We start from the raw sequence: 144,179 nt of genomic DNA, 5'->3' as shown, positions 1-144,179 counted from the left end.
TTATTTTGATGACCCTGACTGTCTTTACTAGTCTGATTAATCCAAGAATGTACAGCTGCTGGTCCATAAAAAACAAGCTAAAGAGGAATTCCCTGGCGGTCCAGTGGTTAGGACTCCGCGCTCCTACTGCCGGGGTCATGGGTTCGATGGTGGGGGGGGGGAATAAAAAAAGCTAAAGGAACTCTAGTCTGTTTCTAGCTGTTATCCAGGGCTTCTATGTTCCTATGTTTGCTTCAGTCTGGCTCCCCAATCAGATTAATCATCCAGCAGGTTCTGGACTTTGTCTCCTCATTCTGGCCATGTGTTTCATTGCCTCCAGGATTTGATGATGAAATCTGCCTCCCTCACTTTGACTGTTGGCCCCAAACCTCATTTATCCCAGCTCCATGGAACAATGGGAAAGAGATTTCATTCTGATCAACCAGTCACCTGATCAAGTTTGTTTGAAGATATTCTTTGGGATCTGGAAAAACATAGTTCCACAAACAGTTCTCTATGTGGTAGAATTATTACTGATTTTTGCTTTTTCTTCTTGTTCCAATTTTTCTCTGATAAACACAAGAAGAAGCAAGGGTAACATACCAAATTTGTATGAAGGGCTCTGCCTTTCATAACCTCTTCAACCAGAGCAGCTCAGTCTTTTTGTGTTGTAGTTTTCAACTTCCATAGTAAGATTTTAACAAAGGACTCTTACAAATACAAACAGTGATTTTTAAATCACTTGTACATACACTATTACATTTGATCCTCAAACAACCCAGCATGGCTGATAGATCATTTTTCAAAATTCTACTAGAGAGATAAATAGATGAAAGCAACTGACTGATTGAGCGTCTTTTATACAGCTAGGTAGCTTTATATCTGAGACGAGAATTCAAGGTCAGAAGTAATTAAGATGCAAATTGGGAATTCAAGGTGGTAGTTTCTTGTAGTTACCAAGTGTGAGCCCCAAATTAGATTTTTAATATCCACAACATTCATATATCTCCCTGATCCTGTTTGGGTCACCAGTACCACATTACCCTATTGGAGGATTAATTGTTCCAATCTTGATGCTTTGTTGGCTCATCATTCTAAATTAAAAATGGGATTTGTAATCTAGCAAAAGATATTTTACTCAAATGCATGAATTTATTTACAGGAAAACTCTTTGAGAGATATAAAAGTTAAAATCCAATAAAGGAATGACCTTTGCTATGGAAAAATAAAAGTAAGAAATAAACCAGGTCTTCTCTGGAAAATCTGGGACATTGAATCATGAGGCGTAATGTGCTTCCCCCTAGGGACATAGGTCACTTTCAATATTTGCCAAAGCATTAGATCAGCCAGGCACTAGGAAACATGTCTAGGCTTAATAACTGGGCTGCTTTGATGTGTTTTGGTAAAAGTTTAAAACCTCTCCGGCCCCATTTTATCAAATATATACCTTTGGTATACAGCATCTCTCCCTTAGGATATTACTGAGAGAATAACCATCTATTTAAACAATTTTTATTGTGCCTCTAGTAAGTGTACTGTGTATATGGTTGTTAAGTTGTAAAAGTGCAAAGATTAGAGCTCTGTAAGAGGGTTTGGGGAAATAGGAGTAATTTGTAATCTGAATAGGAAAGGACTTAATTATTCAACTGACTAAAATTATGCCAACCTTCTCTGCTTTGCAAATAAACTGAAAATTGGGGTAAATTTAGATCAAAAACAAAACCTCAGAGGTCAACTAAGACAGGCAGTAAAAAAAAGAGTTGAAACAAATTTGTTGTAGGTTGGGTATTCCAAAAACACAGATACTTTTCTTTTTAAGGATAAAAACTACCTAAAATTCCACCAGCCAGAGAAAAGGATTGTTAAAGTTTTAAGAAACATTTTTCCACACTTTATATGCATATATCCATATGCACAATAAAAACTATATATTCTGTTTTATAACTTGGAATGGAAATTTTTAATTTTTTAAAAAACTAATCAATATATCATAAGCATATTTCTATGTCAAGTGAGATACTAAAATGTCCTGTTATTACATAGTATTTTATTAGATTAATTTACCAATTTGCATAGAAAAATCTTTGGGAATATCAGAAAATCTGAGTTTTGACATTTATAAACATTAAAATGATAGACATTCTTATTACCAAAGTCTTTGGAATTCTTTGTTAGTTTCTGAAGATAACTTCAGAAGTGGAATTTTAAGGTGTATTGGCTAAGATTCTTTGGTTGCAAGCAACAGAAACCCAACTAGAACTAGCTTAAGGAAAAAGGGAGGATGGATTGATTCACATTCATTCAAGAATATTTTTAAATTACTAGAGCTTGGGCTTCCCTGGTGGCGCAGTGGTTGAGAATCCGCCTGCCGATGCAGGAGACACGGGTTCGTGCCCTGGTCCGGGAAGATCCCACATGCCGCGGAGCAACTAAGCCCGTGAGCCATGGCCGCTAGGCCTGTGCGTCCGGAGCCTGTGCTCCACAACGGGAGAGGCCACAACAGTGAGAGGCCCGCGTACCGCAAAAAAAAAAAAAAAAAAAAAAAAAAAAAAAAAAAAAAAAAAAATTACTAGAGCTTTTGTTCATTGGAAGCTATAAGAATATATTTATTTTCCAAGTTGGAACACAGATCTGCTCAAAGAAAATTATAGGAAACTTTTTTTTTTTACAGTTCCCACTTCAGATTGTTCCTCATATATATCCTCTGATCAATAGTCAGCTAAACAATAAAGAAGAACTCTGCAGATCTTCCGAGTACTCTCTGTACAGCAATCTCCTCTCTGGTATGCTGCCCTGAGAACTTTAGCTGCCTTGTCCTCCCACGACCCCAGCTCCATCTTCTCAACTCAGAGAGACTGTGAGACTCTACCAGCGTCCCCTCTCTTTGCAATGCAGTATGAAAACTCTCCAGACAATAAAAAGGGGTACTCATAGGGCTCACTTTGTTTCTTCTCTCTCAGAAATCACACTGTTCTGTATTGTCTGATGTCCAATGTCTAAAAACCATTTTTGGGGACTTCTCTGGTGCTCCAGTGGTTAGGGCTCCATGCTTCCACCGCAGGGGGTGCGGGTTCCATCCCTGGTCGGGGAACTAGGATCCCTCATGCCACAACCAAAAACTTAAAAATACAAAAATAAATTAAAAACATTTTTTTTTCATGTATTTTCTCTGTCTTTTAAATTGTTTCAGAAGGGAGTGTAAATGTGGCCCCTGAAGTCTCTATCTCAACAGTTATTCTTGGAGTAGCTGTCATGTGCCAGGCACTTGGGGGTCCTTGCTTTTCTAGAGCACATGATCGAACTACAGGAAGGTCAGAAGTTGAGATAGCTCCCAGGCCAGCAAGACCCAAGGCTATAAATGCTATCAGATTTCAAAATCTCTGTCTCTCTATCTCTGTCTCTTTCCATATCTTGTGTCTCTGTATCTTTTTGCACAGTGGTGTCAATCTTTCCTTCTATAGATGAACTGAATTCATGAAGAGTACACAGATAAAGCAACTTGTAATTGCCTTCTTTCAAACTTATTTTTTTTAGAAGAGAGTGAATCTCTTTTTCTCAGTGTCAGTTTGAAAAAATCTCTAGGAAGGAATGATGAGCCCATCTGTTGGATGAATCACTGTGGCTGGGGAATGAGGAATTTAAACGGACTCAGTCTGGATCATATGCCTACCTTTGTGCCCAGTGATATGGAATTTCTTAGCAGATAGAAAGACAGGGGAATTATCAGATGAGCAGCCATCCCAATCTGTGTCTACAATTCTGGGTATACTATTTTTTGATACTTAAAGAACTACTGTGAAGTAATTTCAAACTTCATGACATTTGCCACTGGTTAATATTAAGGGTCAAATGCTTGCCTAATATAGTGTATAAAGAAGCTAAGGTAGAAGTAGCCTTAACATTTAATTAATGAATATGGTTCAGACAAGCAGTACGTTATAAAAAGAAACATATGAGGATCCTCAAGAACAAGAGAGAACTTTAAAGGGCAAAGGAGACATTTATAAGCTTAGTTTAGAAAACACCAAAAAGGAACTTTATGATAAGCTTGGGAAATCTTTTCTCATTCATGGACCCAAAGCCAGGAAATTCTTACGACATCTAGGCTAACTATGTCACAGCCTGAGAAGGAAAAAAAAATTAATCTTGGAGTCATCTTTGATTAGTCTCCCCACTCTTTACCTTTTTATCCAATTAGTTATCAAGTCCTGTCCATTCTCTCAAACTTCACTGGCCTCTCCTTATCCAAGTCACTTTCATCTCTCACTTGAATACTGGAAAGGTCTTCTAGCCGCCTCTGTGAATCGAGTCTTTCTCCCTGTAAAGGGGTGCTTGTGTTTACTGCTCAGCACAAATTTCTGCTTTTTCTTTGCAGCTGTACCCAAAAATCTCCTTTGGGAAAAAATCCCTCCCCCATTCTCAGTCATGTAATTTGGGTGGGATTAACCTCACCTTCAGCTCCAGAAGGGGATTCTGGTTAGTTTAGCTACCCTATTGAGTGAATTCAACTATTCCTCGGACTATATGGATGACTTCAGGCCTAATGAGACACAATAACATGTTTGTTGGGGACTTCTGGGAGCTAATTTCTACTCTTCCTTCAGTTCTCTATAGAAATGTCACTTTCTCAGGGACGATTTCCCTAATCTCAATTTAGGTTGCGCTACACACTCCCATAATTACCTTTTGTGGTACATATTGCATTTGTAATTACTTGTTTAAAATCTGCCTTCTTTTAAAAGAATATACACTCCCTGGGGACAGGGCTTTCTGTCATATTCATTGCTATATTCCCAGAGTCCAGCACAGGGCCTGGGACCAAATACACAGTGAACAAATAAATCACTAGACCAAGAATGAACATGGAGCTCAGAACCATAGAAAAGGCAAAAAGTATATTTTAAGAATAAATGAGCATTCCACCAAACTTAGCTTAAATGTCAACCAAAGGCTATGTAATATTGATGAATCTGAGTATCTTGGGTGAAATTCCAACTTAGCTCGGGCTAAGAGAAGGAAAGTGAAATCTGATAGGCCAAATATGCTTTTCAAGTCAACATTTGACTATTCTCTCCTTACTTAATGTGCTCTGTGAACTCATCCATGTCTATTCCTGTGCATTGTCTATCGTTTTGGTGTTTTCTTTCTTTCTTTTATTTTACTTTTTGGCTGCTCTGGGTCTTCGTTGCTGTGCGTGGGTTTTCTCTAGCTGAGATGAGCGAGGGCTACTCTTCGTTGAGGTGTATGGGCTGCTCACTGCGGTGGCCTCTCTTGTTGCAGAGCATGGGCTCTAGGTGTGTGGGCTTCAATAGCCATGGCACACGGGCTCAGTAGTTGTGGCTCACGGGCTTAGTTGTTCTGTGGCATGTGGGACCTTCCCGGACCAGGGCTTGAACCCATATCCCCGGCACTGGCAGGTGGATTCTTAACCACTGCACCACCAGGGAAGCCTTATTTTGGCATTTTCTTATTCTTAATTCAACAAATATTTGTTCATTATCTCCTTTACTTACCACTGCCATAGATGCTACAGATAGGATGAATATAATATGATCCTATAAGAAATTTACTGTCTAATTAGAGAGATAGATGTGTAAACAAATAAATTATGACATTGTAATTGCTGAAAGAATAGAATAGTGATTATTGCTTTCTTCAAACATGAGGTGTTATTGATCAGAGATCTTTCAGTTGCAAGTGACAGAAACCCAATTTCAAATAGCCTAAGCAGAAAATGGAATCTATTGGTTCATGTAACTAGGAATTCCAGGAATGAAGCTGAGCTGAGGAACCCAAATAATATTATTGGGTCTCTCCATTTCTTTCTGGATTTATTTCTTGCTTTTTGGGACTTATCTTCTCCTTCTAAAGATGGACTCTGCAGTAGATTCTGTGGTGCACCACCCAGACACCACTTTTAGGATGGAAGCACTGGTTTCTCCCAGCTTTGGGGAGTGTTGGCTGCTGACGGCTTAAAGCTGAGTCTCTCTCTCTGGTAATTGCCCTTAGACAAAGGGGGGAGCCTCAATCAGGGAGGGAGTTATGACACTTCCCTGGGAGCAGCTTGCATCCAAAAACTGATCAGTGAGGGATACCAAGGCCTGGCCTCTTTCCTTGACTGGAGACATATCTGAAGAGCCATCCCAGCTTTAGGGCTACCCATGGGATCAGCTGAGAAGTCTGTGGAACTTGAGGTCTGACTTTTGGCAGATCTGTTCCATAAAGAAGAGGGTTGAGTTTATTTTTGGAATTCTGGATATATAGGGAAGAAAAGGAGAGACGTGATGAGGAGGAGATACGAAGTGAATCAAAAGAATATTCCAACAAGCACCTTGCCCTATGACCTCTCTCTAGGATTCTTCAGATCTTTATCAAGTGCTTGAATGCAAGTATTTTTTTGTTTTGTTTTGTTTTGTTTTGTTTTGTGTGGGTGTGTGTGTGAAAGCAGTGAAGAGACTGGACATCCCCCACCAGAATGGCCTAGGAAGGGATGGAACTGTAGAGCACAGGTGTATTCAGGAGTTTAGAGATATAATCTGAGAAAATAAGTTCTATAATTTTGCAGAAACAGTGGGTAGGTTTATGAACACTATAGGTTATAAGGTTTAACTAGTGAATATCTGGATATACCTGTCATAGCAACAAATATTTTGGAGACTAGAGTATAGCTTTGTTACTTGCCAGAGTTCTTGGCCTTCCCCAATCAATAGAAATTGACCAGAGACCAGACCAGAAATTCAGGCAAGGCTTTATTGAGGTCCCTGCTGCAGCAGCAGGGAGCAAGAACAAACAACAGGTTCCCTTGCTTGCTTGCTTGCTGGGCTGGTGCGGGGGCGAGCTGGTTCCTTCTATGGGTTGAGGGTAGGAGTGTGTCCAGGCTTCTGGCCAGAGGGGTAGCTTAGGTGGTTTGCCCACCCCTTAGGTGGTGTTATGTGCAGGGGGCATGCTCAGTATCGTGCTTTTGCTCCTGACACCCTGTTTTTGCTCCAGGCAGAAGTGGCAGTTGGGTTTTTTGGTCTCTTTGTATCTTTTGGGTCCAGAATTTACCCCAGCTCCACATGCACGCACTTACTTTTTAGTCCCATATAGTTTCTTTGCATTTTGTTGCTTGAGGAGAGGTGTGTCCTGGTACAAGCACTGCAGCACTTTAGCAAAGGGTCCTGGGTTCCAGCAAAGGGTCCCAGGTCCCAGCTTGTCTCAGCTTTATTCTCCAAACGTTTGATGAACTAATAGTAAAACTAGTAAAAGCCAATAAATCACAATATAATAAAATAAAAGTGGGCTTCACTGGTGGCGTAGTGGTTGAGAGTCTGCCTGCCGATGCAGGAGATACGGGTTCATGCCCCGGTCCGGGAAGATCCCACATGCTGCAGAGCAGCTGGGCCCGTGAGTCATGGCCACTGAGCCCGCGCGTCCGGAGCCTGTGCTCCACAACGGGAGAGGCCACAACAGTGGGAGGCCCGCGTACCGCAAAAAAAAAAAAAAAAAAAAAAAGTTATGGGAGGGACTTCCCTGGTGGCGCAGTGGTTGAGAATCCGCCTGCCAGTGCAGGGGACACAGGTTCGATCCCTGGTCCCGGAAGATCCCAAATGCCATGGAGCAACTAAGCCTGTGAGCCACAAATACTGAAGGCCAAGCGCCTAGAGCCCGTGCTCCACAACAAGAGATGCCACCACAGTGAGCAGCCTGTGCACCGCAACGAAGAGTACCCCAGCTCCCCAAAGCCCGCACACAGCGATGAAGACCCAACGCAGCCAAAAATAAATAAATTTTTGGGGGGAATAGAAAGGTCCTGCACAACTAACTGATATAGTAAAGTTAGAGTTTTACAAGTCATTACTTAGCTTTATAATACGAAGAAAAACTAAGGGAAGAATTAGCCATGTCTAAGGTTATTATAAAAAAATGAGATATCAAGAAAATTGGAAGTCCATTTTCCATGAAAATTTTAAGGTATAAATTATGTTCATCCATCTATCATGACAGATAAAAATAGGCTCCAATGAAAACATTTCCAAAATGGTTTTCTTACAAACAAACAAAAAATCCCACAACTATCCACCGAAGAAGTACCTCTGCAAATGAATTTACATTTCCAAAAGGGCTTTCTTAATGTTTTCTTAATTAAAAACCAAACAAACAAAAACCCTACAACTATCCACTGAAGTACCTCTGCAAATGAATTTACAACTGCGGATTGTAAATCCTACCAGAAGATAGACAAATAAATTACATAATTCCTGGAGAGCCATTTCTACCCTGTTAGCAGGGTTTTTTGAAGGTGTGACTCCATGCATAAAAGCACAAATCTGAACTGAAAATAAAATAGCATATTAAGAGAGCCATCTACTGGCAGTTCATTGAAATCTGTTTAATTCAGTAGGTTTCTATGCCAAATATATTTCCATATGTAATACTGTGATCAACTTTCCGGAAAAATTTAATCTGACCAACTTTCATGCTATACTTTGTATGAAGGAGGGTATCTTTAGTATCACAGTTATAATTTGAAACACAGATACCCACGTTAAGGAGTTATTCTTTGAAATTAGCCAACTTGGCTATTACAGTAAGAATGATAACAACAGGGTATATGATGTTTAGTAAAGCGAACATAATAAGAGCAGAAAATATATGTCCAGCATTTTTCCACGCATGTACTTTACTTACATGAATTCTTGTAACCGTCACAAGAACCTTATAAGGTTTGTGCTATTATTTTTTTCTCTTCTTTATTTCCCATTCATTCTTCTTTAAAAAATTTTTTTTTTAAATTTTTATTGAAGTATAGTTGATTTATGATGTGTTAATTACTGCTGTACAGCAAAGTGATTCAGCTATATATGTATATATATATAAATACACATTCTTTTCCATTATGGTTTATTATAGGATACTGAATATAGTTCTCTGTGCTATACAGTAGGACCCTATTGTTTATCCATTCTATTACAAAAGCTTGCATCAGCTAACCCCAACCTCCCATTCCATTCCTTCCCTAAACCCCTCCCCCTTGGCAACAACCAGTTTGTTTTCTATGTCCATGATTCAGTTTCTGTTTCATAGATATGTTAATTTGTGTCATATTTTAGATTCCACATATAAGTGATATCATATGGCATTTGTCTTTCTCTTTCTGACTTACTTCACTTAGTATGATAATCTCTCGTTGCATAGTAGGTGCTGCTTTTCTTCTCATTTTACAGGTGAAGAAACTGAACACAGAGAAGTTAGATATCTTGGTCAAAGATCAAGCAGCTACGAAGTGTCAGAGCTTGGATTAGGATTCAAGTAATTTGGCTGCAGAGCGGATACTCTTTAACCATAGCCATATACAAACACCTATTGAGTTCATATTATTTAATCAGCATTGTTATGGCTTACAAAGATAGTAAGTCAAATCTGAGAAGGTTACAGTTAGGATAAAAAATGCAAATGTAGACAAATTTTAACACAGATGATGTGGTAAGTTAATTAATACATGTAAAGTGTGCTCTGAGACCACAATGAAGAGGCACTTAGCTCAACTTTATGAAGAAAGAATGGGATAGTATCTTAGCTTGTTCTCCTAATCATAGCACCAACCACACTAAAATATAACTACTTGTTTACTTTTCTAAACTGCAAGCTCCCTGAAGTCAGGGGCTATCTATGTCTGCTTTTCTCACTTATTTATTCCTTGTATTGAGCACTAAATATTTGTTTAATGAATGAATATAATTCAGTTTGTTGAGAAAAATATCTGAGACAGAGTGATGAAAGATCAGGCTGAGAAGAGTGCAAAGGCCATTCCTAGAGGGCTTGATATGCTGTATTAAGGAGAGATTTGGTTGAACTGCTCTGCTGTCCATACATGATCTCACATTTTTCGTGGTTTCAAAACTCACCTGACTTTTGGACTGTCTCCAGAATTGTAGTGAAGTAATTCCAAATGCCTGCTTGGGGTATCTACCAGGATATTATGGAGGTACCTAAGACTTAACATGTTAATATCTTCAAACAGAACACATTTCTCCTCCATCACCAAATCTGTTCCATTACTTACATCCTTTTGTTGTTGTTGTTGAAATATAATTCACATATTATTAAATTCACCCTTTTCAAGTGTACAATGCAGGATTTTTTAGTATATTCACAAAATTGTGCAACCATCACAACTAATTCTAGAATATTTCATCACCCCAAGAGAAATCCTATATCCATCAATAGTCATTTACCATCCTCTCCTTCCCCCCAGAATCTGGCAACCACTAATTCAGTTCTGTCTATATGGATTTGCCTGTTCTGGACATTTCATAGAAATGAAACAATACAATACGTAGCCTTTTGTGTCTGGCTTCTTAACATAACATAATGTTTTCAAGGTTCATCTGTGCTGTAACATATGTCAGTACTTCATTCTTTTTTGTGACTAAATACCATTCTATTGTAAGGATTTCTTTATGTATTAAACAATTGATGGACATTTGAACTGTTTTCACTCTTTGGCTGGTATGAATAATGCTGGTACAGATATTTGTATACAAGTTTTTGTGTAGGTATATGTTCCCTTTCTCTTGGATATGTACCTCAGAGTGGCATTGCTGGGTTTTATGGTAATTCTATGTTCAACTTTTTTTTTTTTTTTTTCGGTACGCGGGCCTCTCACTGTTGTGGCCTCTCCCGTTGTGGAGCACAGGCTCCAGACGCGCAGGCTCAGCGGCCATGGCTCACGGGCCCAGCTGCTCCGCGACATGTGGGATCCTCCCGGACTGGGGCACGAACCCGTGTCCCCTGCATTGGCAGGCGGACTCTCAACCACTGCGCCACCAGGGAAGCCCCTTTGCCCATTTTTAAACTGGTTTGTCCTTTTATGGTTGAGTTGTAGTGTTTATATACTCTGGAGACAAGTCTTTTATCAGCAACATGATATGCTTATTTTTTCACTTTCTTAATGAAAATGAAAACCTTTTGAAGCAAAATACATTTAATTTTGGTAAAGTTAAATTTGTAATGTTTTTGTTTAATCATTTATGCTTCTGGTACTGTATATAAGAAATCTTTGCCTAACCTACAATCATGAAGATTTACTCCTATGTTTTCTTCTAATAAATTTATTGTTTTAGCTCTTACATTTAGGTCTATGATATATTTTGGGTTGATATTTGTGTAAGGCATGAAGTAGGTCTAAATTAATTGCTTTGCATTTGGTAATACAATTTTCCCAGTACCATTGAAAAGACTATCCTTTCCCTATTGAATTTCCTTAGCACCTTTGTTGAAAATCAATTGATCATAGATGTAAGCACTTATTTCTAGATTTTCAATTCTGTTCCATTGATATATAGGTCTACCTTTATGCCAATACCATGTAGACTTGATTACTGTAGTAAATTTTGAAATTGGGAAGACAAATCCTCTAAAATTTTATATTGGGAAGGATAAATCCTCCAACTTTGTTCTGTTTTCAAGATTGTTTTGGCTTATTCTGGTTTCCTTGCATTTCTATATTAATGTTAGAGCAGTTTGTCATATGCCCATGCTTGAATTGATTGACTTAGGGGATGAAGAATTATGGGCCAGTCTAGGTCTATGGTCATAGAGGGGTGGGGTCTGCAGAAGAAGGGAAGATGTGCCTAGTGAAAAAAGCTAAAACTAGAATAGAGTTGCTGTGTCTTTCTTTAATCTTTATTCCTGGAGAGAACAAAAGGTTGTGTAATGGAGGAGGGCAATAAAGAGGAAATTTGAACTTCCTTGCTAAAGATCAACAGATGTGGATAAGAAATGCCTGATTTAGGATTTTTTGAGGTAGAACCAGTGGAACCTGGAGGCTGACTAGATATTGGAGGCAAGGGAGAGGGGGAAGTAGATTTCTACAAGGATTCTCATTTATTCAATTATATAAGATCATTAATACAGGTAAACATAATTAGTATATATGTATATCATATTCATAGAATGAACGACAAAAGCAACATGATCATCAATCATACATTTGAAAAAAATCTAATGCCCTTTCATGATAAAAAAAAACACTCAACAAACTATGAATACAAGAGAACTTCCTCAAACTGATAACAGACATCTATGGAAAACCCATAATGAACATCATACTCATTGGTGAAAGACTATGCTCACTAGTTGCCTGATACCTGGTCCTGCGATCATTTAGAGCAGGAAAATATTGGCTTAGTGTGTGAGAGTTAGATAAGGAAATGGTTGAGCGTACAGACTCAGTATTGTTTGGTTTACATATTAAACCCATGCTCAGTTGGCAAATTGTTATTATCTTTAGGAATTAGCCAACCCTTGGAGGGGTATTCTTTCTCTGGGTCTGTAATGCCCCCAAATGCCAGAGCATCAAGAATACAGAAAATAGGGACTTCTCTGGTGGTGCAGTGGTTAAGAATCTGTCTGCCAATGCAGGGGACACAGGTTCAAGCCCTGGTCCCGGAAGATCCCACATGCTGGGGAACAACTAAGCCTATACGCCACAACTACTGAGCCTGCATGCCACAACTACTGAAGCCCATGTGCCTAGAATCCATGCTCTGCAACAAGAAAAGCCACAGCAATGCAAAGCCTTTGCACCACAATAAACAGTAGCCCCTGCTCGTTGCAACTAGAGAAAGCCGGTGTGCAGCAATGAAGACCCAATGAAGTCAAAAATAAAGAAAGAAAGAATACAGATAATAAGAAAATATAAGTAATATAATATTTGCCCTGTGATGAATGGATGCCAAATAGACAAACAGAATCGAAGAAAATACAGTTAGAACAACTTCACATTTATTAGGATGCTATAATCAAAAAGTGAAAAATAGGGACTTCACTGGTGGCACAGTGGATAAGACTCCATGCTCCCAATGCAGGGGGCCTGGGTTCAATCCCTGGTCAGGGAACTAGGTCCCACATGCATGCCACAACTAAGAGTTTGCATGCCACAGCTATGGAGCCAGGGTGCCACAACTAAGGAGCCTGCCTGTTGCAACTAAGACCCAGCACAACCAAATAAATAAATAAATAAATAATTTTTTTAAAAAGTGAAAAAATGATGTGTCATAATAAGAGTTGGAAAAGATGTAGAGAAGTGGGAACCTTCACACATTTGCTGATGGGAATATAAAATGGTACAGTTGCTGTGAAAAAGAGTTTGGCAGTTCCTCAAAAAGCAAAGCATAGAGTTACCATATGATCTGGAGTGGAGTTACCAATTCCACTCCCACATATACACCCAACATAATTGAAAACAGGGATGTAAACAGATACTTGTATGCCAATGTTCCCTGCAGCATTATTCACGTATCCAAAAAGTGTAAATAATCCACTTGCCCATCAAGAGATGAATGAATAAGCAAAATGTGGTATATCCATACAACAGAATATTTTTCAGCCATAAAAAGGGATGAAGTAATGATATATGCTACATCATGAATGAACCTTTAAAACTATATGCTAAGTGAAAGAAGCCAGACACAGAAGATCAAGTGTTGTATGATTCCATTTATATGAAATAACCAGAATAAGCAAATCCATAGAAACAGAAAGTATACTAGTAGTTTCCAGGGTTCAGGGGAAGGGACAAATAGAGAATGACTGCTTAATCAGTATGAAGTTTCTTTTTAGGGTGATGAGAACATTCTGGAACTAGATAGTAGTGATGTCTCTACAACATTGTGAATTTACTAAATGGAACTGAACTATATATTTTGAAATGGTTGAAATGGTGAAGTTCATGCTATCTGTATTTTACTACAACAGAAAAAGCAGCACCAAAAAAAAGTCCATCTTCTGCTGGGTATTTTAGGTCTGAATGTGATAGCTACAACTTTAAGAGTTACTAAAAGGACAGAATGAGATAATATATGTAAAAGCTCCAGTCACAATAACAGGCACCCAATACATAGTAGCAATTATTATTCTGAAATAAATGAATATTAATATGTAGATATTTGGGTTTATGACACAATAGAATAACAGTCTCTCTACTAGTAGCCATTGTATTACCCACTATCATGAACTTGAAGTAAAAATGTCACATTAATTTATAATTGTCATTGATGAAGCAGTAGAAATGACTAATTTCATTGAATCTTAACTCTTTTTTTAAAAAAATAATTAATTAATTAATTTTTGGCTGTGTTGGGTCTTCGTTGTTGCGCCACAGGCTTTCTCTAGTTGTGGCGAGCAGGGGCTACTCTTGGTTTTGGTGCGCGGGCTCCTCATTGCAGTGGCTTCTCTTGTTGCAGAGCACAGACTCTAGGCACACGGGCTTCAGTAGTTGTGGCGCACGGGCTTACTTGCTCCGTGACATGTGCGATCTTCCTGGACTAGGGCTCAAACTCGTGTCGCCTGAATTGGCAGGCGGATTCTTAACCACTATGCCACCAGGGAAGTCCCTGAATCTTAACTCACGTGCAAACCTTTTGGGTGATAAAATAGGCAGTATGACTAAAGCACTTCTGCTGCATACCAAAGTGGGATAGTTGTCTTGAGGAGAAGCATATGTGTGATTATTTGAGTTGCCAGCTAAACTAGACAATTTTTCTTGGAATGCCATTTTTTTCATGAAAGAGTAACTGACAAACCACATTTATTTAGATTTGGCATTTGACAGCAATTTTTAAAAAATGGAGTGAAACAAACCTGTTACTTCAAGGAAAACCACACTAATTTTAAGTGAAAATTAGAATGTTGGAAAACTAGTAACAGCCACAGGAAGCTTGTCAGCTTCCAGATACTTAAAAGATCTTTTCTGACTAGAGAAGTGCACAGATAAGGCACATGCCCACCTTAGGACTTTTGTGCTGCCTGCCCCCTCTGCCTGAATGCTCTTCCCTCATATCTGCTTGCCTCATTCCCTTATCTTCTATAAATTTTCATTCACATGTCACCTTCTAAATGAGATCTACCCTGATCACCATTTTAAAATTGTAATCCATCCTTCAGGACTCTTGGTCCTTCTTTTCATCCTCTATTATTTCTTTCTCTCTCCACCTCCCTATAGGACTTATCACCTTCTAGCATTCTACATAATTTACTTGTTTTATTTTTTGTTTATTCTCTGTCTCAATCCACTAAAATGTAAGCTCCTTGAACAGAAATCCCAGTTTTTGTTCAGCTACAACCCCAACATCTAAAACAATGCCTAGCTGATTGTATACAGTCCAGACATACTCATTAACATTAACAAATGTTTGTAATAATAATATTTCATGTTAGCATACTCATAAAAAGTTAAGATTATACGTCAAGTTATTATGGGTCATTATTTTGGTTGTGTTATATATTCTTTAATGTTTGAATTTTTATCAAACACCTGGGTTATTTTAAAAATCAGAATATATATATTCTGAAGTATACACATAATTCTATGCCACAATAAGACTTTGTATCTTTATTAAGTCCTGTTCACATTCTGCCTTGATTTATAATTTAGTATGTACATACGTGTCTTCCTCAGTAGATTTCTAGCTCCTCAAGGGCAAGATAATATCATGTTCTCCTAGGCACTTGACCAACTGAGTGCATGACTGGCCATTCCTCAAAGTCTAACCATTTTCAAAACTAGAGTAGATTCATTAAAAAACTGGTTTTTGGCATTCAGAGGTACAAACTTTGTGAATTATTAAGTAAATAATATCCTTTAACTAAGTACTGAGACTTAATAAACAAGATCCTTGCCAGCTTTTGTGTTTCTGTAGAGAAGTCAAAAAGAATTACAAGAGGTCACTTCTGGCTGTCTTTTTACTTTAAAATATATAAATTGAAGCTTTTAATAATTTTATTTAAAAACTAAAGTTTTTGTGGTATCAGTATTTAATATTAATATTAAGTTAGTAGTTCCTTTCTGAACATTCCCCCAATTCAGAGTTTGAGTTCTGGTTTTTTGTTCAAGTGACAAACTGCCGGTATTAGACTCTTTCCTCTTCCTCCAAGCTCACTGAATTCCTTAGTTTCCAAACACCCAAAATAGTTTTCTATCAAAAGAAAAAGAGAGAGAGCGAGAGAGAGATTATTTTAGATTCAGAAGAATCTGAAATTGGGTCAGACTGAAATTTAGACTTAACAGAAGTAATGTTTATGAGCAGTATTTAACTTGCTGTTTTTCCCTGGAAAGCAGTGTAAGGTGGAAAAAAGAGCACAGGTTTAAAAAAATAATGTTTAAAAATAGTTCATAATAACATTGGTAAAGTGCTTTATGTTTTAATGGTAAGCGAAAAGAGCTGAATAAAAAATTGTTTGTAAAGTAATCACAACTCTGTCAAACAAACATATGAAAAACTACATTTGGAAGAAAAGACACCAAGAAATACAGATCAAAATGTAAACAATGGTCACCTTTAGATAACAAAAATAATTTATTTATTTATTTTTACAGTAGGTCCTTTAGGGTTATCTATTTTAAATAAAGCAGTGTGTACATGTCAGTCCCAAACTCCAAATCTATCCTTCCCCCACATCCATCCCCCCGGTAACCATAAGTTCATTCTCTTAAGTCTGTGAATCTGTTTCTGTTTTGTAAATAAGGTCATTCATAACTTTATTTTGTTTTTTTTTAGATTTCACATATAAGTGATATCATATGATATTTGTCTGATTTACTTTACTTAGTATGATAATTTCCAGGTCTATCCATGTTGCTGAAAATGGCATTATTTCATTCTTTTTCATGGCTGAGTAATATTCATATATATATATATATATATATATATATATATCTCACATCTTCTTTAGCCATTCGTCTGTTGATAGACATTTAGGTTGTTTCCATGTCTTGGCTATTGTAAACAGTGCTTCAATGAACATTGGGGTGTATGTATCCTTTTGAACCATGTCTTTCTTTGGATATATGCCCAGAATTGGGATTGCTGGATCATATGGTAGCTTTATTTTTAGTTTTTTTGTGGAACCTCCATACTATTCTCCATAGAGGCTGTACCAATTTATATTCCCATCAACAGTGTAGGAGTGTTCCCTTTTCTCCACACCCTCTCCAGCATTTATTGTTTGTAGATTTTTTGATGATGGTCATTCTGTGTGGTGTGAGGTGATCTCTCATGTAGTCTTGATTTGCATTTCTCTAATAATTAGTGATGTTGAGCATCTTTTCTTGTGCCTCTTGGCAACCTGTATGTCTTCTTTGGAGAAACATCTATTTAGGTCTTCTGCCCATTTTTTAATTGGGTTGTTTGTTTTTATGGTACTGAGCTGAATGAGCTGTTCATAAATTTTTGAGACTAATTCCTTGTTAGTCGCATCATTTGCAAATATTTTCTCCCACTTTGTGGGCTGTCTTTTCATTTTGTTTGTGGTTTCCTTTGCTGTGCAAAAGCTTTTGAGTTTAGTTAGGTCCCATAGATAACGAAATTTTGAGTGATTCTTTTTTCTTACTGCTTTTTGGCAGTTTACAATGATTTACAATCTATATATATTTTATTTTATAATTGGAAAAAATAGTAACTTTCAAAAGAATAGAAGGAATAAAAAGAAGCCAAGAGAGAAAAATGTGAATTTTGAATTCATGCTTATCTGAGTTCAAATCATCTGAATATTGAGACATGTTAGACAAGCCAAAAAGTATGACTTTTATTACCCACTGGGTTTCAGGTGCCTTAAATACATCAGTTCTGCCACTAGCCCCAAGCAAGAGGAACCATGCCTTAGAGCAGCAGTCCCCAACTTCTTGGCACAAGGGACTGGTTTCATGGAAGACAATTTTCCCACAGATGGGGGTGGAGGATGGGGGTGGGGTGGGGAATTGTTCCGGCAGGGCAGATGAAGTTCTGATTGCTCGCCCACTGCTCGCCTCCTGCTGTGTGGCCCAGTTCCTAACAAGCCGCGCATCTGTACTGGTCTGTGGCCCAAGGGTTGGGGACCCCTGCCTTAGAGGGCTCTACGTGTAATATGATCACAAAAATCATACTGAAAACACAAGAGTATCTTTATCATTGTCTAACTGGCTCTCAGCACTAATCTGGTGCCACCCTTCACCCTAAACAGCTGTTCTTGTCACTAACATTGTTCAGGTCCCAGGAAAATGCTTCTCCACATCTTTTGCCCTACAAAAGGCAGCTATATGCAAATGCTGTAAAGTTCTGGTATTTGCTGGTAGCAACATCAAATATAAATACTGCTTGAGAGTATGGAGAGGATTTGAGTGACAAACTACTTCAGTAAGAAAAAAGACAACTTGTCAAATCTTATGTTTCAAAAAGCATGAATGCCATAGGTTCCTGTATAGCAGAGACTCATTCCACAATAGAGCCAGGCATTCATTTTCTTGCTTCTGTTCCTATTCCAATGTGTGGTTCCAGGTTAATTATGAATTAGCCTGGTATTTGCAGCAGTTGTGTATGGTGACTGTGATGAATATTTCTAAAATGGCCTGCTGTGATCTCCACCTCCTTGTATGTATGCCTTTGTGTAATAATCTCCCCTTGCATGTGGGCTCAGCTTAGCAGATTGTTTCTAATAAGTTGAACACAGCAAAAGTGATGGGGTGTCACTTCCATGACTGGCTTTTAAAAGAGTGTGGCTTCCATCTTGCTAGCAGACTCTCTCTATTGCCTTCTTGGCTCACATGCTTTGATGAAACAAGCTGCTTTTTCGAGAGGCTCATGTGGCAAAGAACTGAGAGAGGCAATGACCAATAGCCAGTGAGAAATGAAGGCCCTCAGTCCAACAACCTGCAAAGAACTGAATCCTGTCAACAAGCACTGAATGAACTTGGAAGCACATTTTTTCCCAGTCATATTTTCAGATGGGATCACAGACATTGGATGACCTTGACTGCAGCCTTGACAGAGACCAGGAAGCAGAGGACCCAGCTAAGTCATGACCAGATTCCTAACCCACAAAAATTGTGATAATAAATATTGTTTTTTAAAACCACTAAGACATGGATAATTTGTTATACAAAATGCATGATTAATACAGTGGCTGAGAAACATTTTGCAATTTCAAGCATTATATATTACTCTTTAAATGTATGTATATGCATGTTTAAACATAAAATACACTTTTTCATAAAAATATGATTAGCAATGTTAAACACCTTTTCATGTGCTTTTTGGCCATCTGTGCATATCCTTTGGAGAATGTCTATTCAAGTCTTTTGCCCATCTTTTAATTGGATTATTGTCTTTTTGTTGTCTATCTTTAAGTTCTTTATATATTCTGGATACTAGACCCTTATCAGATATATGATTTGCAAATATTTTTTTCCCATTCTGTGGATTGTCTTTTCATTTTCTTCATAGTGTCCTTTGATGCATGAAAGTTTTAAATTTTGATGAAGTATGATTTCTCTATTTTTTCTTTCTTGCTTGTGCTTTTGGTGTCATCTAAGAAGCTGTCATCAAATCCCAGTCATGAAGATAAACTTGTATGTTTTATTCTAGGGGTTTTATCATTTAAACTTTTATATTTAGATCTTTGATCCATTTTGAGTTAATTTTTGAACATGGTATGAAGTAAGAATCCAACTTTATTCTTTTGCATATGGAAACCCAGTTGTTCCACCACTATTTATTTGTTGAAGAGACTATCCTTTGGCCATTGAATGGTCTTGGCATTCACTGCTTTTTTTCTCTTCAATATTTTTATTGTGGTAAAATACACATAACATAAAATTAACTATTTTAACCATTTTAAGTGTACAGTTCAGTAACACTAAGTACATACACATTGTTTTGCAGCCATCACCACATCTCTAACACCATTCATTCACAGAGTCGAAGTTCTGGTCCACAAACCCTTCGCTGTAAGAGGTTCAATGTTTGCAAAAGAATTTGTAATGAACCAGGCCTCCCAGGATGGCTAGCTCCAGGAAAAAAAAAAGATTCCATTTTATTTTACAGAATCCATTTTACCTTACAAAACTGAAACTCTATATCCATTAAGTAATGAATCCATTCCTCCCTCCCCCTAGCCCCTGGTAATCACCATTCTACTTTCTATCTCTATGAATGTGACTACTCTAGGTACCTCAGGTAAGTAAAATCCTAGAGTACAGTTGACCCCTAACCAACATGGGTTTAAACTGAATGGGTCCACTTATACTCAGATTTTTTTAAATAGTGAATACTACAGTGCTACAGAATCCATGGCTGACTGACTCTGTGGATGCAGAACTGTGGTTATGTGGGGCTGACTATGAGTTACACGTGCAGATTTTCAAAAGCGCGGGGATGGGTGTCCTCACTCCTTCATTGTTCCAGGGTCAACTGTATTTTTCTTTTTGTGATTGGCTTATTTCACTCAGTATAATGTCCTCAAATTTCATCCATATTGTAGCATGTGTCAGAATTTCCTACTTTTTTAAGGAGTAATAGTTCATTATGTCCATACACCACATTTTGCTTATCCATTTATCTGTTGATGGACACTTGGGCTGCGTCCACCTTTTAGCGGTTGTGCATAATGCTGCTAAGAGGTGGGTACACAGCATGTGCTGCTTTTTGTTAGAGAGAAAAACTTTTCCCAGAAGCCCCCCATAGCAGATTTTCCCTCACATCTCATTGCCAAGAATTATCTCACATGTTCATGCTTAAACCAAGAGAATTGGGCCACAGTGTTTGATTTAGGATTCCATTGTAAAAGAAGGATGTGAGTATAAGTCAGTAAGTTACACTCTCTGCTGTCAAGACTAGTGAAGTCTACCTGTACAAGTTAGGGTGAACCTCAGATTTATGTAGGATTTCTGTTTTGAGACCCTGAGGCTAGTGAACACTTCCTCATATCCCTGGCATCCTTGGTCATCATCTTTCTTGTGTGTTCTCACATGTACTTCCTGTCTTATGACCCAATCTCCTGCTACTTTTCTCCATTCAAAATCTTTCCATTGCTTCTCTGATGCTCTAATTCGCTACCTCTGGATTCTCCTCACAGAATTTTTGCCTCACCTTCTAGTCTTAACAAATGCTGACACTTCTCTGAAGATTCTGTACCCCTGCAACTTTCTTGAAAGTTTGTCCTTTTGTCTTTTTGGTCTCATTTATTCATGAACACCGGGTCCAGAGGTGAGTTCAGCTCTCTCCTTATTCTTCAATGTTACATCTAAACCAGTAACGCTCTGTTTTTAATGTAAAAATCCAGTTCCTTGAAAAATTTCATGATATTTACATATATTGTTCTCCACCCTCCCTCATTTCTGTCACCTTTTGGCTTCCTGGTTACTAGCTCAGATGCCCATCCCCCTGGCTCATAATCTTATCCATGCCCATGGTTTCAACTCTCACCTAAAGCTAGTGAGTCCCAAAGCTATATATTCAGCTAAAATATTCCTCTTAAGCTCCATATCTAATTGCCTCCTGGGCATAGCCCTCTGATGGTGCTCAAGCATTCCTAACTCAACATGTGGAAAAGTGAAAAAACAGAAACCTGGGAGTCTCCTTTGATTTCTTCCCTCCTTCGTCCCTCCTCTTGGTTCTATTGTCCTAATATCTCTGACCAGTTTTTTGCTCTTCCCTTATTACTATTTATTTCAGGTCTCCCATTTTTTAAAGCCTGAATTATGAAAACAATCTCCTAACTGTTCTTTCCAGTCCAAGCCATTCTCCATAATCCTGCAAGCAGCAGCCTAAAATGCAATTTAATTATGTCATTCCCTAAATGGTTTCCTTTATAACCAGATTAAAGTTCAACACTCTTATCATAGTATACAAGTACCACTCCCCAACTCTCATGTTCCAGCTATAATAAATTTCTGGGTTATCCTAAACTGGTCGAATCTCCCTCTTCTGAAGCTAGTTAATTATTTTTGTCATTTAAGTTATCTTAGGACTTCCTCCTTCAGGATCCCTAAATTTGAGAATAACTGACACTCCTTGTTCTCTTAATACCCTGTTCATCCCTCTATCATAATGTTTATCACACTGTGAGCCGTAAGTTACTTCTCTGAATTCTTTTCATATTTCCATGACTTAGCACAGTGCTGGGTGTTCAGTAAATATTAGCTGTGAATAGATTTTGTGCTGCATTTCAAGGCTAAGGTTTAATTTGTAGCACTTGCTGAACTGTGGTTATGAAAGGAAAAGAAAGATGGAATAATATCGCATCTCGGGGGGAAACTGACTCCACTGAAGTTGCTTTCAGAATTGTGGGGATTCAGTACATGTTTGTAGGCTGAGGCAAAGGGGGCAGTGGAAAGAGTGAGCTTGAGGATGTAGGAGAGGGGATAGAAATAAGGTCAATTGGAAAGGAGAAAACGTTTTCACCAAGTTTTCCTTAAAATAATTTTAATAATTTCCACAAGGTATTCATCTCATTAAGGCTGAGTTCAATTTATCGAAAAATAACATTCCTGATCAGTCATACATGGTACATGTTTACTTATTAAACAGGACCTTCATCTTTCTCTGGGTCCTGGAGGGAGATGAATAAGAAGTATTCTTGGTAGAAGTTAAGAATTAAAAGTTTACTAGCAAAAACCTGGAGCTGTATCATAATCAATGCTACTAGAATGGCTTCTATGTTTTCAAAGTACACACCTGGGATATGATGAATTTTGGAAAGGGCTTGACACTTAAGATGAATGTTTTAAATATATATACGCACTAAGCAGTGAATTGCTATTTTTCATGATTTTTAAATGTAGCATTCTATTAGTCAAATATTCTTGTTTTAATAGCTATTTAAATACACAATCTGATTTATTAATTAAAATAATAGGGACTTCCCTGGTGGTCCAGTGGTTAAGACTCTGCACTCCCAATGCAGGGGGCCTGGGTTAAATCCCTGGTCAGGGAACTAGATCCCGCATGCCACAGTGAAAAGATCCCGCACGTGGCAATGAAGATCCCGTGTACCGCAACTAAGACCTGGGGCAGCCAAATGAATAAATATTAAAAAAATAATAAAGCACAGGTGTTTAAAATAGCTTATGTATGAATGAGAAGGGAGGTTTCAGGGCCTCAGTCATCACCATGAACTCCCACTAGCACTGATGGAGAGCTAATTACTCTGTACAAAGTACGGTGCTTAGAGCTGAGCGGGACACAAATGTTTAAGATGTGGCTCCTGTCTTTTAGAAAGTATATTCACTACTAAAGAGTTCCAGTTAAACATATGCATAAGTGATTATTGAAAGTTGATGTTGAAGATAGTTTCTCAATACTTAGAACGTTACCTGGTTCAAATATAGTAGCATATTTTTCACTAATTGTATGATTGATATTATTTAGGTACTTTCTAAAAATAGGGTTATAGTTTATTTTTAAAACTTTCAACACCCTGACTAAAATGTTACCTTCAAAAAATATTTTATGTGCCAAGCCCTGTTCTAAATACTTTATGGTGGCTTTTATTATCATCCTATTGTACAGTTGAGGAAACTGAAACACAGAGAGAAGAGGAATTTGCCCAAGTGTAGAGCTGTGACCCTTACACAGGTATTCCACTGCAAAGGTCTTTTAATTTTTAATTAAAATTTTTTTTGACTAGGTAAGACATTCACATGGTTTAAAAATGAAAGTGTGTATAATAAAAAAATTGATGTTACACATATTTTACTTTCTGTTTTCCATTCCGATAAAGTTCTCTTATCTTCTTTTCACTTCCTTTTAATTCTTTCTTAATTATCAAAACTGTATGTGCTTCAAAAAAGACTATAGTGCCTAGGCAGAGTGCTTTGCCCCTAGCAGCACTTATCATGTATTTGTTGAACGGAAATGAACATCTTGTCCAGTTTTGACTCTGTGTGGTTGGCAATTGGCTGAATTGCAAAGTCAAAGACACATTTAGAGGAGAGAATATTGCTGAGCACTGCAGCTGCAAGAATCTCTTTTAAAAACCTATAGTCTTTTACATAAATTATGTACTCTTTAGACTCTTTCCCACATTCATTTATACAATTGATCATTGAAACCACTTTAGAAATATGTGTATCAAATATTTAGCATATTTTAAAGCTTCCTTAATAACAACCCTAATAAGTGGATCCAATTACATGTTTATTTACTACAAACACCTATGAATAACAGATAACCTAATTATAGTTTATTACTACCTCTGAATCATTCCGCTGAAAATGTTTTCTCTCACAGTGTTCATATTGCTTTGGTGTATGAGTATCGAAAGCAGATTGTTTTCCATGATCGTAGGTTTTAATCATTTACCTGCTTGTGCTGCATAATTTAGCACACTGGAGTTGGAAAGCAGTTTGTATGGTAGCTGATGCCATGCCAATGTTAGAGAATATAATTTCCCCGTGTGACTTCTACATGAAGCTGTAAAAATGGAAAGTATTCTACTGTTTTACTAACCAATTAAAATTTGTTTTTGCTGTAAATCCATAGACTACCAATGTTTGTGGTATACATACAGTTTTATTTTGTATAATTACCATGTAGTTTATTTAAAGAATCAAAGCAGTTTCTCGCGTCCTGTTAATGTATGATATTAAAAATAAAATACATTCATTCTTGTAATCCGAGTCTTTATGAAAGTAACAAAAAAGCATCCAGACAGCTTGTTAAATGCATGCTATGTGTCCTAAGAAATCAAAACAGAGTTCTGTATTTTAAAATGTGGAACCACTGGCTATCCAATCAGGCAAGAAAACAGTTATTTTGTTTGCTCACTCTAAAAAATGTTACATCTTGCTATATCCTTTGTATGATAGGTTACTTGGTGGCCCTACTGCATAACAGAGAATAAACAGTTGCAGTTACCTGTTTTTATGAGAGTAATAATAAAAGTAAGATAATTCAAACCATTAAATACATAAAAAAATTGAAAACCCTTTTCAAATCTACTTTTGAATTTTTCAACTCTGCATTCTGAAAGATTTTCTTTCCCTTGTGGTTTCATAGTCTCGTAGTACAGACAACATAATTTTTCACTTCTTGCTCTTATTGTAATTTCCTATGCAATTCGGGAGCACGTTTGGTAGCCCTTGTTCCAGCACAACGTTGCAGTACTGCAAAAACGACACAGGATTACACTTTGCAATAATTTAGTATTTCTCTCAACACCCCTTATGAATGTGGATAAAAATTTCCATTTCATAAAAAGCCTTTGCAGACTGTCCTGTTTCAATTCTGGAAAATAATCTGAAAGTGAAAAATGAACTCACATATTCCTTGATATTTAATACCTTCACAAAAGGAAAGGAGGGAATACTGGTATTTTTACCAAAGTGGGTCTTGGTAGAAAGGTCTACATTAATCTAAAGGATTTAATGAATCCTCTGAAATCGCCTTTGAGGTCTGCAGGTGTCAGGGGCAGAGTGAAGACTAAGGGGGGCAGTGCATGCTGGATCTTGTAGTTCCCCCGCTGGAGGAGAGGGAGTGTTGCATGGCAAGCTGGGAGTTGAAGTCCAATTGTTCAGCAGGAAGTCATGGCAGGAATAATGTAGTTTGTCTATCGGAGACACCGCTTATGGATGGATACTTTCTCTTGGTTCTGCGCTTGCTATATTGGTGACTTACAGTCTGAGGCGGCAAACAGGACGAAAAAAGGAAAAAAGGATGAAGTAAACGGACCGAGGGATTGTAGGCCGGGGCTACTGCTGCTGCCAATCAATAGGCGTTAGTGCCCCGGAAGTGGCTGACCTACTGGGTTTGAAGGAGGGTGGGGCGTTTCTCTTACTACGGTGGCCGGGGAGCTCGAGGTGCCTGTAGCTGCGGCGCTGAGGTCGGGGCGTCTGCGTGTGTGTCGGCTGCATTTGTGGCGGCTGCTGGTGGAGCTGGAACATTTCCCGGTTGGTGGCTCCTGCACATTGTTTACATTTCTCCAGTTCTGTTTTCGGTTTTTCGGTGAGGGGTCGACTTGAGGTTCCTCTGACTCCGCTAGCCTCAGAGAAGGTTAGGACTTAGTGTCTCTGGTCCTTCCAAACAACCGGGTTTCTTGGGGGCCCCTTCCCTCGGTGGAGACCCAGTAGCCAACAGTTTAGGTTCTCTGAGGGTTTTGGCGCCTCCCTCATCTCTGTTTCTGGTGTAATTTGTTTTCTGACTCCTTGCCCTTCCTGGGATCTAGAGCTAACGAACCGAAAAAGCCTTCTTGTGGGCAGCTGTTCCCCCTCTCCTAGAGGCTTTTCTTACGTGTTTTAGGCACTATCTCTCGTCCCCTAAGCTATTGCATCCATTTAACTCCTTTGCTATTTCTCTCCCTTAAAAAAAGAAGAGAAAAGAGAAAAAAAAAATCCCCCCAAATCAGATTCTCAAGATCTCAATCTTCTCATTCCTAACTCCTTTATCCCTTTTTAGGCCTTTGTTACTGCTTCAGACTCGTAACACATTTGCCTGAATATCTTCATGCTTTTCCATTCATACATTAACGTTTAATCACTTTATTTGCTTCTTACTCATCCTCAACTCTTCGACTTCCATCCACATGTCAGGGCTTTTTAGGTTGGATGTTCAAACACATTTTTATGATGACTGGTGAATACGAGAGACGGCAACGAACAGCCGACTCTACTTATGAAGTTTATACTTAAGATCTATTTGGCTTACATTTTTGTTTTGTATTGATTATTTTCCCACGAGGGGTTCACTGCTACCCTATGGTTAGAGGACAATACCTCGTCCTACAGCTCTTTGTATCTGAATTACTTAGATGGGATTTTTTTCCCTTCTCCTACTCGAAACATATGTCCCCAGTAGAATTTTTGCGATGTTTTTGTGTCAGTTAGTAGCAGATAGACACAAGGGAATGCTCTTTCCTCCTTGGTTGTTTATGATTTGTAATTAGATTGTGAGTCATTGAAAGTACACAGAGATTAGAAAAGCTTTGAAAGGTAAAGTCTGTGTGTGTACCAATTTACAAGTAAAGTGTCTTCCCTGAACAAGGGAGAGTTTCTAATTAGTCTAATAATCTGATGCTGTATTGAGTTAATTATCAGTTCTTTTACTGTAAAATTTTGGGACGTGTTTAAAGATAAAAAGTAGCCAATATGAGAACTTTTATAGTTTAGTAAAAAGAGTTTAAAAACTATTTAACTGATGCTCCTTTTTCTGTAAAATGGAATACAAATATATTGAAAAGTTTGTTGTGATTGTTTATGAGATATTTCTATATATATATTTAAATTTATTTTATTTATTTTGTTTTGGCTGCGTTGGGTGTTCGTTTCTGTGCGCCGGCTTTCTCTAGTTGTGGTGAGGGGGCTACTCTTTGTTGCGGTGCTTGGGCTTCTCATTGTGGTGGCTTCTTGTTGCAGAGCATGGGCTCTAGGCATGCGTGTGGCTCGCGGGCTCTAGAGCACAGGCTCAGTAGTTGTGGCGCATGGGCTTATTTGCTCTGCGGCATGTGGGATCTTCCCGGACCAGGGCTCGAACCTGTGTCCCCTGAATTGGCGGGCGGATTCTTAACCACGGCGCCACCAGGGAAGCCCCTTCTACATAAATTGATAGATCTGGTAAAACAGTATTGTTTACTATTCAGTAATGTTTTGTAGACAGAAATTTTTGTACTTCTTGTCTTTCGGGGACCATATAACTTAAATAACTTTGCAGCTTCTATTCTGAGTATTTTACTATTGTAATAGAAAAATTATTGTTCTTCTTTAGGAGTCAAATATAATCTCTATGTCAATAAAATATAAATATTAATACATGTACCCAGTCTAAATGAGGTTATTCCTAATTAGTCAGAAATGCTTTTAGCCATGTTTAAGAGTGGGGCTAAATGTATAATATTTCAGAATTAATTCACTCATGAAATTCTTTATTGGATAAATGATATGAGGCTAGACATTACTTAAATTTTTTATATTTTTCTTGAGATTTTATTCGTTTAGTAGGCATTTATTAAATGCTTCTTACTATTTAACTTTTGTCACAATATCATCAAAACATTTATTGAGAACATCCTCTTGTCCTCAGCTCTGTACCAGATGCTTTAAAGCAAGAGTCCCCAACCCCCGGGCCACGGACTGTACTGGTCTGCGGCCTGGGGCTGCCCAGCAGGAAGTGAGTGGTGGGTGAACGAAGCTTCATCTGCCACTTCCCATCACTTGCATTACCACCTGAACCATATTCCCCTCCCCACGAAACTGGTTCCTGGTGCCAAAACGTTTGGGGACCGCTGTTTTAAAGCATTATTGCATTAAATCATTATACCAACTCATTGAGCTATTGAGTATTATTTACATTTAGCAGATGAAGAAACTGAAGCTCAAAGAATTAAAGTAATTTAGTCCAGTTCCTTTTGACTCTTCCCACTTACTACAGTTGCAAAGATTTGTTCATTACTCTGGAATATATAAAGAGCATTAATTCAATAAATACTTGCTAAGCAGCTATTACGTACCAGATACTCTTCTAGGTGCTGGGAATATAACAGTGAACAAGAGACAAAAGTCCCTGCTCTTAGGGAGCTTACACTCTATCAGAATGTTTGACATGTAAACCTTGCCTTCAAGTAACAAAATATAGCCAGTATGCGTTTGGTTTTATGTGTTTTAGAATGTTAAGGTTGAAAAGAGAGATTAACCAGGGAATATTTCATGAAGAAGATGAGATTTGGTCTAGAACTAAAATAGTGAGTATAAATTTGGTAGGTAGAAATTGGGAGGAAAGTAATTCCAGTTTGAGGCATAAAATGAGCAAAATTCTAAATTGTAGGAGAGAGAGATTAGTGGGAAGGACAGTTAACTGGATTGCTTTGTATCTTCATTTCTTTGCATATAGGTGGGCAGTGTTGGCTGAATTTGAAACAGATGTTTAAATGAATGAAGCTGTGGCAAGAGCTCAGATACCAGGCAATGAGGAATTAGATCTAGTGTTATTATTGTGGGATTTAAAGAAAAGAATTAATTGGATAACTGTTGGTAAAAGAACCAGTAAGCACTGTTAATTATTGAATGTTGGGAGTGGCGTGGTGACCAAAGGAGAAGGGAGGCTAGCCTACCAGGTTTGAACTGAGTGGGTCAGGTGTATTGTAGATTTACCTGTGATGAGGGTTTTTTATTTGTTGGTTTATTTTATTCCAAGATGCAACATTATTTTATGAACTGCCGTGAAAGAAAAAAAATATTGCCCATTAAACATAAAAAGATTGTCAACTGTAAGGTGTATTCAGTTTCAGAGTTTAAAATGTAAAAATGTGTGATCTAGAAATGATGAAATAAGGTACTTCTTATGATGGTTCGTGACCCTTGTAACTACTTAAATTTTTTGGACTGTTTATAAATGTTTGTAATCTTTGACATGCATTCGGTCATTTAGCATTTATTTATTTACTAGGCACGCTTCTAGGCCACAGTGGTATAGTGATGAGTAAATGCAGTCTCTATCTCATAGAACTTATGAGGGGAGGCAGATATAAATCAAATATTCCATCAAAGAAATGTAAAGTTGCAACTATTGTAAATTCTATGAAAAAGGACTTGATGTTATACAGAAGAAAAACTGTTTACAGAGGAGATAAGAGTGTGGATGAGGAGAGGCCAGATGAGAGATGGTAATATCTTAGACAAGGTGGTGGTGAAGACAGGTAAAAGTGGATGGGTGTTAGAGATGTTTAGGAGGTGGAACTGAGTGATGAATTGGATATGAGGAATGAGGGAGAGAAAGGTGCCATCAGCCACCACTAGCATTTTGGCTTATGTAACTGGATGGATTGTGGTACAGTTCATTGAGGTAGAGAACATTGTAAGATGACTGGGTTTGGGGGGACATGCTTTGTTTGTTAATATTTTTTCACCGTGGCATCAGTGTTCAAGGTTCAAGGTTTATGTCTTATTCTTTTTTTCCTTTTATGTCATTGTTTAAGTTAAGTATATTTGAGGAATGCTGTACCTGAAATAACTTTTTTCAGTATTTTTTCCCTTGAGTGGGCAAGGATAAGGTTCTAGATGAAGGCTTTTGGAAATATGTTGGTATTTGTTTTGAATTTGTATGTGACTTATTCAGCCGTATATATGAATAGGTAACTGAGTAATACAGCTCTATATTATTTTTATTTATTTGCACTTGGGATTTGGCAGTAAATTGGGCATCTGGTTAAATTCTAACTTCATTCAGTTGGTGTATGTGTAAATATAAATGTGTATTAGGGAAAAAAGAAATGCTTATGATTTTCTTTGAAATAACTCCATTGTGTAGTTTTTGGTAGATATTGAGTTAATACAGTCAGTTATTATTTAAATTTTACATTTCATAGTAAAGCAGTAGAGGGTACAGAGCAAAAAGCTTGGGCTTGGAGTCAAATTGCCTGGATTCAAGGTGTGTTTTGCTATTTAGTAGCAGTATGATCTTGCAAAAGTTATTTAGCCTTTGTTATTTTTTAAATCTATAAAATGAGGATAATAATAGTACCTGCCTTATAGAGTTGTTGTGAGGATTAAATGAGATGGTATGGGTGCATAGGTTTACAAAATTCCTGGTACAGAGTTTATTATTATTGTTATCATTATTATTATTATAGTGATGTGGTGTCTGGGATCATCTGTACTTCTGTAACAACATTTTAATTTAGAGTTCCTTTTAACTAATAGAGCTTGATTGGGGAAAAAGTCATTTGGTAGTCATATTTCGATTTGGAGAAAATATTATACAAGACAGCTTTTGTTTATTCACAATTGTCCTAGATGAGTCAGCACATGTCATCTTTCACAGAATTCTCATCAGAGATTATGGTTAGTCTACAGCTATAATTGGAAGTTAATGATGGATTGGCTTATAATTACTTATTATTTGTTAGGATTATTACTTTTATTTTTAGTCCAACCTGTCTGAACTTTGTACTGGCTTTTAGGTCTTATGGATAGGGTGAAGAAGTAGTTAAACATTATAAAGTCTGATCAGCTGCTCTAAAGTCGATTTAATTTCCATCCTACTTTTTTCCCCAACTTTTTTCTTTTGAAAGTTTCAGACCTATACAGAAAAGTTTAAAGAGTAGTACAACAAATACCTGTATATCCTTTATCTAAACTCACTAGTTGTTAACATTATGCTTCTTTTGCTTTTTCGCTTTTTCTCTAACACACACACACACACAAATGCACACTTTTGTTTTTCCTTGCTGAAGCATTTGAAAGTAAGGTGGAAACATCATGATACTTTACTTCTAAGTACTTCATCATGCATTGCCTAAGAACTAGGACACCCTCCTACATAACTGTAATGCCATTAGTATACCCAAATAATTTAATTTTGATATGATAATATTATCTAATGTATAGGCCATATGAAAAAAATTCAGATTTACCCAGATGTTCCAGTAATGTCTCTTATAGCTTTTTAGGAAAAAAACACTGAATAGAGTAAGAGATTTCATTGAATTGTATTTGGTTGTCATGTCTCGCTGTTTTCTTTTATCTAGAACAATCCTCACCTTTTCTTTTTCCTCCTATCATCCTTCCTTTTTTTTGTTTTGGAGTTTCAAGACATTGACATTTTTGAAAAGTCTAGGCCAATTGTTTTGTACAATGCCTCACAAAATGAATTTGATTGTTTCTTCACAGTTTCAGGCTAAATAGTTTTTTTTTTCAAGACTGTTGCATGGTAGTTATTGTAAACTTTCCATTTGATCACATCAAGAGTAATGTGGGCTTCCCTGGTGGCGCAGTGGTTGAGAATCCGCCTGCCGATGCGGGGCACACGGGTTTGTGCCCAGGTCCAGGAAGATCCCACATGCTGCGGAGCGGCTAGGCCCATGAGCCATGGCCGCTGAGCCTGTGCGTCCGGAGCCTGCTCTCCGCAATGGGAGAGGCCACGACAGTGAGAGGCCCGCGTACCAGAAAAAAAAAAAAAAAAAAAAAAAAGAAGAGTAATGTAATGATAATTTGTCCATTTATTGGTGATGTTAAGGTTGATCACTTAGGTTAACCAGATTCCTACATTTTAAAGGTGTCTTTTCCGTTTTATATTTAACAATTAATCTGTGGAGGTGATACTTTATCATTAAATATTCTGTTTTCCAACAATTTTTTTTTCTATACGGTGGTTTTAGTAGCCATTGATGAACCTTGCCTGAATCAATCATTGCATTGGTTGTTGCCAAATAATGGTTTTCCAGTTCTCTCAATCCTTCTACATATGTTTGCTGGCTATTTTCTTTAAAGAAGAGATATTCCTTCTCTCTCATTTTATTTTAAAGGAAGATATAAAATATATATATATATTTATTTATTTGGCTGCATTGGGTCTTAGTTGTGGTGCGTGGGCTCTTTGTTGAGTCATGTGCTGCTTCTCTCTAGTTGTGGCCCGTGGGCTCCAGAATGCACGGGCTTAGCTGCCCGGCAGCCTGTGGGATCTTAGTTACCTGACCAGGGATCGAACCCTTGTCCCCTGCACTGGAAGGCGGATTCTTAACCACTGGAACACCAAGGAAGTCCCTCTCCTTTTATTTTGGTACCTCTATGTACCCAAGGATTCCTTTTTAAAAAACATATCCAATGTGATGATCTATTACCATTATTTTTGATGACTGAATTATCTCAAATTTGTTTAGTCCCTTCAAACTAGTTCCTGTGGCCTTTGCATATGTCCACATTGCTATTTGGGCACCTTCTTACTTCTTTGTACAATAAGGTGTTCCAGGCTCACCTTGTATATTCTACTTGGAATCAACTGTTTTACAGTGGAGCTCTCATTCATTTTAGTGGAAAATGGTGCTTAGAAACCAAAATTGGGGCATTGAATATACTCACTACTACTACTGTTGTTGCTTCTAAGCCCTTTAAATGGTTACACACATACACACACATTTTTTTAAAAGAAATCATGATTTTATAGGATACCTTCAATTCAAGTTCAGAGCCACAGAATTCAACTTTACCTTTCCTCAGTTCATATTTGTATCTCCCTTTTCCTACAGGGAGAATTCTGATGCTCAACCATATCAATATATTTACTCATTTAATCTGCCCTACACACACATATGATAGTTTTGGAATTGCTATACTGATACTCCCTCCTGCAACAGATTTACCAAGTAAAGATTTCTTTGCCACTTTTTGTCCTTACAATATACCCACTAAAGATATATAGTCAAAGAAAGCAGGTGTTCAAAGGTATTTGAATTATTTCTTCTGTGATTATGTTATCAATTTAAAATATAGTTAAGTTCCTACTAAACTACTTTTTAATAGACTCTGTAAAATTGGTTATCTGTAAAACTACCAAAGTAGACATAATAATTTAAAACTTTATCATAATATATAGTAATAGGGAGCTCTAGGATAGTTATATCAGATAGAGAATATGCAGTTTTTATCTTTATAAGGCTTTAAATTTGTAGCTCTTTTTTCAAATTGATATAATTTTTATTGTTTAAAATTAGAAATGATGAGAAAAATGACATCAAACAATTCCATTTGTAAGCCAAAACAATTATGTTTGTGGACATTTTAAACAGTGCTCTTCTTTTGACTGATGATACAATTCAAGCATTAATCTTTAACAATAGACATAATTGTTCAGGGTACTTTAACTCATTCCTAAAAACTATGGCTAGTGTTTTCCTGTATTGACACCCAGAATAGAAAGATTTATGTTATTTGTATGTCCTTGTTCTTTGTATTTGAAGAATGCCAGTTATGACTGTGTGTTACCCTGTGCTTTTTTTTCATGTGTGAATGTTCTCATTGGAAATGGAAAAATATTTCTTTTAATTATTATAGCGTTTTATATTTTTGTTGTGAGACATAACCACATTCAGTCTTGAGTTCTGGTTAGTTATAAACATATTGCTTATTAGAATGCAAGGTTAATGGGGACAGGAACTGGGTTTCCTGACTTATTATATTTCCCATAGTGCCTTATAGAAGTAAGTACTCCAATACTTGATGAATGAATAAATGTAATACTTTGTGTTTAAATGACATATAATACTAGTCTCAATAATATGGATGCACCTTTTTCTTGACAAAAGTATATAATGGAATGGGACTTGGAAGAGATCTTATTGCTATTTACTTGTTACAAATCTCAAAGTCACTGTGTCTCACACTGAATTCCCCATCTTCCCTTAGCCTTTTCCTCTTCGGTTCCCTTTTTCTGTTAAAGGTATCATTATCCTCTGAGACATCAGACCTGAAATTTCAGTCACTTTATTCTCTCTCCTGTATGTGGGCATATAAACATTCATATATTTATATGATGTTGCTACCGTCTCAGCTTATTGCTTATATCTCCTTATTCCTTATCCCCTTACCAGCACTCTGATTGAGGCACTCATTACCACTCATAACAATCTTCTGACTAATTGAAGGAATTAAGAATATTTAATGTGGAAGAGAGATGATGGGGTGGGGTGAAGAGCAGGAAATATGTTTTTGAATATCTGATGGACTATCAAATGGAAGAGGGATTGACTTCAGAGAGCACAGCCAGGACCAGTTACTAGAAATTAGAAGGACATAGAATTTTGGTTCCGTATGTCTTTCAAGCAAGTGTAGGTGTTTAAAATTAGCTGATATCATTCAGTTGTATGGATACTCTAGAGCAGTTATGTTAGTAGAAAAAAAATAGTTTAAATATTATTAGGCTTTTAAACTTGTAGCTGTATATTTAGCTCAATACAAAGCTCATTATATACTGAGCTCCCTGTTTTAGGAGTGTTCACTCAGAGGCTGGGTAAATGCACTTGGCAAAGATGTTGTAAAGGAAATCTTGCTACCATATGGGTGGATGAACTGATTAGCGATTAGTGAGCCCGAACCAGAGCGCAGGTCATATTCCTAAGGATAGGAGTGATTTTTTGTTTTTGCTTTTTAAACTTACACATTTTCTTTCACTGCTCCTCCCCATTCAAGCAGTGCAAATTAGGCGAGATTACTGGTAGATTGGAGTGTATTGTGTAGGAAAATGGTCAAGAACTATTAATAGTACTACTTAATAGTTACTAGATGCTTTTAAGTTCCCTTTTAATCCTAAGATTCTGACATCCTTCAGTTCTTAGAGAGGTTAAGTTTATTTTATTGATTAAATGATTTGACTCACTATGTTATTTCTTATATGTAGACTATGTACTTAATGGCTTGCAAAGTTGCACTTTAAAGTATGGAGGCTGCAAACATTCATATTTATCTTGGACTCATCAAAGGTTACTAAAGTACTGACAGAGTTCTAGAGTATCCATACAACCACATGATTAAAATTTATTTATCAAACTATAGTCAATATTATGTTCTTCTTAGAGATAAGATCAAGGAATGTTTAAGACAGCCCAAATAACATTAATAGTTCTTATTGTAGCCTTCAACCATTTAGGTTGGTTATGGTGATGACTTTACAGTCTGTGAACATGTAATACTCAGTGCTGCATAGGTGGAGATTTTTGCCTATAGGAACTTGATATAAGTCATATGTCAGGGTAAGTGTCTATTCAGTACTTAGGTTTTTCCATATAAGTTTCATTTTAGATTTAAGAGAAGAACACCTAAGTAGTACCTTTTATTTATGTCATCATTATGAAGTAGCTGTGCATTGATTTAGTGTCTTTAACTGGAGGATGCAATCCTAAAGAGTTTAAGACTGTTCACAAGATGTATCCTTTAGGCAAAACTACCAAGCCAGTTTCTGGATGTGCGTGTCTTGCCCTTATTATGTTGCTTGTCCCTTTTCTCAATCTTTTTATCTTTATCTCTTACTGCCATCTACGTTGCCTAACTGTTAGCTCTGAAAGAGGGCAATCCAAGTAAATATTTCTAGTACTCTCCCTATCTTCATATTTGCTACTTAAAAAAAAGCGTGCTGGGTTTACAAACTGAACATTTTTAGACAAGTTCAGGGCATGAAGATAGAAGACTGGCAAGTATAGGAAAAGCAAAGGAATAGAAATGGATACAATAGTTGACGTTTCTGTAAACAAAGAACTGAGATGGAGAAAAGAAATGAGAGCAGAAATGACAGACCAACGTATTGAAAGACATTCAAGGTCAGACAAAGGATTGATATTTATTACTAAAAATGCAAGCAGGTAGAAAAGGTTACAGTAGATGAAAAACTTCCTCACAGTTCAATTTATTTGATGGAATACCTAAAAGCACATCAAAAATTCGAAATCAATATCTATATTTCTTTTGCTGCAGAATACCATTTGGGGAAGATGCCCAACCATACACAAATCCTGGAATCCTGCAGTGTTTTTATTGGTTGTGCTGTGTGACTGAGATATATTCTGTAGAATCAGTCCCCTAAAGTTCTGTCAGGAGTTTTTGCTGGCTTTAAATCCTCAGTGGATAAAATATTCTATTTATTGCCATATGGAGGAGGCTGATTATCCTTATCTGCTCTTCAAGGACATCAATTTAAGTACCTTTTACGTTTATCAATTTATAATTTATTGACTATCTTAATGTGTGGTTGTGGTTAGAAAAGTGACTCTCTAAAAATGACATTTGGGTCTCAACCGATTATTTTCCTATCAAATGTTGTAGTTCTGTCTTCCAAAACAGCTCTGTTTAGTCTTCACTCTGCACTTCAAATCATTAACAATAAAGTTGAGGAATGAACGTCATCTAGTGGCTTTATCTGTGTTTACTGAGGTAAAGAGTTTTATCTTTAATGCTATTATTTTAAAATTAAAAGTGGAATTGGCAGAATGTAAACAGCAAACAGAAATATGGAAATGGTGGATGATAAAATTTGTTGTATGCGTTAGTGAAGAATGTCTACTTGAAAAAAGTGTTACCAATTTCTGTAAAGTTTTAAGAAATAAACCATAAATCCCTTCTAAAAAGTATTTGGAAATTGTGTAGAACATTATTTGGATGGATTTTTAGACTGAGGCTCTGACACTACATAAAATAACCAAGAGTTTTGGTGTATCTTTTTTTTTTTTTTTTTCCTGGAGTAAACCATGTATTTTAGGTATCACAGGAGATTGAAATATACTGGATAATGGGTAAATCATCTCTTCATTTTATGATTGATAGACTAGTGAATTTTAATCCATTTTTAATTTTTTTTTTAATCAGGAAAGCTTTTGGAAAGGGAATTTGTAGGTGAGGACAGTTTAGAATTGTGGTTTCTTCATTTGTATGTTTTTTTATTTTTTCTTTTATAGTTAAACTAAAAGTACTGTTTGTCTTGCCTTTCCCTGGCTTTTCTCACACAAACAAAAAGAAAAAAATTTTTTCTTCATTGATTTTTAAAATTATTATATACATTTTCTTCCAGCTTTATTGAGATGTAATTGACATACAACACTGTATAAGTTTAAGATGTACAGCATAATGATTTGACTTACATACATCATGAAATGATTATCACAATAAGTTGAGTGATCATCTATCATCTCATACAGATACAAAATTAAATAGAAAAAAATTTTTTTTCTTGTGAAGAGAACTCAGGATTTACTCTCTTAAGTTTCATATATAACATACAACAGTGCTAATTATATTTATCTTGTTAATTACATCCCTAGTACTTATTTATCTGACAACTGGAAGTTTGTAACTTTTTTTTTTTTTTTTTAAATAACTGGAAGTCTGTACCTTTTGACTACCTTCATCAACTCCCCCTCTGCCATCCCCTCCTCTGGAAACCAGAAATCTGATGTCTTTTTCTATGAGTTTGTTTGTTTTTGAAGTATAATTGACCTAAACACTATGTTAGTTCCTATTAACATAGTGATTTGGTATTTTTATACATTTAAAAATGATCACCACAATTAGTCTGGTTATAGTATGTCGCCATCCAAAGATATTATGTAATTATTAACTATATTCCCTATTTATACCTGAGACTCATTTAAAGAAAATATTTTAGTAGACTGAATGGATACAAGTATTAATTTATGCTTTTTCCTCTTTCCAGATCTCACCACATTTATTTTTAGGAGAAACAAAAATTATGAGTTAACAAGGGGTAGCCTCCAAGTCATTTTACTCAGCTAAAGCTGTTCTGGGGAATTACATTGAGGAAGTTAAGTTTTGTAAATGACTAAATAGCTGAATCTGATGTCTTTGAGAAACACAAGAATAATGTTGTTTATCTTAAAAAGGAAAAAAAGCACTTTGTCTCAGCATTTTTATCCTTCTCATAAGCTGTTTAGGAATTTTGTAATAGAATGTCTTCTCTGTAGATTTTTTAGTTGAGCAGTTTAAGTTGTTTTTGTTAGAATTTAACATAACCTGGACACATTTGTAATTTCCTGTGTTAATTTTTTCATTTGAGCGATTTATTTTTGAATAATTCTGTTATTATTTTAAAAGAGGCTCAATGTAAACAATTTAATAAAGAGAAGTACAAAAAGAAAGTAGAAATGACATTGCATAATGTCAGCATAGAGTCTCAACATAAATCATACCTTGTTAAATAAAGCTTCTCCTAATGTTAAAAAAAATGATATTGTATCTCTTAGAGATTTCCACTTTTAACATTATGGACTTCTTTTTTAAAAAAAATATTTAATGGAGTATAATTGCTTTATATTGCTGTGTTAGTTTCTGCTGTATAACAAGGTGAATCAGCTATACGTATACTTATATCCCCATATACCCTCCCTCTTGTGTCTCCCTCCCACCCTCCCTATCCCACCCCTCTAGGTGAACACAAAGCACCGAGCTGATCTCCCTGTGCTATGCAGCTGCTTCCCACTAGCTATGTATTTTACATTTGGTAGTGTATATATGTCAGTGCTACTCTCTCACTTTGTTCCAGCTTACCCTTCCCCTCCCATGTCCTTAAGTCCATTCTGTATGTCTGCATCTTTATTCGTGTCCTGCCCCTAGGTTCTTCAGAACCATTTTTTTTTTTAAGATTCCATATATATGTGTTAGCATACAGTATTTGTTTTTTTCTTTCTGACTTACTTCACTCTGTATGACAGACTTTAGGTCCATCTACCTCACTACAAATAACTCAATTTCGTTTCTTTTTATGGCTGAGTAATATTCCATTGTATATATATAGGTGCCACATCTTCTTTATTCATTCATTTGTTAATGGACACTTAGGTTGCTTCCATGTCCTGGTTATTGTAAATAGTGCTGCAGTGAACATTGTGGTACATGATTCTTTTTGAGTTATGGTTTTCTCAGGGTATATGCCCAGTAGTGGGATTGCTGGGTTATGTGACAGCTATATTTTTAGTTTTTTAGGGAACCTCCATATTGTTCTTCATAGTGGCTGTATCAATTTACATTCCCACCAACAGTGCAAGAGGGTCCCCTTTTCTCCACACCTCTCCAGCATTTATTGTTTGTAGATTTTTTGATGATCCCATTCTGACTGGTGTGAGTTGATACCTCATTGTGGTTTTGATTTGCATTTCTCTAATGATTAGGGATGTTGAGCATCTTTACATGTGTTTGTTGGCAATCTGTATATCTTCTTTGGAGAAATGCCTGTTTAGGTCTTCTGCCCATTTTTGGATTGGGTTGATTGTTTTTTGATATTGAGCTGCATGAGCTGCTTGTATATTTTGGATATTAGTCCTTTGTCCGTTGCTTCGTTTGCAAATATTTTCTCCTATTCTGAGGGTTGTCTTTTTGTCTTGTTTATGGTTTCCTTTGCTGTGCAAAAGCTTCTAAGTTTCATTAGGTCCCATTTGTTTACTTTTGTTTTATTGTCCTACAAATTTTGGATTGTTGTGTTTTTGTTTCCATTTGTCTCCAGGTATTTTTTGATTTTTTCAGTGACCTCAAAATCATGCTAGTAAATAAACATTGGTTGTTTACTAGCAAATTGCATAGCTTCCATGTGTTTGTGCTTTTCTGCAGTATTTTTCTTGTAGTTGATTTCTAGTCTCATAGCATTCTGGTCAGAAAGGATTCATGATATAATTTGGATTTTATTAAATTAACTGAGACTTGTTTTGTGGCCTAGCGTTTGATCTATCCTGGAGAAAGTTCCATGTGCATTTGTAAAGAATGTGTATTTGGCTGTTTTTGAATGGTATGTTCTCTATATATCTTTGAAATACATTTGATCTAATGTGTCATTTAAACCCCTTTTTCCAAATTGATTTTCTCTCTGGATGATTTTCAGTTCATGTAAGTAGGGTGTTAAAGTTCCCTACTATTGATGTTATTGTGTTACTGTCAGTGTTTTCATGTCTGTTAATATTTGCTTTATGTATTTAGGTGCTCATATGTTGTGTGCTTATATATTTACAACAGTTATATTTACTTCTTGGACTGATTCCTTGATCATTATGCAAGCTCCTTCTTTGTCTCTTGTTAAAGTCTTTTTTAAAGTCTATTTTGTTTGTTGCTATCCTGGCTTTCATGTCCATTTGCATAGAATACTTTTTTCCATCCCCTCACTTTCAGTCTGTGTCTTTAGATCTGAAGTGAGTTTCATGTAGGCTGCATATGTATGGGTCTTGTATCCATTCAGCCACTTTATGCCCTTGTTTGGAGTATTTAGTCCATTTACATTTAAAGTAATTATTGATAGCTATGTAAATCTTGCCATTTTGTTAACTGTTTTGGGTTCTTTTCATTCCTTTCTTCTTCTTTTGCTCTTTTCCCTTGTAATATGATGACTAGCTTTAGTGTTGTATTTGGATACTTTTTTCCTTTTTTTTTTTTTCTGTGTATCTATTGTAGTTTTTTGCTTGGTTATTACCATGAGGTTTATATATAGCAATCTCTCTATATTTATATGATTGTTTTAAGTTGCTGATTTCTTAAGTTCAAACACATTTTAACAACCCTGCATTTTTTCTTTGCCCACCACGTTTACTGTTTTTGACATCATATTTTACATCTTTTTGTTTTGTATATCCCTAACTAGTTATTGTGGATGTAGGTGGTTTTACTACTTTTGTCTTTTAGCCTTCCTACTAACTTTGTACGTGGTTGGTTTACTACATTTATTGTATATTTGCCTTCACCAATGAGGTTTTCCTTTTGTAATTTTTATGTTTCTAGTTGTGGCCTTTCTTTTTCATTTAGAGAAGTCCTTTTAACAATTCCTGTAAAGCTGGTTTGGTTGAGCTGAGCTCTTTTGGCTTTTGCTTGTCTGTGAATCTTGATCTCTCCATCAAATCTGAGTGAAAGCCTTGCTGGGTAGAGTCTTCTTGGTAGTAGGTTTTTCCTTTTCATTACTTTAAATGTATTATGACACTCCCTTTTGGTCTGCTGAGTTTCTGCTGAAAAGTCAGCTGATAGCCTAATGGGAGTTCCTTTGTAGCTTGTTGCTTCTTCCTTGGCTGTTTTTAATGTTCTCTCTCTTTTTTTTTTTTCTTTTTTTTTTGTGGTACGCGGGCCAATCACTGTTGTGGCCTCTCCCGTTGCGGAGCACAGGCTCCGGACACACAGGCTCAGCTGCCATGGCTCACGGGCTTAACCGCTCCGCGGCATGTGGGATCCTCCTGGACTGGGGTATGAACCCGTGTCCCCTGCATGGGCAGGCGGACCCTCAACCACTGCACCACCAGGGAAGCCCCTTTAATGTTCTCTTTATCTTTAATTTTTGCCAATTTAATTACTTTGTGTCTTGTAGTCTTTTTTGGGTTGGTCTCATTTGGGACTCTCTGTTTCCTGGACCTGGACGTCTGTGTCTGTTTCGTTTCCCAGTTTAGGCAAGTTTTCAACAATTATGTCATTCATACATTCTCTGCTTTTCTTCTCTCTCTTCTTCTTCTAGGACCCTTGTAATGTGAATGTGAGTCATTGTGCAGAGGTGTCTTAAACTGTCCTTGTTTCTTTTTATTACTTTTTCTTTTTCCATTCGGGTTTAGTGATTTTCACTACTCTGTCTTCCAGCTCACTGATCCATTGCTTACATCATGCAGTCTTTTATTTTATTTTATTTTATTTTTATTATTATTTTTTTTTTGCGGTACGCGGGCCTCTCACTGTTGTGGCCTCTCCCATTGCGGAGCACAGGCTCCGGACGCGCAGGCTCAGCGGCCACGGCTCACGGGCCCAGCCGCTCCACGGCATGTGGGATCTTCCTGGACCGGGGCACGAACCCATGTCCCCTGCATCGGCAGGCGGATTCTCAACCACTGCGCCACCAGGGAAGCCCCATATCATGCAGTCTTTTGTTGATTTCTTCTGTTGTATTTTTAATTTCGGTTACTGTATTTACCTCTGTTCGTTCTTCTTTGTATTTTCTAACTCTTTGTTACAAACTTCTAACTTCTCTCTCTGTTCATCCAGTCTTCTTCTGAGTTCTTTGAACATCTTTATGATCATTACCTTGACCACTTTATTGGTTAGATTGCTTATCTCTGCTTCCTTTAGTTCTTCTAAATTTTATCTTGTTACTTTATTTGCAAAATATTTCTCTGTTTTCTCATTTTGCCTAATTTGCTATTTTTGTTTTTATGTATTTGGTAGGTTGGTTATGTTTCCAGCCTTGGAGAAGTGGCCTTGTGTAGGAGACATCCTATGCATCCCAGCAGTGCACTCCCCTGTAGTTACCGGAGCTATATGGTCTAAGGGTGCCCCCTTTGTGGGCTGCATGGGTCCTTCTGTTGTGGTGAGCTGGCTACTGTGGTTGGTCTGGTAGGCATGACTGGTCCCCAGTCTGTTTCTTTGTGAGGCCCTGTCTTGTGCAGAGGCTGTTGGCTGCTGGTTGGTGGGGCTGGGTCATGAGGCACCTGACTGTAGAGCCCCAGAGGGTCCTGGGGCTAGTGCTGTCCCACTGGTGGGTGGGAACTGGGTTCTGGTGTGGGGCTGGAGGTCCTGGATCTATTGTCAGCCTGCTGGTGGTCAGGTCCATTTTCTGGCATGGCTGGCTTCAGGGTCTGGGGTGTCCCAAAGCTGATTTTTTACCCAGTTGTGTGTTGGTCAGATCCTGGGGAGGCTGGCTGAGGGGCCCGGGGTATCCTAGAGCTGGTGCTGTCTTGCTGGTTGGCAGGGCCAGGACCCAGTGTGTCCTGTGGGTGGTGCTTTTCTGCTGGTTGGTGGGCTGTGTCCTGACATGACAGGCTGTGGGGCTGTGGTGGTCCTGGGTCTGGTGTCTGCCCTCTGACGGGTAGGTCCGTAGCCCATGGGATTCTGGTGCTGGTGCCCACCCACTAGTGTCTGAGGTCCTGGGGCTAGTGCCAGCCCACGGGTTGGTAGAGCTGAATCCTGGAATCTCTGGCTGTAGAGCCTGGGGATTACAGAGCTGGTAGCAGCCTGTAGGTGTGGGGGGTGGGGTGAGGCCCAGGTGGTCCTGGGGCTAGTGCCTGCTCATTGGTGGGTGAAGCTGGGTCTCAGGGTCTTTGGTTGTAGGGCCTTGGGGGTCCTGGAGTTGAGGTTGGCACACTCGTGGGTAAGGCCTGGGCCCAGGGAGTTCTGGGCCTGGTGACTGCCCACTAGTGGGTGGGGCCAGGCCCTGGGTTCTCTGGCTGCAAGGCCTGGCAGTTCTGAGGCTAGTGCCGGTGCACTGGTATGTGGGGCCAGGTCCTGGCCCCTCTTCTGTACAGCGTGGGTCCTGTGGCAGCTGTGGGCTCGGGGGTTGGGGAGGGTCTTAAGGTAGCTGGCCTGCTCGTGTGTGAGGCTGTGTCTCTGCCTGGCTATTGCATGGTCTTAGGAATCCCATTACAGGTGGTGACATGCTGGTGGGAGGGGATTGGTTCCAGAGATAATAAGCGAGAGGGAGGAGTCCAAAATGGTACTTGACAGCACTGGGGTCCTTGCGGTAGAACAAGCTCCCCAAAATGTCTGTAGCCAGTGTGTGTGTCCCCAGGGTGAGCTCCAGTTGCCTCCTGCCTCTCTGCCAAGATTAGCAGGTAGGTCTGACCCAGACTCCTTTCAAATTACTGCTTTTGTTCTGAATCCCAGAGAGTGTGAGATTTTGAGTGCGTCCTTTAAGAGTGGAGTCTCTATTTTGCACAGTCCTCTTCCTCTCCCGAAAGTAAGCCCCACTGGCTTTCCAAGCCATATCTTTTTGGGGGCTTGTTTTCCTGGTGCAGGACCCCTGGGCTGGGGACCCCAGTGTGGGGCTTGGACCCCCTTGCTCCTTGGGGAGAAACCTCTACAACTGTAATTATCATTTTGTTCGTGGATCACCCACCTTGGGGAATGGTGCTTTACTATACTAAGTCTCTGCCTCTCCTGTCCATCTTGTATGTTTACTTCTTTATACCTTTAGTTGTAGAAGATCTTTTCTGTTGGTCTTCCAGTCTATAATCAATAGCTGCTCTGTAAATATTTGTAATTTTGGTATGCCTGTGAGAGGAGGTGAGCTCAGGGTCTTCCTACTCCACTAAAGAGGCCACCCAGATGCATCTCCTATGCATTGCAGAATTTGATTTACTAATATTTAGTTGAGGATTTTGCAGCTATGTTCATGAGAAATACTGGTCAGTAGTTTTCTTTTCTTGTAATGTCTTTGGTTTTGGTATTAGAGTAATGCTGACTTCATAGAATGAGTTTGGAAGTTCCCTCTGCTTCTATCTTCTGGAAGAAATTGTAGAGAATGGACATAACTTCTTTCTTAAAGTGTGGTAGAACTCAGTGACACCATTTGGGCTTGATGCTTTGTGTTTTAAAGGTTATGAATTATTGATTCACTTTTAAAAATAGATATAGCCATATTCAGATTGTCTATGTCTTCTTGTGTGACTTTTGGCAGACTATCTTTCAAGGATTTGGTCCATTTCATCTGGATTATCAAATTTGTGAGCATAGAATTCATAATATTTATTATTGTTTTTTAAATTTCCGTGGGAGCTATGCTTATGCCTTCTCTTTCATTTCTGGTATTAGTAATTTGTGTCTTCTCTCTTTTTTCTTGGTTGGCCTGGCTAGAGGCTTATAGGTTTTATTGATATTTTCAAAGAAGCAGCTTTTAGTTTCATTGATTGGTTTCATTCAATCTCTATTGATTTTTTTTTTCTGCCCTAATTTTTATTATTTCCTTTTTTCTGCTTACTTTAGATTTAATTTGCTCTTATTTTTCTGGTTTTCTAAGGTGGAAGTTTATGTTATTAATTTTATCCTTTTTTTCTAATATATGCATTCAGTGCTATAAATTTCCCTGTAGCCATGCATTTGTTGCATCCCACAAATTTTGATACTACTTTTTCATTTTCATTTAATTAAAAATACTTTTCAATTTCCCTTCTTTGACCCATGAGATTTGAGATTTCTTCTTTGACCCATGAGAGGTATGTTGTTTAAGCTCCAAGTATTTTGGGATTTTTAGCCTATCTTTTCATTTTTGATTTCTAGTTCAACTCCACCATGGTAAGAGCAAACATTGTATGATTTTGATCCTTTTAAATTTGTTAAGGGGTGTCTTATGGCCCAGAATATGGTCTATTTTGGTGAATATTCTGTGTGAACCTGAGAAGAATGTGTAATCTGCTGTTGTTAGGTGAAGTAGTCTGTAGCTGTCTAGTCTGTAGCTGATTTTTTTTTTCCCCCCACAGAGACCCCTTGGAGGGGTAGTCTGTAGCTGTTGATTGATGCTGCTTTTGAGCTCAATTATGTCTTTACTGATTTTCTGCCTGCTGAATGTGTCCATTTCTGATAGAGAGGTGTTAAAGTCTCCAATTTTAACAGTGGATTAATCTATTTCTTCTTACAGTTTTGCCTCACATATTTTGATGCTCTCTGGATATCTTTTTTAAAAAACTTTTTATTGGATATCTCTTTATGGTGATAAATATAGGTCATAATATGTATCATCAACAGATATTTGTGTCTACTAGCACACCTGTGTGCTGGATGTGAGGATATAGTAGTGAACAAGACACATTCTCTGCCCTCAAGGAGTTTATTATCTGAGAAATAATCTTGTAAAATGCTTGTTACCTCAGACTTGCCAATATCTCTTGTGAATATGAAAAAAATATTAAATTCCTTTAATGTGCATTACTTTGATCTAGTAAGGTTGAAAATATTTTCATGTTTATTGGTCCTTTTTTTTCAGAATGCTTGTCTTTTTTTCCATTTAGTTTTTTTTTTCTGATTGATTTTTAAGAGCTCTTTATATATTATGGACATTAACGTTTTGTCTATACAATATGAATTGGATTTTTTTCTTAATTTATGAATTGCAAGTTAACCTTGTTAATGCTTTCTTTTTCTTCTTCCTGTACAGAAGTTTTCTTTTTTATGTGATTACATTTTCCTTTCTGATATCTAGTATTGCTACCATGCTTAGAAAAGTCTTTTCTACAAGACTGTTAAAAACGTTTAAATCAGTACTTCCCTGTAGTATGTGCAAACATGCTATGTGTTTGCATTTGCATTTAATTCTGTGATTGGTCTAGAATTCATAATGTGTGAGGTAGCTTTATTTTTGAACTGGCTAGCTTATTATTCCAGTACTATTTACTAAACCAGCTATCTTTTCTCACTGATGTGAAATATCTCTTGTATCAGTCACTAAATTCTCAAATATATTTGGATTTATTTCTGTACTCCCTGTTATGTTTTACTCAGTGTCATCGTTTGCTAATAAGATCAATAAATTTAAGTATTACTAAACTTAATTACTGTAGTTTTATAATGTGTTTTAATATGCAGTAAGGAAAATCCTTTCCTCATTAGGAATTTTTGGTTCCTTTTTAAAGTGTTTTAGTTTATAGTACTTTCTAATATGGTTCAAGGGATCACCTTTCAAAATCATCTCTGCTCTAAAAAGTTAGGATTTTTAGAAACAGCCATTTAAATTTTTTTTATGGAAATAAGAAATAAAGTGGGTTTCTGTCTTTATAGAAGATTGGAATTCAATTTTAGTTATATGAAAAGTAACTATACTGAATTGTTAAACTAATAACAGCTTAGTTAATTTGACCTTATAATAATAATTTTATTCTTTTCATGTACTCTGTATAACAATGGCAATAAATGCTTTCTTATAAAATAGTTGAGATGTTCTAAAAACATTTCAAATGTTTCAAGTTTGGGGTAAAATTACTCTGAGTAAATAGTCTATAAGTAGCAGGAGTTTGAAGTAAAAATAACAGTAAAAGAATAATTTAACTATTTATTCCACTCTAAGTTCCTTGAGGTTAGTATATTTGTCTCATTAATTTCTGTATCTGTCACAGCATCTTACTTTGGTTATTTATTTATTTATTTATTTAGGAGTCTTTATCTAATATACAGACTTTCCCCATAGAAAATGTCTCATTTTGTCTTCATTTTCCCCCAGCACACTTGAAAGACATGTTGACTTTCACACTGTTGCTAAGGACTCTCCAGAGTGTTCCTGGTAGCTGGTATTGGGAACTCTTTGAACCAGGGTCCTCCCTGTGGCCTACTTTCTTTCTGACTTAGAAAGAAAATACATGCATGTACATTCTCTTATTTTTATTTTTTAATTTATTCATTTTTATTGAAGTATAGTTGATTTACAATGTTGTGTTATTTCAAGTTTACAGCAAAGTGATTCAGTTATACATATATACATAGGTCTATTTTTTTCAGATTGTTTTCCCTTATAGGTTATTACAAAATATTGAGTATAGTTCTCTGCTATATAATAGGTCTTTGTTGGTTATCTATTTTTTATAGAGTGGTGTGTATATGTTAATCCCAAACTCCTAATTTACCCCTCCCCCACCCCTTTCCTCTTTGGTAACCATAAGTTTGTTTTGTCTGTGGGTCTGTTTCTGTTCTTTATGTAAGTTCATTTGTATCATTTTTGTTTACATTGCACATATAAGTAATATCATATGATGTTTGTCGGCTTGCTTCACTTCATATGATAATCTCTAGGTCCATCTATGTTGCTGCAAATGGCCTTATTTCATTCTTTTTTATGGCTGAGTAATATTCCATTGTTTATATGTATCACATCTTCTTTATCCATTTATCTGTAGATGGACATTTAGGTTGCTTCCATGTCTTGGCTATTGTAAATAGTGCTGTAGTGAACATTCGGGTGAATTTATCTTTCGAATTAGTTTTGTCCCTATATATGCCCAGTAGTGGTATTGCAGAATCATATGGTAGTTCTATTTTTGGTTTTTTAAAGAACCTCCAGTCTATTCAGTAAGTGGTGCTGGGAAAACTGGACGGCTACATGTAAAAGAATGAAATTAGAACACTCTCTAACACCACACACAAAAATAAACTCAAAATGGATTAAAGACCTAAATGTAAGACCAGATGCTATAAAACTCCTAGAGGAAAACATAGGCAGAGGGACTTCCTTGGTGGCGCAGCAGTTAAGAATCTGCCTGCCAATGCAGGGGACACAGGTTTGATCTTTCCAGGTCTGGGAAGATCCCACATGCTGTGGAGCAACTAAACTCGTGTGCCACAACTACTGAGCCTGTGCTCTAGAGCCTGTAAGGCACAACTACTGAGCCCGTGTGCCACAACTACTGAAGTCTGTGTGCTCTAGGGCCTGCCTGCTACAACTACTGAAACCCGTCTGCCTAGAGCCCATGTTCTGCAACAAGAGAAGTCACTACAATGAGAAGTCCGCGCACCACAAGGAAGAGTATCCCCCACTTGCCACAACTAGAGAAAGCCCACGTGCAGCAACAAAGACCCAATGTAGCCAAAAAATAAAACAAAACAAAATAAAACAAAAAACCCCCCAAAACATAGGCAGAACACTTTTTGACATAAATTGCAGCAATATCTTTTTGGATTTGTCTCCTAAAATAATGGAGATAAAAACAAAAAGAAACAAATGGGACCTAATTAAATCAAAGTATTTGCACGGCAAAGGAAACCATAAACAAGATGAAAAAACAACCTACAGATTGGGAGAAAATATTTGCAAATTATGTGACCGACAAGGGATTAATCTCTAAAATATACAAATAGCTCATACAGCTCAATATAAAAAAAAACCCAATCAAAAAATGGGCAGAAACCTAAATAGATATTTCTGTAAAGAAGACATACAGATAGCCAAAAGTCACATGAAAAGATGTTTGACATTGCTAATTATTAGAGAAATGCAAATCAAAACTACAGTGAGGTATCACCGCGCACTGGTCAGAATGGCCATCGTCCAAAAGTCTACAAACAATAAATGCTGGAGAGGTGTGGAGAAGAATGGACCCTCCTACACTGTTGGTGGGAATGTAAATTGGTGCAGCCACAATGGAGAACAGTATGGAAGTTCCTTACATTCTCTTATTTTAAACATTTTGTATTTAGAAGATTCATGGTTGGTGGCTTTTAAAAAATAAACTTTATATATATTTTAAAATATTTATTCATTTGGCTTGCTGCATCTTAGTTGTGGCACACGATATCTTCGTTGCAGCATTTGGGATGTTTTTAGTTGTGGCACGTGGGATCTTAGTTGCGGCATGTAGGATCTAGTTCCCTGACCAGGGATAGAACCAGGGCCCCCTGCATTGGGAGCTCAGAGTCTTAACCACTGGTCCACCAGGGAAGTCCCTAAAAATAAACTTTTTAAATTCTAAAAATTACATGTGGTCTTTGTATAAGATTTGGAAAAGGTGAGCGATAGTGATAAAAAAAATAACCATATGCAATTTGTCAGGGAAACTATTGTCAGCAATTTGGTATACTTTTTTTTACTCCTTCACCTCCCTCTCAGCCCCCAGATAGTATTGTATGATACATAAAGTTTTAGATTTTGCATAGTGTTTCCCCATTTTCACAGACTGTTTGTAAGCATTTTTAATGGATATATAACCCATCATGTGGATGCACTATATATAATCACACATTTTATAAACCTTTCTCCTTCTTGCTTTTCCAAATTTTGTTAAATAATGCACTTTTGGGAGGAAATTTTTTTCTTTATTCTAGTTGTCAGTTAAGGAATTCTAATTACAGCAGGTAAGACTACTGCTTATGTTTCATAATTTATCAGTTCACTGATTCATGTAATAAACATTTTGAGAAACAATTGTGTGCCAGGCAGAATTTAAGGACATTTGAAAAGTTTACTGTCTGGTGTAAGAGGCAGGTAAGAAGCAAGTTATTATAGTACAGTGTGATGAGTGCTGTGATAGAGGAAGACATAGGCTCCTGAGGAGCTAAGAAGAGGGGCTTCTGTCTTAGTTTGAGGTTGGGAGGAGAGTAAAAATTTTACTAATCCTACCAGAGAAGGAGAAACTTAAGCTGGGTCTTAGGGACTCATGATAATAAGACAGTCAAAAAGTAAGGGTGAGCAGGAAGGCATTGTAGGTGGAGGGAAGAGCATATGCAAAGGCATGGAGGTATTAGCATGTCAAGTTTAGGAAGCTTTAATATTAATATTAAAAATGGCTTTAGTATATAGTGCATGTGAGGGAGTGGCAAGAGAGAAAGCTGAGTAAGTGGGCAGATGTAATTTCATGAAGGGCTTTGAATATCATCCTCAAGGCTGGGATGCCATCATGGACGAGGCAGAATCCTTGAGAAACATGTTTATAGCTCTACTCTTCATTTGTACATCAGCAATTCTCAAATTACTAGTTCTCACCCAAACCTCACCTTTGAGCTCCAGAGCTATATAGCCAACTGCCTTGTTGGCCTCTCTAGAATATAAGCATCATGAAAGCAAGTATTTTACTCCCTTTGCCCTAAGCTATATCTGCACTACTTAGAACAGTGCCTGGCAATAATTTATCGAGTGATTAAATAAAAATGAATGATTCCCTACTATATCTCAGAGCCATCTCAAACTCCACATAAATCCAATTCATGATCTTCTGCCTCTAACCTGCCCTTCTCCTAATGTTCCCTATTTTTAAAAATAATTTTAAAAATTTTATTTCGTTTTGGCTATGTTGGGTCTTCTTTGCTGTGTGTGGGCTTTCTCTAGTTGTGGTGAGCAGGGGCTAGTGTTCGTTGCAGTGTGCAGGCTTCTCATTGCCGTGGCTTCTCTTGTTGTGGAGCACAGGCTCTAGGTGCGTGGGCTTCAGTAGTTGTGGCACATGGTCTCAGTAGTTGTGGCTTGTGGGCGCTAGAGTGCAGGCTCAGTAGTTGTGGCACATGGGCTTAGTTGCTCCGCGGCATGTGGAATCTTCCTGGACCAGGGATCGAACCGTATCCCCTGCTTTGGCAGGCGGATTCTTAACCACTGAGCCACCAGGGAAGTACCCCTAATTTAATGTTCCCTATTTAAGTGATTGGCACCAACTATTTAATTTCACAAGCCAGAAACCTGGGTGTATCTTTGACATATTCCTCTTTCTCATCTTTCACATCCATTTTCTCACCGAGACCTAATGAATTCTTGACGTTTCTTCATATGTCCATTTCTCTCCATCTCCACTGCTCTAGTCCAAGCTACCATCTCTCTCCTCATCCTATACAATAGTAGTAAACTCTAACCCTTTACTCTTGTCCCTTTTCAATCTGTTCTCTGAGTTGGAGTCAAAAAAACCAAACAAACACACAGAATCTGATTCTGATATTCCTGTTTGGAACCAGTTTCTCTTTGGATAAAGAACAAAACCCTTAACATGGTCTACAAGGCCCTATGTGCTGTGGCCACTGTCTAACCCAATAGCCACATCTCATGCCACTTTTTTGGATTCTGTTCTTAGTCGCATTGGCTTTTTAAATTCTTCCAGTGGACCATGCTTTCTTCTGTCACAGTTATAATGTATAATTAGTAGCTTCTAATACATATTATAAAATGGAATGCCTATTGTCAGAGAAACAAATGTATAGATACCTTTGAGTTGATATTTATGAACCTGAAAGGATAATGTTCTATGTGGCATTCTTTTCTTGAAAAGAAAACTGTCTGTGAATTATTTCAAATAAGCTCAAACATTTTCAGTTATAATTTGTTCCTCTTTCAGATTACATATCACGTATCTCAATTTTCCCTCAAGTAAGTTAAATACTTACAAGCTACATTTATTCTTATTTTAAAGTAAGAAAACATTGTCTTGTAAACTGAAGCCATTTGCTTTTTTTAAAAATGCTGCAGTAGGAAGCAAGGATGTATTGGAAATATAGGAAATGCCTTAATTAAAAAAAAACAACTAGGCTTTATATGAAAGTAGTGACTTAATTAATATAAGTGGAAGCCTCCATTCTGAAGATAGTTGCCATTTCTTATACGATTTCAAATCACCCTCTCTTATTACAAATGAAACAAGTCTTGAATAGTCTCACCGAAACTGACTTGTGTTACTAAGTTATTGTTCTTAATTGTGACTGCCTGGGAGAGTTTATTGTTTGGTTTTGTGTGATAATTTTTATTGTGGTATATAAAATATACAACAGTAAAATATATTTTGTAATATAGAGTATATTGTATTCTATTCTATAAAATGAAAAATTGATTTGCTCATTTCCAGTTCAAGTTGTATTTAATCACTTAAGTAACTTTAGCAGATAGTGCACCATATAATATGTACTCATTACTTATTTTTCTTTAACTTCTTTTCTTCATGTCAGAACAAAAGTCTAAACGTACAGAAGAATGCAATCAAGTGATGGCTTTTTCTTTAGAATCTGAATATGGAGGCCACAGGAACAGATGAAGTTGACAAGCTGAAAACTAAATTTATATCTGCTTGGAACAACATGAAATATAGTAAGTATCAAGATTTAAAAACTGTATAAATCCAAAGAAATATTTGAAGACATGTATTATCTCCCTTATTAAGTCACTGACAATTGTTGAGATTCTCTTTGAATGAAATATTTCTGTAAGGAATGTAGATAAGAATACTACCTGAAGAAAGAGCCAAATACCATCATAAACATTGCTTAGAAACTCAGGCATATCATGTGGTCCTTTAAAAAAGAAAATTCCAAAGAAGATAGAATTTATTCAAGTGATGATAATACCTCAGATTTTCAGACTCAGCATCAGGCAACCTCATGTATGAACCAGGAAGCAAGCAAAATAGACCTCTGAACACACAAAGCAGACCATTTAAAGTTCACATGCTGATATGTATGACTCTCTTCTAGGAACACACTCAGATCCTTACTTTTAACTTAGTTACTCTTGGTTTGCATACAAATCCAATAAGGATCATATGGTGGTTTTGAAGCCCACCTAAGACTAGAAACAAATTGGAGATGAAAAATCCTTCAAAGATGGAGAAATACTCAGCAGAACCAGTTTTAACCGGAAGAAGTTCATATCCATAAGATAGGAATAATAAAATTTAGTAAAACCCCTTGACAGTGCAAATTCAGGTAAAACACAATTGGCTGTTGGCTCCTGGTTCACTGGAAGTCATGGCCAGCTAGCTATTTAGACAGTTAAAACTTGATAATAACTTGACATTGTATTTTGAAGATTATGGACATTAATTTTTTGAAAAATTGAGATTTAAATCATATACTACTAAAATTCACCTTTTTAAAGTGTATGGTTCAGTGGTTTTTAGTATACTCACAGGAATGTACAACCATCATCACTATCTAATTCCAGAACATTTTCATCACCCCCAAAGGCTACCTTGTACCCATTAGTAACTACTCCCTATTCCTCCCCACCTCTCTCTAATCCCTGGCATCCACCAGTCTACTTTTTGCCTCTCTGGATTTGCCTATTCTGGACATTTCATATAAATGGTATCATATAACTTGTGGCCTTTTGTTTTTTACTCCGTTCACTTGACATAACGTTTTGAAAGTTAATTCATGTTGTAGCATGTATATATCAGTACTTCATTCTCTTATACGGCTGAATAATATTTCATTGTATGGATATATCACATTTTCTTTACCCACTCATTAGTTATAGATGTTTGGGTTGTTTCCACTTTTTGGCTATATGAATAATGCTGCTGTGAATATTGTATACAAGTTTTTGTGTAAACATATGTTTTCAGTTCTCTTGGGTATATACCTAGGAGTAGAATTGTTGGATCATATGTTTACCCTAAGTTTAACTTTTTAAGGAACTACCAAACTGTTTTCCAAACTGTTTGCACCATTATACATTCCTACCAGAAATGTTTGAGGGTTTGAATTTCTCCACATCCTCAGCAATACTTGTTGATGTCTATCTTTTTAATTAGACCCATTCTAGTGAGTGTGAAGTATCTCAATGTGAGTTTGATTTGCATTTCCCTGATGAACATATGAAGTTAATCTTCTTTTTATGTATTTATTGGCAATTTGTATATATCGTTCAAGAAATGTTCATTCATATCTTTTGCTTTTTTTTTTTTTTTTTTTTTGTGGTACGCGGGCCTCTCACCGTTGTGGCCTCTCCCGTTGCGGAGCACAGGCTCCGGACGCACAGGCTCAGCGGCCATGGCTCACGGGCCCAGCCGCTCTGCGGCATGTGGGATCTTCCCAGACTGGGGCACGAACCCGTGTCCCCTGCATTGGCAGGTGGATTCTCAACCACTGCGCCACCAGGGAAGCCCTCTTTTGCATGTTTTAAAATTGGGTTGTCTTTTTATTATTGAGTTGTAAGAGTTCTTTATATATTCTAGATAAAAATCCCTCAGCAGATATATGATTTGCAAATATTTTCTCCCATTCTTGGATTGTCTTTTCACTTTCTTTGTAGTGTCCATTGAAGCATAAAACTTTTACTTTTTGATGAGGTCCAATTTACCTATTTTTTTCCATTTGTTGCTTGTGCTTTTGATGTTGTATTTAAGAAACTGTTGCTTAAATCAAGGTCATGAAGATTTGCACCTATTCTTTAAAGAGTTTTTATCTTTTTAGCTCTTATATTTAGGTCTTTGATCCATTTCAAGTTAATTTTTACATATGATGTGAGGTAGAGGTTCCACTTTATTGTTTGTATGTGGCTATCTGGTCTCAGCACCATTTGTCTAAAAGAATATTCTTTCTCCATTGACTGGTCTTGCCACACTTATCTAAAATCAGTTGACCATAGGTGTAAGGGTTGATTTCTGGACTCTCAATTCTGTTCCATTAATCTGTATGTTTGTTCTTATGCAAGTAGAACATTCTCTTGATTACTTTAGCTTTTTGTAAAATTTGAAATTGGAAAGTATAATTCCTCTAACTTTGTTCTTCTTTTCCAAGATTGTTTTGACTGTTCTGGATTCCATGCATTTTCCATATGAATTTTTGATCCTCTTATGAATTTCTGCAAGAAATCCAGCTGGGATTTTTATGTGGATTTTAGTGAATCTGTAGATCAATTTTCAGAGTATTGGCATATTAACAGAATATTTCCATATTAAGTCTTCCAATCCATGGACATGGGATGCCTTTCCATTTATTTAGGTCTTTAATTTCTTTCAATGAATTTTTGTAGTTTTCTGTGTGCAAGTCTTGGCACTTCTTTTGTTAAAGTTATTCCTAAGTATTTTATTCTTTTCAATGCTATTTTAAAATGAATTTTCTTCATTTCACTTAGATTCTTCATTGCTAGTATGTAGAAATACAATTGATTTTTGTGATTTGATCTTGTATATTGTAAACTTGATAATCTTTTATTCTAATAATTTTTTGTGGATTCTTTAGGATTTTCTGTGTGTAAATCATGTCATCTGCAAACAGAGGCTTATGTTCTTTTTCAACCATTTAATGATGGATAGGTTATGTGATGAAGATTTCATTTATAAGGTCTGAACATTGTCATACAGGTACTCAACACATTTCAGCAGTGACCTAGGAATTGTTATTTAACCTATTATTTATATATGTGTAGCTTTCCCTATCTAAATATTTAAGTGGGCATCATAAGATTATGGTAATCCCTAATCTCTGAAGAACAGATTGTTCAGGGTAACTACATGTTCTAGATAGTTTTAAGTTATAGAGTAGTATTTTAGTTTTATTTTTATTGGTGCAAATTATTCTAAAATGTTGAATGTATTTTCATTGTTTAGAGTTTGTGTAGTATGGATGGTTTAAGAAGGATTAAAATCAATTGAGCACTCACTAGTATGTTGTAGTTTATGTACCATTTCATTTAAATTTCATCTTTCTGAGTTAGATATCTTTCTGAGATTTAAATCTAATATGTTTCTAAGGTATTCTTTTTTTGCAAATTAGAAAACTGAGATTAGGTGACATATTCAAGGTCATATATCTAGGTAAGTCTTGAAACTTGTATTCAAACCCAGCCTCCCTTGCTCCCTATTCTTGCTGTTCTCTGAATACACTGAACATAATTTTGGATTATTTTTTATCAATGTCAATATTGTTATATAAAGATGGAACTAGAAATGGCATAGCACTTAAAATTTAAAAGAATTGGACCTTACTTTCTTGAAAAAGTGTTTCATTTTTGCTTCCCCCCCATATTTACATGACTTTATGAGGTATGTAAACTTGATTTCCTTTTTAAAATATTAAAAAGTAAATCACCCTTCTGGGTGTTTCTGTTCCTCCAGAAAATCATTATTATCTCTACTATTTCTATGCTCTTTGGCTTATTTGCATCTTTTAAAACCTGACTTGTGATTTTCAAATTGCTGACTTAATGGACTGTTGGTTTTTTGGTAACATTTTGTTTATGGTAGCTAGTCTCCAAAGACAGTCCTCAGTGAATCACATTTTGTGTTGTCTCTTTTCTCGTATGAATCTGGGCTGGCTTGTGTCTCATATCAACCAATAGAATGAGTTAGAAATGAAGCTATGTCAATTTCAGGCCTAGCCATTAAGAGACAACTTCTGCCTGCTGTGTGCACTATAACTCATTGCTCGTGTAAAATGTAGATTGTTGCAGAGCCTCAGGCTCTGACTTGTCAGATTCACCTTTCTTTTATTGCAGAAGGACTGGTGACTGGTAAGAGGGTATACAGGTAGAGGGTAAAGCATAGGGAGAAAGAGAGAAGTTCCTCCTTAAAGGTTTTTTGTTTGTTAGTTTTTGAGGTTGTTTTTATGAAATTCTTAGGATTTGCTTCGGAAATACTGCCTTTTGGGGAGAGGAGATTGTTATTGTTTGGGGGATTAGAATCATTCTAGTATGGTACTAATAATACTCCTGTGAAACAATGTCTATAAAGCACCTAGCTTAGTTCCTAGTATAAAATAGATAGATGGTCATTAAATACTATTTTCCCATTGGAGTTCAGAGAAGAGAATGAGAGATAGGTGGGAAAAGGAAAAGATGTCTTAGAAGTGTGTGTTTGAGTCAGAAGAAGATTTAAATGGATTTAAATGGGCTGATATTGGGGAGGATATTTTTGTTATGGAATAGTATGAACCAAATAGTAAAGCCCACTTTGAGTATAGATGAGAAGTAGTGGAAAAGATGACTGTAAAGGTAATTTGTATCATATTGTGGAAAGTCTTTAGTATCACAGAGAAGTTCATTATAAATCTGTAAGGTAATGAATCATTGAGGATGGTTTTTGAGCAGACAAGTTACCTAATCAAAGCTGAGCCACAGGGAGATTCATTTGGCAGGGATATGTGGCATATGCTAGAGTGGGGAAAAGCTGATTACAGATAAGCCATTTTGATGGAGTATTGCAGTAATCCGGAGCCTGATTACTGTATTTGACTTTCCATTCTTTCTTTCTTTTTTTTTTTTTTTTTTGCTGCGTTGGGTCTTCGTTGCAGTGCTTGGGCTTCTCACTTGCAGTGGCTTCTCTTGGTGTGGAGCACGGGCTCTAGGCTTCAGTAGTTGCAGCATGCAGGCTCAGTAGTTGTGGCACGTGAGCCCTAGAGCATGAGCCCTAGAGCCTAGAGCATGCGGGCTTCAGTAGTTGTGGCACATGGACTCAGTAGTTGCAGTACGCAGGCTTTAGGGTGTGCGGGCTTCAGTAGTTGTGGCATGTGGGCTCAGTGTTGTGGCTCGCGGGCTCTGGAGCACAGGCTCAGTAGTTGTGGTGCACGTGCTTAGTTAGAAGATCCCAACAGCATGTGGGATCTTCCTGGACCAGGGATCAAACTCGTGTCCCCTGCATTGGCAGGCAGATGCTTAACCACTGCAGTACCGGGGAAGTCCCTCCATTCTTTCTTTTTCACTACCAAACACAGATACTTGCATGATTTTTATTATAAATACATATTTTAACTTACTTGTTCTTTATGCTTATTTGTATTATAGTACTTAAGGGAGCACTTTCATAAAAATCACTCATTTAAAATTTTGTAACAACTCTGTTAAATATAAATGTTGGTCTGCTTAAGACTAGACCTAAGTCTCTTAACTCCCAATTTCAGATTCTTTTTATCTATATATTCTTGCATTTTAGGAGCTGCTTTTAAGTCTGCCATTAGCACTCAGGAATTTCATACACTTAGGAATATTCAGGAATGTAATGGGCAAGTGCTTTTCTCAGGAAATTGAGAACTATTAATGGCATCATAAAAAACCAAAAGGATAGTTCCTTTTAGATATAGACAGTTTAGTAGGAAGAAAATTGGAAGAATTAGAGTTTTCAACTAAGAGCTGAGGATTGGGGATTGGGAGGTGGAAAATTGAGATGAAAATGTCTGAAAGCTTTATACATCACTTTCAGAAATCCTCATTTGGCTGAAATGATGGGGTAAAAACAGATTTCCCTAGGAAACTTCAGAGATCCACTTTTATCCTAAGCATTAGTGTACTGTGTGATCTTTTCCCTAAATTACTTCACTGGAATATTCAAATACTTTAAACCTTTAAAATATCTAAAATGGAAGAAAATATAAGAAATTGGTAACATTTGTTGCCTTTGGGAAAAGAGGTTGGTGTCAGGGAAACTGGAGTAGAATTTGTACCTTTTAATTTTTATACCATAAGAACATTGTGATCTGTTTGAAAATAAATTAAAACTAAAATTTTTTCTCTGCTATGTTCTTTAAGTGGGCAGAATGTGGTTAAAATACTTTGCTTTATTTGAAAGTAGCATAAGTGGCCTGTATTTTCAGTTCATTGTCAAAATACTTTTGCTACACTTGTAAAAAATGCACATCCATAATTGAGAATTGGTAATTTGAAATTAAAGAAAATGCTGCTGAACTTTTAGTCTGAAATCCTTTAATTGCAAAACTGTTTTTTTCTCTTTTTCTCATTTAGGTTGGGTGTTGAAAACAAAGACATATTTTAGTAGAAATTCCCCTGTATTATTGCTTGGAAAGTGTTACCATTTTAAATATGAAGGTAAGTGCTAAATTTGTAATCTATTTAAAAATCATTGTAGAAATTCATTGTGTAATTGTTTTCATTATTTTATTTCCAGATTAACCTACTTTTGACATATTTCTTTTTTACTTCCAGTTATTTTTATTGTGGTAAAATACACATATCAAAATTTACCATCTTAGTCATTTTTAAGTGTATGGTTCAGTGGTATTAAATACATTCATAATGTTGTGCTACCATCATCACCATTCATCTGTAGAACTCTTTCATCTTGTAACACTGAAATTCTGTACCCATTAAACAATAACTCCTCATTCCTCCCTTCCCTTCAGCCCCTGGCAACCGCCATTCTGCTTTTTATGCCTATGTTTTGGCATATATCTTTTAAAAACCTGTATTTTATGTAACACATAAAATACTGCCATATGGTTTGGGTTTCTTATGAATTCCTTGAAAATAAAGTTCATACTGTCATACACCATTTGTTATATCCCTCATAATTTTGGACTTACTGTATGAGTGCTAAGTAAGTATTATTTGAATCAATATCTTAATATTCTTTATCAAGTTCTCTGATGATAATTTTAAAGTATATGATAATAATTTAAAGTATCACGTTAGTTAACATAAAAAATGGTAAGTTTTCCAATTCTTAAGGATGCTCCAATTTCTGAAATTATTTACTGTATTAGATATTTCTGAATTTTCATATATGCTCATCCTTTCTGTAATTATCATATATTTTCTTTTAATGATTTATGACCTCTATTGAGTGCCTGCCTACTGTGTGTCAAGCATCATGCTAAACTCTTTGGGAAATGTCTTTAATTCTCACAACAAGTCTACAAGGTAGATTTAAGTGTCCCTATCCTATGTGTTTGAAAGCCAGAGTTTAGAGAAGTTAAATAATTTGTCCCAAATCACACAGGTATTAGATGACAGAGCTGAATTTTAAACCAAGACTATGTTTCATTTTAATACTGGCATTCTTTGTACTATATGTCTTTGCTTGGTATTTTGTATTATGAGTGTGTGTGTTTTGTGTGTGTTTGTGTGTGTGAGAGAGAGGAGAGGGGAAGAATATATGTGACAGTATGTGATTATCAAGGCTCGTATTCATTTTTTGTTTGATCGTTTTTGGTCACATCAGCAATTGTCTAAAGCCTAAATGGTTTGTAATAGTAACAGCTGACCTTTATTGAGTATTTATACTACGCCAGACAGGATTTTTAAGTAATTTACATGTATTAACTCATTGAGTCCTCACAGTATTCTTGAAAGATGAGTAGGAAGTTGATGGATAAAGAAGGCATGCATTTTAGGTAAATAGAATGGCATGATGAAAGCAATAGCACTGAGATGTTAGACAGTATATTTAGGAAACAGAAGTGTCCAGTGTAACTATGGTGGGAGAGAATTATGAAAAGGATCAAATTATGGAGGAGCATCTTGAATGCTGTGCTAAAGAGTTAGGTCATTTGTTTACAGGCAGAGGAGAGTATGGGCTTTGGGGTGAGACATATGTGGGTTTGAATTTTGGCTCTTTTTGCTGATTAGTTGTTATTTTTGGCAAGTTGTGTAATTTCCCTAAGTATTAATGATACCTATTTCATAGGAATTTAGTGATATGCCTCGTACATATAAGCATTCTAAATGATATTATTATTCATGATAAAAGGAATGTGAGAAAAAGTTATTAGAATTCTTTTTTTTTTGCGGTACGTGGGCCTCTCACTGTTGTGGCCTCTCCCATTGCAGAGCACAGGCTCCGGACGCGCAGGCTCAGTGGCCATGGCTCACGGGCCCAGCCGCTCCGCGGTATGTGGGATCTTCCAGGCGGACTCTCAACCACTGCGCCACCAGGGAAGCCCTAGAATTCTTTTTAAGGATAGCATTATATATTTTTTGGAAGAAATACTTTGAGCAGTAAATGGATTCTTGGGGGTCCTCAACTCAAGAGATGGAAAGTAAATGATATGAGATACAAAAGAGACAAATAGAAAACTGTTTTGTTTTGGACTAGGAGTAGGGGATACAGGGAAAGACAAAGGTATGGGGCTCAGGAGGGAGAAAGGAGAGCGAGCCAGAAAGGTGGTTGGATTCTGCATGTCCACTGAGAAGTTTCCCTGTTGATGTGCTCTGGTCTTCAGTAAAGTCAGGTAAGTTTATGAAATGCTTGGTGTAGGAAAAGTTCTTTTGGAAAGGGGATGGATTTGGCATCTGGAATGAAAAAGACAACTCATATCATTGTAGGAGTTAGAAGCGGGAGGGGAGGAACCAAGAGAGTTTAAGCTGTGTAGAATTAACAGAAATCTGGGGGGCTAGCTTTGAACTTCTACATGTCACAGAATTTTTAGTTCAAGCAAGTTTTCTAAGTTATCAGAGAGATAGGGGGTGGTGTACCCAGCTTCTTAACTACAATGGTTATTATTATCCTAGGTTTTTGAACAATAGAATACCAGATTTCATTTAATTATTTTCAGTGATCATGTATTGAGAATATGCTAGCTAGGACATTGATCTTGCCCAGAAGGAGCATGTGATAATCATAACTAAATACATGCTTTAGAAAAATAACTGATAGCAATGTAGAAGAACCATTGGAAGTCAGTTATCAGGCAAGATACGATGACTCTGATATAGGGCAGTGGAAATGGAGAGGATTGACTTGAGATATTTTAAGGTAGACTCGATAGCATCTGACAAATGATTGGATTTGAGGTCATGAGAGAGAGAGAAGATAAAGAATACTTAAAGACTACTATCTTGGATTATAGGTAGTGTTAGTAACCAAATGTGATATACTAGAGGAAGCGTGGATTTTGCGGGGACATGTAGTGTTTGAAATAGGCTGTTCAGAAGTAAACAGTCTGAATGAAGTAGGTGGTTTAGAATTGATTGGTTAGTTATTTTCAAAGAGGTAGCATTTGAGGCTAATGAATAAGTTCACATTGATGGAAAGTATAGGTGGAGAACTTTCATCTTTAAGGATCTACTGATGAAGAAGAATCAGTGAATGAAATTGAGAAGGAGTAGGCAATATATAGGACAAAACCCATGATAGTATTTTATCATAGAGACTGAAGGAAAGATTTTCAGGAGAAAAGTTGGGACAGAGTGCCTAATTCTCAAAAGAGGTTAAGCAGGAAAAAACCTGATTAGAGGCTGTAGGATTTGTCAATGAGAAATTGCTGATGACTTTTGAGAGATCAGTTTCACTGGAGTGGTAAGGATAGAAAAATAAAGGCAGTAAAATTAACAGCAGCTCACCTGCATTTACTGAGTGGGGCTCTTTGTTATGCATGAAAGCCAAAATGTATTCTATTTATTTATTTATTTGGCTGCATTGGGTCTTCATTGCGATGCGTGGGGTTTCTCAAGTTGTGGCGAGCAAGGACTACTCTTTTTTGGGGTGTGCAGGCTTCTCATTGCAGTGGCTTCTCTTGTTGTGGAGCACGGGCTCTAGGCGCATGGCCTTCCGTAGTTGCAGGATGTAGGCTCAGTAGTTGCGGTATGCAGACCCTATTGCACACGGGCTTCAGTAGTTGCAGTGCGTGGGCTCAGTAGTTGTGGTGCATGAGCTCTAGGGCACATGGGTTTCAGTAGTTGTGGCACGCCATTGTGGCTCATGGGCTCTAGAGCACAGGCTCAGTAGTTGTGGCACATGGGCTTAGTTGCTGTGCGGCATGTGGGAACTTCGCAGACCAGAGATTGAACCTGTGTCCCCTACATTAGCAGGCAGATTCTTAACCATTGCACCACCAGGGAATTCCCCAAAGCGTATTCTTTTAAAGATTTATTGGTTATGATATCGGGGTAGAGAAGAACTGCTTTTATAAAACATAAAAACACAGCCTGTATAGGAAAATATTGATGTATTTGACCAAATAAAAATGTAAAAATCTGCATCATGAAAGACACCATAAACAAAGTTTAGAAGCAAGACAGAGAGAGAAGATATTTGTATACTCTCTCTCATTCTCTTTTTCTCTCTCTCTGTATTGGTATATATATGTGTTTTTTTTTTTTGTGTGTGTGTGTGTGTACATTGAAGATCTATCTGTCCATCTGTTATCTCTTCATCTATATCTTAGACGAAAGATTAGTCTCCAAAATAATAAACTACAAAATAATATGAAAAACATGGACAATTCAAAAAAAAATTAGCCAAGGAAATGAACAGGTGCTTTTAAAGTAGGAACTTGAGTTGCCAAACATAAGAAAATGTTCACCACAGTAATAAAGGGAGTGCAAATTAAAATGAGACACTGTTTCTTAGTTATCAGATTTGCAAAAATTTAAAAGCTTCATGATATCAAATTTTAGCAAGGTTGTGAAGAAACAGGAACTCAAACACTGCTGATGGGAGGCAACTTGGTACAACCTCTTCATGAATTTGAAAGTACTTAGAAAAATTGATAATACATACAACTTAAGATCTAGCAATTCTACCTTTAAGTATTTACTGCAGAGAAGTTCCCTGTATATGTGTAGAACACTTGTACAAGGATGTTTATTGTAGCTTTGTTGAAATAACAAAAAATATTGGAAAGAAGTATGCACTACTAGTGGATTAGGTGAATAAGGTTATTCATTCATTCCTATTAAGAGCCTGTTATGTGCCAGGCACTGGGGTTACTGCTGAAAGTATTGCAGGCAGTAAACTCAAGTGTAAACTCAAGAAGCTTACAGTCCAGTAGATGAGAGACATTAAACAAATAATTACAAAATTATTAATTTCATTATGATATTCATGATAAAACAGAAGTATAGGTTCTTATGAACAGAGGTTCTTATAAACAACTTAGAAAGGATGTGATTGGATCAAATAAGCAGAAAGTCTATTTCAAAATAGCTTAAAAGCAGTAAGCGTATTTATTATCATTCACAAGCGGAAGTCCTGATGTAGGGATGGCTCTAGTTTGGTTAATCAGTGCCTCTGTGACATCATCAAGGACCCGTGTTCTGTCCATCTTCCTACTCTGCTAATCTCAGCATATTGGACTTATCTTCATCTACCTCTCCTATAGTAACAGTGCCTATCTTAGTACCATGATAAGACATATGGCAGATATGACAGAATCCAATGGAAGAAGGACTTTTTCTTCTTTGTTTTCTTTATTATAAATATGAATTTTTATTATTTTAATAATTTTATATTATTTAAAATCTTTACATTTTTATAATTATGAATTACTCATATACAGAGAAGACAAAAGCCTTGTGTATACACTTTCAAGAATAATAATGAAATTTTATTAGACAAGAGAAGTACAACATTATGAATAAGTTTTAATCTCCTTGTACTTCTACCCAACTGTAGTCCTTCCCATGCCAAAAAACTCTACTATCCTAAAGTGGTGGAATTTAGTGTTTCCTATTTTTGACCTTTTTGAAAATGAAATTGAACTATGTTTTGCTTCTGTGACTTGCTTATGGCTTTTAAGGTTGTGTTTTTAAGATTTGTCCATGTTATGTATAGGTTCTAGTTTATTTTTACTGCTGTATAATATTCAGTTGTATGAATTACCACAAATTATTCATTCTACTATTGTTAGACATTTAGTTTGCTTTGGTTTTGCCTTTTTAAATAGTATATAATAGTACATTCTTGTATTTTTGTAGAAATAAGACTGTATTCTCAGAAGTTTTTGAAATACAACATTTGCTGTTTGAAAATATCTACATGCAGAATGAAGGGAATGAATCATTAGTCAGAAGAATATCATATTTCTGTTCTTATCATCCACTTTATAGATTCTCTTTTCTAATGAGTTAACCCCAAACAACCTTCTTACACCTTTCTAGGAATTTTTTGGTATCCTCAGAGGGGGGGAGGCCCTTGTACTTAAAAGCATACAAATTTAAGTGAGTCAAGTATAATTCTGAAAACAGGAGGAATAACACTAAATAAGATCAAATACACATTTGAAAAGAGATTTAAATACACATTTTGAAAATAAGAGGAGTCATAATAATCAAGATAAGGTAAAAGGGAATTAGAATATTTGTTCAGAAAAACAAAGGGATTATGACATGGTGGAAGTAACGTATTAAGGATTTGTTTTGTTGTTAATGAAGTTTTAAAACTTTTGAAATATATGACATAAAGGTCTGTTGATTATGGGGGGCTAATTTTCTTTATTATTTCTCCTATTGTGGGTATACAAACCCACATTATGTAAAGGTTTATTAATCCTATATTTATGGTATTACTTTGGTGAATTTCTAGTTCATAACACTTGTCTTAAGGTTATTGCCCTGTTTTGTCATGACTTTCTTTATAGCTTCAACAGAAATATAATATTCTGTTTATCGCATTTGAAATATTTTAATGCTAACCTTTTCTCTCTGTGTGTCATTATGTACTCACAGCTTTTTAGATTTACTGTGCATTGGTCAGTCTCCAGCAGATTTTCTCTTAGATGGTTCAGGACATGATGCGCCCAGAGACCGTTAAGGAAAAACTGTATCTGTGGTTATCTCTAGTATACCAGTTCTATCTTAGGGACCCAAATGATTTAACATGAATAACAGAGATAAGGCTCTCTCCTTCCTAATTTTGGGGCTGAGGAGCATCTATAGACAATGATTCTAACCTATGGACAAAAAAACCCCCAAAATAGTGCATGGAAAAAAGGAGGAAAAAAAGCTTTTTAAGAAGTAGAGAGGGTAGCACAGAGGCTAGAAAATAATAAAAGTTTTTTCTGCACTGAAACCAGCCCAGGGTGGAGCTTTGCCTAGGGATCTCTTTATAGGACATAAAGGGCATGAAAGTAAGGTATCAAGGGGTCTTTCTTTGTGTGCTCTTGGTTCTTTTACAATCTCTACTATTTTCAGGGATCTTTGTTATTCCACATGTTGCCAAGATTATGCCCCAAATGTTGTGGAAATAAGATCCCACAATTTGGAATTTTTTGAAACATGACTTTTGCCATTTAGTTAGAAAGGGTGTGCAGGATGAAATCAATTATTTATAGGTATATTACTTAATTTGGAAATTTTCCAGATCTGTTATTGATTTTTAATTTAATTCCATCGTGGTCAGAGAAAATATTTTTATGACTCTAATCTCTTTGAAGTTATTGAGACTTGCTTTATGGTCTAAATATGGTATAACTTGGTAAATGTTCTTTGTGTGCGTGAGAAGAATATGTATTCTGTTACTGGAATGTTCTGTAAGGACAGTTAGGTCAAGTTGGTTGAGTTCAAGTCTTCTCTATTCTTGCTCTGTCCTACTTGTTCTACCAATTTTTATGAGAGGGATATTGAAATCTCTGACTATAATTGTGGATTTGTTTATTTCTCCTTGCAATTCTGTCAGTTTTTGCTTCTTCAATTTTGAAGCTTTGTTATTGGGTACAATAACATTTAGAGTTGTTATGGTCAGTTAATGAATTGACCCCTTTATAATTATAAAACCCTTCTTTATTCCTGGTGATTTTTTTTTGGTCTGAAATCTACTTTGTCTGATATTAAGCTTTCTTTTGCTTAGGGTTATATGGTATATCTTTTTATGTTCTTTCACACTTAATCTATTTGTCTTTATATTTAAAGTTTGTTTCCTGTAGGAAGTAAATTGTTGGGTCTTACTTTTTTATCCAATCTGATAATCTCTGCCTTTTAATTAAGTTGTTAGACTATAGGCATACCTCGGAGGTATTGTGGGTTTGGTTCCAGACCACTGCAGTAAAGCAAATATTTCAATAAAGTAAGTTGCACAAATTTTTTGGTTTCCCAGTACATATGAAAGTTATGTTTATATGTATTATCAATAGCATTATGTCTAAAAAAATAATATATGTACCTTAATTTAAAAATACTTTATGGCTAAAAAATGCTAATCATCATCTGACAACACAGTATTGCCACAAACCTTCAATTTGTTAAAAATGCAGTATTTGCAAAGCACAATAAAGTGAAGAACAAAAACAAGGTATGCCTGTATTCACATTTTATATGATTATTGATATAGTTAGGTTTGTCTGTTATCTCACTATTTGGTTTCTATTTGTTAAATCTGCTCTTTGTTCCCTTTTCCTCTTTTTCTACATTCTTTCAGATTGAATGTTTTTTGATTTCTATTTTATCTCTTTGTTGGCTGATTAGCTGTAACTTTTTATTGTGTTATTTTACTGGGTTACTTTAAGGTTTTAGGGTATATCTTTAACTTATCACAGTCTACCTTCTAATGATATTATACCAACTCACATATAGTATAAGAACCTTAAGAGTAGTGTACTTCACTTCTCTCCTCCTGGTCTTTATGCTACTGGTGTCATACATTTTATTTATTTGTATCTTATACATGCCATAATACATTGTTATTATTTTTGTTTAAACAGTCAATGTCGATTACTTAAGTCAATTATTTAAAGAGATTTAAGTAATAAGAAAAATAATATATTTGCTCATATAGTTATCATTTTTGGTATTCTTCATTCCTTTTGTGAATCCATATTTCCATCTGCTAAAATCCATTATTTTCCTGCTTGAAAGACTTATTTTAACATTTCTTATAGTGCAAGGTGTGCTGGTGATACATTCCTTCAGCTTTTGTGTCTCTGAAAAAGGGTTTTGCTTTCATTTTTTGAAAGATATTTTTGCTGGGTATAGAATTTTGGGTTGATGATTTTTTTTCTTTCAGTAGCTTTAAAGATGTACCCTGCTATCTTCTTGTTTATTTTGTTTCTAGGGAGAAATCTGAGGTCATCCTTATTTTTCTGTGTACATAATATATCTTTTTTTTCTTGACTACTTTTAAGATTTTTTTTTTTTTTAATCACTAGTTTGGAACAATTTGATTATGATGTCAAGTATAGTTTTCTTCATGTTTCTTGTGCTTGGGTTTTGTTGAATTTCTTGAACCTGTTGTTTCATAGTTTTCACCAATTTTGAATTTTTTCAGCCATTTTGTCTTCAAATATTTTTTCTGTCTTCCCCTCTCTTCCCTCTCCTTCTGGGTCTCCAGTTGAACATATATTAATATGAATGAAATTGTGCCACATCTCACGGATGTGCTTTTATTTTTTTAAAAATTATTTTTCCTTTCTGTGTTTTAATTTGAATAGTTCCTATTGCTGTGTCTTCAAGTTCACTAATCTTTTGATCTTTTCCTCAGCAATATCTAATCTGCCATAAATCCTAGTCAGTATATTTTTCATCTTGGACAATGTAGTTTATATATCTGAAAGTTTCATTTAAAAAAGTCTTCCTTACCTATCTTTCTTCCTTATTTAATTTTCTTCTACTTATCTTTTTGAACATATGTAATATTGTAATAACTGTTTCAATGTACTTGTTTGCTAATTCTAACATTTGTGTTTGTTTGGTTTCAGTTTTGATTGGTTGAGTATTCTCATTTTGGCTTGTGTTTTCCTGCCTATTTGCATGCTTGATTGATTGCCAGACGTTGTGTTATTTACCTTGTTGGGAGCTGGATATTTTTTTATTCTGAGTATTGCATTGTGTGAATATGCCACACTTCATCATTTTACTCTTGGTGGGCATTTGGATAGTTTTCAATTTTTGGCAATTGTTAAGAGCCCTGCTTGAATATTCTAGAACATGTGCTTTGGTGAATGAACATGTGTATGGATTTTCATTCAGTATGTATACCTGGGAATGTAATTACTGGGTCATAGGGTATTCATATTTTCAGCCTCAGTATATACAATGAAATAGTTTTATAAAACAGTTGTGCCAATTTGTATTTCTACCAAGTGTGTATGCAAATTCTGCTTGCTCTCAGCTCAGCAGTACTTGGTATTTTTCCATGTTTATTAGAGCCACATTTTATTTTAATTTGCATTTGTCCAACTCATGAAATTGAGCATATTTTCATAAATATTTTTCCATTTAAATATGTCTTCTATTAGATTATCTCTCTAGGTTTTCTTAATATATTCTGGATATGAATCCTTTTTTGGATATGTCTATAGGAAATGTTGTCTTCTACTGCGTTACTTTTTCACTCAGTTTATCTTTTGAAGAGCGCAGTTCTTAATTTTAATATAGTCTGGTTAACTTTTTTATCTTCTTAAATGGTTAGTACTTTTTGTGTTCTGTTTAGTAAATCTTTGCTCACTTTAGGACAAGATAGTCCCTCTAGTGTTTTAAAGCTATCATTTCTATGTTTTTTCTCTTTGGTTGCTTTTAAGATCAGCTCTTTGTCTTTCATGTGGATTTCACTTTATTCTACTCAGAATCATATATTTCTTAAAATCTGAAGAAATTTCAGCCACTTTTAATTATAGTTTTTCTCCATTCTCCTTGTTCTCTCCTTTTGCATCTCTGATAATTCTTTCTGTTAGATTTTTTTTCATGTCTCTGAAATTCTTGTTTTTTATATTTTCTGTTATTTTTTCTCTCTGTGCTGTGTTCTGAGTAATTTCTTTAGTTTTTCTGGTTCCTTGATTATCTTCTGAGCTTTGTATAATTTTCTATTTAACCTATACCAAATTTCTATTTTCATTTATTATATTTTTCATTTCTGTAGTTTTATTTGGTTTTCTTTTACATGTGCCTGGTCAATTTTAATTGTTTTCTATTATTTGTCCACCTTTCAGTACCCTTCTACTTTTTAAACATATGCATACTTATTTTATCCCTTACCTGATAATTACAATAGTTGTACTCTTTCAGAGTTTATTTCTGCAGTTTGTTGTACTTCTGATTATTTCTCATGTTAGCTTGTTTAATTGTGATTAAAAAAAATATTTATTTATTTGTGGCTGCATTGGATCTTTGTTGCTGTGCGTGGGCTTTCTCTAGTTGTGGTGTAATTGTGATTTTTGATTGCGATAAGCAACCTTGACTGAGCCCTCAATATTGTTAGCAGGTCTCTTCTATTTCCTTTCTCAGCTTTCTTTCTCATTCTTTGTAGTGGTTCTTTCAGGTATTCTCACTCTTCATAAACCTCTGCTCAGAAGTCTTTTTTCCATCATAGAAAACAAAAGGAAAGCAAAACAAATATTTATTGTGTATCTACTTTGGACTGAACTCTGTGTTAGGTGCTGAACATTCAGAGGTCTAGAAGATAAACATATTTCTTCTCCTCTAGAATACTTGAAATCTGGAGGTGGAGCAGATGTAGATAAAAAGCATTCTAGATATAATTAGTTAATACTGTGAAAAGGAAAGTTAGTCAAAAAGTGGAATAGCAGGAGTAGTATTATAGTGGAAAGTCAACAAGACAACAAAGTTCATTTAGAGTGAAGAGTTTCACAATAATATTTAGAGTAAATATTAAGAGGAGACTAGATCTTAAAAGGATAAGGAATTAATTACTTTGTCAAGATAGGAAATTAGAACTATGTGTTTGGCAAGCCTCAGGATGAGCTGTGAGAGTTATGTGTTATTATATCCAATTTCAAACAAATGTAAATGTTCCCACAGTGGAAATTTTGGACTTATTTGTAGTGCCATATTTAGTTTTCAGGTATTTTTATTTCTATTTGGAATTAAATTCAAACTCTAATCTTCAGAAATATTCATTGATAATAGAGGCTTGCCATGTATTCATGTTTTTTCTTAACATCTTTATTGGAGTATAATTGCTTTACAATGTTGTTAGTTTATGCTGTATAACAAAGTGAATCAACTATACATATACACATATCCCCATATCTCCTCCCTCTTGCACCTCGCTTGCACCTTCCCTATCCCACCCGTCTAGGTGGTCACAAAGTACCAAGCTGATCTCCCTGTGCTATGCAGCTGCTTCCCACTATCTGTTTTACATTTGGTAGTGTACATATGTCAATGCCACTCTCTCACTTTGTCCTAGCTTACCCTCCTCACCTGCCATGTCCTCAAGTCCATTTTCTTAGTCTGCGTCTTTATTCCTGACCTGCCCCTAGGTTCATCCGAACCATTTCTTTAGATTCCATACATATGTGTTAGCACATGGTATTTGTTTTTTTTTCTTTCTGACTTACTTCACTCTGTATGACACACTTTAGGTCCATCCACCTCACTACAAATAACTCAATTTTGTTTCTTTTTATGGCTGAGTAATATTCCACTGTATATATGCACCACATCTTATTTTTTAAATTTAATTTAAAAATTTTTTGGGGCTTCCCTGGTGGCGCAGTGGTTGGGAATCCGCCTGCCGATGCAGGAGACACGGGTTCGTGCCCCGGTCCAGGAAGATCCCAAATGCTGCGGAGCGGCTTGGCCCGTGAGCCATGGCCACTGAGCCTGCGCATCCGGAGCCTGTGCCCCGCAACGGGAGAGGCCACAGCAGTGAGAGGCCCGCATACCACAAAAAAAATAAATAAATAAATAAATAAATAAAAATTTTTTGGGCTTCCCTGGTGGCGCAGTGGTTGGGAGTCTGCCTGCCGATGCAGGGGATACGGGTTCATGCCCCGATCCAGGAGGATCCCACATGCCGCGGAGCCGCTGGGCCCGTGAGCCATGGCCGCTGGGCTTGCGTGTCTGGAGCCTGTGCTCCGCAACGGGAGAGGCCACAGCAGTGAGAGGCCCGTGTACCAGAAAAAAAAAAAAAAATTTCACATCTTTATCAGAGTATAATTGCTTTACATTGTTGTGTTAGTTTCTGCTTTATAACAAAGTGAATCAGCTATACGTATACATATATCTCCATATCTCCTCCCTCTTGCGTCTGCTTCCCACCCTCCCTATCTCACCCCTCTAGGTGGTAACAAAGCACCAAGCTGATCTCCTTGTGCTATGTGGTTGCTTCCCACTAGATATCTGTTTTACATTTGGTAGTATATATTAAGTCAATGCCACTCTCTCACTTCGTCACAGCTTACCATTCCCCCTCCCCGTGTCCTCAAGTCCATTCTCTACATCTACGTCTTTATTCCTATCTGCCCCAGGTTCTTCATAACCATTTTTTTTAGATTCCATATATATGTGTTAGCATATGGTATTTGTTTTTCTCTTTTTGAGTTACTTCACTCTGTATGACAGACTCTAGGTCCATCCACCTCAGTACAAATAACTCAGTTTTGTTTCTTTTTATAGTTGAGTAATATTCCATTGTATATATGTGCCACATCTTCTTTATCCATGCATCTGTCGATGGATACTTGGGTTGCTTCCATGTCCTGTCTATTGTAAATAGAGCTGCAATGAACATTGTGGTACATGACTCTTTTTGAGTTATGGTTTTCTCAGGGTATATTCCTAGTAGTGGGATTGCTGGGTCATAGGGAAGTTCTATTTTTAGGTTTTTAAGGAACATCCATACTGTTCTCCATAGTGGCTGTATCAATTTACATTCCTACCAGCAGTGTAGGAGGGTTCCCTTTTCTCCACACCCTCTCCAGCATATACTGTTTGTAGCTTTTTGATGATGGCCATTCTGACTGGTGTGAGGTGATACCACATAGTGGTTTTTTGGTATTTTAAAAAATTTTTTTCCTGTTTATTTTATTTAAAAAAAATTTTTGGCTGCGTTCGGTCTTTGTTGCTGCACACGGGCTATCTCTAGTTGTGGTGAGCAGGGCCTACTCTTTGTTGCAGTGCACGGGCTCTAGGTGCATGGGCTTCAGTTGTTGCGGCACGTGGGCTCAGTAGTTGTGGCTCACAGACTCTAGAGCGCAGGCTCAGTAGTTGTGGCGCACGGGCTTAGTTGCTCTGCGGCATGTGGGATCTTCCCGGGGCAGGGATTGAACCCGTGTCCCCTGCACTGGCAGGTGGATCCTTAAACACTCTGCCACCAGGGAAGTCCCACATAGTGGTTTTGATTTGCATTTCTCTAATGATTAGTGATGTTGAGCATCCTTTCATGTGTTTGTTGGCAATCTGTATATCTTCTTTGGAGAAATGTCTGTTTAGGTCTTCTGCCCATTTTTGGATTGGGTTGTTTGTTTTTTTGATATTGAGCTGCATGAACTGCTTGTAAATTTTGGAGATTAATCCTTTGTCTGTTGCTTTGTTTGCAAATATTTTCTCCCATTCTGAGGGTGGTCTTTTCATTTTGTTTATGGTTTCCTTTGCTGGGCAAAAGCTTTTAAGTTTCATTAGGCCCCATTTGTTTATTATTGTTTTATTTACGTTTCTCTAGGAGGTGGATCAAAAAGGATCTTGCTGTGATTTATGTCATAGAGTGTTCTGCCTATGTTTTCCTCTAAGAGTTTGATAGTGTCTGACCTTACATTTAGGTCTTTAATCCATTTTGAGTTTATTTTTGTGTATGGTGTTAGGGAGTGTTCTAATTTCATTCTTTTACAGGTAGCTGTCCAGTTTTCCCAGCACCACTTATTGAAGAGGCTGTCTTTTCTCCACTGTATACTCTTGCCTCCTTTATCAAAGATAAGGTGACCATATGTGCGTATTTATCTATGGGCTTTCTATCCTGTTCCATTGATCTATATATCTGTTTTTGTGCCAGTACTATATTAACTTGATTACCATAGCTTTGTAGTGTGATCTGAAGTCTGGGAGCCTCATTCCTCCAGCTCTGTTTTTCTATCTCAAGATTGCTTTGGCTATTTGGAGTGTTTGTGTTTCCATACAAATTGTAAAATTTTTTGTTCTATTTCTGTGAAAAATGCCATTGGCAATTTGATAGGGATTGCATTGAATCTGTAGATTGCTTTGGGTAGTATAGCCTTTTTCACAATGTGATTCATCCAATCCATGAACAAGGTATATCTCTCCATGTGTTTGTATCATCTTTAATTTCTTTCATCAGTGTCTTATAGTTTTCAGCATACAGGTCTTTTATCTTCTTAGGTTTATTCCTAGGTATTTTATTCTTTTTGCTGCAATGGTAAATGGGAGTGTTTCCTTAATTTCTGTTTCAGATTTTTCATCATTACTGTATAGGAATGCAAGAGATTTCTGTGCATTCATTTTGTATCCTGCAACTTTACCAAATTTATTGATTAGCTCTAGTAGTTTTCTGGTAGCATCTTTAGGGTTCTTTATGTATAGTATCATGTCATCTGCCAACAGTGACAGTTTTACTTCTTCTTTTCTGATTTGGATTCATTTTATTTCTTTTTCTTCTCTGATTGCCATGGCTAAGACTTCCAAAACTATGTTGAATAATAGCAGTGAGAATGGGCAACCTTGTCTTCTTCCTGATCTAAGAGGAAATGCTTTCAGTTTTTCACCATTGAGAATGATGTTGGCTGTGGGTTTGTCACATATGGCCTTTATTATGTTGAGGTAGTTTCCCTCTATGCCCACTTTCTGGAGAGTTTTTATCATAAATGGGTGTTGAATTTTGTCAAAAGCTTTTTCTGTATCTATTGACATGATCATATGTTTTTTATCCTTCAATTTGTTAATATGGTGTATCACATTGATTGATTTGCATATATTGAAGAATCCTTGTATTCCTGGGATAAACCCCACTTGATCATGGTGTATGATCCTTTTAATGTGCTGTTGGATTCTGTTTGCTAGAATTTTGTTGAAGATTTTTGCATCTATATTCATCAGTGATATTGGCCTGTAGTTTTTTTTGTTGTTGTTACATCTTTGTCTGGTTTTGGTATCAGGGTGATGGTGGCATCCTAGAATGAGTTTGGGAGTGTTCCTCCCTCTGCTATACTTTGGAAGAGTTTGAGAGGGATAGATGTTAGCTGTCCTCTAAGTGCTTGATAGATTTCACCTGTGAAGCCATCTGATCCTGGTCTTTTGTTTGTTGGAACATTTTAAATCACAGTTTCAATTTCAGTGCTTGTGATTGGTCTGTTTATATTTTCTATTTCTTCCTGGTTCAGTCTGGGAAGGTTGTGCTTTTCTAAGAATTTGTGCATTTCTTCCAGATTGTCCATTGTATTGGCATGTAGTTGCTTGTAGTAATCTCTCCTGATCCTTTGTGTTTCTGCAATGTCGATTGTTACTTCCCCTTTTTCATTTCTAATTGGATTGATTTGAGTCTTCTCCCTTTTTTTCATGATGAGTCTGGCTAATGGTTTATCAATTTTGTTTATCTTCTCAGAGAACCAGCTTTTAGTTTTATGGATCTTTGCTATTTTATCCTTCATTTCTTTTTCATTTATTTCTGATCTGATGTTTATGATTCCTTTCCTTCTGCTAACTTTGGGGTTTTTTTGTTCTTCTTTCTCTAATTGCTTTAGGTGTAAGGTTAGGTTGTTTATTTGAGATGTTTTTTGTTTTTTAAGGTAGGGTTGTATTGATATAAACTTTGCTCTTAGAACTGCTTTTGCAGTATCCCATAGGTTTTGGGTTGTCGTGTTTTTATTGTCATTTGTTTCTAGGTATTTTTTGATTTTCTCTTTGATTTCTTCAGTGATCTCTTGGTTATTAAGTAGTGTGTTGTTTAGCCTCCATGTGTTTGTATATCTTACAGATTTTTTTTTTACTGTAATTGATATCTAGTCTCATAGTGTGTGGTCAGAAAAGATACTTGATATGATTTCAATTTTCTTAAATTTACCAAGGCTTGATTTGTGACCCAAGATATGATCTATCCTGGAGAATGTTCCATGAGCACTTGAGAAGAAAGTGTATTCTATTGTCTTTGGATGGAATGTCCTATAAATATCAATTAAATCCATCTTGCTTAATGTATAATATAAAGCTTGTGTTTCCTTATTTATTTTCATTTTGGATGATCTGTCCACTGGTGAAAGTGGGGTGTTAAAGTCCCCTACTATGGTTGTGTTATTGTTGATTTCACCTTTTATGGCTGTTAGTATTTGCCTTATATATGGAGGTGATCCTATGTTGGGTGCATATATATTTACAATTGTTATATCTTCTTCTTGGATTGATCCCTTGATCATTGTGTAGTGTCCTTCTTTGTCTCTTGTAATAGTCCTTATTTTAAAGTCTATTTTGTCTGATATGAGAATTGCTACTCCAGTTTTCTTTTGATTTCCATTTGCATGGAATATCTTTTTCTATCCCCTCACTTTCAGTCTGTATGTGTCCCTAGGTCTGAAGTGGGTCTCTTGTAGACAGCATATATATTGGTCTTATTTTTGTATCTGTTCAGTCAGTCTGTGTCTTTTGGTTGGAGCATTTAGTCCATTTACATTTAAGGTACATTTACATTTACATTTATCGATATGTATGTGCGTGTTACCATTTTGTTAATTGTTTTCAGTTTGTTTTTGTAAGTCTTTTCCTTCTCTTGTGTTTCCTGCCTAGAGAAGTTCTTTTAGCGTTTGTTGTAAAAATGGTTTTGTGGTGCTGAATTCTCTTAGCTTTTGCTTGTCTGTAAAGGTTGTAATTTCTCCATCGAATCTGAATGAGATCCTTGCGGGGTAGAGTAATCTCGGTTGTAGGTTTTTCCCTTTCATCACTTTAGATATGTCCTGCTACTCCCTCTGCTTGCAGAGTTTCTGGTGAAAGATCAGCTGTTAACCTTATGTGGATTCCCTTGTATGTTATTTGTTGCTTTTCCCTTGCTGCTTTTAATAGTTTTTCTTTGTATTTAGTTTTTTTTTTTTTTTTTTTTTTTGCGGTATGCGGGCCTCTCACTGCCGCGGCCTCTCCCGCCGCAGAGCACAGGCTCCGGACGCGCAGGCCCAGCGGCCATGGCTCACGGGCTCAGCCGCTCCACGGCACGTGGGATCTTCCCGGACCAGGGCACGAACCCGTGTCTCCTGCATCGGCAGGCGGACTCCCAACCACTGCGCCACCAGGGAAGCCCTGTATTTAGTTTTTGATAGTTTGTTTAATATTTGTTTTGCTGTGTTTTTCCTTGTGTTTATCCTGTATGGGACTCTCTGTGCTTCCTGGACTTGGGTGGCTCTTTCTGTTCTCATGTTAGGGAAGTTTTCAACTATAATCTCTTCAAATATTTTCTCGGACCCTTTCTTTTTCTCTTCTTCTTCTGGGAGCCCTATAATTTGAATGTTGGTGCATTTAATGTTGTCCCAGGTGTCTCTGACACTGCCCTCAATTCTTTTTATTTGCTTTTCTTTATTCTGCTCTGTGGCAGTTATTTCCATTATTTTATCTTCCAGGTCACTTATCTGTTCTTCTCCCTCAGTTATTCTGCTATTGATTCCTTCTAGAGAATTTTTAATTTCATTTACTGTGTTGTTCATCACTGTTTGCTCTTTAGGTCTTCTGTGTCCTTGTTAATCGTTTCTTGTATTTCCTCCATTCTATTTCCAAGATTTTGGATCATCTTTACTACCATTATTCTGAATTCTTTTTCAGTTAGACTGCCTGTTTCCTCTTCATTTGTTAGGTCTGGTAGGTTTTTACCTTGCTCCTTCATCTGCTGCATATTTCTGTCTTCTCATTTTGTTTAATTTACTGTGTTTGGGGTCTCCTCTTCACAGGCTGTGCGTTCTTTGTTCTTGTTGTTTTTGGTGTCTGCCCCCAATGGTGAGGTTGGTTCAGTGTGTTGTGTAGGCTTCCTGGTGGAGGGGACTCATGCCTGTGTTCTGGTAGGTGGGCCTGGATCTTCTGGTGGGCAGGGCTGTGTCTGGTGGCGTGTTTTGGCATGTCTGTGAACTTAGTGTGAGTTTAAGCAGCCCTTATGCTAATGCGTGTGGTTGTTTTTTTGTCCTACTAGTTGTTCGGCATGGGGCATCTAGCACTGGAGCTTGCTGGCCATTGGGTGTATCTGGGTCTTAGTGTTGAGACGGAGATCTCTGGGAGAACTCTCACCAATTGATATTACGTGGGGCTGGGAGGTCTCTGGTGGTCCAATGTCCTGGACTTGGCTCTCCCACCTTGGAGGCTCTGGCCTGACATCCGGCCAGAGCACCAAGACCCTGCCAGGCCCACGGCTTGGAAGAAAAGGAAGAAAAAAAAGGCGGGGAAAGAAAAATAGATAGAATCCCAAACCAAATAGTAAAAGCAAAACTAGACAAAATCAGAAAGTAACGTATACACACACACACACACACACACACACACACACACACACTCATAAAAAGAAATAATAATTTAAAAAAGAACAGTCAGAACCCTAGGACAAACGGTAAAAGCAAACCTAAACAGACAAAACCACACAAAGAAAGATATGCTTACACACTCACAAAAAGAGAAACAAGGGGGAAAAAAAAATAAATAAGAAATTAAAAAAAGAAGACAGCAACCAAACCAATAAACAAATTCACTGATGATAACAAGCACTAAAAACTAAACTGAGAGAAACATAAAATCCAGAAACAAATCAGATGCAGAAAGCAAACCCCAGGTCTACAGTTGCTCCCAAAGTCCACTGCCTCAGTTTTGGGAACATTCGTTGTGTATTCAGGTATTTCATAGATGCAGGGTTCATCAGCTTGATTGTGGGGATTTAATTTGCTGCTCCTGAGGCTGCACGGAGAAATTTCCCTTTCTCTTCTTTGTTCACACAGCTCCTGGGGTTCACCTTTGGTTTTGGCCCCGCCTCTGCATGTAGGTCACCCTCAGGCATCTGTTCCCTGGCCAGACAGGAGGGGGTTAAAACAGAGACTGATTAGGGGTCTCTTGCTTACTCAGGCCAGGGAGAAAGAGGGTACAATAGTCATAATTGGAATGTGGGGCAAGCCTGTGGTGGCACAGGCTGGCATGACATTGCAACAGCCTGAGGCGCACTGTGTGTTCTCCTAGGGAAGTTGTCCTTGGATCTTGGGACCCTGGCAGTGGCTGGCTTCACGGGCTTCTGGGGGGGGTTAGTGACCTGTGCTTGCACACAGGATTTTTGGTGGCAGCGGCAGCAGCGTTAGCATTCCGTGCCCGTCTCTGGGGTCCAAGCTGTTAGCCACAGCTCGCGCCTGTCTCTGGAGCTCGTTTAGGTGGTACACTGCCTTCTGTGGGCACACAGGGAAGGAGTCCTCTCTCCTCATGCACCCTGAAACAATGGTCTCTTGTCTCTTCAGCAGGTCCAGACTTTCCCTGACTCCGTCCTGGCTAGCTGTGGTGCACTGGCCCCCTTTAGGCTGTCTTCTCGCAGACAACCCCAGTCCTCTCCCTGGGGTCTGAGCTCCAAGCCTGAGCCTCAGCTCCCAGCCCCCAACCCACCCCGGTGGGTGAGCAGACAAGCCTCTCGGGCTGGTGAGTGCTGGTCAGCAGTGATCCTCTGTGAGGGAATCTCTCCACTTTGCCCACTGCACCCCTGTTGCTGCGCTCTCTTCCATGGCTCTGAAGCTTCCTCCAACGTCACCCCACGTCTCTGCCAGTGAAGGGGCTTCCTAGTGTGTGGAAACCTTTCCTCCTTCACAGCTCCCTCCCAGAGGGGCAGGTCCTGTCCCTATTCTTTTGTCTTTGTGTTTTGTTTTTTCTTTTGCCCTTCCCAGGTACGTGGGGATTTTTTTGCCTTTTGGGAAGTCTGAGGTCTTCTGCCAGCGTTCAATAGGTGTTCTGTAGGAGTTGTTCCACATGTAGATGTATTTTTGATGTATTTGTGGGGAGGAAGGTGATCTCCACGTCTTACTCCTCTGCCATCTTGAAGGTCTCCCTGGCATGTATTCTTTTAATTACCACTGACACTATATGCTACAACTTAGCTCCATTAAGCTGAATATTATGAAGTTTGGGTGATTGTAATTTTTTTCAGAATGAGCTTGAAAAGGATAGGTGCAGGAAGGATGAGGAATAAAAGCATGATAAAACTGCTTTAACATCCTTTAGAAGGGCATTAGAAATTAAACTCCTTGGAATTGAGAGTTATGGGCAGATTTATCTACCTATGCATCCCACCCAAACCAGCCAACATTTATTAGGATCTAGGCACTGTGCTAGGCACTGTGCTTCATGCTAAGGTTGAAAAGATGACTAAGACTTTCTGTCTGGAAGAATCAAGAAATGTTAGTTCATTTTGATCACTAGTGTTTTGTAAATTATTGGGCAAATAGTGACCATAGTTTTCACATAGAAATTGCATAGGAGATAATCAATTTGGAAAAGCCTTTAAAAATGATATATGTTGGTCACAACAATTTAAAAATATATATACTTCAACATGAAAGGATACGAATATATTTAAGAATTTATATTCTTACTGTTTAGCTTGTTAGTTTTGATTTTATAATTTGAGTATAAATATTCATGACAATGTGCACATTTTATTTGATTTTAAGAATTAGTTATGTGATTACATACATTTTTACGTATTGACAAATCATGATATTTTATTTGCAAATCTCATTTTAGAGAGCACTAATATCTATATCCTGAGCCAAATGAGGCAATAAGAAAATATATTTTTATATTATGTCCTCATAAGGGAGTTGATTATATTCAGAATATAGGATATTATCATTAACAACAGTTGTACTGATAATACCTTATATTAGTTAGCACCAGAGTGTACAGAACATTTCAGCATTCATTCTCATTTGACTTTCATAGCAGCCTGAATAGGCAGAATATGAGACTTATCTTCATTTAAATTGAAAAAAAAGAATTAGAAAGATTGTGCTGTGCTCCATATGGAGAGTAATGGGAATATAGTACCATTATTGACATTTCTTTGCATTTATTTAGAGTATAGTTTATATTTTTATTTTGTAGATGAAAATGAACTGTTACCTGTAAGCTCAGGATGTACAATAGAAGATCATGTGATTGCGGGCAGTGTAGAAGAATTTCGTAAAGACTTCATTTCAAGAATATGGCTTACCTACAGGGAAGAGTTTCCTCCAATAGAAGGCTCAGCTTTGACCACAGACTGTGGTTGGGGCTGTACACTAAGAACTGGCCAGATGCTGTTGGCTCAAGGACTCGTACTACACTTCCTTGGTAGAGGTAAATCAAATCTCTGGTTTTGGGGGGTTTTGTTATTGTTACTTTTTTTAAAATTTGAACTCTAGCTTGCAAACTGAATAAAATTCCCTGATGTTAATTTCCTGAGTCCCGTATGTCTTCTAAAGTTGTAACTAATCTAGCATGTAACATCTTTGTTGGACTGGGCCATTCACCTTTCAAACATACAGGTTAAACATAAGTATTATTCATGACTACCACTATGAATTAATTAAGTTCAAATTTTAGTAGTCTTTGGATTTTTTGTTGCTGTTATCATTTAGTTCTTTTTGATTGAACTCTGGATTATCTCCAGTTTAGTAAATTCTGGGCAGGTCAACAGCAGTGACTTTGAGCAGAAAATTATTGAGCAGTTAATGTTTTTACATTATTTAGATCTTAAGAAATTTTACAGTTTTATGCTTTAAAATTATTTTTATCTTTATAAATGTGATTATAATCAGTTAAATTGATTAGGGCATTTTCTTAATAAGGTCATCATGCTTAAACTTTTAGACTCTCAGAAATGTCATTGATACTAACTTACATATATCTGTTTTTTCCAATGTGTCACCTTTCTTACCATTTCTATTAGTTCATTTTTTTTTTTTTCCGCTATGTGGGCCTCTCACTGTTGTGGCCTCTCCCATTGCAGAGCGCAGGCTCAGTGTCCATGGCTCACGGGCCCAGCCGCTCCGCGGCATGTGGGATCTTCCCAGACCAGGGCACGAACCCGTGTCCCCTGCATCAGCAGGCGGATTCTCAACCACTGCGCCACCAGGGAAGCCATCTATTAGTTCATTTTTATATAATATATACATTTGTAGGAGGATTTTAGTTTACCATTTTAGGCTATCATATCTGGTTATTACTAAGCGTCATATATATATATTTAAATTGTATGGTTGGGTATTATTTACTTCAATAACCTTTTGTATTATTTAAATAATGTTACTGTGCCATGTTTTTTTTTTTAAATTTATTTATTTATTTATTTATTTATTTATTTTGGGCTGTGTTGGGTCTTCGTTTCTGGGCCAGGGCTTTCTCTAGTTGTGGCAAGCAGGGGCCACTCTTCATCACGGTGCCTGGGCCTCTCACTGTCGTGGCCTCTCTTGTTGAGGAGCACAGGCTCCAGACGTGCAGGCTCAGTAGTTTCGGCGCACAGGCCTAGTTGCTCCGTGGCATGTGGGATCTTCCCAGACCAGGGCTCGAACCCGTGTCCCCTGCATTAGCAGGCAGATTCTCAACCACTGTGCCACCAGGGAAGCCCCTCGTTATATTTTTTTAAGTGTCAGACAATTTTCTGCAATGCATGGCTAATATTTAATAACCTTTTTGTAGGGATTATTGATGAGATCATTTGGAGAGAATGTTTATTCAAGAGCAGTGTGAATATTGCAAGGAAAAGGAATTTTTCAGCTTTTTCTGGGTTGATTTATTTATAGTCTCATGCAATCATGGACAAGAATTGGAATACTTTTCACACTCCTGACTAGGTCTCTGAATCTGTGACTCATTTTGTTAGCTTGAAATTATATGAATGTTTGGGGACTGTTGTGTTATTGAAAACAGTGAGGTAGTGATATAATTGATTTTGGTGGGGGATCTTTGATCTCTAATGACTTCATTTATTAACTTCATTTACTAGAGAATTGATGTTACTCCCTAAATAATAAAGTTATTTTGAAAGGACTGTATGAGAAAAAAAAACACCTTGTAAAGAAATATTAAACTTCCAGGTCAAACTTCTATTTTAACGTATAACCAAAACAAAATCCACTTTTTGAAGTTAAACTCTCATAAATACTATGATTATTAGTTGAATATGTTTATTGTGACTTTGGGTAGTCAAGATTGGATGTCTGGTGAGCAGTACTGGTAATGGAATACGAAAGTCTTTATTCCACCTTAGCACTGTCAAAAAAAAGAAAAGAAAGAAAAACATATTCCAGAATTGTCCATTTGTACCTAAGTTTACTATTTTTTCTCTTTCATTTTGGTAATTTTTTTCCTGATTATATGTAGTATATCCCCATTTAAAAAATTGTAGAAACTACAGAAAAGTCCAGAGTATAATATTTCAACTCAAAAGTAAATATCATTGGTATATTGGCATGTTTCCTCTGCTTGTATGTTTGTTTTTTTATACAGCTTTATTTAGATACAATCAACATACCATAATTTCACTCATTTAAAGTGAACAACAATTCAGTGGTTTTTAGTATATTTATAGAGTTCTACAATTATCCCCATAATCTAATTTTAGGACATTTTCATCTTCCCCCAAAGAAACCTCATACCCATTAGCAGTCATTCCCAATAGCAACCATTAATCTACTTTCTGTCACTATAAATTTGCCTATTTCTGACTTTGCTATTTTAGTTTAGTAACCCATATGACTTTAAATGCTACATACTTATTTTAGTAGAATTGTTGAAGTCTAACTATTTAAAATATCTGAACACCTTGCTTTGGAACTGCTATAGCTTGGACCTGGCCTGATGCTTTGAACATTGAAAATTCAGACTCTGATTCATGGACTTACAACACTGTAAAAAAATTTACTGCATCATTTGAAGCATCGCTTTCAGCGGAAAGAGAACTCAAAACCCCAACAATTTCTCTGAAGGAAACAATCGGGAGATATTCTGATGATCGTGAAATGCAAAATGAAATTTATCACAGGAAAATCATCTCTTGGTTTGGTGATTCCCCCTTGGCTCTCTTTGGTTTACATCAACTAATAGAATATGGAAAGAAGTCTGGGAAAAAAGCTGGAGATTGGTATGGACCAGCTGTGGTTGCTCACATTTTAAGGTAAAATTGTTTTAAAATCTTTCATCTTGTGACAGAGGTCCTCAGGCCCAGAGATAGTGATTTTTGCAGTGCATATATATTATTGGAACTTTTAAAGTCTAACTGTATGAGAATATTCATAAAATAGCTTTCATTTACTGTTAGGGAAAAAACAAGACATATTGTGATTCTAGTTACATTTAATTTATCTACTGACAAATTTTTCTTCTTTTGCTAATAGGTATGGTATCCAAGGTCTCTTTCTAACCAGGTTTTCATTAGACTACCTTATTGAAATGTTCTAAAAACTAACAACTCTTTCAACCTTGGAACATGCATAACATAATAGTTTTTTTTTTAATAATGTAACCTGGGGCCTGTAATGTACTGATAGTGTAATGAAGTGTCAAGAGCTAAAATTGATGTTTTCAGCATTTCTTTGCACACATCAATTCTTGTGAATTGTAAATGTATGGGACTATTAATATTATAATTATATCATAGTAAAATAAAGTGTCTGTGACATTCAGAGTAGTTAGAAAAAAGTTGAAAGTCAGATTTCACTATACCTCAGCTTTTTATGTGCCAATTATTTGGATGCTACTTAAGTTTTTAAACAAATTGTCTTATTTATTGTGTCCCACTATTATTATTAACTGAATCATTAATATTGTCATCCAAGTATAGCATGTTATAGTAAATTTAGTCTATTTAGAATAATATACAAAATCCAAATTAGTACAAAGGTTTTTTTTGCTTATTAACAGGCTTTTATATTTTATAGGTCAGATGCTTATAGTTGAAAAAGTAGTTGCCTAATATTATTAAATGGATTGTTAATAATTTCAAGTCCAGCTTGGTATGACATGTATAAAAACATAATCATAAAAGCATGGTTTCTACTCTTCAAGATGTTATGTTCTGTATCCCAGGGATCAGAACACTTTTTCTATAAAAGGCCTAATGGTAAATAGTTTAGGCTTTGCAGGCTATATAAGGGCTCTATTGCTCATTTTGCTCTTTTTTTTCTTTTTTTGTTTTACAGTTGTTGAAAACTAAAGTCCATTCTTAGCTTTCAGGCTGTACAAAAACAGGCCACAGGTCATGCTTGGACTATGGGCCATAGTTTTCCCATCCCTCTTTTATATTAGCACATACTAATATGTGGTAATATAACATGCATAATAAGGCATGTTAAGTTAAAAAATTATAAAGATACAGTTAAATAAAAGTATTTTTCCACAGTTTGTGTAATTACCTTTTACATATATTGTTGTGATTTTTCTTTAACTTCATGTGCACCATTGAGAATATTATACTCACTTGGAAATATTTTTCAATTTGCAGTTTTCCTTATAGAATTCTAAGACTTGAAAGTAGGAAATTCATTTGTTCAGGTCATAGAGGTTTTTGAATGAAGGAAAAAAGTCATGCTATTGTTTAAAGAAAAGAAAAAATCTTTCATAAGTGTACCAGAGGACAATCATACTTTGCTATTCAGTAGTGTAAGTTAATATGAAGCAAACCTTGAAGCATATTGTAATACCACTGGGTAGAAAACATTTAATATAGCCAGGTGAGTTTGAGAGAAAAAATTCTTTTTGTGGGGGCAGTGTGGGGTTCACACCTTTGTACCCAAGAATTTTAAAATATGTCTTTTATACTTATGTTTTAATGTTTTGTGAGTAATTTAGTGTAATATTCTACTTTGAAAAAGTTGACTTGATTTTTTTTTTTTTTTTTTTTTTTTTTTTCGGTATGCGGGCCTCTCACTGTTGTGGCCTCTCCCGTTGCGGAGCACAGGCTCCGGACGCACAGGCTCAGCGGCCATGGCTCACGGGCCCAGCCGCTCCGCGGCATGTGGGATCCTCCCGGACGGAGGCACGAACCCGTGTCCCCTGCATCGGCAGGCGGATTCTCAACCACTGCGCCACCAGGGAAGCCCTGACTTGATTTTTGATACCATTCAGATGATAGTTTTGAAAGCAGACGCTATCGTTTAAATAGGAAAGTCAAGGAGATGATGTCTTTCTTTTCCCTTAAATTAAATCTTTTGTTATTAACTGGAAATCTTTGTTAGGATTTTAAAGGATAATGCTTGTTATTTTCTTAGAAAAGCAGTTGAAGAAGCAAGACACCCAGATTTACAAGGAATAACTATTTATGTTGCACAAGATTGTACAGGTGAGGAGTGTATTATATAATTCTTTCTATCCATTTATTTGGTCAGACCTTTTTAAAATTTTAGGTATAATTGATATATAACATTATACTAGTTTCAGATGTATAACATAATGATTCAATATTTGTATATACTGTGAATGATCACCATAATTAGTCTAGTTAGCATCCGTCACCATACATAGTTAGAAAATTTTTTTTCTTGTGATGAGAACTTTCAAATATACAATACAGTATTATTAACTATAGTGCCAATCCCCATGCTGTACATTATATCCTTATGACTTATTTATCTTATAGCTGGCACTTGTACCTTTTAGTGTCCTTCACCCATTGTGTCCCCCCATCCCACTTCTGCCAGCCATCAGTCTGTTCTGTGTATGTGTGAGCTTGGTGTTTTGTTTATTCATTTTGTTTTGCTTTTTAGAGTCCACATATAAGTGAGATCATACAGTATGTGTCTTTCTCTGTCTGACTTATTTCACTTAGCATAACGCCCTCAGGGTCTATCCATGTTGTCACAAATGGCAAGATTTCATTCTTTTTTATGGCTAAATAATATTCCCCTGTATATACGTACCACATTTTCTTTATCCATTATCCATTGATGGGCACTTAGGTTGTTTCCATATTTTGGCTATTGTAACTAATGCTGTAGTGATTAAAGGGGTGCATTTATCTTTTTGAGATCGTGGTTTCGTTTTCTTCAGATAAATACCCAGAAGTTGAATTGCTGGATCACATTGTAGTTCTATTTTTAATTTTTTGAGGAACCACTGTACTGTTTTCCTTAGTGACTGCACCAACTTACATTCTCAGCAACAGTGCACGAGGGTTCCCTTTGCTCCATATCTTCAACAACATTTGTTGTTTCTTGTCTTTTTGATAATAACCATTCTAACAGGTGTGAGATGATATCTTGTGGTTTGATTTGCATTTCTCTGATGATTAGTGATGTTGAGCACCTTTTCATGTACCTGTTGGCCATTTGTATGGCTTCTTTGGAAAAATATCTCTTCAGATCTTCTGCCCAGTTTTTTAATTTGATTATTTGTTTTTTTGATGTTGAATTATGTGAGTTCTTTGTATATTTTGGATATTAACCCCTTATCAGATATATGATTGCAAATATTTTCTTCTATTTGGTAAGTTACCTTTCCATTTTGTTGATGGTTTCCTTTGCTGTACAGAAGCTTTTTAGTTTGATGTATTCTCCTTTGTTTATTTTTGCTTTTGTTACCTTGTGGTGTCAAATTTAAAAAATTATCACCAAGACCAATGTCAAGGAGCTTTCCGCCTGTTTTCTTCTAGGAGTTTGTGGTTTCAGGTCTTGTGTTCAAATCTTTGATGATCAATTTTGATTTAATTATTGTGTATGGTATAAGATAGTGGTCCAATTTTATTCTTTTGCATGAGGCTTTCCAGTTTTCCCAATACCATTTATAATTAGATTTTTCATAAGTATTTAGCTTATACCAATTATACTGTAAATGATGAAAGTAGAGACCATGTTTTACACATTTTTTTCCTACACTGTACCCTGTATAGGCACTGGTTAAATATTTCTTGATTGACTATATACTATGAATTGTTAGTTGCAATATTAAAGTAAGTTCTTAAGGAAAATTTCAATATTTAAAATGACTACTTAAAAAAGATAGGTGGGAAAATTTAACATAGATATATACTTGTGGGGGTGCATGTCTGTCATGTGTCATCTCATTGGGGATGTGTTTCAAGGAAGGAAAATTCTCTGTTTGACTTGTTTCTCACTAGCCCTTCAGTAAATCATCTGATCATGATGCAGCTATTGTCCAGAATGTTGCTTTGTTTTATTGTTATGGGTATTCTGTTTAATGACCAGTATCTATAGTAATTTTGAAACTCTATTGGGGATAAAATAGAGACCTTAATTTCCTAATAAAATAAAAGTGCCTTCAAAATAAACCACCTCATGTTGTTTATTTTTTACCGAAATGCTGTTAAGAGGATAAAATATGTTAATGTTTTGGGAAAGTTAAATATACTTCAATTATGTTTAATATAAGGGTATTTTCAAAATGCTTGAGATTACCCTGGTAACTGACTAGTGTTTATAGTGTGGATATAATCGTTACCAAATACATGTGCATTTTGTTTGGCCTTTTGTTAAGGTTAATTGGATTTTTAAGAAAGACTGATAAGCCATGATTATAGCCATATGAACAAGAAAGTTTTAAGTTTTCAGATGAGTGTGTGAATTTTGCAGGTACTGTATTTGTTTTTCAGGTAGGAAATCTTGCAAGTAAAATGTACTGTGTTAAGAGTTCTAATTAAGCCAGAGGATGTGCTTAAACAATTAGTTATTAAATAATTTATGAATTTGCCTTTTGTGCTTTTATTGATATCAATCAGCCTTGGTCTTATGTGTTACATATTGTTAGTTAATTAAAAAACACAAAGCTACTCAATATCTAAGTGGTTTGTGTAATTTGAAGTAGATCTTAAAATTTTGAACACTGATGTTTAAAATTCTAAAGGTAATGTTTTTATTACTGTAGTGCATTTTGATAGATTGTGAGGTTAGGAACTAGGTGAAGCCAGAGTCTATTAATAATTCCCCTCCATACCCCCATCTTCATTAGGGTTTTTAAAAGCTCCACTTTCTATTCATTTTCTCTTCCTCTCATTCTGTATTCTCTTCCTTTGTAATTGCATATTTTTCCATGCCTCTAAGTAGTTAGGACTGTGCTCTATATACTAGGACTTCTAAAACTGCATTTCTAGTGCTACTTTTGTTAATATGAGGTAACTCGTATTTTCTGCTGTCCTTCAAATATTTCCATCTGGATGTTCTACAAACACTTCAAATTCAGTGTGTTTAAGATTAAACCTGTCATTCCCCTCTACACCACTCCTTTCTTGCTTTCTATTTTCTCTTCACTAATAGTATCATGTCCACATGCGTGTATAATTATTCTTGACTCTTTTTTCGTTGCTTATATCTAGTTAGTCAACCAAAGCTTAACAAATTATACTTTAAAAAATGCATCTGAAATCTGTTCTCTCTTCTTCACTCTCATTGATTTAGATCAGACCCTTATCTCTAACTTGGACTTTAACTTGATTTCCCTTTCTTTTCTTTTCCTCATTCATCTGATCGAATGAAATTGATCATGTCCCTTAATTTAAAACCATTGACTGTCTATTAACTCTAGTCTCAGGTTGTTGTAGCATGTAAAGACATGAAGTTCTTTACCATTTGTCTTGACCTACATTTCCAGCATCACCTCTCAACACTATCTTCCATGCTGATACACCAAAGTACCATCAACCTGCAAGCCATTCCTTGGGCATACTATCATTATCTTTTTTCCATATCTTTGCTGGTATTATTGCCTCTGCTTAGAATGCCCCTTATTATTAAAACTCCTTTTGTTAACTCTTACTCATTCTTTATGAACATGCTCAAAGGTACACCTTTGGTGAAGCCTTTACCAACTCCCATCAGGTAGAATTAGTTTATTATTCTGTGTTCTGTAACATTTTGGAAATACCTCTATTAAATATTGTGCTTGTAATTCACTTTAATATCACCTTGTGCTTTTCTGTATCTCCTTGTAGATAATGATTATTAAGGTAGCAGGGGTAGGGGAAAGGTACCAGAACCATTTGGTTGGCAATCACTGCTGTAGTGAGCCTGTGTTATGGAACTGGATTATTTCATAGCCCTTACATATGTTGAAAGTGAAGGAAAAATACCAAAACAATTGAGCCAGACACTGTGAAGTAAGTATCTTATTTGCTTTTATATTTCTCTGGCATAGAAAACTTCAATAACTAGTTGGCCGTCAGTCAATGTATGTTGAATTAGATTGAAGGGTAAGAAGCATTTGATAAGGAAGAACTTGTTGTGTATGCTAGTGGAAATACTATTACTAGTGGAAAGTGGAAGATAGGGATGGTCATGTGTGCACTGCCTCAGAAAAGTGAGAGAATTTAAAGGTTTATAATTAGAAGGCTTTACTGAGTAGTTTAGCAAAAATAAGATGACAGAATTGAAACATGGAAAGAACTGTTTTTCCATTTTTGTGGCTTTGGTTTAGACTTACTATGGGGGATAGGGAAGTGGGTGAACAGGAGACTATGATAGCTCATAATCTAAATTTGGAATTTAGGGAAGAACTGGGACAGCAGTGGCAGAATTTGTTAATCAGCTAACTGTGGATGAGTAAAAGAGTTTGCTGACAGGGAGTATGGGTGTAAAGTAAGGTTTGAATAAAACTATTTTTTTTTGTTGAACAAAACAGAATAAAGTTTTTCTGTATTTGCTTCCACCAAATCCACCCATTTTCTTTTGAACTATCCACTTAGGCTCTCATCACTACCAAAACTACTCTTGTCAATAGTTTAATCTCACTAAATCCAGTTGTCACTTCTCAGTCTTTACCTCACAACCTGTCAGAAGCATTTGACACTGTTGACTTCTCCCCCACTCCTTGTAATGTTTTGTTTACTTACTTTCCAGAACACTACTCTTCAGGTTTTCCTTTTACCATTGTGTCTGCTCCTTCACGGTCTCCTGTGCGGATTCTTCCTTATCCCCCTATCTATAAAGTACTTGGTGTGTTGTGCTACGTCTTTAGATCTCAGCATTTTTTTCTATGTATACAGATTTGGATTTACCCAGTCTCATAGCTTTACGGTACCATCTGGGTCCTGTCAATTCCCAAATTTATAGCTCCATCCCAGAGCTGTCCCCAAATGCAGGCTTTTATGTCCTTACCTGCCTACTCATCCTCCCTGCTTGCTTGTCTAATAGATATCTCAAACTTAGCATTTCTGAAACTGAATTCCCACTCCTCTTTTCTATATTTTCCCTTCCTACAGTCTTCTGTGTCTTTGTAAATGGCAGCCTGCCTACTCTGTTTGCTTATATGAAAACCACTCAAATTATATATGACTCCTTTTTTCCTCTCACATCTTATGTTTAATATATTAGGGAGTTCTTCATTTTCAACTGATCAGTTTTCACCACCTGCACATGATCATTCCATGACCGTTCCATATCTTGGCAATTACTGCCTTTGTTCAAGCCACCATCATCTCTTGCTGGGTTCCTGCAGTGGCTTTCTAACTTCTCTGTGCTTCAGCCCTTGCCCTCTGCAGTCTGTTAACACAGGAACCAGACTGGTAAAGTATAAATCAGAGCAGGACATTCCTTTCCTAAAAAACTCTTCAGCGGCTTCCCATCTCACTCAAAGTAAAGACTAAGTCTTTATTAATGGCTTTTAAGATTTCCCACAATCTGTCTTCGTTCTCTCCCCATCTGTAACTTTATCTCCTAACCTCATTTTCTACTATTGTACCCCTTTCTCACTTCCCTGCAGAGGCACTGCTCTCTTATTCCTGGAACAAGCTGGCAATGCTTCTGCTTTAAGACTTTTGCACTTGCTGATCTTTCTATGTGGAATATCTTTCCCCCAGGTATCTGCATTTCTTGGTTTCTTTCTTTCTTTAAGTCTTGACTTCCCTACCACCTTATTTTAAATTGCATCCCTTCTCTACATTTCTTATCAATCATTTTCTCCCTTGTTTTTCTTGAAAGCACCTATCATCATCTGACATATCTTATATTTTACTTATTTATTGTCAACTTCCCTGTTAGATGGTATGCCTTATGAGGGCAGGGGTTTTTCTCCATTTTGCTCACTGCTGAGGACCCAGTGCCATATAGTAGTTATTTAATAAATATCTATTGAATGCATAAATGAGGTATGTATTTTTTAACTCATTGAGACCTTGTTAGTGATGTCAGAGATCATATGACTGGCCATTGTGGGGGGGGAAATTAGGGTACAAATGTTTCTGAAAATAATTTTTATAAAATGTAATACATATTAATTGTGTTTTTCCTCAGTTTACAGTTCTGATGTAATTGATAAACAGTGCACTTCCATGGCCTCTGATAATACAGATGACAAAGCTGTTATTATTCTAGTTCCTGTTAGACTTGGTGGAGAAAGAACCAATGCCGACTATTTAGATTTTGTAAAGGTATGAAATAAGAGCTAAAATTTTTTGAAGGCAATGCTGGCTGATATGAAAAATAGAGAAGGTTTGCAATCTTTTTTCTATGAAATGGGTAGTGATGATTTTATAGTTGTAGATTGTAAAGTTTGACATTAGAGATCTTAAATTTCAGTATTACAAGATCAGATGTGATTTGAAGAATAAGGTGTTCTATGACAAAATAAAAAGGCTTTTAATCTTTGCAGATAATCAGGGGGATACAGTGCAGCAATAATCATAGTCTGAAATATATCTACAGTTCCCATCATCCATATTTGTGATTTTTAAAAGTATGTATCTTTGTTTATTCATAAAACCCACATTAAACTATATCTAGGTAATTATTGAAACAAAATGAGTTTTTTTTTAATTGCTGCTGCATTATCTCTTAGTTTGTTTCCTGTGCTACCATAAGGTCCATCAGTAGGTAGAATACTTATTTATGTAGACCAAAATGATAAAGATAGTATGGGGAGCTTCCAACTTTGTTTTCTTCATATTAACCAGTTAAAAATCTGTTCTATTTCAGAACACATAATTCATTTTTCCAAAAGAACCTGTCTAATTAGGTTATCTTGTCACAAAACTTTAACTTTTGAAATACTTAGTTTCTAGTTGACAGTATATTATTTATATTATTTTCATAGTTTTAATAAACTCAAGACCAGATATAGAATTCCTCTTTGAATGGAGTGTTATGGCATATAGTAATCTTGAAATAAAGTTTAGATTTGTTCCCCACATGAAGCATTAACCCCATATTGTGGTCCCTATGTGTATAGGTAGAACATATATCCTTACTCTAGATTATACCAATTCTAAAAACCTAGAGCAGTTATTTTCAATATGTGGTATATGGAAGTCTTCTAGCTGGTATATTGGCTTTTCCTAATCATTACTAAACTGTTGCAGGCATACTTGTTACTAATAATACCAGTACTATAACCAATAACATATACATACCCTAGATAAAAGTGGGGTTTTGATTTCTAACATGTGGACTCTTTAGTAGAATTATTGGTGGAATGTGAGAAGATATGAACCATTTCATCTAGTGGATCCACGGAGGGTTTCGAGACTTCTCGCATGTTGTCATGTCTCTGTTGGTTGTAACCAAATCTGAAATGAATTCCCCTGCCTTCTCTACTACCATGAGAAGATCAGAAATTGAGGCAGTCTCGGAACTGACTCTTTTGCCAAACCCCGACTCCTGGTGAAATGGACTGCAGATAGCTTTGAGGCATGCTTCATCTGGCTGAGGGCTTTGATGTTTGGTGGTGTTCATAAAAGTTATCAGATGGCAGGACTGCTTAACGCTGTTGAGTGATTCATTGGAGCCTGCATTGTAGTTAAACAAACCATGGTTAGCTGTTAAAGTGATCCTTAGTACCTAGCATATAGGAGCTGCTCAGCAAATATTTGTTAACTCTCATATTTGTATAACACTTTTAATACAGATTTATCTCATTTTACCCTCATACTAGCTAGGAACTAGATTGTCTTTATAAAACAGAAATGATAGAAGTTAAGTGATATGTTCAAATTCGGATAACAAACTGGTGACAGAGACCAGAACTTTTGTTGTTTTTCATATTTTCCCCTAAAATATGGACTCTCTAAAATGTAACATTTCTTTGAGCTTCTACTAATTTAATTTATGCTACAGTCCCCTTTTAGAGTAGTGACTATTAATACATTTAAAATTTTCAACTCTCAGGTAAAAGTGGCTGAAATGGCTGAGTGAAGTAGTGTTATGTTGTGGTTGGTCAGGGCGTGGTTGGGTCAGAAGCCAAAAGGAGAGCATGTAAAGAGTCATTCAGTTAGCAGTGAAAAAATAGTGTGTCTAATAGCCCTAAAAGAAAAGTAATCTTTCTCTTCCATTTCCTCTCCCTTTTCTTCTCCTCCTTCTCCACCTCCTCCTGTACCTCCATCACTGCCCTGCCCACTGCCCCCCACTACACTTCTTCCTCCTCCTCCTTAGTCAGCAGCTGTATTTTTTTCCTGCCAAACCACTGTGCATTATACTCTCTAAAATTCACCATTCAATTCTAGTTTTAAAATTTATTGATTGAGGTAATTCCACAGTATTTCAGAGATGGTTACCATTTCCTGCTGCATTCTGTGAGGAGAAAGAAATTTGGTGTGGTGCTTTATCAGCTCTTACCACAGGAAGTTTACTTATTTATTTACTTTTAAAAGGACCTGGAATGAGGAAAATCCAATATGTTCTCTTTCTTCAGCAAGACAAATTAGGACTTTCATTTTTGACTGATTACTTCAGTCTTATTTATTGCTGCATGGATACAGCTCAATTAATTCTCACCACTAGATAACTGTGAAAAAGCTTTTTTAGGAACTGAATAGTGTTTCAAGTTTCCAAAGATACAGCGGCCATGGCTCACGGGCCCAGCCGCTCTGCGGCACGTGGGATCTTCCCGGACCGGGGCACAAACCTGTGTCCCCTGCATCGGCAGGCGGATTCTCAACCACTGCGCCACCAGGGAAGCCCCAGCTTCTTATATGTAGTGGCATTTTAGCTCCTAATCTACTTATAAGTGTTTATTGCTAAATCTGCTCTAATCTGTTGAAAAGGAAATATAGGTGTCAAGAACCAAAGTCTTTCTTCCATTACCTGAAATCATTCTTTATCTGAAGAGAGTCTGTGATGATTCTTGCTATAAATATATGTATTTTTTCTTTTTTTTCTTGGCTATGAGGGACTTACAACTTTCACTTCCTCATGGGTCCCTATATCAGAAACACTGTATTTCAGCTGATCAGATTGCCTGAGATTAAAGTAAGGCACTCTCTAATTGAGTTAAGGATTTCTATTTAGGGGGAAAGCAATAGAATAATAGAACTGTTAATAGAATGATAATAACAATAGAATAATAATAACTATTATTATCAAGTTTTTTGGTATAATTTCATCTTAATTTATTTTTTAGTTAGCTCTAAAATTTTAACTTTATATGCCTTCTCTGTTTCTGTAATTTCTTCAGTGCAGTTCTCCTTTCCAAAAAAACCTCTATGATATTTTCACAAGACTGCAAATATACAAAATTTACAGCCATTAAATATTATAATATAGATCTATATTTACTGATAGAAAAAGGTGTTTATGAGATAATGAATGACAAAAGTTACAGTGGCATATGTTATATATGCCATATATATAAAATTGTATTTATAAATCTATATGTGAATATATGTAATATAGACAGATGTCAAGAAGATATTCTCCTAAATGTTAATAATGATGAGTGTTGGGGTTTTGGGAAATTTCTCTGTGTGTTTTTTCAATAACCACCACATATTATTTTTAAGAAAATAATTAAGTTTAAACAAAACTGTGGTTTGTTTACTTGTTAAAGGAAAAAAGCATTTGTTCATACAGTCTATTTTTTGTATCTTCTAGATTTTGAAACATCCTCTTATTTAAGAGAAGGAAAGTTTATTGTTTAATATTTTGGGGTTTTATAACTTATACTTTATCATTATTAGTGTTTTCTAACATAATATATGCTAAAATTAATGCAGAAACTATTGATAGGATATTAATTGATTCCACTGGACATGTTTTTAATTGACTCCACTTCATGGACATGTTTTTTAAAAAAGTATAGAATTATTTGTCCCAGCTTAAATAGAGTACTGCTTAGAATAGACACTGAGGGAAATATTAAACAATTTATTGAGGTATCACTGATATTTTATGATTAGTAAAATAAACTGAGTTTAAATACAGTAATAATTATTATTTTCCTTGAATTAAATTGTTTTCATTAGTCTTTATTCCAAATGAAGTAGCGTAAAAATTTTGTCATGAATGCCATTGATTAAAAATGTTTTTTAGTTTGTGATTCTAAGACTCAAGTTTCAGTGAAAACAGTAACAATGTCTAATAATTATTTCTAGCATTTCAAAAAGCCTGATGAAAATACTACATTGATCACAGCAAGGCTGCACCAGCTAACTGGAAGGCCAAATGTTTTGACTTTGGCAGGCATTTTTATTGCCTTTCCATGGTTATGTTGTTTATCTCTATAACTGGCACATAGTAGTTGTTTAATGTTGTTGAATGGTTTAAAGAAAATGGAAGATAGTTTGGTGGACAAAAGGATTTCAGAACATGGGGAAAATGTAATAAAAAGAAAACTGGTGGTGAAAAATTTGGGAACTACTACTACTATTAGTAATACAAATTTGGTTGTTTTGAATAATTATCATTTGTCTTTTGACTCTAAATCTGAATTAATTTATTTTGGCAGGGTATTTTAAGCCTTGAATATTGTGTGGGTATTGTTGGTGGCAAACCTAAACAGTCATATTACTTTGCTGGATTTCAAGGTTAGTGATTTAGTAAAATATATTTCTTCTCTGTTTTCTTTTAAAAGTTGGAAAGTTAATATAGGATCATCTAGAAACAGGATGATTAACGGAGCAAAATGAGTACCTTATAAATTCATCAGTCCTACCATAGCCACTCATTTGTCATTTGGTCCACAGCATAATTGGATTCTGTAAAATGTATATTTAATTTCTGTTATTGCATAAACAAGGCATAATTTATTGGTTTTACTAAACTTTAGAAGACATTGCTGCCACATTCTGGCAGTTGCTATTTACATATTTACCTTTTATCAGTTTTAGTGGTGCTAGTTGATGATAAAATGACAAGCAATATGTTCTTCCTGTCAGGATAAAGTAGTGCAATACATTTTTCATATGCAAACTGTAGAATATAATTGTGTGTTTGTGAAAGTAATTTTATCACCAAAAATTAAATGACAGTCTCATCACTTTATAAAAATTCTGCTTATACAAGCATATTTGATTATGCAAAAGTTAATCTGTCCTGTGCAAACCTATGTTTCAGTCAATGAATATCAGTCTGGCAAGCTGTTACTCCCAGATTTTTTTCAGCTATTCTACATAGAAATTGGATTGTAAGCAGTGTAATAATAAGGTGTTTTTTGAATTACTTGTCTTCTGTTTTGTCCTTGTAGATGACAGTTTGATTTACATGGATCCTCATTACTGCCAATCTTTTGTAGATGTCAGCATAAAGGATTTCCCTCTTGAGGTACTGTGGATAAAGAGCTGGTACTGATTTCTTACCATATGAAGCAAATTCTAATTTAGAGATGTGCTAGGCAGCTACGCTTTTATGGTATCACAGTTACAAGTTAATAATAAATATTTTACTAATTTGTAAACCCATAATACATACAACGGTCAAAGTTTAAATAATTCGGTGCTGAATTTTAATTTACAATATACTTTCTTCTTCATTTATCTTTGTCTCTAACTTGTTAGATACCCTAGCCCTACCAAAATGAATGATCAAGCCTCCAAGTAATTTTGTACATATACAGCTGAATAGTACTGAAGAATTTAAAATGTTAGGTATGTTTTAAAAAAAAAGAAAGGGGGGAAAAAAAGAAAAATAAAGAAGATGATAGAGTTGTGTTAGAGTGACAAAGTGATTGAAGGAGCCTGCAAAATTATTTTGCTTTAAGTATAGTAATAAGTCTTAGCCTCTAGTTAAGTTTTCGCGAGTTTTAATTGGGTTTCTAATATTTGTTTTAGCTTTGATTTCTTAAAGTCTTCTTTTCCTTTATGTTAATCATTTTCTGATCCAGCATTTTAAAAAAATTTTTTATTGCACTATAGCTGGTTTACAATGTTGTGTTAGTTTCAGGTATACAGCAAAGTGAATCAATTATACATGTGCAGCATTGTAATTCAGAAAATTTTGAGAGTGCATAAGTGAGACATGTTATGTTACCATGTTATGTTATCATGTTTATGTTATGTAAACCATGTTACATGGTTTTGGTTCTTGTTTTCCCAGGTGATGCTTTTACAGACTTTTAAAATAATCACTTGAGTGGCATGGATTACTAATTCTCAAGGGCTTGACAAGATGGAAATGTGGTTTAGTACTTTGTTTTAGTAATAGCTTACTAGCTAATGTTAATACCTAATAAGTATTTAGGGGGTAGATTATGAAAATGGATAAACCACAAGATTAAAAACTGTTTTTAAAAGATACATTATAAAACAGCCTAGCATTTTTTGTAGACTATTACCTCAACTAAAGTACAAGCTTCTTGAGGACAAAATTAGCTTTGCTTTTTACTTCCTTCCTTCATAATATTTTTGCATGTAAACTTTAATAAATATTTCTAGTTGGCTGATTGATACTGTGTGAGGAGGCACATAGAATTGTGCTACGTGAACCACACTGTAATTCTTTTGCTGCTGCATTGTGGTCTTGTGGCACTGATTCTTATGTCTATGTTATATTTCCAGTGTGTCTGTGTCAAACTGACTCCTTAAAAAAGTAAATACTTGAGATTCAGATGGAAACTTGTTCTCAGCATTCTAGTATTATCTAAAATAGGCAAATTAAAAGATTGTTAGTGTTGGTTATTTTGGCCAGTAGAAAGAGACTATTCTCATATTTTGAGAGACTCTACAAAGATGCCAGGTCAGTGAATATCCTGGTTATGTCTACACCGTCAATATTAGGAAGGTCGCAGCTCATTATTGGGAGACTGTTGCAACACTTCAGTAAAAGCTTGAAGTGGGGTGAAAGTGAGAATGGAAAAGAATTGATTTTTAAGAGACTTTATAAAGTAAAATTTGGTGAAATTAGGTAACCTCTCGAATGCACAGAAGCATTTATTTCTTACATATTGGGACACCAAGAAAGTGGGTTTAAGATGAGCTTTAGCAGCGAGGGTCTGTTGAACTGTGGGTTCACGTTGTTAGTGGTTAGGACAGGGCAGAGTTTCAATTGTTGGGATGAGAGGACTAGTGGATATACATTTTCTTATACATATTTATGAAGTGTGTGTGTGTGTATACATGCATGTATGTGTGTGTACATATTTAATAAGTTAAGATTTCTTAAACCAGAGACTATTGCTTCATGCTATTTATGATATACTTTCAGAATGACTGATTCTCTTTACAAATACTGAATCTATTACCTTAATATTAATATTCTATTAATAAGGTAAGAAAAACCTTATTATAGATACGTTAGTGTCTTCTGATTCCTGGGCCCCCAATTCCAAGTTTCAGGTTTTAGGAGGTTTATACAGTGGTGACTATTTTAATATATCCTAGTAAGTCCAGAGAATAGTGGCATTAAAGCTATTAGAATGATGTGATGTGATTATGTAGATAGATGAGTGAATTCATCGGTGAAAGATGTATGCTTTATGAATTACACATGTGAACTACAGTTTGTAGGAGGTGCTTTTTAGTAAGGATATATTCTCTAATTAGTTATCTTAGGAAGCTTTATCTAAATCACCAGAATAACACAGCTACACCTAAAAGTATTTGTTTCAATATTATTTGTATGTTTAGGTAATAGAATCCACTATTCCATATAATAAGCCTAGAACAGGCCTAGCATTTAGTAGGTGCCTAATATCTAACTGTTGAGGCAGTGAATAAACAGTGTGTTGAAAAATGAAATAAATGGGAATTGACTCACTCTGGCTAGTTTTTTCAGAAACATATTTTATTGTCACAGAAGTGTATCTAGTGATACTTGCTAAAATGTGTTTGTGAAGTAGAAGCTGCTACTCTTAGCAGTTATCAGAATTTTAAAAATTAAAAAAATCTAAGTGCATAGCTCAGAGAATTATCACAAAGTGAACATAGCTGTGTAATGCCACTTGGGAAAATATTTTAAAGTCTAACTTGTTTTACAGTAAACAGAAATGATTCTGAATTATAAATTAATGTTGGTTTGTTTCAGAATCTTCTTGGGTGAACAAAACATTATAATTTAAATGGTATAAAATACCTCTCTGTAATATGAGTCCTAGTACTCATGTAGGAACACCCAGTAACAATTTCACTTTTCAGTCATCAGAGATTTATATCTGTGTTTTGGTGAATAATTTCAAAGTTCGTTGTAGGCATCAAAACAACTATGATTAACTAGTGTTTGTCATTATTATCTATGATGATTGAGGCAATACAGTGAAATAGCACAAAGCCTATTCCAGTTTAGTCTCAATGGTTCTTATATGAAAACTTGAATCAATGCAATGCTTTAATATAATTTAGGGCAGCCATGTAGACAGGTTAAAAAAATACTTTGTTGGACTATACAAACTTTTGGCTCTTCTTTCTTATCCCCAAGTAGCAAAAACTAAATAAACATTCCTTATTATTGGCTTTGGAAGGAGTTGGGCAAATGACTATTGTTAGATACCTTGTATGTAGAATAATTTAATTGTAACTATGACCTAGAACTGTCTGAGCCTTAAACAGTAATACTCCTGTATATTGTTAACTAACAAGTTTACCTAGCTCTTCTATGCCTTTCCAGATCTGTTTTTAATATCTCTTTATAAATAAAACAGGTAAAACAATGTTAGAAGAAGTCCAACTAAGACAATACTTGTGTTGAATAGAACACTGGACGTTCCAGTTTAGCTAGGGTGGATCTCACTGTAAATTAAGTGTTAGCTAAGCATTTCATAGAAGTCATAGTTTTGAAAACACATTTGTTTGGTCTATGCTTACTAGCATGATCTTAGATTTGAATCTAGTATGTGACTGAACTATCTGTAAGGGAAAAAAAAGCAGCTTGGAATGTATTTGTTTTGCATATCCTCTGATGATAATATGGGATATTAATTGGATCACTAGGATGTATGTAGGGGGAGAGAAAAGAGTGATTTTGACTGATTCACCATGAACATAAATATGAAAGCCTATATTTTTCTGTGTTTTAATAGATAGTTTCAAGTTGAAATCCCTTAGTTTCAGGCATTAAATGTAGGGAAATTTTAAGTTTATGGGTTCATATCAAGCCTAGATTATTTCTTGAGCTTCTTCTTTAATTCAAAAATATAAAATATGCAGTGAAGAATTTCCCATACCTGTCTCCCATCTGCCCAGTTTTCTTCCTCTCCTTAAACTTGTTAATTTTTGATATCTTTATGCAAATATAAGCAAATATGAATGTATATATATTATGGCCCTCCTTTTTTAACATAAACTTTTTTTTATACATACAAAAAAAGATTTGGTAGCATCAATAATTTTTAAGGACAAGTGTCTGAGCATTCACACAGTTTAAAAATAAAAAATCTTTTCCGGGCTTCCCTGGTGGCACAGTGGTTGAGAGTCCGCCTGCCGATGCAGGGGACACGGGTTCGTGCCCCGGTCCGGGAAGATCCCACATGCCGTGGAGTGGCTGGGCCCGTGAGCCATGGCCGCTGAGCCTGCATGTCTGGAGCCTGTGCTCTGCAAGGGGAGAGGCCACAGCAGTGAGAGGCCTGCGTACCGTAAAAAAAAAAAAAAAAATCTTTTGAACAAAGTACCAGAGTGTAGTGGTGAAGAAAAAAAACATTGGAATGATTAGCTTTATATTCTGCCCTTTTCCTCCTTTTGCATTCTCTAAAGATACCAGACTCTACTAGTAGCCACAACCTATTGACTAGAGTAGAGAGTCTAGAGCAGTCTCCTTAGCTCATTTATATCTTTAGCATTATGACCACTTGAGAAAAGTGAACTAAGGGACAGGAGGACTGGTAAGGAGAAGGGCAAGGACCATAATAGAACAGTTTTCACCTGTATCCTGTGTGGGACTGAACAAGAACTTGAGGTAAAGCTCAGTAGAAGAGTGGGTTGGGAGAATGTGTAATTATATGCTAATTGTGTCAATTGCTAAAACTCTCATGTTGATCTCTTTTCATATCATTATGGAGCATTTTCATGAACCCGCATATTTGTTTACAAAGTCTTCGTATTCTTATTCAAAGGTTTATAAACATTAAAAAAATCTCTAACCAAACAGACATAATTACACTTTCTTAGAAATAGCTAACTTGATTCTAAACCTTGTACTAGCTTATTCATGTCTTTTTCAGAGACACATTTTTCTTCCCTTCTGCAAGTGTTAGAAATGCACACCACTTCTAAAAAAATTTTTTTTTTTTTTTTTTTTTTTGTGATATGCGGGCCTCTCACTGTTGTGGCCTCTCCCGTTGCGAAGCACAGGCTCCGGACGCGCAGGCTCAGCGGCCATGGCTCACGGGCCCACCCGCTCCGCGGCATGTGGGATCTTCCCGGACCAGGGCACGAACCCGTGTGCCCTGCATCGGCAGGCGGATTCTCAACCACTGCGCCACCAGGGAAGCCCTAAAAAAAATTTTATTTATTTTATGTATTTATATTTGGCTGCGTTGGGTCTTCGTTGCTGTGCGTAGGCTTTCTCCAGTTGCGGCGAGGGGAGTCTACTCTTCGTTGCGGTGCATGGGCCTCTCACCACGGTGGCCTCTCTTGTTGTGGAGCACAGGCTCTAGGTGCACGGGCTTCAGTAGTTGTGGCATGGGAGCTCAGTAGTTGTGGCTCGTGGGCTCCAGAGCACAGCCTCGGTCTTTGTGGCACCCAGGCTTAGCTGCTCCGCGGCATGTGGGATCCTCCCGGACCAGGGCTCGAACCCGTGTCCCCTGCACTGGCAGGTGGACTCTTAACCACTGCGCCATCAGGGAGGTCTAGAAATGCTCACCACTTTTGACACACTTCCTTTCTTTTGCAGATTGGCACTAATGTTGCATAAGGTGGAGATTTGGTGAATTGAATATACACAATGTTGGCTCTTACGTTTTACAGCTTTGGAGATTGGGAGGGATCATCTGCAGAGGATAGACTAAAACATCATTTGAAAGCATGTTTGTAGTTTGGAGAAAAGCTAGATAGCAAATTTTAAATTAAGTAATATTTTTGTATACTTAAGTCCATCAAATAAAACTAAATTAATCCTAAAGAACTTTTAAAATTACAGACATTCCACTGCCCTTCTCCCAAAAAGATGTCATTTCGAAAAATGGATCCTAGCTGTACAATAGGATTTTACTGTCGAAATGTTCAGGACTTCAAACGAGCTTCTGAAGAAATCACTAAGGTACTTTTATTTTAAATATTATAATATTTGTAAATGACCTAATTTTTATTAGAGGTAGCCTTTCAGAAGATAAAAATCTATAGATTATGATTCGTTTATAAAATTTCCCCTTGACTGTTAATATTATTAAGAATGTTTTGAACCAGAAAATATAACTATTTGGGGATTCCTAGCTTTTGAGGTGGATGAAATCACTTAGTGACCAATTGAAAATATTGATTGCTCCACTAGGTGGCACTGTTGAAATAAAAATCTCTGCAAACTAGCCATGTGCAAGCGATTAGGTTGTATTTTATTTGAAGAGGATTTTAAAAGGGCAGTACCTTAGGGGGTAGAAAAAAATTAATGAAGTATTTGATCAAGCCAAATTGTGCATTATTTCTTGTTAGTCCAAGTGTTTTGATTTTTGTAAAGAGAAATGGTGTTTTTGGATTTCTCAGAACTGTTTTATTAAATGAGCTGTATTGTTACCTTCCAATAAACTTGTTTAATCTGATCTGTTCTACTTATAGGATCCTGGAAATAGGTTTATTTAACTCCTCTTATTACCTTTAAACTTCTGCATTTTTCTGGCCCTTGAGTACTGCTAAAACATATATAGGGCCATAAACTCTGTCTATATTTAGTACTTTAGAAAGTAAAAAAATTGCTTATTTAGGAAGTTAGCCTAATTGGATGGCTCTCTTTATTAGTATCAATATTATAGGTTATCATTTTTTATGGTAAGTAAAACTAAAACTAGAATCATTTTTGGGAATTCTTAACTTGAGCTCAGTTGTAATATGTATACCTTATTACTGCTTTACTTCCAATTAATTTTATTCAGGAAAATGGACATAGTGGGTTGAAATTTTATTTTTATAATGTAAAAATAGAATGAAAAAGTTAAATAAAAAGTTTCACTTAAGTTAGGTTTAGTTTACTTGACCTGCCATGTAAAAGAGGAAATTTAACAGGAACATGACAGAAAAATGAATGAGGAGAGGAGAAAATGAGATATGTGAGAACCTTTTCTTATTCCTCATTTCTCACAGTTGTCGTCTTTTCATTCTTCTTTTCAACCTGAAAGGCCAAGTGAACATAAGAAAATATGTTTTCTCCATTTTCCCCTTTTTTATTACTTGAAATTAGTATATACATTTGTATATTTTAGTTTGACAATTCTCTGGCTTTATAAAGTATCATGTATGTGCTAAAATATACAAATACAGATATATGGTAATATAGATTGATGTTGATGAACATTTTCCATTAAAAAGTCCCATTTATGTTTCCATTAGCTTATTTTTTATCTAGGTTGAAATAAGTATATTTAGAACAGTGATGTAGTCTATCTCTGGAATAGAAAAAAGCCCAAATTACTGTTACCAAATTGAGAAAAACAATATTCATAAATGAGTTGCATGTTGATATTTTCTGATTAAAAACAGATAGTTTTGTGGTTTTATACTAATAGTTTTTACACTGGAAAACTACTTAGAAGTTATTGTTCTTGATGCATCCAAGTAATATGCAGTCTTAAAGCAATGAGTAACTATGTTGAAATATAATATGGAAGTACTGAGAATTTTGCCAGAGTCAATTAACTTTGTTTTAATTATACTGTTGTTCTTAAGTTAATAGCTTTTTGGTAGCAGTATCAAAACCTCACTTTGTCAGTTAATAACTTGATCATTTACTTTTGCATGGAAGATTGTAAGTTAAGCAATTTTCCTTCTTAAAAACTGAATTCAGCATTTTTAGTTAAACTGTTATATTTTTCTTTGAAAATTAAAACATCTTAAATTATTTGTTTCTATATAGGATATATTTTCAGTTTTCTCATTTTGAAATTGAGGCCAGGTAGTCTAGATTCTCATGTTTAATTTGTAATGCTATGTGAATGAATATTCTAATGCTTATGCCACATGAGTTTTAAAATGTTAATAAAAATTGTTAAATTAATTCAGTGTTTAGCAGAGCTCAGTCCAGCAAGTATCTGAATAACTGTCATGTTGAAAACACAAAATGACCAAGGCTTTGCCCTCAAGTAGCATTTATAGTTCAGGAGGCAGAATAAGACAAGCAGACATGTATTATACTAAGTATGGTAAGCATTCATACAGAAATAGAAATAAATTGATAGGGTAAGGAGGAGTGTTAAAATGAGAGAGATGTCACATCCAAGTCAAAGTTCTTTATTGTGATGGTGATATTTAATATGAGCCCTAAAGTGTAGGCTTAATTTCTGTTGGCTAAGGGAGAAGGGGGAGGGTACGTCAAGCAGAGGAGATAACAAGAGGAAAAGTATTGGAAAAGAAAAATGTAGAGCTTCTCTAGAGAATGGCAAATAGTCCAATTTGTTAGGTGCCATGGATACATATAGGGCACGATTTTTTGTCTTCTGATTGCATGAATCAGAATCCCTAGAGGTATGGCCTGGGAGCCTCCATTTCTAACAAACTTCACAAGTAATCTTGTACACCAAATTTGAGAACCAGTAGTATAAGACAGTGCAACCCAAAGTGTGATACTTGATGTTTTTAGGTGACCCTGCGACAAATATTCTGATACTTATATATGTATATTCATATTAGAAAAGAATAGCTGGCTTATTAAACATGTGGTTTCCTACTTATCATTGACCTGTACAAGGCTATTGGGGTTAAAATTATGAAAAGAAAAATATTCATTAATTGTAATAGAGATGGCATATATAGTGAAAATAAAGAAGGAGGTATATAAATGTCCAAGACTTGGGAAACACTGCTATAGGAAATAGTGAAGGAGGCTAGAAAAGGAGGTTGGAAAAATATTGTGGAGAGTATTGAATGCCAGGCTGAAGAAGTTTGTACTTTGCAATATGTTCATTTTATTAAATTAGTTTTTAAAAATTTCAAGCATACAGAAATATAGAGGATAGAATAATAAATAGCCATGTGCTACCTCTAAGCTTAAGGGAAAAAAAAAACAAACATATATAATTGAAGTGTATTACCTTTCCCCAGTCTTATTCCCTTATTTCCTTTCCAGTGGTAGCCACTATCCTAAATTAGTGTAAATTAGTATACTTGATGTGTCTGTAAACAACATACACTGTTTTTTTGGTATGTTCTTAAACTTGTCATTAATTATATATTCATATAAAAATGTATGTATCCTTTTGCAACTTGCTTTTTCATTTGATAGTGACCTGGAAATTATATCTATTCATGTTCGTCTAGCTTATTCATTTAAACTGCTAAATAGTAGTACATTTCACAGTATACTACATTTAAAAAATGTATTTATTTATTTATTGAATTTTTTGAAGTGTAGTTGATTTACAGTGTAATGTTAACTTCTGCTGTATAGTTGTACATATATACGTATATATATTCTTTTATACATGTATATTCTTAGTTGTACATATATATATTCTTTATTGTATTCTTTTCCATTATGGTTTAACACAGGATATTGAATATAGTTCCCTGTGCTATACAGTAGGACCTTGTTGTTTGTCTGTTTATTTATTTATTGAGGTACAGATGTTGAACATCATTTCATGTATCTATTGGCCAATCGGTATGTCTTTAAAGAAACAGCTATTTAGGTTTTCTCCCCATTTTTTGATTGGGTTGTTTGTTTTTTTTGATATTGAGTTGTATGAGCTGTTTGTATATTTTAGATATTAACCCCTTGTCAGGTGCATCGTTTGCAAATATTTTCTCCCATTCTGTAGGTTGTCTTTTAATTTTGTTGATGGTTTCCTTTGCTGTGCAAAAGCTTATAAGTTTGTTTAGGTCCCATTTGTTTACTTTTGCTTTTATTTCTTTTGCCTTGGGAGCCTGATCTAAGAAAATATTGCTATGATTTATGTTGAAGAATGTTTTGTCTATGTTCTTTTCTAGGAGTTTTATGGTGTCATGTCTTGTATTTAGGTCTTTAAGACATTTTGATTTTGTTTTGTATATGGTTTGAGGGAGTGTTCTAATTTCATTGACTTATGTGAGGCAGTCCACCTTTCCCAGCACCACTTGCTGAAGAGATTGTCTTTTTCTCCATTGTATATTCTTGCTTCCTTTGTTATAGATAAATTGACAGTAGGTGTGTGGGTTTACTTCTGGGCTCCCTATTCTGTTCCATCAATCTATGTGTTTGTTTCTATGCCAATACCATGTTGTTTTGATTACTGTAGCTTTGTAGTATTGTCTGAAGTCTGGGAGGGTTTTGCCTCCAGCTTTGTTCTTTTCCCTCAGGATTGCTTTGACAACTCTGGGTCTTTTGTGGTTCCATATAAATTTTAGTATTTTTTGTTCTAGTTCTGTGAAAAATGTCTTGGAGAATTTGATAGGGATTGCATTAAATCTGTAGATTGCTTTGAGTAGTACAGCCTTTTAACAATATTAATTCTTCCAATCCAAGAGCATGAGATATCTTTCCATTTCTTTAAATCATCTTCAATTTCCTTTACCAATGTTTTATAATTTTCAGTGTATAGCCTTTCACCTAGGATGCTGCCATTTTAGATTAGCACTACAATTCATTTCCTTCTAGTCTTTTTTCTTTCTTTTTTTTTTTTTTTTTTTTTTTTGTGGTACGCAGGCCTCTCACTGTTGTGGCCTCTCCCGTTGCGAAGCACAGGCTCTGGATGCGCAGGCTCAGTGGCCATGGCTCACAGGCCCAGCCGCTCCGTGGCATGTGGGATCTTCCTGTACCAGGGCACGAACCCGTGTCCCCTGCATCGGCAGGCGGATTCTCAACCACTGTGCCACCAGGGAAGCCCCTCTTTTTTTAATAATTGTGTTTTTTCCATTTGCTTTTTAAAATTGAATTATGATTGACATACAATATTAGACTAGTTTCAAGTGTACAACCTAGTGATTGTGATTCAGTATTTTTACACATTATGAAGTGATCACCATAGATCCAGATACCATCTGTCACCATACAGAGTAATTACAATATTATAGACTATATTCCCCATGCCGTACACTACGTCCCTGTGACTTTTTATTTTAATTAATTAATTAATTAAAACATCTTTATAGGAGTATAATTGCTTTACAATGGTGTGTTAGTTTCTGCTTTTTAACAAAGTGAATCAGTTATACATATACGTATATCCCCGTATCTCTTCCCTCTTGCATCTCCCTCCCTCCCCCCCTCCTTATCCCACCCCTCTAGGTGCTTACAAAGCACTGAGCTGATCTCCCTGTGCTATGTGGCCGCTTCCCACTAGCTATCTATTTTACATTTGGTATTGTATATATGTCCGTGCCACTCTCTCACTTTGTCCCAGCTTACCCTTCCCCCTCCCTGTATCCTCAAGTCCATTTTCTAGTAGGTCTGCGCCTTTATTCCTGTCTTGCCCCTAAGTTCTTCATGACTTTTTTTTTTTTTAGATTCCATATATATGTGTTAGCATACAGTATTTGTTTTTCTCTTTCTGACTTACTTCACTCCATATGACAGACTCTAGGTCCATTCACCTCACTACAAATAACTCAATTTCATTTCTTTTCATGGCTGAGTTATATACCACTGTATATATGTGCCACATCTTCTTTATCCATTCATCTGTTGAAGGACACTTAGGTTGCTTCCATGTCCTGGCTATTTTAAATAGAGCTGCAAGGAACACTGTGGTGCATGACTCTTTGAATTATAGTTTTCTCAGAATATATGTCCACTAGTGGGATTGCTGGGTCATATGGTAGTTCTATTTTTAGTTTTTTAAGGAACCTCCATACTGCTCTCCATAGTGGCTGTATCAATTTACATTCCCACCAACAGTGCCAGAGGGTTCCTTTTCTCTCCAGCATTTATTGTTTGTAGATTTTTTGATGATGGCCATTCTGACCGGTGTGAGATGATATCTCATTGTAGTTTTGATTTGCATTTCTCTAACGATTAATGATGTTGAGCATTCTTTCATGTGTTTGTTGGCAATCTGTATATCTTCTTTGGAGAAATGTCTATTTAGGTCTTCTGCCCATTTTTGGATAGAGGCTTTTTTTGATATTGAGCTGCATGAGCTGCTTCTATGTTTTGGAGATTAATCCTTCATCAATGGCTTCACTTGCAAATATTTTCTCCCATCCTGAGGGTTGTCTTTTTGTCTTGTTTGTGGTTTCCTTTGCTGTGCAAAAGCTGTTAAGTTTCATTAGATCCCATTTGTTTATTTTTGTTTTTATTTCCATTTCTCTAGGAGGGGGATCAAAAAGGACCTTGCTGTGATTTATGTCATAGAGTGTTCTGCCTATGTTTTCCTCTAAGAGTTTGATAGTGTCTGGCATTACATTTAGGTCTTTAATCCATTTTGAGTTTATTTTTGTGTATGGTGTTAGGGAGTGTTCTAATTTTATTCTTTTACATGTAGCTGTCCAGTTTTCCCAGCACCACTTATTGAAGGGTCTGTCTTTTCTCCATTGTATATTCTTGCCTCCTTTATCAAAGATAAGGTGACCATAGGTGTGTGGGTTTATCTCTGAGCTTTCTATCCTGTTCCATTGATCTATATTTCTGTTTTTGTGCCAGTACCAGACTGTCTTGATTACCGTAGCTTTGTAGTATAGTTTGAAGTCAGGGAGCCTGATTCTTCCAGCTCCATTTTTCTTTCTCAAGATTGCTTTGGTTATATGGGGATTTTTGTGTTTCCATACAAATAGTGAAATTTTTTGTTCTAGTTCTGTGAAAAATGCCAGTGGTAGTTTGATGGGGATTGTGTTGAATCTGTAGATTGCTTTGGGTAGTATAGTCATTTTCACAGTGTTGATTCTTCCAATCCAAGAACATGGTATTTCTCTCCATCTGCTTGTATCATCTTTAATTTCTTTTCATCAGTGTCTTATAATTTTCTGTATACAGGTCTTTTGTCTCCTTAGGTAGGTTTATTCCTAGATACTTTATTCTTTTTGTTGCAGTGGTAAATGGGAGTGTTTTCTTAATTTCACTTTCAGATTTTTTGTCATTAATGTATAGGAATGCAAGAGATTTCAGTGCATTAATTTTGTATCCTGCTACTTTACCAAATTCATTGATTAGCTCTAGTAGTTTTCTGGTGGCATCTTTAAGATTCTCTATGTATAATATCATGTCATCTGCAAACAATGACAGTTTTACTTCTTCTTTTCCTATTTGTATTCCTTTTATTTCTTTTGCTTCTCTGATTGCCATGGCTAGGACTTCCAAAACTATGCTGAATAATAGTGGCGAGAGTGGACATCCTTGTCTTGTTTCTGATCTTAGAGGAAATGCTTTCAGTTTTTCACCATTGAGAATGGTGTTTGCTGTGGGTTTGTAATATATGGCCTTTATTATGTTGAGGTAGGGTCCCTCTGTGCTCACTTCCTGGAGAGTTTTTAATCATAATAGCTGTTGAATTTTGTGAAAAGCTTTTTCTGCATTTATTGAGATGATCATATGGTTTTTATTCTTCAGTTTATTAATATTGGTGTATCACATTGTTTTTTTCTTTTAACATCTTTATTGGAGTATAATTGCTTTACAATGTTGTGTTAGTTTCTGTTGTATAACATAGTGAATCAGCTATATCACATTGATTGATTTTCATATATTTAAGAATCCTTGCATCCCTGGGATAAATCCCGCTTGATCATGTTGTATGATCCTTTTAATGTGTTGTTGGATTCTGTTTGCTAGTATTTTGTTGAGGATTTTTGCATCTATATTCATCAGTGATATTGGCCTGTAGTTTTTGTTTTTGGTGCCATCTTTGTCTGGTTTTGGTATCAGGGTGATGGTGGCCTTGTAGAATGAGTTTGGGAAATTTCCTCTCTCTGCCATATTTTGGAAGAGTTTGAGAAAGGTAGGTGTTAGCTCTCCTTTAAATGTTTGTTAGAGTTCGCCTGTGAAGCCGTCTGGTCCTGGGCTTTTGTTTGTTGGAAGATTTTTAATCACAGTTTCAATTTCAGTGCTTGTGATGGCCTGTTTATATATCTGTTTCTTCCTGGTTCAGTGTGGGAAGGTTGTGCTTTTCTAAAAATTTGTCCATTTCTTCCAGGTTGTCCATTTTATTGGCATAGAGTTGCTTGTAATAGTCTCTTATGATGCTTTGTATTTCTTTGGGGTCCATTGCAACTTCTCCTTTTTCATTTCTAATTTTATTGATTTGAGTCCTCACCCTCTTCTTCTTGATGAGTCTGGCTAAAGGTTTATCAATTTTGTTTATCTTCTCAAAGAACCAGCCTTTAGTTTTATTGATCTTTGCTATTGTTTTCTTTGTTTCTATTTCATTTATTTCTGCTCTGATCTTTATGATTTCTTTCCTTCTACCGACTTTGGGTTTTGTTTGTTCTCTCTCTAGTTCCTTTAGGTATAAGTTTAGATTGTTTATTTGAGATTTTTCTTGTTTCTTGAGGTAGGATTTTATTGCTATAAACTTCCCTCTTAGACCTTCCTTTGCTGCATCCCATAGGTTTTGTTTTCATTGTCGTTTGTCTCTAGGTACTTTCTGATTTCCTCTTTGATTTCTTCAGTGGTCTCTTGGTTATTTAGTAATGTATTGTTTAGCCTCCATGTGTTTGTGGTTTTTAGGTTTTCTTCCCTGTAATTTATTTCTATTCTGATAGCATTGTGGTTGGAAAAGATGCTTGATAGATTTCAATTTTCTTAAATTTACCAAGGCTTGATTTGTGACCCAAGATGTGATCCATCCTGGAGAATGTTCTGTGTGCGCTTGACACGAAAGTGTAATCTGCTGTTTTCAGATGGAATGTCCTATAAGTATCAATTAAATCTGTGTGGTCTGTTGTGTCATTTAAAGCTTGTGTTTTCTTATTTATTTTCTGTCTGGATGATCTGTGCACTGGTGTAAGTGAGGTGTTAGATTACCCCACTATTACTGTGTTACTGTCAATTTCCTCTTTTATAGCTGTTAGCATTTGCCTTATATATTGAGATGCTCCTATGTTGGGTGCATATATATTTATAATTGTTATATCTTCTTCTTGGATTGATCCCTTGGTCATTATGTAGTATCCTTCCTTGTCTCTTTTAACATTCTTTATTTTAAAGTCTATTTTGTCTGATATGAGTATTGCTACTCCAGCTTTCTTTAGATTTCCATTTGCATGGAAAATTTTTTCATCCCCTCAGTTTCAGTCTGTATGTGTCTCTAGGTCTGCAGTGGGTCTCTTATAAACAGCATATATATGCGTCTTGTATTTGTATCTATTCAGCAAGCCTGTGTCTTTTGGTTGGAGCATTTAATCCATTCATATTTAAGGTAATTATCGATATGTATGTTCCTATTACCATTTTCTTAATTGTTTTGGGGTTTTTTTAGTTTTTTTTTTTAAAGGAAGTACTTTTAAAATTTTATTTATTTATTTATTATTAATTAATTAATTATTAATTTATTGCTGCTTTGCGTCTTCATTTCTGTGCGAGGGCTTTCTCCACTTGTGGCAAGCGGGGGCCACTCTTCATTGCGGTGCGCAGGCCTCTCATTATTGCGACCTCTCTTGTTGTGTAGCACAGGCTCCAGATGCGCAGGCTCAGTAATTGTGCCTCCGGGCCCAGTTGCACGGTGGCATGTGGGATCCTCCCAGACCAGGGCTTGAACCCGCGTCCCCTGCATTGGGAGGCAGATTCTCAACCACTGCGCCACCAGGGAAGCCCCTGGGTTTGTTTTTGTAGGTCCTTTTCTTCTCTTGTGTTTTTCTCTTAGAGAAGTTCCTTTAGCATTTGTGTAGAGCTGGTTTGGTGGTGCTGAATTCTCTTAGCTTTTGCTTGTCTGTAAAGCTTTTGATTTCTCCATTGAATCTGAATGAGATCCTTGCCAGATAGAGTAATATTGGTTGTAGGTTCTTCCCTCTCATCTCTTTAAATATATCATGCCACTCCCTTCTGGCTTGTAGAGTTTCTGCTGAGAAATCAGCTGTTAACATTATGGGCATTGCCTTGTATGTTATTTGTTGTTTTTCCCTTGCTGCTTTCAGTAATTTCTCTTTGTGTTTAATTTTTGTCAATTTGATTACATTGTGTCTTGGCGTGTTTCTCCTTTGGTTTATCCTGCCTGGGACTCTCTGCGCTTCCTGGGCTTGATGGCTATTTCCTTTCCAATGTTAGGGAAGTTTTCAACTATAATCTCTTCAAATATTTTCTCAGGTCCTTTCTCTCCCTCTTCTTCTGGGACCCCTATAATGTGAATGTTAGTGCATTTAATGTTGTCCCAGAGGTCTCTTAGGCTGTCTTCATTTCTTTTCATTCTTTTTTCTTTATTCTGTTCTGTGGCAGTGAATTCCACCATTCTGTTTTCCAGGTCACTTATCCATTCTTCTACCTCAGTTATTCTGCTATTGATTCCTTCTAGTGTATTTTTGATTTGAGATGTTGTATTGTTCATCTCTGTTTGTTTGTTCTTTAATTCTTCTAGGTCTTTGTTAAACATTTCTTGCATCTTCTCAATCTTTGCCTCCATTCTTTTTCCAAGGTCTAGTACCATGTTCACTATCATTATTCTGAATTCTTTTTCTGGAAGGTTACCTCAATCTACTTCATTTAGTTGTTTTTCTGGGGTTTTATCTTATTCCCTCATCTGGTACATAGTCCTCTGCCTTTTCATTTTGTCTCTCTTTCTGTGAATGTGGTTTTCATTCCACAGACTGCAGGGTTGTAGTTCAGTATTTATTATGTAATGTTAAAGGAAAAGCAGGATAAACTCTATATATAAAATTTAATCTCAGTTTTATTAAAGTAATTTTAAACATGTACTTTGAAAAGTCTAGAAGGAAATACAACAAAATATTAAATATTTCCCCTAGTTATTAAATGTCTTTCATTATCTTTATTTTGTATAATATCTCAATTAATATAATACCCCAAGTCAAATAGATAATCTAATTTGGAATTTATTTTGTGCAGATTTTATATTATCCATTATGGAGGGACCTTAATGTTTTGACAGTGCATCCTATTTTGTAGTATTAAAAAGAAAACTAAACTTTTCCCTTCTAATAGAAGTTCAAATCAATGGTTATTCTTTAAAAAATAGGTCTAAAAAATTCTTGATATGGTGCTTAGAGCTTTGAAAAGCATTTGAAAGGCGTCTTGATTTTGAAAGAAAGGATGAAGACATGATAATGTTAGCTCTGCGTGTTGAGTTGAAAATGATACAATGATACCTGCTTGTTAGATACTGGACTTTTATAAGTGATGTTAAATGAATATAAAATGGTAACAATTTTGGACTGTATTCCAGCCATTGGCTCAAGGTGAAAGATGATTGATCAGATGCCGGCCCCCTCTGTCTCTTACTTTTCATTTCCACATTTTTGCCCTTCTCTCTACCTTTTATTTTTTAGAATGTAAGTTAAATAAATTTGAGAAGTGTAAAAAGTAGGAGCACAATATGAATTATAGGATCAATCATATTTCATCACATCTGGTTTTTTAAGTACTTGATTGTTTTTAAATGGTTCATTTCCACTCAATTAGAAAATGGATTTCATATTAACTGTCTCATTGAAATATTTTAAATTTAACATTGTATCTGTATCCTAGGGCTACATATTTATTTAACCCAAGAGAATCTATAAATGTAATATATAAGGATTTGATGAGCCTTCAGTTGAATATCAACATTTGGGAGAATTTAGTTTTTACTGATAAAATTATCCTTAATACTGCTAAATACTGCTAAATTATATTTAATTGATCATGATTAATGATGTATAAGTACTACTGATATTTTTTCAGCATTCTTTGTAACTCACATAAACTTTTCAGAATCCTTCTTATAAGTCCTGGTTACCTATAGAAATGTTTATTTCTATAAAAACATCCTTCACTCAAAAATTTTTATTCACCTTAAAATGAAAATTGTTTTAATTTTTTAATAGTCTTTGTTTAACAGAAATATTTCAGTGGTTTAGAATGGGTTGTTGGCTTGTCAACGAATCCCAAATTGACAGAGGTTATATAAAGATTGTCGGTGTTCTCACAAAATTCCAGGTATTACTTATTTTACTTCTAAATTGTGTAATGTAACTTTAGAAGGTAATATGTAAAGTGTGGATTGTTACTGTGTATAAGAATACTGTTTTTCATCTTAACTAGATTATTGCAGAAATATATTTTTTTAATATAGAAATCTTTGAAAAGCCCAAACTTGATTTTAAAAAATAACTTTTTATTGCTTTTAGTCATCCTAACATTTCTCTGAGATAAGGAGATTGGATAACTTTTGCCCAGTTTTATAGGTGATACTCAGGTAGAGGGATTTGTCGAAGATCACATCAAAGTTAAGTTGTAGAAGTGAGATTAGAATGGACCTTTTGACTTAGTTTAATTTTTTTTTCTGTGTTATGGTACTAAATAGTCATTCACAGTATTTCACCATAATCAGTGATACCATTTTGTTTTATTGTCTATTACCACCAATAGAAGATAAATCTTAACTCACTAGTAAGCCTTCAAACGAGTGTGACCAGAAGACTTTACTTTTGGGGGTTTTGGGTAGGAATGATAGTATAGTTAATTTCTGATGGTTTAATCCTAATGGGGAAGTAGGTATTTAGCGATAAATAAACTATACAATGCTGATCAACTATTGTTTTTTAGCCAGAACAGTAAAGCAGTAGCACTGGATAAATGTAAATGAGAGAAGCTAACAAGAGAGATTCAGGGCTAAAACGTTAGATTTCATCATGTGGTCCTACTGTGCACTATTGCATCCAATGAGGGATTCTTCTTTCTGTTACAGATGCTGAAAATTTCTTCTAAGGAGAAATATCCCTTATTTACTTTTGTAAATGGTCATTCCAGAGACTATGATTTTACATCTACTACAACCAATGAAGAAAACCTTTTCTCAGAGGATGAAAAGAAAAGATTAAAAAGATTTAGCACAGAAGAGTTTGTCTTGCTGTAAAGATTAGCACATTTGTGCTTGATGAGAAGAAATCCTTTGAAGGAAGCAAAATGAAGAGAAACAAGTATACTTGAAACTGGTTTATTTTCACAAATACCTTAATTTTATACATTCTTTAAAAAAAAGAACATTTGAAAATATACAAGTTTTAAAGATATTTTTTTGAAAGAGAAATGATTCAGTGAATCGTGATTTCTAATAAATATCAAGTGATTCTGGCTGCATTCCTGTTTCCCTAAGATCTGCTAATGATAACTCTCCCTTAACTGCAAGTCTTCCAGTCTTCAAATTCTTCCACCTGGGTCCAGTATTCTCCTGAAGGTTTTGTGATATTGGGCCCCAAAATAGGATCACCAAATAGTTTCAAAAGCTTCAATTTATACTAATGACCAGAAGGCAGAGAATGAATCTTCAGTGTTGCCTAAACCTCCTGATATTAATGCAAGCAAAGGATGCTTTTGGATGTATCTTGATACATTAAATAGTAATTTTTAGCTGTGATATGATACAATTATATAAGCAGAATTTTGAGTTAAGGTAATACTTAGCAATATGATTTTATAATGGCTCCTCATTTTGCTTGCTGTTGAGCCTTGTCTGAGGAGTGAAGGTAAAGTGTTGGTTTTCCCCACTGATTTAAAGGTTATGTTATTAATAATAACTACATCCAATCTAACAGATAAAGGCAAAATTGTTTGTTTCCTGTCTCAAAAATGAAATTTTATGGAAACTCTACTTATTATGCAGTTTTAAAATCTAAAGATAAGTACCAGGAAAGATACCAGTAGATGCTCCTCCATGTGATTTTTGCTATTTGTATAAATCAGTGCAGTGGTGTTTAGAAGCTGAGGCCATCTATAAGGTAAATCTGCCTTAAGTGTATTATGTATTACTTAAAGGCAAATTTGTGATATAAAAGTATGAGTTATTATTGAGCCAGGTTTATAAAATAAGTACTTTAATAAAGATGTAAGAACATAAAATGCCTTTGTTTTGGTTTTAATGGGATTATTTTAATCCTTTCATTTGCAAAACCATTGTCTCAAATGAATTCTGTTTATTTATAATGAAGGCAAATAATATTGTTGCTTTGAAAGCAAGTATTAACTTATTTTATGAAGCTTCCATGTTTCAGTGTGAAAAGGTGACTTATAAAGACATAAAATTGTGTATTATTTAAAGTCATTGATTTTTTTTCCTTCAGGAAGCCTATTTGTTAGGTTTAGAGTTACATTGAAAACTGAAAGAGGGTGGGCAGATAGATTGCTTTGGTATGCCTGATGAGAGAAATGAGGTTTGGCATTTCCTTGTGAAGATAGTTTATTGAATTCAAAAAATAGTCAGTAATCTAAAATTTTCCTTTACCCTAGATGAAATCTGGACAAGTTAAGTATGGTACTGATTTTCGTAGAATGTGAAAGCAGTACAGGTACAACAAGAAGCCAGTGGTATGCCTGATTTTATACACTGCAGCTCCCTCGTCTAAAGTACTGCAATTTGTTGTTCCTATACACCTGCAGTAGTCACAGGATTTTACAACAAACACATCAAATGAGAGGACCATATCTTCAAACAAATCAGAACTGACTGTAAGTGTTCTCTTACAAGGACTATATACAGGCTTAGAATTACAGGATAGCATTGTTATTTTCACAGCATATTTGGGGATGAGACAAAATTACACCTGGACAAAGTTGAGGTGAGAGGAGGGAGAAACTTCCTTTACATTGCATTATATTGAAAATACTCAGAATATTGCACAGACAAAACAGATCTTACAATACAATCATCCCCATGACTGAGAATAAATGGTTAGGATCAGAAATTATTAGAATAATATGCATATAAAAAGTAGTCAACAGTATGTATGAATGAATGAATGCATGCATTCATGAAAATTGATACGTTGATAGATTTATCTTGCCTATTAATAATAAAAAAAATCAGCTTCAGCCAAGGACCAGCCAAAAGTGCTAATCTTTTAGTGGAAAGACAGCAACAAAACTACATCATTAGATTTAGAATAGAGGTTTCAGACTTTGTTTTGAACACAGATTTCATTTAAAGTTCTGACAGCCAGTAAACTCAGTCAATAAAGCTATTGGATGACCTCTTAGCGTGGAATAAAGGAAAGTAAAAAAGGACAAGATTCTAAGATGGGTGTTCTGTTAGAATTATGATAGGATCCTCCATTTGGACATCAATATTAAGATACTAGATTTTACCATTAACATTTCAGAAATGAATTTAAAAATTTTTTGATGTGACTTTTTGGTGGCCAAGGTTTCTTTTCTCTCTTCTTCATAAAATTTGACACTTTGAATCCCCTTTTGTCAATGTATTAACCACCAGCAGGCAATCTTGAGAGTCATCATTTGGTGAATGACTGAATGAAAAGATCCTTTATAGTGTAAGTCTATGCAAAAGAATTTCCCAGAGGCATCCATTTTTCTGTTTTCACATTAAACCAACCCCATTGAATTTGTATTAGTGAGAAGACAACTTTAGAGGATTAAAAATTCTGTTAACCTTAGGATTTAGCATTGTCCAAGGGCAAACATATCTAAAAATATATATGTTAATTTCATCTTATTTTTAGGAGAATGGAAACAAAATAGCAAAAATGACATCTGTATAGTCCATCCAATTTTAGGTCAGAAATCTATATTTTTTAGAGATCTCTTGTTACTTTCTCTTATTCCATGCCAGAAAGCACTGTATTTCTGGTCAAATCTTACTAATCCAGTCTTTTTTTTCCCTTTCCTCTGCTAATTTCTTTGCTACTAGGAGAAAGATTTATTTTCATGGTTTATCACAGGTCACTTTCAGTAGCTTGCATTGTACATCTAAGTCTTGACTATATTTTCATACACAATCATAAAAACACTATAAAGGATTTTCCAAAAACAGGACACAATAGGAAGAACAGATAATGAAAAAACACTTAAAAATATTAAATCAGTATATGAATTTTATTGAAACAGACATAAGATAAGGAGGAGATTGAGAATTTAAAATAATAGTGAAATAGAAGCAAGATATCCAGAATATATTGATAGAGGCAATTTCTTAGAAAGGATAATAGATTATTATTTTCTATAAAAAGAAGAGCAAATGTCTTTCAAAAAATTTTAGGAGAATAAATACTTAACCAGTAATATTTATTATAGCCTCAGTATTGTCAATCAACCACAATTTAATAGTACTATATTCGGTTGAGCATTTAGACTGAGTATCTTGAGGTAATGAATTGAAAAGGTGAAACGTCAGACCAGGAAAAATTGGAAACATCCTATTGATTCTAAAATATAAATTTTCTATCATTTTATAGTTTGAATATTAAGTCAGTTTAGAAATCTGAAGCATTTTTGTGTGGTTTTCATGGTTATATAAAGACTTTCTCTTTGCCTATAAACTTTGGAAAATATTATATTTAGAGTCATTATTGCAGAAGTCCTCAGCATTATTGGTGGCAAGCAATGGCCCCAAACAGTGGTTGAGACTTCGCCTTCCAATGCAGGGGGTGTGGGTTTGATCCCTGGTCAGGGAACTAAGATCCCACATGCCTTGGGGCCAGAAAACCAAAACATAAAAATGGAAGCAATATTGGAACAAATTCAATAAAGACTTAAAAAAGAAAAAGAAAAATATGCTAAAAGTGGAGAATACATATTTGTATTAGGTAGAAAAACTATTGTGCTACCCTCTAACCAATTCCTCCAGAAATTTAGAAACTCAATTTTCCCCTATTTTAAGTTAATAGTCCAGATACTGCTGTCATTCAAGAATGAATCACAAAAGAATTCTACAGAGAATTATCTTTTATTTATAATTATTGAAAATTAATAAGTATAAATATAATACTTATATTTTATACTAAGACAATATAATAAGAATTGGGAATTCATGGGTTTTAAAAGAAGTTATTTTATAAGCAGGAAAGGTAAAGAAAGGAAAGTTAGAAGTCCAATAGAAGTTTGATAACAAAAGGATGAGAGAATTATTGACAGCAAGTTTTGAGTGTGTCTAGGCAAATACACCATATCAAACTGACATAGGTAAAAAGTATGAATTTAAAAGGTTTGAAGGCTGGGATGATTTAAAATTTTATAAAAATATATTTAATTTATTCCTTTCTTTTTTTGGCTGTGTTGGGTGTTAGTTGTGGCACGTGGGATCTTTTGTTGCGATGCGTGGGCCTCTCTCTAGTTGTGGTGCATAGGCTTCTTTTTAGTTGTGGCATGCGGGCTCCAGGGTTTGTGAGCTCCAGAGCACGTGGGCTCTGTAGTTTGTGGCACACAGGCTCTCTTGTTGAGGCATGCAAGCCCAGTAGTTGTGGCGCATGGTCTTACTTGCCCTGCGGCATGTGGGATCTTAGTTCCCTGACAAGAGATCGAACTCGCGTCCCCTGCATTGGAAGGCAGATTCTTTACCACTGGACCACCACGGAAGTCCCTGGATGATTTAAAATTTGATGTAGGCATTGGAAGAAAGTAAATACTGACTGATACCAAAAGGTAGATATGTGGCTGCCATGTTGCACAACTCCAGGGGGGCACTGTTTTCAGTGTAATGTGAATGGCACTCCTGGAGTTGTACAATGTGCCATCCTTGTAGCTACTTGCTATTTATACAGCACTGTTCTGATCAGTTGTATCAAATTATAGCTAATGAATCTAAGATGGGGAATTAGATCTTGGATTAAGGAGACAATTAAGGAGTCCTGAGACTTGGATGATCCTATAATGGAGCAGCTCAGGAGAGTCCATAGTTAGGACTCTATCTACTAAGTTATCAGGGAGCTTTAATGGAGAGATACACATACATATTTAAGTTATTTCCAAGTTACTTTAACTAGATATCATAGAAAAAAATCCACCCTACACTTCTGCTACCTCAACATAGTATTTTCACTTGTCTATATTGTCTTCTATTTTGTGTTTAATAGGTTGAATTTTGATTCTTATTTTTAAAATTTAACTGCATTCTGTTTGATAGAGAGAGCCACCACTTATCAGTCTTTCAACTTTTGATTTGTGTAATGACATTGTCTCTCTGACTTGCATGGTAGTCTTTCCTGTGTCTTGTATCTGGTTCGTAAACCTGATTCACTGTGCTTGGCCAGTTTTGTGGCTACAAGCCCATGTCTAGAGAGAGAGACCTAGAGAGAGACTCTTATTTTCGTACATAATATGTTCCTGTAAACACTTAAAACAGCTGAATGTGAAGGAACTGAGCCATAGATGCTTTCAAACAATATTTTAAGGAAGGTTCTGTCCTAGAGAGTATAAAATATTATGGAAATATTAAAAACATTATAAAATTATTTTAATCATATAGTCTTGACATAATCTTATAGTTCTAGCATTTCATAGATGTTCTTTATTTTTGTTCCTTTATAGTCAAACATACAGTTGATTGACAGAGTCCAGTGAGCATTTCATTTAGGCTGTTGATTATTTCTGTCTTTATATTAATTATATGAAATTTGAGACCTACATTTCTTACCGTGAGTTTTAGCACTTTCTTTTTTCTGTTTTCCTGTCATGTTTACAAAATAAGGGGAAATGAAATATAAAATCCAATATTGTATAAGCTGTTACATAAAGATTGTGGTATTAGCTGGCACACAGCATCAGCTCGGAGCTCATAGTGCTTCTTTGTCAGCTGATGTTCAAAAGTCCAAGTTTTATAATATTAAAGGTCATTTAGGAGTATCAGATTATATGAAAGTCTAATGTCTTTTTGATTTATAGCCATCCTAGTGGGCATGAAGTGGTATCATGTTTTTTTAAAAAAATCACTATTGAGATGTCATTCACCCTTTTCAAGTGTACAGTTCATTGGTTTTAGATATATTTGCAGAGTTATACAGTGATCACCACTCTGAAATTCCAGAATATTCTCATTACTCCAAAAAGAAACCCTGTACCTATTAACTAATTTACTTTCTGTTTGTGTGGATTTGCCTATTCCAGACATTTCATATACATGGAATCATATAATATGTGGCCTTTGGTGGCTGACTCCTTTCACTTAACATAATGTTTTCAGATTTATCCACATTGTAGCATGTATCAGCACTTCATTCTTTTTTGTGACTGAATAATATTTTATTAGATGGATATACTACATTTTGTTTATCAGTTGATGGATATTTTGGTTGTTCCTACTTTTTGGCTATTATGAATAACACTTCTGTGAACACTTGTGTATATGATTTTATGTGGACATTTGTTTTCCTTTCTTCTGGGAAATTGCCTAGGAATGGAATTGCTGGTCATATGGTATCTCTGTGTTTAGCTATTTAAGGAACTGCCAAATTGTTTTCCAAAGTGGCTGCACCATTTTGCAATTCCATTAACAATGTATGAATGTTCCAATTTTTCTACTTCCTCACCAACCCTTGTTATTGTCTTTAATTTTAACCATCCAATGTGTGTAAAATGGTACATTATTCTGGTTTTGATTTGCATTTTCTTAGTGACTAAGGATGTTTAGCATCTTTTCATATGCTTGTGGCCATTTGTATATCTTCTTTGGAGAAATGGGTATTCAAGTTCTTTGCTCATTTTAAAATTGCTTATTTGTCTTTATATGTATTGAGTTATAAGAGTTCTTTGCATATTCTGGATATAAGTCCTTTATCAGATATACATGATTTAAGAACATTTTCTCCCATTCTGTGGATTTTTTTACTTTCTTGATGGTATCCTTTGAAACACCAATAAAGTTCAATTTATCTATTTTTTATTTTTTATTTGGTTGCTTGTGCTTTTGGTGTCATATTTAAGAAACCATTGCTTAATCCACGATCACAAAGATTTATGTACTTCTTTCTAAGAGTTTTATAGTTTTAGCTCTTACATTTAGGTTTTTAAATCCATTTTGAATTGATTTTTATATATGGTGTGAGAAAGGTGTCCAAATTCCTACTTTTGCATGTGGACCCAGCCACTCCGCGGCATGTGGGATCTTCCCGGACCGGGGCACGAACCCATGTCCCCTGCATTGGCAGGCGGATTCTCAACCACTGCGCCACCAGGGAAGCCCCCAGCACCATTTCTTGAAAAGACTATTCTTTCCCCCATTGAATGGTCTTGGCATTCTTATTGAAAATTAATTGACCATAAATGTAAGAGTTTATTTCTGGACTCTCAATTCTATTCCATTTATCTATATGTCTATCCTCATGCCATATGTATATGATGTATAGTTGATTTACAGTGTTGTGTTAGTTTCTGCTGTATAGCAAAGTGATTCAGTTATACATCTCTATACATTCTTTTTCATATTCTTTTCCATTATGGTTTATCACAGGATATTGAATATAGTTCTCTGTGCTGTACAGTAGGTCCTTGTTGTTTATCCAGTACCACGCTATCTTGATAGCTTTGTAGTAAATTTTGAAATTGAGAAGTGTGAGTCCTCTAACTTTGTTCTTTTTCAAGATAATTTTGGCAATTCTGAATACATTGTATTTTCATATTAATTTCAGCTTGTCAATTTCTGCAAAATTTTTCTTCCTTTTTTTTCAGTCTTTATTTTTAAAACATAAAGTGTTATTGAATTTCCACATAGTATGAAGTTGGCCCCAAACACCAAAGATACTTGTTTGCAAAGGAATAAAACATGCAAAACATAGGTCATATAGGTATGGTCATATTGTAAAAGAACATATCAAATTACACTAGATTACAGCCAGAACAAGTGTTTCAAAACTAAGACTTTACATATTCACTTAATACTACGAGTTTGGAAAAAATTATGAATCCTTATATTTAGGGAAAAACAGATACTTAATTTCCCTGTCAAGCTCCAGTGTTCCACCATGGAGATGGCATAAATGAACTGGTTAAACTATAGAGTCAGAGTGGCTCTGCTCAAATTGTGACTTTAGCACTTACTAGCTATGTACATGGCCTTGAGCAAGTAACTTAATCTCATCTATAAAATATGGATAATAGTAACTATCACATTGGGCTATTGTGAGGATTAAGTGAGGAAACATGCAAAAACACTTAGAAAAATGCATGGCACATAGTGAGTACTCAATAAGTGTTAGCCTTTAAAACTTGTCAAGATTTCATTCATCTCTGTCTTAATATTTGAAAAGGCTTTAAGAGTAGGTTTTTTGTTTTTTGTTTTTGGAACTGACATTGAAGAACAAGAATTAGAAAAGAAAAGAAAAAAAATCAAAACCCCTAAAACTTAATTCCACTCCAATATTGAGTGTCTGTTGGGCTCTATAGAATACCTTGAGGTAAAAAAGTGACACTTCTGTCAGGAAGCTTAGAAATTTACTTAAGGGTGGGGAAAGTACACCAAAAGATGGTCACACTTTGTAGGGGAAGAGAAGACTTATAATAGAAATTCTATAAAATAAAATTGTATTTGGTTTCAAAAGAGAGCTCACATCTGGTTATGGAGATTAGGAATGTCTTCATGGAGGAGGTGTCATTTGAGATGAACCCTAAAAGTCTGGCATATAGGCAGTGGTGAAGTTAAGTAGTGGGGCTAATAAGGAAACAGCACAAAGACTCAGAGACAGGGTCCGTGGACATGTTTTCTAAATGAAAATGGGGTTGGGGTGGAGGGTTATCGCCATAGGGCACGTTTGAGGTGCATGTGGCTGCTTTTGGTTGTTCTACTGACCAGGGAGCACTGGCGGCATTTAGTGGGAACGATGATAATAAACATCCTGCAATCATGTGGACAGAAGAATAAGTGATAAGAATGAAACATATGTCAAAGCTATATTACTGAGGATCTTGAGGGTCAGGCTGAAATTTACACTTAAGTAGGTAGATGCCTGGGAGGAGAGCCACAGGAGCAAGGATGTATGAAGGAAGAAGCAAAGGGTATAGAAGTCAGAAGAACTGGGGTTTAGTTCTAACACTTTAAAACATGAAGATTTAAAATTGGAAGATGATTTCTCAAGCCCTATCCTTAGAGTCTGTTTTACTTTGATATAATTCTGTAGAGTCTATGGATGAACTTAGTGAATTTAGGTGGGGCTGAGGAACAGTAAGTCATTTAATGTAGAGGTTCTTAACCTGATGAATCCATGAGAATTCAAGGGTCTGTAAACTTGGATGTGAAAAAAATTACATCTTTATTTTCACTAACATCTAACTAAAACATAGCATTTCCTTCCACTAAGAATGCAGGCAAAATAGTATAGTAATATTAGCAGTACCTAGGACTTTGCAACTCATAGAAATCATAAATTCTTTCGTACCATGGTTAATGCGGTTATCTTGAAATATTTACACTGCCTTGAAATTATGGTAGGACTTATTAATGTGTTGATAAAGAAGCCAATATATTACTATATATCAAATTTTAAAATATTTTCATAACTATTCCCTTTGTAACCATGTGCATTTCATTTACATTTTAAAATATTTTATTGAGAATGGGCCCATAGACTTTACCAGGCTCCCAAAGGCTTTAAAGTGAGGAAGTGGGAGAAACGGAATGACAGAAGGTCATGAGGATGATAGGCAAGGCAGAAGTTCAGGCTGAAATCTGGAGTTGGAGCATTTTCAGTGTTGAAGTAGATGGATGCACATCAGGAGGAGAGGGTGTGAGATGATGACAGAGCAGCACCTGGAAGTGGGAAATGCAGAGCCACCCTCACCATCACTCCCCGCCCCCCCCCCCCCCTCAATGTGAGGGATTCAGATACAAGGAGAAGTCTCTGCTGGTTGAGTTTAGATGGGAATCAGTATCATCAGGGAAAGAAAAGTTTGAGTCAGTGTGAAGAAAAAGAGGGTTAATGATTGCGATGATGATAACAATTGCAACAGCTGCCATTTATTGGGTACTTACCAAGGATTTTATAAAAAACATACTATTTCATTTAATCGACACAAAAATCCTGGGATATTAGTTATTTTTATCATCTTTTACAGATGAAGAAACTGACATTTCAGATACAGTAACTTGCTGGGTTAGCACAGTTGATAATTTGCAGATCTGGGATTTAAACCTCTCCTGATTCCAAAGACTATTCTAGTTTTCCCTGGAGGGTAGTGAGTTAGCGGCTCCAAAGGACCGAGAAGCAGGCGCTAGTGAAAATGGCACATAGAGTGGAGGAAGGCTGGGTTGGGTGGGGATGAAAATGGGGCCAACTGTCGAAGGGTAGCCTTTGACCTAATATAGCCAGAATTTTGGAAAACTGGGAATGAAGACACAGGCAGTTTGAAGAGGTTGAAGAAGAGATGAGAGACACTTGACAGATTTGCTTATGTTTTACTGGCATTGAGAATCAGATTCCTGTTTGAGAAACTGCTAAATAGGTGGGAAGTTTTCGTAAGATGCTCCTTTTCTCTCTTCCCTTCGAGCAGTACATCCTACTTACCCTGAGGTGAAGAGTCTGATCTTAGTAGCCTTATGAGGCGACAGTTTGAGCCCTCTCTTCTTTGCCTGGCCTTCAGACCCCAATTTTCCAGAGACCACAATTGAGAAAGACCTTTTGTTACTGTACAATAGGGGGAAAACTCCCAGTGGTAGAAAACAGACTGAGGACTTTGCAAAATATAGCAAGTTCATGTCTGCTAATATGTTAAGTTATTTGGCCTCCCTAGTTTAAGTAGTGATTTGTTGTTTTCATGCTAATACAAATTCTTGTATTAATAGGAGCATGGCCTGGGTTTCTTCATCCGCCTGGGAAAAAATTACTTGTTTGATGGTAAACAAAGAACAGAAGAATTGATTCACTGTCCTCATTTTAAAAAAAGATGGTATGAAGCAATAGTGGAATAATTTTAATTGTAACCCTCTAACACTTGCCATCAGTAAGATCATTTGTGTTCTGTTTTTAGGAAATGGAGTATTAAAGAGTACATAGTGCATTAGAAATGCAAAACATGACCGCATGTTCTCAGGATTTTGTCAGTGTTACATGAAAGAGCGCTTGTATTGGGATACTCAGCTCTGAGGGTATTCTCTGTTCAGTGTGTATTTACAGAGATGTATGAATATTTGATTAATGAGTCATGGTCTCTGGAGAAATTTAATAACTGTATTGCTGTACAAAGCCAGGCCCTTAACTATTAACACAGCTGCCAATAGTGTCATTGACACTGCAACTCTTTCTGAATCTAATATATTCTGTGGAGTAAATTCCTTGGTCAAAAAAAGATCTGTGAGAGACATTATTCAGTTATCTGTTTTGAACTTTACTCAATTTAGAGGCTCTGATTTGTAAAGATTTTTCCAGTAAAAACAAGCAGTGATATGGAAACTTAAAAATGACCTATTTTAAATGATTACTTTTCCCAGAAATTAGTTGAAAAATCATTGATAAATAAAAAGTGGTTGATAATTCTCTTCAAGTTTATCTGTTAGGGATTCAGCATTAATGTTGTCTTGCTGATCATATTAAGAAATATCCATAAGAAGTAGAAACATGAGGTATACCTGTGATTTAGATATAGATCTCACATCTATTTGAATGTCATAATCTAAATTCATTATTAAACATAATTTAATGCTTCTTCAGGAATTATGGAAGGCTAATTTATCTCTTCATCTATTTTTTGTTGTTTGTTTTTAATATCTATGGAGAAATCAATTGCAACTTTCAAAAGGTAGGTATTTTAGTCTTGTTACCTCATTTAACTGCTTGGGTAACAGGGAGAAATGTCAAAAAAAGATAAATTTAGTGCAGAAGCTTTTGCTGGAAGCTGTAACTGCATGTTAGAATTATCCATGCTATGCAGAATTTCCTGCAACACTTCTCCTTAGGGCCACAATGCATTACAGCAGACGTATAATGAAGCTGCTATAAAATCTCTGGTAATTAAGGGGGATTTGACAGTAATTGCAACAGTGAATCAACTTAATTATTACCTGCTTCAAAGAGAGCTAACCTGATGTTATAATCTAACCTTTCCTACTTTTAAAATGGGAGATTAAACAAGTATATGTAGCATTTAAGAATTAAATCTGTTGAGATAGAATTGCATTTATATACTTTTAATATACATTTTATACACATGTACACATCAGCTTCTCAAGAAAAACTAGCATTAGGCTCTCTGTGATCCTCTGAAGTTATTTGGTATATTCTGGAAATTGAAGCAAACCCACAATCTCTGAATGGAGTCTGCTTCTCCTCAAGCCCAGACAGACCTTGATTATGGTTTGCCTGACTTCCGCAACATAAAGAAGGATGCTTTCTTAATATTAACACGTAAAGAAAAGAAACACCATTATTATTATTGTTTGCATTTAGATAGACTAGCTCTTAGAATCTTAAAATCTCAAGAGCTACAAGCAAGCTGATATGAAAGTGAAGATTTAGAATCAAATGAAAGCTCTTCTATAACTTGGTATATTCAACCCTGAGTGCAAAGAACAAGACACCCAAGTTTCAGCCCGAGTTCTGTCTGTGGTAATGCTTCCTATAAACTATATGCTCCTATTTCCTGTAGCCCCGCTGTCTTTCTTCTCACAGGAGTGGGAATGGAGAAAGATGAAAGTAGTCACTGTGATTTGGATGAGTTCATGTCATATACCATGTGCTATCAAGGACTTAGAACAATTAATACCAGGTTCCATATTTATGATTTGACATACCCCACCCCACCCCCACTCTGGCAGATACCCCTCTCTTTTCTGCTTTTCAGTCTTATATCTTCATCGGCTTTAGCTTTACCTATAGCCATATTAATTCTCTGTAATTATAGTAAGATTGGACTTCAGTAGTTTTGTTTTGGAGTGTGAATCTTTTTGTATTTTGTGTCTGCCATATGTAGAGACCCAGTAAACTGACTCATTTCATAAGAGATGATCGATTATGCATAGATGTGGTACAGTTTGGGATGGAATAATCTTATCCTCAGTTACAGTTTGCCACACTAGAAGTAGGTTCATATGAAAATGAACCAGAATTGATTCTCCATCTGGGGCAGCAAGACCCCTGGGCAGGCTTTGATCATCGATCTTTGTAAGATTTCTTCTGGTATGTTGCAAATTCAGCCTGAAGGAAGGATTCCTTGAAGGAAGATTGAGAACATGTGTTATATACCTAGTTTTCTAATGTTGCTTCATACCACTAAGCAGATTGTTTCTCAATATATGAAGCAAATAAGTATGGTCAATAATGAATAACAATTGGAAAACTAAGCAATGTGAGTTATAATTTCAATTTGGTCACTGATTGACTTGAGGAAAATTGCCTGGAACCTCTTTTCGTTTTATTCCTCTACTAGACTGAATTTCAGCTACTCTACAGGAATCCCCTAAAACCCAATCCGCTTGTTAGAAAACTTTTACCAAAGCAGAAGCTCACCTAAGGCGTGGCCTTTGTAAAGGTAGTTAGTACAACTTCCAGAGGTACCTATTTTGTGATCAGGGATCCTCCTATTCCACATGAGCCATGGTTGTCTTCAGTTCATGCTCATAACTTTTAATTTACCAGGGATCAGTGATCTCTGCAGGGTTTATCCCTCTGATTTTTATCTTTTAGATGGTTCATTCCTTGTTTTAATGAGCAGAGGAGGTTACAGGGCATGAAACTCAAACGAAATGATTTCTACTTGATAAACAATGTAACAAGGCCATGGAAAGAAGTTGGAACTGTTGGCCAGAGAAATAATCCTTTACTTAGACAATTTATCTATGTACTTGAGATAGAAAGGTGAACAAAACAGGCAAGGTTTCTGCTCTCATGGAATTCACATTTAGTTGTAACTTCTATGTACTAAGTGCTTACTATTCTAGGCACTTTATGCGCATTATCTCATTTTTATGCCATAGACAGAAATCTGTGCTTTATACGGAAGAAATTTGAGACTCAGATTAATCAAATTGCCCAAGGCTACCCAGCTGGTAAATGATTCATTCAGGATTCCACCCCAGATCTATTTGGCTCCATAAATGGTTGAAACTGCTAAATTTTGGGATTGTATGTAGAATTAATGAACCATGTTGTTCTTTTCCTAGATATTATAAGTTAAAACTAACCATATCTACCATGCCAAATATTTACTATAGTAATGCAGTGAGGTAGAGAGCCCTTTTTATTTTTGCTTGTTTTTTAAATTAGATGTATATGACACATTAATATCCTGTTTCTGACAAAACCCAGAAGTTAGCAAGGTTTCATGAAGACCCCCTGAAATACAACAGAATTTTCAGTGTCAGCATTTTCAGTGTCAGATATGACATAAGAATCAGTAAGTTTTGAAGCTGTTACCTTCCATGCAAAAGCTATTACCCTCTCTCAGTTCCTCTCAGATCTTTTCCACAAACAAAACACGTACTGACTTCTTATGAACTTTATGAAGAATGGGCATCCATTTAGAGAACTGCATTGTAAGACAAATTGTCATACTTCTTTGTTCTTATAGAATGATGGAGTAAAAAAAAATAGGATTATGCTTTCTGAGAGAAAGTTAATTATACAATCACCTCAATTATTCAGGGGTAGAATATTAGATTAGGGATATATTCACTCCTGCCTTGGGCGATAGAGAAGGACTTTTTAGTTGACACTAACATGATTGCAATAAGGGATTACATGTGAGCTGGCATCACCTGAAAAATGACATATATCTTTGAAAGGTGGCCAAGTTTTGGGGACCTTAGAGATTATCTAGTCCATTGTCTTCTTTTTACAGATGAGGAAACCAAGGCCCCCAAAGATAAAAGTACTTGCCCAAGTTACACAGCTATGTAGGACAGAGCTCTAATTAGAATTCAGTTTGTTCTTTTAGCTGAGAGAAAATTCATTTTAAAGAGTTAATATTTGGTAGCTTTAATATAGATAAAAGAACATCTAGTGATGTCTTTTTTTTTTTTTTTTTTTTGTGGTATGCGGGCCTCTCACTGTTGTGGGCTCTTCCGTTGCGGAGCACAGGCTCCGGACGTGCAGGCTCAGCGGCCATGGCTCACAGGCCTAGCTGCTCCGCGGCATGTGGGCTCTTCCCGGACGGGGGCACGAACCCTTGTCCCCTGCATCGGCAGGCGGACTCTCAATCACTGTGCCACCAGGGAAGCCCCTAACCTGAACTTTTTAGTGCATGGAAACCCCTAAGAGAGCACAAATTCAGTAACTTCCAGGCCTTCAAAAGGCTCGTGCCAGGATCTTGCACAGTGTCACTTCTGCTAAATTCTATTGAGCAAAAGCAACTCAAAAGGCCAGCCCAGATTCACAGGTAGAGGAAATACACTCCATTTACTGATGAGAGAAATGGCAAAGAATTTTGTGGTCATCTTTAATCCATTATCATCTCAATTTTTTAGAATCTCAATTTTTGTTTCTCAACCAATCTTATATCTTAACTTTCTTACCTTTTTAATGTCCATAGCAAACATCCAACAAATGCCAGTATTTCCTTAGCCCAGGCAATAACCTATATGTTTCCTCAATTTCCCCTAAAGACAAAGAAATTCACAGACATACACAACTCAGGAAAATGCTAGGATTATGACGTTGTGAAATTCTAGATTTCAGAGATTACAAAAATATCCTTGATTATCTGCATGAGATCTGAGGTGAATTTTCCAGCCCCCTTTATTCTCTAGGGGTATAAAAAGAAGACTTCAAGTCCCAAGAAATTTAAGTTTTTGGAATAAAAAGAAATATGAACATGTGAGAGTGAGCCAGAGGGAGAATTTTGGCTGGGAATTTAGATGTGTAATTTGGTCCAGCAAGAAGACCAAATCCATTTTCCCTTTGGCTGCTGCATTCTGATTTCTCTAATAGAGTCTGAATTTAGAGAATCATCTTCTCTGACCAGGTACTCCTCTGCCAGAACAACAGAAAGTGCCAAACTGACGTGGCAGTGATGGCCAACTTGACATGGAGACACTGGAAAAATAAGAATGAGGGATCAGCTTTGATTTCCCTAAACTTTATTTAAAAAAATACTTACAAAGGCGCTACGCACAAGCACTCAGATCTGCTTTTCTGCTGAAAAGGCAGTGACTGCACTGCCAGAAGGGCCCTCTTACTGAAGCATGTAGACAATGGTGGGGATGGGTGTTATTGAGTGGATTACGCTGTAAAGACAGCAATGTGATTTTAAATCCCCTTTTCCCTGAAGGCACCAGCAGAATCATCAAGAGGTAGCCTCTTCCCCCTCAAATGAGATACAGCAGTTTATCATGTCAGACTGTACCACAGAGGGTTAAGGCTATTGGGCTTCTGGCTGTCAGGAACAGGATTTCATATTGGGACCCCTCAGGACATACGGAAGGAAGCCTAAAAAGTTCATTCTCCTTTTCCCATTGTCTAGCATCTTGCCTCCTTTTCCCATCCCAGTGTCCTCTTGACCAACCTTATAGTCCAAATCCAAATCATGTCTATGAAATAAGCATTGTAAGATTTTCCTCTTATTAAGAGAGGGTTCCCAATTGTATCTGAATAAATTTAGTAAAAAGAAGTAATGGGTTTTTGATCTTAATTTATGAATTTTCATAAGCTTCCACAAACTTAGAAAACTATCTTTTAACATTTGGAACAATTCTGTGAAAAGAATCTGAAATTATTTCTGCCTAATAGAGAGTAATCTATGGAGGCAGGATCATGAGACAGAAATACACATATGGAATTCTTTTGCAGAGCTACTATATTAAGATTCTGTTCACAGCTCCTATTAGAGTTCATCACCATCTATTTCAGATTTTGCTCATAGTAATTGTTTCATTGTAAAAATCTTTTGTGTCTGTTTTCTGAATTGCTATGTTGTCTATAAATATTTAGTGATAATTCATGATTGGGTTGTATTTACCCCTGTAGTTATGTATTACAAATGAAACGGCAGCATCTGCTGAAATTAAAAGTGGCCACATTTTCACTGGAGCTTAATTAAATGCCAAAATTTATCTATATTAACAACAAAGTACTGAAATTTATTGATCAGTTCACATGATATAAGTTGACAAATGGCTTAAGCAATTTCCATAATTTTCTACACGTGTTAAAATTTGTAATGAAAAAGAACACTATATTAACATTAAATGAGAAATGAAAGGGAGATTTTGTACTGGGACCAGTGCCCTGGAGCAGTGTACTTTGTTTTCCAGGCCCTGTCCAGGCTTGCTGTTTGAGCTGTGTACAGATGGGTCTCTGACAGTCCTACAGCTGTTCTCCTAATTGTCCATTAAGTGTTCTATTGATTCTCTGATTCAAAGTACATGTCTTTCAGCTCAAGCTATGCTGTGAAGTGGCAGACACATTCCTTGTAGAATGACAGAGCTCCTTGAAATCTAAAAATGTGGTCTGCCAGTTTCAATTGAGGATCCTGCTTTCAAAGGAAAAGGCTTGGTTAAAGGCGCTTTGTAATAGCTGGTTAGGTTTTATTTTCTAAACTTTTAGCATCAATCAATTAAAGCAGCAGCAGCATGAAGAGTTTTAATTCCTGGTTAAGCATGTACAGATTGCACCTGGCTGATTCAAGGTAGGGCGAGGGGATCAGTATTGGTAATAGAAGATCAGCCTTCTTTAGCTTGGTGCAGATTTTTTTCCCTCTGTGAACCTGACACGCACAGTCATTTTCATTTGACTTGCAAGTTCACTTTTAGCATTTTTTTAAAAAATTGAGATCATCTGCAATTCCAGATTATGCCAGTCAGAAGCCTGTTTAAAATCATCTTTCTTTAATCTGGAAAGTGAAAGTTAAGATGCATATCTGTTCTGAGGACCATAAATCTTCAGAGAAACAAATAACCATAGATAAAACTGTAAAAGTTATTTAGTTCTCCACTGGAAGAGGTTTATTAATGTAAAATTTCCAGTCCACCGTGTCATGATTTGGTTAGCACTCTGTGTCTCATTTGTGCAATGGTACCTCAAGCAAAGAGCTGATCGCTTCAGAGTTTGAACTTTATCAGTTGTGTAGTTCAGTTGTAATCTAAGTGCAAGGAATAAAACAAAAGCCGCTCTCCAAAAAAAGTCCAAAAGTATGGTTTAGGTCACCCCCAATACTATTTGCTTTCTTTTCTTAATGAGATGATACATCCTAATGTTTTTACCATTTCAGTTTAGCTGTTAATTGCTTTGTAATATATTATTTCAATAGAAAGCAGTCTTATTATCTAGTAATCTTTCAGCTATAAATGAACTGAACAAATAATGTTTGTGGCCTCCAGTGTATCAGTTTAATTAGGAGCTACCCCAATGGCCCTAATCAGGGCTGAGGTTCTCTAGTGTGACTTTAGCTATTAAGTTTTGAGATTCAGCTAGATTTTCAAAGGGAAAAAAGACTGTCAAACACACATTTAAACGTGTTTAATGTGTTAAATACACATATATTTAAATGTGTAAAAATGAAAAATATAGATTATATTAAGGAAAATCACTTTAAGGGAGTGAGTAATTAAAAACTGCTCTGTTTCTCACCATTAGCTGCTTGTTCTTTTTTTATGTCTCCTTTGTATCTTCTCACAAGAGCCCCTTTTGAAGAATACTCCCTTTTGTTTTCCTCTCATTATTGTTGGGTAAAGGAGCATGGCCACTAAACTAGTGTTCTCTTTGTCAAAAGCAAGTGATTTGTATCCTGATGCTCTGTCTGAAGTATGACTCTCTTTGCTCTGACCCTCCCAGTCTTTAAGCCTCTACGTTGTAGCATCCTAAGTAGGAAGTGAGTGATCTGAAGTAAGAGTTGCTGAAACAGGGAGACAGAATTTAGATACTTAAAATTTTTTTCTAGTGTAATGTGTTTGGGATTTGGAAACATTAGGAGTTGTATCGTTGATTTGCTATTAAAAATATTTGTTTTGAAATTATATAAAATACATAAATGAATGAACTATATGGTACATACTCCAGAATCAAATCTGAATTTAGGAATTTGTATTTTTTCAGAATATGGAAACTTCAAGCAAAATGTCCTTTTAACCAAAGGATGATAAATCTTCCCTGTCTGCTTTTTCTTGGGAAATAAGTGACAAATCTATTTCTAACATAGTAATATAGTATATGTTGATACCTGCAAAACATTATGTGAATCTAGTTAGACGCCAGCACTTTCAATTACACTGTTAGCCAGTTTTTAAAAAAGATTTTTAGAAGCTTTCAACTGTAGACTTTTGTCTTGTTGAATGAACTTCAGCTACACTAAATTTTAAGTAAATTTGTGATGACTGAGCAATATACATTGGCTGAGCTAGAATCCAATAACCCACAGGACAAATTAATTTTCAACAAAAAGGGCAGAAACCTCAAGTGCCATGAGTATATGGAGTCTCATTCTATCTCTCTGGAGCCATTTTTGCAAATCACTACAGCTATTCATAATCTAAATCAGTCTCCTTTAGCAGCAGAAAGATATTTTTTCATGACAAAACAGAAGATGACATTCATTAGTGCCTAACTTGCATAAGCTACCTTAAATTTATTGGTGCTCTTCTACTTATCTGAGTAAGAATTCCTTTGTCTATAGCTATAGGAAAATTCCAGTTGTACTACTTAAAAATATAAATTGTCACTTTTATCAGAACTTTTGGCAGTTTACTTTATTTTGGAAGTAAAACTGGTTGTTAAGGTTTTAAGACTTCCAATGGGCATTGTTTCAATCATATTTAATAGGTGCCTAGGACTGTAATAGGATCATGTATCAGCTTCTCGGCTGCCAAAAAAAAAATCCACATTTTCATCCGTGTACTGCTGGGCTGGCATGTGGGGGAACCAACCTTTGTGGGGACGGATATGGCTAAATGCATCATCTTGCCTGCAGCTGCGGACAGACCTAAAGCCACCCAGCCTGTTTGCTCATTGTATTCAAGGGTTATGTGTGATTTTAAAAGGGTCAAAATGCTTATAAAATACTATTTTGAGCTGTTCTAAGCCCTTTTACCTAGGAAAGAGCCCAGTCAGTGGGAAACTCAGTCTTATGTTCACAGTCTTCTGATTAGAACCCTTCTTTTGTTGCTCAGATTTTCTTTCCAGTTTATAAGAACCAGGCTTGGATCTGTCTGGAAAAATTAAGTTGTAGCTACATCATTAGGACCATGGTTTTTTTTTTTTGCTTTTTGTCCCCTCCCACCCCCATCCATGCTGGTTAAAAAGAAATAAGGAAAAGCTGAGTATACTTCAATTTTGCAATGATAGTTTTTCTTTTCTCCTGACAAACAGGTGCTTGGCCTGGTAAGACAGTGAGGAGAATTATCCAGCAAGATTGGCAGGGCAAAATGGCACCTTGGTGCATCTATGTAGAGCAGGAGAATGTGGGTATGGCCTTGATTGAACCTGACTTGGCTGTGGGTTTACAGTAAGGTAAGATAACCAGATCCTAACACTTCTTTTTCTGTGTCTACACAGCATCTCTAATGCCTGAATTCACATCTCTATCTGCTACTAGTCATCATTTATCACAGATGGTAGGTAACATTGAGGCAAGACTTGGATATGACCTGGAATGAAGGGAGAACTGAATAGTACCACAGGTGGTGTAGCCCACAAATTGGAAGACATCTTATACTTTAATTACAACAAAAATAAAGTTATTTTAACTGTGGGAAACTTGGGATTTAAGGGAGATGAGAAAAGGGAGCTTAGGGATAGTTTCTAGTCACGTATCTGCATGAGGGTTTCAGAGGCTGATCTTTGCTGTCCTGGTTTTTCTCCTCCTTCACTGCTCCTTCTAAAGTTCCCCCTCATCTCTTTAATCTGTAAATGTTGGGGTGCCCTAGAGCTTAGCCTCAGTCTTTTTTCTTCTCTTCTATGTTTATACTATTTGATGATTTCCTCCAGTTTCATGACTTTAAATACCGTCTATATGGTGCCTACTTCCAAATGTATAACTCCAGCTTGACTCTCTCCCTTAACTAGCTGCTTTACATCTCCAGTTGGATATCTAGTAGTTAAACACGTGATCTCTCCTCCGCATCCTTCCCCTCACCCCGCCCAAGAAAAAGCTGCATTCTTCACAGTCTTCTGTCTCAGTAAAGGGCAGTTCTAACTACTCAGTTGCTCAGGCCAAAACCCATGAAGTCATCCCTGATTCCTCTTTCTCTCTTTCTCATGCCTTGTATCAATTCCATCAACAAATCCTGCCATCTCTACTTAAATATACATCTAGAAACCAGCCTCTCCTCAGCACTCCACTGCTACCATCCTGTTCCAAGCCTCTGTCATTTCTCACCTGGATTATTGCAATAGCTTCTGTACTTAAGTTCTTGTCCCCCTGTAGTCTATTCTCAACATAGCAAACAGAGCGATCTTTTAAAAACCATGTCAGGGACTTCCCTGGTGGTCCAGTGGCTAAGGCTCTGTGCTCCCAATGCAGGGGGCACAGATTGGATCCCTGGTCAGGGAACTAGATCCCACATGCCACAACTAAGAGTTTGCATGCCACAACTAAAGATTCTGCATGCCGCAACTAAAAAAACAAACAAACAGAAAACATGTCAGAACCCTCAAATGGGGTCCCAGTCACTCAATATGGAAACCAGAGTCCTCATAATGACTAACAAGGTCCTTCATGTTCTGGTCCCCAGTTACCCCGCTGACCTTGTCTCCTCCAGCTCTGTCCATCGCTCACTCTTCCTCAGCCACATGGCCTCCTTGTCCCTCAAACATGCTGGGTAGGCTCCTGCCTCCTGTACTTGCTTTGCCCTCTGCCTAGAACTCCCTTCCCCAAGATATTCTCATGGCTTGTTTCCTTACCACTTTTAGGTATTTTCATGCATATCACCTTGTCACCAGTATCTTCTTTGACCACCTCATTGATGACTGCACCCCCCTCACCACCACATCCACATCAGGCTCTTCCTATTTCTGTTCTGGTTTACCTTTCTCCATAGCACTTGTCACCATCCGGCATTCTATGTGTTTTATTTGTTTGTTTATTGTGTCTTCCCCTGTAGAATGTAAATTCCTAGGGACCAGGGGGTTTTGTATGTTTTGTTTACTTTTGGATTCCTAGCACCTGGTATAGTGCCTGTAATATATTAGACCTCAATAAATATTTGTTGAATGCATAAAAGAAGGGCTTAGGTTGGTTCATAGCACATAATGAGCACTCAATAGATGTTAAATATTATTTTAAAAGTTGTCATTGTGCATAGTATAGGATAACTATAAGCCAAGAGTCTGCTTACACATGTTAATGGCTCTATAACTCTGTACGGTAAAGCTCTGCTATTATTTCACTTTATCCTCAAAATATCTCTTCTGGAATATATCAGTGCTTAGCACACTCTCAGTAAGTGTTTGATAAAATGAGTGGTTCAGTTTCTGACTTGAGAATATCGTCTTTAGAAGGCCAAGACTAGAAACCCAGTGTTCTTTGGGACCAGCTTCCTGATTATATCTTTTCAAGACAAAAGCAATAAGGGTAGCAGAAATTTACAGGTTAGAATTTCCCCTTCTTCCATTCTAAGACTAAGTTCTTAGCCCTGGGTCCTTTTTATTTAACTTAAAATTACTGGGCAATTTCAATAGTTTCACTTCGTTTTTCATTGTAGAGCTTGGTGTCCATGTGTATTACAATACAAAGTCCAATATCATAGCAAATGATAGATATGTTCATGAAGATCCCTCTGTCAGGTCAGTTCAACAAATATAGAGATCTACTTACATTGAACTAAGTGCAAGGAATTTGTAGATGAATACTACTTGGTTCTGCCTTTGAGGAGCCTAAGAACAGTGGAGACGACAGACACATAAGTAATTGTATTTCAATACAGCGTAATAAATGCTGTAAGAGGACCATGTGCTGTAATAAGTGCTGTAAGAGGACCTATTTGCTACCTCTGCACCAAGAGGTGTAGAGGTAGCAAATAGGAAGGAATGATTAACTTTGGTAGATGGGGTGAGTTGGGAAGGAGATTAAAAGAAGGCTTCTTAAAGGTTATACCCAAGCAAAGCTTTTATGTATGAAAAAGTGTAAACATGAGTTATGGTGAGTAAGTTGGGGGCTGGAGAGGAAGAAGGCATCTCAGAAAGAGGGAACAGTGTGCACAGGCGCAAAGATGCATAACAGTATAGTATGCTCAGAAAAGTCACAAATAATTTGGTATTGTTGAAGCAGAAGGTGTGTGTGTGTGTGTGTGTGTGTGTGTGTGTGTGTGTGTGTGTGTGTGTGTGTGTGTGGTGTGTAGGGGGTGGTGGCATGCATGAGAAGTCACAGAATATGAGGCTGCAGGGCTTTCCATGCAACATTAAGAGCTCCCATGTGGTCAGTGGGGAGCTATTCAAAACAGAAGCCAAGTTCTCAAAACTACTCTTCTTGCGCTACAGAGGGTGTATTGAAGGAGATAAGAGGGGAGATAAGGAGTCTACTCAGGAGGCTATTGAAAAAGTGCCAGGGTAAGCTGATGATAGCCTGAACTAAGACAGTGTTACTGGGGATGGAGAAGAAGAAAGGACTTTTGAGACATTCTTCAGAGACTCAGGCAAAACACATTTGGTTGATTGCATTTAAGGGGCACGAGGAAGACAAACACCTACTTGCTTCGTAAAAATACATTTCTTATTCCCAGATTCTAAAGTTGGAGCATTATCATTTGCTGAGAAGGGGAGTTCTGAGACAGAAGCTATGGCAGTCCTCTGCACCCCACAGGTCCACGGAAGAGCTGGGTTCCTCTGGGGTTTCGTCTCCAGAACGGAATTGTTGGTTTCCAAGGCAAAGAACCCTAACCTGGTCTCTAAGAGCTGGAGGGAGTCTCAGAGGTCTTTTAGTCCAAGCTTCTACCTAATGCAGGAAGCATTTCTGTAGTATCCTGGACATAAGATCATCCAGCCTCAGCTTGAAATCCACTTCCAGAGATGGGGATTTTGCTACTTCTTAAGGCAAGCGCCTTCTACCTTTGAACAGTTCTATTAGAAAGTTCTGCTTTACACTGAGCCAAAATTGGCCTTCTAATCTTTGGTTCTGGTTATATCCCATAATGCCACACAAGTGTGATTCTTTTTCAAGAAGAAGTCTTACTCAGAAATTAAAGATGACTTTTGGATCCCCACGAGGTTTCCTTAGTTCCAGTTGTTCCTTGTGGGACATGGTTTCTGGACTCCTTACATCTTGTTTGTGCTTCTGGAGACAAGCATGAAATGTCAGTGATCCTCTTCAGAAGCAACATCAACAACCCATCATAATATAGTGGGCCCACCCCTGCAATGTGGAGCCTGCAGATGTGGAGAGCCAGCTGTACTACACTATTTTATATGAAATATTTGAGCATCCACAGATTTTAGTAGCTGCGTGGGGTCCTGCAGTTAATCCCCTGCAGATACCAAGGGATGACTGTACTACCCACAAGAGCCCAGTGGTCCGGATATGCATTTTCATCGGTGTAGCCAGAGGTTCGTAGGGTTTTCTTAGCAGCCAAATCATTAGCACCTGCTGAGTTTCTGGTCATCAAAACCCCTGAGCTAAGTCTTTTTTACCTTGTCAATCCTATTCAGTTCAACTGATTTTTAGAACCTACGTGCAGGACTTACATATGTTCCTGTGAAATTTCACCTTCTTGGGTTTGTAGACCCGGAGTTTGTCTGTGATGAAAGTTTACTGATTCAAGACTCAAAACAATCGTATTAACCGTGTTCCTGGAGGTTAACCTCTAATTGCATCTCTCCTTCACCTTCCTCTGAGGCTTATAATTCCTTTCTTGTCTCAACATTTTCCTGATCCCAGAGCAGCTCAGGAACTTTAACTGACGGTTTGTTCTACTGCAGCAGCTGCTGTGGCTCCACACGTGTTGCCTCTTAGCCTCTGTTGTTGCTGCCACCGCCCTGCTGTCACTCCTGGTGAGAGCCGCCGACTTGGGTGTATCTTTGGAGTTTGTCACTCCGCTGTGCACTGCTCATTCCCTCATTGTTGGTGACATTGTCATCATCCATTTTGCCTCTAGTCACCCTAGTCCGTCCTCTGCTCCAGCAGGCCCTGCACTCAGACGGGGAAGACCTCCACCCCCAAGCATCACACTTCTTTAATTATATGCCACAGAGGAAGGCATACTTTCTATGTGTGTGTGTGCGTGTGCGTACGTGTTTTAATACCCCCCTTCAGTGTTACACACCCTATTTATTTCACCCTACCTTTAGGTTGTTGACAGCCTCCCTACCTCATCCCAGGATTCCTTCAGGGCTGAGACAGAAGACAATTCAAGTGGTAAGCAACGGTCATAAGCGCTGTTGAGGGCTTGGCATAGAGTCGGTGCTCAGTGCCCAGCGTATATCACCCCAAATCGTCACTTCCCACCAGTCCTCCACCAGTGCCCCTGGTTTGAACTGGTGCCCCTCCTCTAGCTATGGAAGATGCATTCCGCAACCCCCTCCTTTGTTCGCCCTTTCAGAGTCCTGCTCGAGGAGTTGAAGAACAACCTTTGTCCCCTAGAGTCAGGCCAAGAGTCTTTGTCTTGGACCTGAAAAGCAGTTCCAACCTCTATACTCTCTTTTTGGACTTAAGCCTCTTCACACAAACACGGTTTGTGCTGGAGGCTCTAAATGGCTGAATTCTTTTTTTTTTTTTTTTTAAACATCTTTATTGAAGTATAATTGCTTTACAATGGTGGTTAGTTTCTGCTTTATAACAAAGTGAATCAGCTATACATATACATATATCCCTGTATCCCCTCCCTCTTGCGTCTCCCTGCCACCCTCCCTATCCCACCCCTCTAGGTGGTCACAAAGCACTGGGCTGATCTCCCTGTGCTATGTGGCTGCTCCCACTAGCTATCTATTTTACATGTGGTAGTGTATATATGTCCATGCCACTCTCTCATCTAACTGGCTGAATTCTGAGGCAGATTCCCAGAAGGTTCACTGCTCCCATCTGTGAGACTCATCATGTGTATGTTATTGAATGTGTGTGCTTTATTCAGCCTAAGAAACGTGTTTGGAGGTTTGGCCCTGACTGTAGCACCCTCTTCGCCTTGGCAGTTGTGACTTCACCTCCCTTAGCATAACTTCTCCTCTCTACAAAATGAGGAGGATGATACCGTTTCTTTCCTCAAAGGGTTTCTTAAGGACCGAATGAAATACTCTATGTATTTTACAAGTTCTAAGGAAAAATGCAGGTATTATTATTTACTAGAATTGTCCATGGTCCAAATCAGCTCTAAGGGTCTGACTCAGACTGCCGGAAAATATGTGACCAATGGGAGGAAGGAAGCTAGTCCCTGGGGGCTACAAAACTGTCACAGGGTCAGAATCTCCAAATTTTAGAGTAGATGGAGCCTAACAGATCACTTGGTCCAACGCCTTCACTTTGCTGAAAAATCAGACGAGAGAGGAGCAGGGGACTTGCCTTGAGATTTGCTTGGGTCAGAGGATCCGCAGAGAAGTAACAATCCTCAAAGCTGCAGAAGGCAAGAGGCCAGCCAGCAATCGGGAAACGTGTCTAGACTCTCCCCAGGTCAGGGAAACTATCGATCTTTCTACCAGGTGGATGGTTTTTTAACTGCTTTCCTTACCTTGAGAGCTTCCTCTGGCTCACAGGCTCCTCGAAGACCCACCTGTGTCCTTTTAGACATTGGCTTTCCCAAGCAAGCATAACCGTGTTGTCTCTCAGCTGCGCTGCTGCATAGTGGATGAGGGCTCCACTCTGGATCAGCCGGGGACTCCGGTGCCAAGCCTCTGATATATAGTGTGGGGGACTGCAGGGCATCCAAGTTGCAACAGGAACAAGATGAGCTTGTGGCCTCGGGCTTCTAAGCTGCTCCTCAACCCACACTTCAAAGAAAGTTATTATACAAGAGTTGGACTAAATCAAACCAAACTGCAATGTTTGCGTACTATGGCCCATTTTCAGATCTCACTGTGTCTCACCACTAGTCCCTCAGAAACCTCGCTGGGAGTAGAACAAAAGGACCCAATGATAATTTAGTTGCAGGTCTTTAAAAATGAGCCCAACTGATTTATTTTGAAATTTCAGTTAAGCATGATGTCAAGAAAATCTCTCTGGCTATTTATCATCTTTTTTTTCCTCTTGCATAGTCTGAATAGGCAGGATAAAATTAGAAACTGGCTATTCACATGCTTCCAGCTTTGGTTGTAGGCAGATGTTGTTACTAGAATATCAGAATGTTAAGATGTTTTGATGATCATTCTCTGCCAAAAGAATACTCATCGTAGCAAGAAAGGTCTTTACTATGCCATTTACTTTCTTTATTAGCAATGTTATACAGGTGCTGTAGGAAGAGGTACAATAAATGATCTAAAGATATATATTTCACTTTGGTGAGAATTGCTACTCCCATTTTTCCAAATACCACAACCTGAAAGCATGAAAAATTACATTTTTCTTTTGTAGCTTTGAACAATGGACATAAGATCTGTAAGTTTTTTGAATCATCAAAGAGATAAAACTTATATTCATTGTTGTCTAGTGTTGAGCATATTTTGTAGGATGGTTTAGAAAACTTTGTATGGTACATATGGTACACCTTTCATTTAATCTAGTAATTGAACCATTAAAACCCATACCTCCTAGCCATTCTCCATACATTCGTTATGCGCAACAGGGATGCTTTTAGACACTCCTTTAGTTCCAACCATGAATCACTGCAGTGTCTCAGAATCGTGGAGGGTTGGAGCTGGTAGAGATCTCCAAGCGGCATGAAGAAGGAAACTGAGACCACAAAGACGGGTAATTTACCCAAGGCTGCACGGACAGTTACTCAGAGCCATGGCTAGGATTCAGGTTGGGTGCTTTCTGCTTCTATCCCATACGTGGAACCTCGCTTATTAGATCAAGGATGACAGACTAGAAAACCAAAATCAAAGAATTTTATGTGAGCAGAGACGAAAGTGAACTTTTAAATTGCAAACCCAAAGGCCAATATGTTAAAAAAAAAAACCAGTCAAACCAAGCATCCAGCCCAAAAGGGGGAATGAGAGGCTGCAAAGCCCAGGGAAAAGTTGTGACCTGGGTCCGAAGAGAAGAGGTGATGGGGACTTTTTTGGCTTCCATTGACTAGACACATCTGTGGTGCAAGAATGGAATATTTTCATGGTTCCCTTTCCATAGTTCTTTTTATTGTTCCAATATTTGTGTACCGTCCTTAGATTTTGACTTGCTTTGTTTTGGAAAAGTTAAAAGACTGAGATGCTGCTAAAGAGATTCTCATCCTCCGCCCTGGTCATCAGCCTGCCCCTTTCTGTAGGTGCTGCCACACTTACATCTTCTGAGCCAGAACATTAATCGGTCCATCACCCAGTCTTTACTCAAACTTAGCCCCAGATACAAAGAGTGTCACGTAATCACTTCTCTCAGGGAGATCATCATCTGTTTTGGAGGTTTCAGAGGATATTATTAGCACCTTGGAATTATTTGCAAATTTCCATGTATATGTGAATATCTTTGAGGGAAGAGTCAAAGAAATATCTGATTATCAGAGGGTTCCACAACTCAGAGAGGTTGATTAATCGGTCCAGTGGAGAGACGAGACTAATTTGCAGAATCAGCAAAATAACAGTATATGATATTCAATACATTTGTGAGGTCAAGGTGGGTCAGCTTCCCAGACAGCTTCCAGAATGAGGTGGGGTTTTTAGGTGTGTCTTGAAGGGGAGAAGATGTCTGGATAGGTAGAAAGGAAAGGGCAAGTGTGCCTGACTGGGAGAATACAGTGGATTGGAAACTAAAATTTATTAAGCAGAACGCATATACATCAGGCAGCTTATTACATGTGATCTCATTTAATCTTCACAACAAGGTGGTGAAGTGAGGATTATCATCTCCATGTTACAGGTGAAAACAGATCCAGGAAGGTTAGGTGCCTTGTATACAATTGGGAGATTGGCAAAGCCATATTAAGAACCCCAATCATTTAGTCACGGATATGAAATGTATAGTATGGGGAATATAGCCAATAATTATGTTATATCTTTGTATGGTGACAGATGGTAACTAGACTTGTCATGGTAATCATTTAGAAATGTATAGAAATATTGAATCACTACATTGTGTAACATGAACTAACATAGTTTGTAGGTCAATTATATTTCAAAAACAAACAAACTCACAGAAAAAGAGATCAGATTTATGGTTACCAGAGGTGGGGTATGGTGGTAGGAGAATTGCATGCAGGAAGTCAAAAAGTACAAAGTTCCAGTTA

At 36.4% G+C, this 144,179-nt stretch overlaps 1 protein-coding gene across 4 annotated transcripts; it reads left to right on the top strand.

The window, feature by feature from the left end:
- The first annotated feature begins 25,281 nt into the window (after positions 1 to 25,281).
- Positions 25,282 to 116,143, top strand: ATG4C (autophagy related 4C cysteine peptidase). 4 transcript variants are annotated; one of them, XM_067006793.1, is made up of 11 exons: positions 25,282 to 25,663; positions 52,097 to 52,235; positions 58,605 to 58,688; positions 80,091 to 80,324; positions 82,812 to 83,142; positions 85,235 to 85,305; positions 91,202 to 91,338; positions 95,625 to 95,703; positions 96,363 to 96,439; positions 102,182 to 102,301; positions 115,055 to 116,143. In XM_067006793.1, exons 2-11 carry the CDS (start codon positions 52,160 to 52,162, stop codon positions 115,061 to 115,063), a joined length of 1,218 nt encoding a protein of 405 aa, XP_066862894.1. In that variant the 5' UTR covers positions 25,282 to 25,663; positions 52,097 to 52,159; the 3' UTR covers positions 115,064 to 116,143. The 4 variants fall into 4 exon arrangements, with proteins under 4 accessions (XP_066862894.1, XP_058919931.1, XP_066862887.1 ...); XM_059063948.2 differs by having other exon boundaries at positions 114,993 to 116,143; XM_067006786.1 differs by lacking the exon at positions 115,055 to 116,143 and adding an exon at positions 114,144 to 114,241.
- The last annotated feature ends 28,036 nt before the right edge of the window (positions 116,144 to 144,179 follow it).

This window comes from Kogia breviceps, chromosome 1 (genome assembly GCF_026419965.1).
Source record: "Kogia breviceps isolate mKogBre1 chromosome 1, mKogBre1 haplotype 1, whole genome shotgun sequence".
Lineage (NCBI taxonomy): Eukaryota > Metazoa > Chordata > Mammalia > Artiodactyla > Physeteridae > Kogia > Kogia breviceps.
The sequence above is the reverse complement of the archived record's forward strand: the minus strand, read 5'-3'. Positions and strand labels throughout refer to the sequence as shown.

Bases quoted from the DNA above. Each gene is read 5' to 3' on its own strand.
- ATG4C (XM_059063948.2), top strand. From the start codon at position 52,160: ATGGAGGCCACAGGAACAGATGAAGTTGACAAGCTGAAAACTAAATTT. The intron at 52,236-58,604 runs GTAAGTATCAAG...TTTCTCATTTAG, and splicing joins TTGGAACAACATGAAATATA to GTTGGGTGTTGAAAACAAAG. The intron at 102,302-114,992 runs GTACTTTTATTT...TTTCTGTTACAG, and splicing joins CTTCTGAAGAAATCACTAAG to ATGCTGAAAATTTCTTCTAA.